This window comes from Solanum lycopersicum, chromosome 4 (genome assembly GCF_036512215.1).
Source record: "Solanum lycopersicum chromosome 4, SLM_r2.1".
Taxonomy (NCBI): Eukaryota; Viridiplantae; Streptophyta; class Magnoliopsida; order Solanales; family Solanaceae; genus Solanum; species Solanum lycopersicum.
Genome location: NC_090803.1, coordinates 64,059,808 through 64,200,073, shown reverse-complemented (window position 1 = coordinate 64,200,073; position 140,266 = coordinate 64,059,808). Strand labels below are relative to the sequence as shown.

Sequence of the window (140,266 nt, the reverse complement as noted above, 5' to 3'; positions counted from 1 at the left end):
TTCAACTTATCATTAACTCCGTTGTAAAATCTCATAAATAATATATATCATGGCATCTTACTTTGAATTTATCGTGTAAATATATCCATCACCAAGACAAATAAAAAGGGGCTCAAGGCTGATGTACGTTTTCTCTAGATCGATGAATATCATATGTATGTTCTTTCCTTTCATATACTATTTCATCAATTTTCTTGCGAGATGAATGACTCCTATAATTGAACGTCATGAATCAAAATTTATTAGCTTTTGTGAATGGGTTGTTAAGATCTATATAAGTACCACTTCTTTTTTGCTGTTGTACGATCTATATTCAGGGTCGTTCAGTTCAAAACAAAGTGATCTTAGGATTACGCTTGTAAAACTATAACCAAGGTAGATGATATCATATTCTGTATGGAATATGGCATCCTTTTGGTATATTTTTATCTTGATTTTAGCTAATACCCTCCTTAGATTATTATGCTGATCTCCACAAACATTTTGCAGTTTACATTTTTAAAAATCTTTTTAGCACAAAAAAATTGAACTTAACTGAGTAAATAAGTTAGCTGCTGAGATTTTCCATATCTTTAAATGAAAATTACAACTATGTGAAAGTTGTATCAAGAAAAGTTGGCAAGACGTTGATACAAACGCTCTAATGTTCAAGCCATTTTGTAGATTACAATTTTTCTGTGCTGTACAGAACATAGACCGATTCCTGCATTATGTTCCCATGTATTTTCCAGTGATATTCTCTTTGGAATTAACTTGGCACCATCAATCAGAAACCAAAGAATCAGTTAACTTACCCGAAACCAAACTCTATGGCGCTCTTCTAAGCTTCAACTCCAATATTGAAAATGCTGTAAATGTCACTGCAGATTGCCACACTACTTGAGGAAACAGCTAACAATATCATGACTGATGACACTAGCCTGTCCCTCTTGGTTGCAATTCCATGTGTATCCCTGATGAATGACACAGACGTGGAGAATGAACTCTGAGTATGTGAGGATGATTACAAATAAGTAGTTGAAAAGGGAAGATGGTACTCACCTAAGGACAATAGCAGCTGGAAAAATGAAACCAACAGAGACAGTAGCCGTGGCGCCAGTAAACTGGAAGGCATCCCAGATGCTAGGTACACAATTTGCTCCCAAAAATATGAGACAGATGAGAGCTGCTGTGACTGAAAAGAATCTGCGATTATCATAGGCAATAGGAATTGCATATGGGAAAAAGAGGCCATCCATATTGAGGCGAAGGGAAAAGAAGACAATTGGGAAAACGAGCATCAAGTGGATCACATAGCTCACTCGCACCACATCATTAAGTAATGAGCCATAAGGAATTCCGAGTTCACCATCAAAGTTGGCAAGTACATCATCCAAGGTATGATCACCAAAGAGAAGGAATCCGAAAAAGCTGGTTGCTATATATACAGTTAAGCATAACACAATTGAAGTACGGACTATTGACTTCATCTGGCTGCCATCTCTTAGCTCATTCTCTATTGGATGTACTGCAATACTCATCAAACAAATATTAGAGTTTTTGTACTTTTTACAAGTAATTTCTGGTCACTCATTGAGCATTTATCAAGACTGACAAGTAGGATAAAACCATGTCTAGGAGGTGAGATTTAGGGCAAGTGTGTATTTGGTGGTAAATCAAATTATGACAAGATGAAGTACAAGTACATCTGGTGATCCATCCCAACTTATAACTGCGTAAAATATAATAATTTTGTGAAATACTATGTCTAGGTTCATGAGTAAAGATTTGATCTTTCAGAATCATGAACTTGGGAAGCAGAATGTTGCCAGCATGAGAACGACGGACTTTTGGAAGCTCTCAGCGTATTTAAAAGATTTGGATACACTCTTCTTTAAAAAACAAACAAGAAAATTTTGTTGACAAGAGAAGCACATAGAGGAACACCTACATGTCCTCAACAAACCCGGATAGACATGCATGACTTGAAGCTCTCGAAAGAGCTGCTCACTAAAATGTAGATTAGACACTTGGGGAAAATATGTGACAAAGAAAATTTAGACACTACTCAGATCTCTTGGTTTCCCTTGGATACAAGGAGACTTGTTGCCTAAAGCATGTATACCAAAAAGCCTTTGAGGAAACGTCCTCAGCTTGATTTGGGTATTAAGATCACATTAAAAAGGAAAATTGCATTATCTATCTGCTTAATCACAGAGGGGGTTGTTACTAACGATATTCTTTGACACAATACTGTGTAAGTAATGAACAGCTAGAACTTACTATTGTGATGGCAAATATAGGCAGTAACAAGTACTGGAACAGTTGTGAAAAGCTTCCAGAAAGACGCTTGATCAATAAGTTTAGGCAGTAAGCGGGGCATCCCAATGCTTCCATTAATGACCTTAACAATGACTATTCCAGCAGTGATCACCACAAATACAACAGCCAAAGCGACTGACAAAGCTGATGTGTATCTCAATGAATCTGCCCAATACAATAAAAAAAGTAATCCATATTAGTGACTGACTGCAGATAGTGCCTTCACAGGCAAGTATACCATCTGAAAAGTAGGAAAACAAATATAATGAAGGTGTAATAATATCGTGTTGCTGGCTGATTTCGATAAGAAACTGTACACTACATGCAATACAATCCGAGTTTCATCCCATAGACAAGGAGAACCACCTCCTTCATTTAAGGTGATGTCACATCATAAGAATTTAGACTGCGTGATTATGCAATAATAAGTTAATAACCTTATGAACCTGGGCATAGTGGAAGAGATTGTACATTGAAAATTTCACAAAATTATTGTACTTTAAATGGTTCTAACTTGGCTAAAGTGTAACCAAACACAAGATGCCCTTCTACTTCATATTGTCATAATTCGGTTAACCACCACATCACATCAACAGCCCTTAACCTCATATACATAATTGGCATGTTCCACTATGAGGTAATATCTCACCCTAAATATCCCTTAAAATCATTTTTACCACAACATATTTGTTGATTCTCATGAAGTCACATTTAGGTAATACACACATCCATAATCAACTTAAAGATGAATTTCACAACCAATACACTCACAGATTGGAACTAAATCCTTCAACTCATATTAGAGTTTATCCGTTAACACATCTTTTCATGAATGAAAAAAAGAGGAGAAATGCCTTTATCAAAAAGGAGAACCTATTTGTAATTAATTTGTCAAAATTCATGATATAGAAACTTACTCCCTACTTCCATTCCATGTGACCCACTACTTTTTGTTAACTTATAACCATAATTCTATCAGGAGAAAATAAAACTCCTCTATTCTGTCAGAATTTACAACAAAATTTGGATCTAAATAAAAAGTCAGTCCGTTATCATATCTTCGTAACTTCAAAGTATTGCTACTTCATATTGCAGATCCTTTGACATGACATTTTCCTGGATACCATCGGTCGGAATGGGATCGGGTGTTTTCGCGTCTTATTTTGAATTTATCTGACTCTAGTACTATAAATTGTACTTCTTTCCTTAATTTCAGGAAGTAGTCATAGACTGATAGAAGAGCCGCTAATGAAAAGCAGCAAGTATCTCAGTTCAAATTCTTATACAGTAAGGATCAGCTCATTTATGTTAAATGATTATTAAAACCTAAGCAGAACTCTCTTTGTCTTAAAATGCTTGTCCTGTTTTTACAGTTTGGGTTGTTTCTTTTTTCTTATACTTTTTGATGAGGTAAGATTAGGGTTATTTCTAATTGTTGTCTACTAACCTTACGCCGAAGGCATTTGTAATTTTAAATACTATGAAAGTTTTAAGAGCCTCAATTTACGCTTCACAAGTTCATCCTCTTCTACTCTCTTACCATTCAAAAATAAATAAATTGATCCAACAAATGCTAAGCAAATATTTCATTTTATAATCTAGTCATATTGTAGATGGACAAACAACTTTTTAAATGGAGAGTGTGGTATCATTAGAATGTGTTGGACACGCATAAAATAACACCTGATACTCTATAACCAATTTCATTTTGATTGCTAAAGGTGTCTCATTGGTATTCAGTATCAAATGTGTGCTATAAATATTTTCAAGAGGAAACACCATTACGAGTAATACCCAATAAATACCAATCCAGATACACAAATCCGTTTTACTTGACATATGTATAAATGGAACGTAAACATACATGGAAACTTTGGGATGCGGAACAAGTTTGTTTGGGAAAGAAAGTGGGGAGAAACAGGGATAGTACTAGCATGAAGAGTAAATTAGTAGTGTCATGTTGATTCACAGTGGGATTAGCTATGTTATATCAGCATTATAGAGAACTCCAGAAATTCCAAGGGTAACAGTTTAACTTGGTATTAGCTATAAAATGTAAACATTTCGAAGATAACAATCATCAAATGCAGAGAAAGATTCCATATTTGTGACTACAGATACAGTTCATTTCCATCTTTGCAAGTTCAGCACATCAAACTACTTTCCTTTTTTTTTTCAAGTATCCGTGTCACAGTTCATAGTAAGGATATAAAACGAGAATAACACTATGAAACATTGGGAAGAAGAGATGAGTTAGTACGAATAATCACCAACACGCTTGAATGAAATAAGAGGAGCAAAAACAAGGAGCGTTGTAAGAAGCAGTAAGTTGGAGCGCGAATTCCACCAATGTTGGCCAAACCATTCTTCCGTGACACCCGAATAATGCACCCCATCTGATGAAGTCCCAGACAAAACATCTCCTGCAATCAAACAGACCACTTTCATTAGCCTACACAGATAACTCCAGAGCTACTACATTTAGCAACTGGTCACAAAATGGAGATAACACTCTGGGAACCAAAATGTCATTTAATCTCGTGATCTTAAACATGTCACGCAAAGTTGAAATTGAAGAGATTAAAGAGTCGACTAAAAGATAAAAATGTATTTTTTAAAAAAACACATTAAAAAGTGATCAAAAAGAAACCAGAGAGAGTACCGATGATGATCATGTAGACAACAAGGGTCCCGAGATTGTTGATCACGACACAAGCTTGCAGCAATGTACGACCAAAGCCACCGAACGCATCGCCAGCGAGGCCAGAGTAGGAGGAGCATTTGGAAGCTCTGGTGAACCTCAGTAACATCTCAATCGACTTTTCTGTCAGTATAGCAGCAAGTATGATAACGATAAGACCTGGAATTGCACCAAGTTGCTTGAGCGTAGCCGGAAGAGCCATGATTCCGGCGCCGACAATTGTAGTTGACAGGTTGAAGACGGCTCCGGAAAAGGAAGCTCCATCGAATCCGGCCTCGGAGTGACTGAAAGCATCATCCTTTTGAGGCAGAAGAGGGGCGGTTTTATAGCTCCGACGGTGTTTCCGGTCGGAGTAAGTCATTCTGGTAAATTTGGGGGAAATACAGGGGGTTACATGAAATTTACGCGGGACAGCGCTTTATTTATGGATTACACCAATGAGATACTGACACGTAATCTAGCGGGCCCTGAATAATTTCTTGGGCCTCGTCTTGTTCGCCTTCTTGGTACCAGCTCAGTATTATTAATAAGAAGTGTTGAAACTTTCGAAAATAAATAAAAGTCAGCTCGATTAATAAAGTATTCTGCGTAGTTCGAAAAAGAATTGGCACAGTGTTCAAAATCATATGATAAGTGATAAATCTAAATTTATAATGTGTTGTTGGATAGTAATCAGTGTATGATCATGAATTTTGAGATAAAACGTTGAAATTTTAATTTTTAAATTTCAACTTCAAAACAGATGATTAGTTGAAAAATAAATTATCTAAATTTTAAATATTATATTAAAATAAAGCAATAAATCTTTTAACTTTGTAATTTCTACGAATTTAGACTGTTTCCTCTCTTGGACTTTTTGCAGGTACTGTGATGAATTGGAAACATTGAACATTACGATGGAGTGCATTCATTTAATTGTTTTGAAATAAAAGTTCCGTATTCCATGCTATTTATATTTTTTGCTTTTCTGTTGAAAAAAAAAAATCTCTTCTTAGCAACTTTTATGTCAATTAATTAATGTTTATATGTATTTATTGTATGAATTGTTTCGTATGTGCACTAGATATGACTATTCATACTCATGATCTATCCGTCACAATAATCACAACTTTTATCATTCCTTCAAACAATTACATTAATCAAACATAAACAAATGATATTTTCCTTTATTTATTGAGTATATAGGAAAACATGAGTCCTCAGTTGTCACATGAGTAACTCACTTTCCCCATTACTTTTTCAAGAATGCCAGCTAAACCAAGCAATAAAGACGTTGCATATCTGCTTTCCAATTTCACACAAATCTCAATTATACTCACTTTTTCGATAGAATTATAATCCTGACACTGCACTACTTATATTCAATAAAATCATACCGCTAGGGTAGAATGTTTCTACACTAGTAGCTTATAGATTACAAAGAGAAATCAGTTGTCCGAGTTACTTGATTTTCAATTTCAACAGAGTTATAATCAGTCGATAGGATGGATAGCTCATAGTAGTGCTATTGACATTGATTGTATGCCTAAACACACATGAAACACAACTAGTAAGTGCTTGTTTTAAGGGTTTACATTAGCAATATATACAAGCAGTTTAAAATCCTTACAAACAAAAACAGATTTGAACTTACTGACCGAAATCATCATAGTCACTATGCACGCTTCCTCTTGGACTTCCGCTTTGAGTTGACTTCCTTAGGCTCTTGTGACAATCCACCTGATTTGGCACCCACAACAGAACTCCACAGTGCCCGTTCAACGTCTGATGGAGTAAAAGAGTCTTCTTTTGCTGATAATTCCTATTAAGCAATTGCCAAAGGAACATGAAATGAGATAGGTCCTCCACTTCAGAGGCAATAATAAACAAAGTACCATGGGTTCAGCATAAAAGTTCAAACGACTTACAAACACTACAAAGCTTTTGATTTGGTTCACGGAAAAGCTACGTATTATTGTATAAAAGAGCCTATGTTTTAGTCTTGAGACATTTTCTCTCAAAATATACAAACTCTAAATCTAACCTAAAATTTATGGCTTAGGTAGTAAGGTCTTAGTTATACATATTTTTACTTCAAAGTATTATTGATATCGAAACTTGTGGAATCAATCAGCATACGAAAATCAGTTCAACTCCACAACACCATAAAATTACTTCAGGTCATCAGAATATTGTCTCCTTCATTCTTCACCATGTCATCAGGTCCGACGCAAAGCTTACCTGGCAACTTGCCAGAGAATCATTTTTTTATCTGTATTGAAGCCAAACCTATGATCACAAATTCATAATGACTTCTTTCCCCCACCAGCGTAGACAGACCTCCTTTTATGGTTTTCTTCATCCAAAGGGAAGGATGTCTGAGGCATGACCATGAGCCATGAAACATAGGAGAGGGGAGGTTTTTTTAGCATTCTTTGATATCCTGGTGACTGAACAGAAGAGTAACAAGCGGCTTCATCTGAACATCGCATGCATTTAAACAAAGTCTACAAAGAGCAGATTATTAATTTCTATCCTCCGGGATTTGGTCTTGAGTGAACACCAAAAAGAGGTGGTCTTGAGTGAAATTTAAGGGATAAATCAGAAACTGAATGATGAGATACATATACATTGTGAAAGCAGAAAACTCCATACTAAATGACGTACAACTATGAAAACAGTACAATGATGAGCTGATATCCATGCATAAGCATTACCGTCATAGCTAATCAAATGAACTTCTAAAACTAGGAAGAAAAAGCATCTTTGATCAACCAAATTTTCAGATGGAAGCTAGAGTCAGAAAGACTACAAAAAGGTTTCCTGCAACACAGAAATTTGAGGAATACTGTGTGGTTCACAATCAGGCAGTCATTTAGATGACAAAAAGAGATGTGCTTATTTGTAATGGAGGAACTTGTTGTACACTGTGCTCTACATTACACCAAAATTTAGTCCCTCTGTCACGCATTCCAAATGAATCAAAGGAAAGTAGTTCCAGTTAGAGCAATTTGATGATCTCATTCTCAAAAAAAAAAAAAGGCAAGCAAAACCCAGATGAAAGCATCATTCTACCTAAAACATAGAGAAAAAGTCTAGCTAACCTTGGATTTTGCCTGCAATTTGTCCACTAAAACTAGATACTGTTTCAAAGTATAGTCTTTTGAGTTACCAATTGCTGCAACCATTGCCTATCAAAACAGCATTTTCACATAAATCAAACATTTTAGTACACTTCAATTAACAAAATATTACAGAGAATCAAATAGAGTTTTCTAAAGCAAAAAGGCATGACAAATTTACTTCATCCGACATAAAAGGTGCAGTATCCGGTGCATAAGCAGCCAGAACAGCAGAGGCAGTAGCTGGACCAACGCCTTTCAAGACAGTGAGTGCCGAAATAGCTTTTGAGATATCAGGTAGAGACTGAAATGCCTTCTCCGAAGCAGATCTCACAACAGCATCGTCCAGTGATGATACAAAATCCAACAACCTAGGCCTGAATGATAATTATCATATGATACTTGGAATTTTCTCATAGCCTTTTTTTTTTTTTGAAAACGGTAATGTGGAATTTTCTCATTGCCTTAAGTACCACATCTAAATATACTCACTCCATCTCAACTTACTTGTCTTACTTTCCATCTTTTTCCTTTATTAGAGCTCTTTAATTCTAACTCTCTACGTGACATGTTTAAGATCATAGAATTATAAGGTATTTAGGTACATTGAACGTATTTTTAAATATAAGACCACAGATTCAAAAAGTATACTTTGAAAACCAGACAAACAAATTTAAAGGAGTGACATATTATGTAGTCAAACCTTCAAAATACAGCAAATTAACTACAAAAAAAAAAAGTTGCATAAAACTAGAAATACTTACACATAACAATATTACTATTCAATCAATATACCATAGCAATTATCAAAAGTAAATACATATATTTTGGCAAATGCTAGATGAAGAGAGAAGTAGCAACCTCCATTTGCCTCTTGTAAGCTTCCATTGCATGAGCTTGGAGAGTTCGGGAGTTGTGATGTAACTAGGGTTTCGTTGCCGGAGAACGCCGGGAAGCTCATTCCGGTAGAAATCATCGAGAGAGACGAGATTAGGCTTGTTAAGTGACTCTATACTGGCTTCGTAAGAAGATAAGGCCTCCTTCCACTGTTCTAAATCGGAGCATTTGAACTCCATCGCCGGCGAATAAAGAGGAACTATCGCGCCATTTTCTAAAAATAAATGTGAAAATTTATGTGGTGACACTTTAGTTACTCGAAAATACAAAAGAGTCCACTAGGTTTTGAAAAATTGATTTTTTTAAATCTCAGGTTTGAACACTGGTATGGCTCTCTCGAGCTTGACACATGAGTAACTCTAATATCATTTTAGCAGTTCAATTCACTAGATATATCGTTCTCTTTGAATTTAGACGCGTACAGTTTTAAAACTTGTCAATAGTGTGTAAGACATACTCACTTATATATTTAAAATTATTTTTACATTATGTCTGTGTAAAATCTTTTTTATCTTAAGTAAATTGTCATGATAGAGTTTCAATACGCATCATTTGAAAATTAAACAACTTTGATGGCCTTTGAATAAAAAGAAAGGGGTTAAATAAGCTTTTAAACCACCTTTATTTGAGATAGAGGACTAGCTCATTTATTGAGATTCATCATGTTTGAATTGACGGGTTTAAACTCTATCATATATTAGCAATAATAAATAAAAATTATTCTATGATAACAGTTGCTCGAGTCTTTATTTGCTATTTCAATTTTATTTATCATTTTGATAATATTTTTCTCGATAAAAATAGAGATAGAGTGTGTAATCGATTATATATATATAATAGAAATGATCGTAAACTCAAATATAATTATATATTAATATCAAATGCTAATAGAATTCATAAACCTGAATTGCTATGTACCTCAATCTAGATAATTTAACTAGAATATTTTCTCATCCTATATTCAAGAAAATTGTTAAAAATGACAAACACTGTTGAAGCCCACATAACTGAAAATAGATCGTTCTTCACTATGCTTCGTTTGGGCCAAAGCCCATTCTTTGTTATTATTAGGGAAAAAAAGTTCATAATAGCAAGATATGCGTAATTACAAAACGTACATAACATTATATCACTATGAATAGAGACAACAAATTATGTGATTATCAAATAATTTTTTGTCTCTCTATGTTTCTTTACTATATTGTTCACTATTTAAAATTAGTAAATTGTTAATATTTTTTTTATTAGCTTGTCACTTGACTTAATTTAATAATCGAATGATCTACTTATCAATATAATAAAGTTATTTATTTTGTTTATTAGTGGGTGTAAGCTTTTATTTTATTGAACAAAACTATTAAATTTATGGACAATTTCATTTAATCCACCATGCCACGTATAGTTTTGTTGCTATTAGTAGGGGCAGAGTTGGGGACCGATGAAGAAATAAACTTGATTTATCATAAATAAAATAAATTTACATTGTCGTTGTCTTTTAATTATTATAAAGAACCAAAATATGATTTTTTGATAAATAATAAAGTGTAAATTCTCGATGGTACGTAGAGGCTTACATGATGATGAATCAGATTGAAACTAATTTTTTTTTTGTTGGATTGTAAATAAGATAGAGAAATAAAACAAAAACAAAAAAAGACCCACTAGACAAATTCATAAAATTAATTTTTGGATTTTTTTTATGTACCAAAGACAAAGAGCTCAGGGCCAAATGTTTAACGCATTCATGTTTAAAGGTTCTAGTGTGTTTTTCTCCACAAGTATTAGAAATTCGCATTGAATTTTCAAAGTAAATTTGAATCACATAAAAATTTAGGGCGACACACCAATAGAATTCTAAGTTACTCTCTTCGTTTTAATTTATTTATTTATTTTTAATTTAACATAAAATTTTATAAGTAAAAATATTTATGAATCTTATCATCTTAAATTTAAAATATTTAGATAGTAGTAGTATGGTGCAAAAATGTCTATAATTTTGCTATTTTAAACATATTATTCGGGAAAAGACTAAATTTAAAGAATTGTCAAAAAATGCAAAAGACACTCTGCATAAGTTCTTCAAAGGCACGAAATATAACTTGTCAAATATTACGATATAAAAGTATAAATATATAATCAATTATTTTCTGAAGCAAAAACTAAAAATCAATACTCCCTCCGTTCTATTTTATGTGACACTTTTTGTATTTCATGATTCAAATAAATATATCTTTGACCGTAAGTTTGTCATTGATCCTTTTAACATTTTGAATTATCAATTATTATGACTTATAGTACTCTTTACATAGTTTACAAAAATATAAATTTCATTTCAAAAAAATTGAAAATTATATGCGTAAATGTCCGATTAAAGTTAAATTATTTGACTCTTAAAAAATGAAAAGTATCACCTAAAATAAAATTATATTGATTTAAAATTTATAAATTCTCATAATTCATGTTTACTATAAATATATGATCTTAATAAAAATTATTGATTCCGTCCCAAAAGGCAGGCTAATAATGATCTAGCACCTCGGACTCTTGCACATATCATATGTATCTCGTGATTTAAATATGTGGCTGTCTTGAATATATATAGAGTACTATTATATTTTATTATTGTTACGATTAAGTACAAACGTGACAACTACTTTCATATATACATCTTCGATAAGGACTTTTATATATATATATATATATGCAAAAATAGGCATTTTTCTTCACATTAGTTTGTTATGTTTATTCTTTAATTCATTTCATATTAAAGACGATGTACTCTACTATAGGTATATACAATGGGTTGATTTACATTTTACGCAATTGGCCCTATTTTTAGGCCATTGTTTTGATTTAGTTGTCTCTATTTTGTTGTGCAAATTTTGATTTTTTTTTTCTTTTTGTGTTCTTTTTTTTCTCATAAAATAAAAAAAGATATGTACCCTTTGAATATATAGCCTTGAGGTTATTTTTTAAAATATTTGGAGCAAATTAATTAATGCTTTTGAAAAATAACAAACATAATCTCAAAAATAAATTCAATATAATATAATGTAAGATCGGGGGTAGATTACATAGGCATATTTAAAATTTCTACAATATGGTAGACCATTAATAAAATAGTAATGTAATATGTGGGAAATGATCCTGAGTTCTTTGAATTAATAACTTAACATTTAATCAAGTGCGTTATTTGACCTTGTTGTAAGAAGAACGTCAACAGATAATATTATATTAATTTTTTTAAAAAAATGTACATAAACTATCTAAGTTTACAAAAATGAATTCATGTGACCTATTTTTAGTTACCTATAAATTTGTCCCTGGTTGTATATGTAATAAAAAAATAGTTTCACACATAGCTTATGAACATCTGGTTCATATTATAGTTGAACATCACACTTTTGTTGTAATCACAAGTATGCATTAAATCATTAGTAGTTTTTTCTTCTTTATTTAAAGTATATGATGATAATCACCAATTTTTTTAAGCTCTTAGAAAATTAAAGTATATTTGATATTTTGAGAATTAGAGCTTTAAATATTTAACGATTTTTTTTAATTACGTGAAGCATGTTTGATGGCGCATTCCGTGCAAATTAAGTTAATCAATCCTTGGTTTACCAACTTTTCCCTTTTGACTTAAGATGCTCAATTTTCACCCATGTGAGTACTTCTCTTGTGATTAAAATTAATTACTCCATCTAGTTAATTAATGATTTTTTATCTTTTTATTTTGATCTAAAATAAATATTATTTAACATAATCATGAACATATTGATTATTGTCCTTCAAATTTACCTACGACAAATTAGATTATTGATGATAAATGATTTTGTCATTTATAAATTACATTTCGTCAAAAAAGAAAAAATGATTATGCATAAATTATATAAAAATTTATTTATTTTATAGTTGATAGTAAGTTTTTGTCACTACAAGATGATTCTTACCATCAAAATTACATTCTCACTATTTAATTTAATTAGCTTTTTATCGTTAAAGTTATATGCATTTTATAGTAGAGTAAAAATATCATTTCATCATTGAAGACTATTTTTTATAACATGTTAAAATCACTATAACAAAAATGATTATTAACGGTATTTAATTCTTAATTATCGTTAAATATGTGTTTTTAGCGACAATTGTCACTCTTTCTATATGTCCCTAAAGCCTTTAGCGAAATTGAATCTAATGGCACTTAATTAATGCCAGTAAAGACTTTTGCAATTTTTATTAGTGTTAATATTTAATGCCGTTAAATTTTTTTTTAATTATAGTGAAAATATGTTAACGGAACCTAAAAGTTAATATTATTATAAAAAAATACTACACGTATTTGCATTTTAAAAGCTGCCTCCCAAAAAAACTTCCCTTAAAAAAAAATCTTAGATATTTGATATGACTTTTAATATGCAAGATCTGATTTGCTTTAAATAATTTGTGCAGAAGTTAGGTATATTTGGTTTTCAGCTATTTATATTTCTCAGTAAACATACTGCCCAGTGCCCACAGAGGAGGGGGGGGGGGGGGTTGAATAAATACTCCCTTTGTTTTAAGATCATTGATATTTATTTTAAAATAAAATAGTATTTCACATAATCACATGATATTCTTTCGGTCTAATCCTTTTTCTAGATAAAGAAATTTTTGCATAACAAAAATACTAATAAATAACTAAATCTTTCAAAATATTTATTTAAAATAAGGTGGTAGAAGTACATTTATATATGAGGAGGAGTAATTTTCTTAAGTGGTGTATTTAAGCGAAAATATCGTAATTTAAAATGGAGAAAGTATTAAATTGAGGTTTTTTTCTATGGTGGTATGTTTCACTCGTTCTGATTGTTCATTATATTAAATATATATATTTTTTGTACTTGTTTAATTTGTTAAAATTAAAAGATTATTTACCATTTCATATCTTATTATCAATTAATATTCATTTCCCAAACATTTTTAAGAAATCTATCAAATTAAACATAAATAGAAGATCCCTAATACCATGATTTTTGTGATTCTCAAGGTCAAATTAAAAAAAAATAAGGTTAAAGATGGAGGATCCAATTATTTCAGCCCACTATTATCATAAATGGTTTTGGGAACAATTGTGTAAGTGCCAAATTCGTGACCATGAATTTTGGTTTGGTCAAAAGTAAATGAAAATAATTTGATAGGATATTTCATAAATTGTACATTTCATGCTATTAATTTGTTTTATTTCTTTTATATGAAATGATAATTTTACCATGTTAGTATAAATAGTGAAATAAAATAATTTTAAAATTAGCTAATAGCTTAAATCAAATTTCAATCAATAAAATGAATTTTTGAATCCAGAAAATTCATTTTAAAAAAAATAAAATCAACTATAAGGTAATTAATTTTATATTTTATCCCATAGTATCCTTACCACATGTACCAAATGACCTATTACACTTTTTTTAATTGGATGATCTAATTACGTTGACTGAAGACTTTTTATTATAGTTGGATTTAGCCTAAAGTTTTATTGTAGTTGGATTTAACCTAAGGAAAATTAGTAGAACAAAAAAAAAGAAGTGAATTCTGCTATCAACATGGGTTGTGGTGCACTGGTGGGAGTGCTTCACCTTTAATTAGAGATTTTAGATTCAAGCACTGTGCAATGTGCGATTCGTATTTAATCGAATTTCTAATATGAGCTCCGAACACTGGATGAACCCCCCCCCCCCCCCCCGTCCAAAAAAAATGAATTATACGTACAAGAAAAATGTATCATACCTACCGAAATTTTGGCTGATTAAATTATGGTTGTCCGACCTCCAAAATTTCATCTACTATATATATATATATATATATATATATATATATATATATATATATATATATATATGAATTAGCTTTGGATCACGACAGAGCTAGACAACAAAAAAGAAAGATTTATGTAGGGTTAATTTTTTTTTTTTAATTATATAGCTACCGTTTATCTCATATTCAATCGTCTTTGATGATAAATTTATAATTTGACGAATTATTTCTTTCGATCATTTTTATGTGTCATTTTTAATAAAAATATTTGTTATGTTAATAAATGAACATGAGATTAATTAATTTTTCAACTACTTATGTACCATTATTATTATTCCAAAAAGACATCGATCACATGACCATTATAAACAATATTAGAACCAAATCCAATTACACCTTAATTACTAAATTGATTCAAGCCTAACTCCAATTAGGCAAACGCCACCTCTTTAGTCAACCACCACATTTCATAAACAATTTTTATTTGATGATCTATTACCAATAACATATTTAGTGAAATCTCAAAATGTATAACTAAGCGAGAGATCAATTGATGTTATAAAGTAGCCAAATAACTTGAAATAATATTATATTTTCAGATTTAAATTATTATTTTCACTTTTTATGTCATATATTTATACATATATTTTCGTGAACAAACAAAAAAAAGTCAAAATAAATGATATAATTCAATTACATCGTTTATTTTGATCCGCTCAAATTTGTGTCATGCCAAGACTTACAAGATGATGAATTATTGGAATCATTTTAATTGGCATCAAGCATAACAACAAGACAAAGTAATTTAGGCCACACGTGCCTAAATAAATTTTTCCAACTTCCAACTAATTCTTTTATTATTCTAAACATATCTCCAGTATTTATTTATTAAAGAAAAAAAAAGATACGAAGACGGTATTTAGAACTTTATGGAGTGCATAACATAGTAGTATTAATTCCTCTTATTAATTAGATAACACGTAAGTCATAAATAGATCTCTAATCTCAATGAAATGATAGTTTCATATTTTAATAATTCAGAAGACTTTTTTCTTTTTTAAATTTTAATTTAAATTAAATTTTATATTATATAAATCAAGATAGTGAAAGTAATAATAAAAAGAATACTCACTTTAATTCGTATGAGTAATAATTGTTTATTGTGATGTTATCAATAAGAATTGTAATATAGAAATAAATATTTTTTATTTTTAATTAAAATTATCAAATTAAATTTCCTCCTATATAAAATTACATTTACTAAAGAGTTTTTTTTATCTCAAATTAATGAAATTCTAATATAAATTATAGTGATTTTTTTTATGTGGTCAATTCTTCCTTTGGAATGGGTAGAGGAAGAAAACCCACGTCACAAATTTAGAGACCTCTTTGAAAAATGACTTATTAGAAAAAATAATTTTTTGGTTATTGACCTATCATTTATAGTTACTGTCTGTTTAAATTGACTTAATTTAAATATTTTTAAAATTAAAATAGTTTTTAAATAATTTTAATGTTTGAATAAGTTAAGAAATATTTATAAACACTTATATTAAAATTAAAATAATAAAAATAAATTAAAAATTAATCCAAACAGACTCTTACTTATAAATTTGAATAAATTTCTACACAGGTAAAAAACATCTATAATTGATGATATTTCTGCCCCTCAATTAATATTTTTTTTGGTCATAAACATAGATATTATTTTATGCATCTATTATTTAAGCTATAAAACAATTATTTTATTTTTAAAATTTTGAACAACCAAATTTAAATAGAAAAAATAATAAATATTGCTATATTACTTGTTTATTTTTTTTATCTTTCAAGAAATATAAACAAAAATAGTATCTTCATTAATTTACCATTTGATTTCTTTTTATACGCTTTCAATTTATGTATCGTATCAAGTAATTTAGTAATGTAAATAAGTAATATTGAACTGTGTGAGTACTCATTTTAGAAAGTTAATGTATTTTTACTAACCTATTTGAAAAAGTTTAAGTGATAAGTTTTCTATTAGGTAAAACTTTCTTTATTTAAATTAATTCCTTTTAGAAAAATTATCATTATAATTTATATAGAATACCTCTTAAAACAAGATTTAAAAAATAAAAACACCATTTATTTTCAACGAGAGGAGTAGCATTTAATTATTTCCTATGCATCTATTTCTATAACTCTATTCCCACCAACATTTTTAAAATTAATTGCTAAAGTACCAATCTTTTGTCGTGATTTTTTTCTATGGTCAAAAAAGAAGTGCAAATCTTAATAAACAATTACAAAGTTATGATGATTCTATACATTTTATTGTAATGCCAGTTCAACTAATCAAGAAGCAAAATATAAAGACATAAATATTTGCCTAATAAAACCAAATAATTATTTTGTGATTTTTCCGAACACCTGGTAATTTGAAATAATTCAATTATAAAAAAGAATAAATATTTAGAACAAAAATGTTGATATTAATATTAATGAAGGACTATATTATAGTTGAATACTCATTTGTTTCAATTTACTTGTCTGCTTTTAACTTGATAAGAGTTTAAAGAATTAAAAAATTGATAAAATTTATAGTTCTTCAATCTTATGATTTTAAACATGTAATGTGATAATTTTTAGATTTAAAATATTTTAAAAATTAATTTAAAAGTAAAATAAAACTAAAAAAACAGAACCAAAAATAATAATACTAATAATAAAATAAATACGTGCCAGAGTCCTTTTAATTAATATTTCTTAGATTACCTGTCTCGTGTAAAGTTTCCGCTTGATTACTCTGACAAGTCCAACCTAATATTTTACTCTAATAACATGACTAATTATACTTAGGTCCAAATCCAAATAACACCTTAATTGCTTGGTTAAAATAATATTGTTCTCTTTCATTTTATTTGATTCAAATATTAAAAATAGCTTGGTTCTATTACAATTTTTTTTTATATTATCCTTGATATTAAATTAGTATTTCTTTATTTTATTTGATTCATATATTAAAAATAGCTTGGTTCTATTACAATTTTTTTATATTATCCTTGATATGAAATTACTAATACTAATTAAATTTAAAGTTTCAAAATATTATTGCTAAAGTTAGTTTAGTAAATATAACTTTCATTAAAGACCTATTTGGTCGTAGATATTACGAGCACTTCGTTGATTTTTTTGGCAGAATCTATTTGGTCGTAAAATTTATTTAATTATTGAAAAAAAAATTCAAATTCCAAAATTAAAAAAATAATTATTTTGGATTTAAAATATGGTTTTTGAGTTGAAAGCATTTTAAAAATGTTCCTAAGCTTTTCATTTGTATTAGTTTTGATGGACAGAGTTATTCCATACTTATTACTAACAAAGATAACAAAAATTAACGCATAAAAATCAATTCAAATATCATAGATATAAAAAAATACTATCTAATTAAAACTTCAACGAATTCTATCTTTCATTCTCCCATCAAAAAACGCACTTTCAAAATTGATATGATTACTCAATTGAAAAAAGCTCAAGTTCGATTATTTAATTATTCAAGACTAACCCAATTAGGCAAACACCATCCTAGATGTACACTTCAATGGGTTTAGGCGGGTACGCAGTAATGATAGGAGACCCGAAACGTGAAGTTAGAATTTAAATTTTATAAATTTTAAATTTTTATTATTTTTCATATTTAATAATTTTTTATTAATCTAAATACTCTGAATAAAATCTATTGGCCTATTAAAACCATAAACTATTTTTAACTAAGCTTAATAAAATATTAGTTCTGATAAAAGTTTTCTCACTTTATTATTTAAATTTGAGATCTTTAATTAAAAAAGCTGAATAATTTGACGTTGAGACTATAAAATTTAGTATATGTGGCTTGTTCTGTTTAATTCGTAAAAAAGTGTGCTTTGTGTCTAGAAATCTCTCTGTATTGACAGCAAAGCATTCATCAGATACAGCCTAATAATACTACTCTTTCTATTTTCATTTTTAGATATATAGAGATTCACGGGCATTGTTAGAGAAGCAACGTCGTCGTTTCTCTTGCTCCGTTCCCGTCTCCCGTCCTTTTTCTGCATTGTCGCCGGCGACAATGGTGGATTTAGGTCTCTTCGGATCTCTTCTTGTAGTGGTGTTGGGGTTCGTTGCAGTTTTCTGTTTTTTCATTGGTCGTAACAAAAGTAAAAATGATGGCTCGGCAACTAGCACCACTACAACTACGCTGTATAATGGAGAGTCCAGATCAAAGGATGGAAACGAAGACGTTGATATCATCATCGTCGGTGCCGGTGTTGCCGGTGCTGCTCTTGCTCACACTCTTGGCAAGGTGTTGTTTCTATCTTTGTAATCCTTTTTTAAAAGTTATTGTTCAACTTTGGTCCTTTAACTATTTTTTTTATGTACATATGTGAGGAAACTGTATTTGTTTAGTGAGAAGTAATTAGGTTGATAAGTTGATGTGGTTATTGTTCATTGAAGACTTGAACTTGATTGTTAATTTGATGAAATCATAGAAATGAAAGATGCATTGATGATGAAAGCGTTTGGTGTCGCTGCAAATAATTTTATTGGAGTTCTTTGTTGATAATTCTCTATAAAAAAAGTTCTTTGTTGTGAGATTTATGATTATACATTTGGGACTACAGGAGGGGCGTCGTGTAAAAGTAATTGAAAGAGATTTGACGGAGCCTGATCGAATTGTTGGAGAACTCCTACAACCGGGTGGTTATCTCAAATTGCAGGAGTTGGGATTGGAAGGTAAAGTTCCTAAATGATGTGATTTGTGTCAATTCTGGTTAATTTACTCTCTTGAAGAGAAAAAAAAGGATGTTAGTCTGTCTGTTTTTCGCATTTCTCATGTTTGTATTTGTGTCTGCTGCAGATTGTGTTGAGAAAATTGATGCTCAACGCGTTTTTGGGTATGCCCTTTTCAAGGATGGAAAGAGTACACGTCTTTCTTATCCCCTGGAGAAATTTCACTCTGATGTTTCTGGAAGGAGCTTCCACAATGGGCGTTTCATTCAAAGAATGCGAGAGAAAGCTGCAGCTCTTCCCAAGTATTCCTTCTTACTATTTTTTCTTTTTCCCTTGGCAGATCTATTTCTCTCTTTCTCTTATATGTTATGAAGTATTTGATCTTCAAATAATTTCCTGTTTGATCTTATAGTGAGGATTCATATTGTCGAGTCTTACTAGTTTGGATGGAAGCTTAGTTGATTGATTGAAATAGTTTCCTGTTGAATTATCTCTGCTTTGATTGACTAAATGCATATCGGCTTTGATTTTTTAACAGTGTCAAACTCGAGCAAGGCACTGTTACGTCTCTGCTTGAAGAAAAGGGGATCATTAGAGGTGTTCAGTACAAGACTAAATCCGGTGAAGAGTTGAAAGCATATGCACCATTAACTGTAGTATGTGATGGTTGTTTCTCGAATCTGCGACGTACCCTCTGTGATCCAAAGGTAAGGGCGCTTATCTATATTTCTCTTGATTTTTGTTAAGATAAGAAGGATGATACTGGGTGATTAATTTTTTTCTGAGAAGGATCTTTTGTTTAAAAAGCTCGTCTGTGAAATCGTTTGCTTTTACTTACTGTATATCATCTTTTGCTTTTTTACTTACTGTGTGAGACAATAAGAATTAGTGTACCGAAGTTGTTTGAATGAACAAATATCTTTAAATGAACATCAACTTTGTTGTCCCCTCCTTATGTTTCTCTCAACACTCAGAATGACATGTAACATTGCACAGGTAGAAGTCCCTTCTTGTTTTGTTGGTCTGGTCCTGGAGAACTGTCAGCTTCCACATGAAAATCACGGACATGTCATTTTGGCTGATCCGTCACCTATCTTGTTCTATCCCATAAGCAGTACTGAAGTCCGCTGTCTGGTTGATGTACCTGGTCAAAAAGTGCCTTCTATTTCGAATGGTGAAATGGCCAAATATTTGAAAAGTGTAGTTGCTCCCCAGGTAAAGAATTGTTGAAAAAGTTATCCTGAATGACATACCATGTCATTATAGTAGTATACATACTTATTATGTTCAATGAGATGTTTGTGTGGTTGTTCCAGGTCCCTCCTGAGATAAAAGATGCATTCATTGCTGCAATTGATAAAGGAAACATCAGGACAATGCCCAACCGAAGCATGCCAGCTGCTCCTCATCCTACTCCTGGTGCTCTTCTCATGGGTGATGCATTCAACATGCGCCACCCCTTGACTGGTGGAGGAATGACTGTAGCATTATCTGATATCGTTGTATTGCGTGATCTTCTCAAACCTCTTCGTGATTTGAATGATGCATCTACTCTTTGCAGATATCTGGAGTCATTTTACACCTTGCGTAAGGTAAAAATCTTTTGAAATCCTTCCTTGCATAAGCAACATATTTGGTTGCTGTAAGCACCACATTTTCTACTTTGAGAATCCTTAGTGAAGTAAAAACTCTATGTTGACTAGTGAGTAATTAAGGATCTGGAACCACAAAACTGACATTCCTTTGATGATTTCACCAGCTATCAATCTACCAATAACAATGTAATGTAAAAAGGCTTGGTTCATTACGATGTTTTAGGACTTTTTGAACTCACTCAATTCTCCTATAATTTGCCTTCTACATAAAAAAAAAAAGGGAGAGCAAAAGAGGATGACTCAATTCTCCTGCAGCACTTTCAGACTTAACTAGAATATTATTACCTTTATAGATATTGACTTGTTCTGCTCGCATATTTATCTGCAGCCTGTGGCCTCCACCATCAATACATTGGCTGGTGCCTTGTATAAGGTATTTTGTGCTTCACCTGATCAAGCTAGGAAGGAGATGCGTGAAGCATGCTTTGATTATTTGAGCCTCGGTGGAGTATTCTCAGAAGGACCAGTATCTTTGCTTTCTGGCTTAAACCCTCGTCCATTAAGTCTCGTTTGTCATTTCTTTGCTGTGGCTATCTTTGGTGTTGGCCGCTTGCTGCTTCCTTTCCCATCACCGAAACGTATATGGATTGGAGCCCGGCTAATATCGGTAGGTGTCAATCTTGCTTTTGCTCAAGTATTTACAATCTTACTCGTGTTCTTGTATTTTGACAATTTCATGTTGATTCAAATGCAGAGTGCATCTGCAATCATTTTCCCTATCATCAAGGCAGAAGGGGTCAGACAGATGTTCTTCCCTGCTACTGTTCCCGCATATTACAGGAAGCCCTCCTGAAGTGAGGTTGTAACTGCTATAAACAGAATAAGGCTATGCCATTGTACCACCTCCATCAGTATTCTGGTTGTGAGTTTCAAGAGTTTAGTCCAACTGTTGCACAATTTTTGGTTTCTAGTCTTCCCTTGTAATCTTTTTCCTTTGTTCCCATGATTGATTACACTATTAACTGCAAAGTAAATATAAGTTGTAAAAGTATACCTTATCTCTTCTCTGTACATTCATTTTTTTCTCCTTTTTACCTTTTCTTCTTGTGTTCTCCCACATTTGGCAATAATTACTGATACCGAAGATTTGAGTTTGACGACAATGGAGTAGAAATTGAGGAAGCATAACAACTGATCCTTTAAAGGCTCGAAGCTTGAGATTGAAATTAATGTAATGTAAAAGTGAGTGCTATGGCATATATCTTGACAAAATAATAGCATATAATTTGTTTTTTTCTCTGAATTTCGACCTTTTGTGATGCAACAATGAACAATCTCAAGAAGTTTCTTACATATCTTTTCTACCAAGCAAGAATATAACATAATCAACCACTTGCATGGGCCATTCAAATTTAATACAAGGCAAAATTCATAGGCTGATTACAGCCTTTTCTCTCTTTATTTGACATCTTGAGCTAACTTACAGTGTACTAAAGCCTGTGTGATATACAATGTAAATCCGTATGTCAGCTTATCCCACGACACAAATTGCGCTCTTCCAGGAAGTTGGAAGTCCATGGAGGGATTATAGAAGCAACAATCCTAGCTGTAGAAGTACTCTTAAAACTCGTCAATTGAAGAAAAAGAAACAAGAACCTATTGCAAAGCGTATCCTGAAAACCTTGATAAGCAGCCAAGAATGTCAAGAGACTACGTGTACCAGTCAACTAGCACAAGGCTGGAAGCAAATGGCTCGATAGTCTCCCAGGAATCCATCATGAAGGACCACTTGGATTAGCTAGACTAATATACAACATCAAGTGGACATGATCTTTTAGAAGTTACAGAAAATTTCAGGCATTTATCATATGGCTCTTTATCTGCTCGTGCCATTCTTCCTTTCCGACTTTATAGCCTCATATGACTTCATGACTTCCTTAAACTTCGCTTCAGCAGTATCTGCAACCATGTTACAATATCAGATATTTATCACATGATGCAGGTAGTAGCATTTCTTTCCTTTTGTTTTTCTTGAATTTGAAATAGGTAATACAAGGATAAAATATCAAATAGACCAGACTAACACAATCCACCTTTGTTTTGCTGATTCTGATCAGGGTGAAACTGCTTTGCCTTTTCCCTAAATGCTGACTGCAAGTTCAAAAAAAGAAACTTCTCAATACAAGTTAATGTTTTCACATGTGCCCATGAAAGACAGGGAAAGAAGCAGAACAGATAGTCGAAACTGAAGGACCATTGCGATGTCAACTACAGACGCCCGAGCAAATAGCTCAAGTTGGAGGATTTATCATATTAAGATAATTTTAGCAGAGATCAGTGTGTACAAGTATGATCAATAAATAAGCAGCTTCATAAAATCTCCTTGTAATAGGCAATGCCAGAACCACCCAATAATATTAGGCATCAACTTCTTAAATTTGACGAGGCAGTTAAGAAATAGTATTAGAGCCTGCTTGAATGGGCTTATAGCTTTTAGCTTATAAGCCAAAACCCGTAAGTTAAAAATTCTAACACATGGCTTTTGACTTATTTTTATCCCTCCCCCTTAAGGACAAGTGCTTAAAAGCACTTATTAATTATATCCAAACACTACAAAAAAATTTAAAAGCTAAATTGACTTAAAAGCACTTAAAATAAGTCAATCCAAACAGGCTCTTAGTCAGTTGTTCATTTCAATTTCCTACCAACTATGCTCACTATTTCCTAGTGGTTTTTTCATAGAGTTGAAAATGTATAAATATTGCTAAGAGACAAGTCGGGATGTGCGGACTTTTAGGTTCTTGATCAATTGAATAAGGAGTAAAGTTTCCTGAAAAGATTAAACATGTCCAATATCACTTTTTGTGAAGTAAAAATATGTTTTAACGGGTAGCCTAAATTAGTGAGGATCACTCCAACAAATATTGGAAAGGAAAGATGCACATTCGATTAGAAATAAAGGAGAAGCAACTTAACATATGAAAGTCCTTGTGGATATCCATTTCCCAATCCCAAAAGACACTCCTTTTTGGATTCTATCAAACACGACTTTGCCGAGCAGACAATTCATGCTAGTTCTGTAATGTTTTTAACTGAAATTTGTAGGGAACTGCTCAAGTGTCTTTGTTGTAGCACGGCAGTAAACTCAGACCTGAAGCTACTCAAAAGTGTTCTATTCTAGAAAAGGCTAGTACATAATCTTGCAAAACAAAGCAATACGCCTGGATCTTAGTCCATTGGAAATATGTTTATATTCCACGAAGTTTTTTTGTGTATAAGAGACATGGTGGCAGGTAACAGAATTGAAGCAGCTCGGCTTGCAGTCTCTAAGTAAACAAGGAACAAAGAAAAGTAAAGTTGTTGAGTAATTAACAGAGCTTCTAGCTACGAAAATGTTGGTGATACAAAAAATTTATCCGGGGAGTATCATTTCATTTTATTTTTACCTTTATCAAGACAGTAGTTTTCTTTAAGAGGTCACAGATGATTTTGATCACTCTTTTCCTGCCTAATGCCAAATATAAACCCACATACGTTTCATTCAGAAAAATAGGAGCAGCACAAAGGAGATAAGTTAACTCTGTCATTCAGAGTAGGGTGGTATCACCCAAAGGGAAAATATTTCTTTATTCAGAAAATTCAGAACGGAAATAAATGTTTCAAGGCTTCAAGTCATGCAGGGTGGCAGGGGTAGTATCACTCAGAAAAAGCTTTTCTTCGCTATTTAGTTCTCTAAATCATTCTCCTCCACAAGGAAGAGGTGGGATCAGGGAATCTTAGAACAATGGAAGGTATAAAGATAAAAAGAAAAAAAAAGGGAGGTAAACTGCACAACAACACTATTTTCATTTAATACTGGAAGAATTTTTGGACATGCCAGAGAGGATAAGTACCTTTATCTCGTCATCCGTGTAAGGCTTCGTCCTAGACCTGTCATAATGGAAGGATCAAACATGTCAAGTTTCATGTCAATGTCAGTATCATTGCCAAAGTACTAAACAGATCCACATTAAACACCTGACATTCTAAATATGGACCTCTTGGCCACATGAAAACTAGTACATGTAAGAGAAAACTAAAACTAGAGAAGAACAATAAGTATCTGTAACTAACAGAAGAAGTAATACCCTTTTACAGCAGCAAAGCCTAGACCACCTCATCATAGGCAAAACCATGTTTTAGAAAATAATTTTCAATGTCATGATTTACCCAGGTGAAAGTAAAATTCAATATGAGATTAATCACATAAATGGAAGCTATCCAAAGTCTGTAAAACAAATCTTCACCTTCATGTAAGTATGATACATGCCACACTTGATAGGTTGCACCATTCACATCATAAGGTACCTGTTAGGATTCTTAGAGAAGGATCGAGTCACAAGACAATGAACAGGGAAATCAAATTCAACTGCCTTCGATTTTTCCTTGCTTTTGTTCGAATTCCTAGATCGACCTATTTTTGTGTATGAATTCAGCTCATCAAAGGGAAGCCGAAACCTTAGAGTTCATTAAAAGAGAGAACTCCTATCTCTTGTTTTCTGATAAAAATCTGCGATACTTCTTATTCCTCAAATCCTCCTTTAAATAGGAGTCTTCTTACAGTAATAGGAAGTCTTATGAAACTAAGAAACATAAATCCTATTCTAAACTAATAAGAGAACTACTACTAATATAATTAAAGTCTTCCTATTCTAGAATAATAAGAGAACTACAAGCGTTATAATTAAATCAAGTTATTTGGCTCTCTGTCGCACATATGTCTTGCCCACAAATGCATCCACAACAGTACCATTATCTCCTTATTAGATTGCAGTGAGTGAATAGGTCGAAAACAAAACTAGAAGTGTTCCAATCTATGTCCTTGTTAGAAGTCCATGGTGACTTCAAATAGAAGAGCCCACGGCATTGGTAAGCTGCATCCTATGAGGCATATTCTTATAGGGCTGAGGTGTATGCTCTGGTCCTTGAGTTGCCAAAAAAAGAATGCAAATTAGTTATTTTTCTTCTTTGTAAACCCTTCTTTCTGCTTGGATGCAGAATTCCCTAGCAAAAGAATTGGCCAAAATGCATGCCTCAGGCACATACATATGCCTCAAACCATAATAAATGAACAGTAACGTGTCCTAAACAACTTTGATTTTTGGACTATCATCTTTGTAATGGACGTAACAAAACGTTTGACACCATTCTATTTTACTGCAACTTTCACGACTAGCAAGAATTTTAATCATTAAATATACACACTTCAACTTTGATGTGATATTTGCTCTCTATTCACCCACTACTTCATTATTCTCTTTTATCATCACTAATATGTTATATAAGTCAAACTAAAATCTCAACTCCAAACCCAGTTAAACATTGTAATATAAAATGAAACTGAGGTAGCACATACTTTTACATGAATTCGTCTTATATGTTTAGTATCTAGTCGTGGAACTGCGTCATATACAACAACATACCAAGTGAAATGTTTCCAAAGAATGCAGTAGTATAAGCACCAAAATGAGTTAAAAGTGGGCCCCCAAAATTCCTTAAAACTTTGACTTGGATTCTCCCTCCAACTTCCACTTAAATTTCATTGGTAAATGTGGTTGTAATTTGCCTCCTCATATCTGTATATTTACCACATCTGCTAGCTGCATGGCGGAGTTCTGCCAGTTGATCGGTAGCCTTCCAACCTTCATTTTCCAATGCACTACTCTATGTTCTAGCAGTTTTTGCAAAGCCGTTGGAAGGAATTAGTAGACCCCAGGATAAGGTGATGCATCAGGTAATACGCAAGACTCCTCTATAACCATATAGCTATATATAAAGGAATACGCTAGGTGCAAATTTTGTCAGCCTTTGCAGAAGGAGTTCACTTTTGGCCTGTGTTAAATTAGAGGACATGCAAAGAGGGCCTATTATGTTTTAACTGTCAGCTGGAGAGTAAAGAAATAGGGTTTGCTTTTGCGCTCTTGTGGGTAATGTTTACACCATTACTGTTAACTGCCATATTATCGGTCAGACACCAACAGCTATCTTCTTCATGAATACAACCACTCAGTAAGGTCTTCTAGGAGGTTCTGACCAAGCAACCAAAATTGGTACGTCTTTCCCAACTCATTAGAGAGGAATGATTTGCTAATTACTGAGCCTAAGCCAGTATTAGCTTATGTAGATGCATGACCAGACACATGCAAAGTGCTGACTTGACAGGTCCATCCAAATGAACTGACATCATCAGTCTCAGTAAACATGGACTAATTCTAAGTGATAAGATGTTCACCGAATTATTGATTGAAATGAGACTTCTGATGAAATCGGGGATAACATCAAAGAAGGAATCGAGAATAACATCAAAGAAGGAAATAGAAAGGAGTGAATACCACTGAAAAAGTCCCTAGACACAAATAACCAAGTTGGTGTTTTGATAAAAATATGCATAAGGCTTCTAGAAAATCCAGTCAGCTATCTATACACTAAAAAGTTAAAAGGAAAACAAACAAACTATGATTTAGCTTTTGATAGTATTCCATACTGACAATAAATAAGAAAGAGGCAGCTTCTCACAGTTTTATTATTCTAACAATAAGCAAGAACATACTACAGAGAACAGCAAAAAAATTTGGTTCAAGACCTTGAGCTACATGAAACAAAACTAGCTTCCTAATTCATCAAAGTCCAAATAATTATAGCATAATCATTCTTAATGATTCATTTGACATTTAACACTTACCCCTCACCTAGCTAATGCAATGAAGAAACCAGTCTGGACTGCCAAAAGAATAACACTCGGCACTAAGAGATAAAAGAACCTAAATCATTGAAAGAAGCAACTTCACTACTACACTGATATCCTTAAGGATGCTAAAGCTAAGACAATTGGAAGACTGAAACAGCATATCTGATTAGCGATAACATGCGTAACCAGTATAAATATAGATCAATTCAACATCTGAAAAAAGTTAGTACCTATCAAGACCCAAAACTGAGTAATGATGCGACAGAGGGTTGCTTGCATTGGCCCTAGGAGCTTCCCTGAAATTAGTTCCCCGGTCTCTGAACGATGTATCAGCCTTCCAGTACCAGTCATTTCTTTGGAAGTGCTGATGATATGCACTTTGCCCATTTTCTTGCCAGCTCTCATAGCTCCTCTTATATTTGTTTCTCTCCCTGTTGAAAACACTTTGCATACGGCGAATGCGCTCCTACGAAAAGCACAGGATATTAGGTCAAGAGTAAACTCACAAATGGAAGTTTATCTGTGATCTCATTATGTTTTTCCTTAGCTCAGATATGTAAGTCTTTAGATCTGCTATCTGTAGTTGTCTTTGTGAAGGTCACAAATTATGGGATAGAAAATAAAGCACAACAGTTCAATCAGGCAAAGAAAACATAGGGTAAGAGTGACATTTCACTTGAAAGAAATACAAATAAGACGAGTGTTCAACTTTGTTAAATATCCAATGGTTCTGTACAACTTCAGTGTATTATTGCAGATGAAGAAATATGGGTAAATTTTATGTCCGTCCTCCAACCTTCTAGCTATAAGATTTTCCATAAAAAATTTCCCACAGCTTGTCCAAGAAAGCAAGTTATGCTTATGTCCAGAAGAACAAATTGTAGTTAAATTCTCCTTCTCAAAATAAATGGTAGTTAATTTCTCGACGCGGCCAAATTATATTCAGAGACGGCACACATTATAAATGATTACACATAGGGGCCTGGATTTCATAAAGCAAATATCACCAATGTCTTCACTTCCTTCTAGTTGAAATAAACTTTGACGATATTCTCTTTCAATTAGATATAAGGAAATAAAGAGTAAAATTGTTGAAGATGAAAAATGTAGCTCACCACTCTCTCCATTTCTTCTTCATACTCCTCTCGCATCCTGCGATTGTATCTTTTCCATGCTTCCTCCTGAAAACTTGTCCTAAAAGAACTGCCAGCTCGACTTCTCTGTGCTGACTGCCTCAACTTTTTCAATTCAAATAAGTAGTTATTAGCTCAAGAAAAACATTTCTTTCCTCCCCCATGCGAAGTATTTATCAGAACAACTAGAGCAGAATCCTTCTTTAAGCACAAATGTCAATAATTATAAGCAACTTCATTTGATGTATTTCATCTTATGCATGCAACAGTTAATTAGTATTGAACTTGCACCCAGGACAATTGCATGAAAACAGCAAAATCAATTATTTGCACAATATTAGTTTTGTGGCAACATCTCATTTCATAGAGTAAGCATATACTCCCTGTATCAGAAGGAAATAACATGATTATTAAGAGTTTCTTTTACAATTATTTTCTGATATTTTTTAACTCTAAAGCTGAGTTATAAAACTTTCTCTGTAGTAAATAAATATGCAAAAGTTTATTTCCCAAAATTTAAAAATCAATGTCAAATTCGAATCTGATGATCTTCCCTGAACCCCTCATTCTTATTAAAAAAAAGCGATTTATCAGTTTAATTTTTTTCTTTATGACTAAGAAATATCCGAGGGCGAGATGGCCCACAGTTTGAAACTCGTTGTATCATGAGACTGTCTCCGTACCCTTCTCTCATTAAATACCATTCTTCAGATTGCCACGACTTTCAAACTAATTACGTGTGGCTAATCCACATATTGCTTAACTCTCATCACTAAACCAAAGACTTTGGAGAACTAATTTTTAGTCATTTTTCAATCATCTTCTGAGTGGTGAATTATGTTTAGACGTGAGCTAAAACTGACTCACATACTTCGAAGATCTAGAACATCAGCAAGAGCAAATATGTAGAAGAGAGATCGATGCATCAATATCACATCTTCCTGCCTTTGACATTAATCTCTTTCTTCTAATTTAAGATTAAACATCATCTCGATTTATGGGTGTCATTTTTTGTGCATGCGCCATGCCAATCTTCTTAATTTTTTTGTTTGAGCAAGTCAATCTTCTTAATTTTTAGAAGGCAAAAAAGAATTCTGAGTTAGATATAATACTATTTTTTCATTAAAAGGTCATATCTGTTGGTTAGCAATAGTCTTATCTTTCAGTTTTAGTTAGAGAAATAGGTTTTGTTGTCTCCAGTTTTCACTTGCTCAGTATTCCCTATTTATAAATTGGACCCTAGTGCATTTTGGTCGAGAGACTAATAATATTGTATTAATTGATTGCATATAAAAATTCTTCTCTTTATCCTCTTATTCCTGCTCCCTTCTCCTATCCACCCCCTCTCCTTCCTCTCTCTCTCTCTCTCTCATTTTTGCCTTTTCTCATATCTTCCCTTATTTTTGCTGTCCTATTTGGTGCTACATAAAAATTACAAGAAAAAGACAAGAAAACCAGATAAGAGGTAGTCAAAAGAAGAAGCAAAGGTAGCTCACTATGATTATGCAAAAGCAACAAGCAAATAGGTCATAACATAGACCACATGCAGGGAGGGTAACTCAGGAGTAAACTGAAATTCTACATTTACCCAATGAGATTGAACAAAAAAGCTCATTACCTGAGAGTAGACAAAATCCACTGTACTTCGCAATTGTGTAACCTGCCAAATTTCTCAGGCTGTGAATTAATAATCAGAAGCAACCCAGAGGCGGAAAAAAGGAAGAAGCAAGGAAAGCTACAAAATTCCTCTAAAACTTTTTCATTGTTCTAACAGAACACAGAAGAGCATGAAAGTTTAAAGTGGTCAGAAGCAACAACGAACCACACCCGGGAAAAAAAATATCAGACCTAATCAACTTCAATTTGTAGAATCCACTGAACAAGTTTCTAAGAGAAGGAGACTATACAAATGTCACTGAATAGTACGCCATCCTTAATAACAAAGAGTTGAAATACACTAAGGACATATGATTTTCTATTCGTATCTTCTTCCACCTGTAAAGGTGGCCGAGTTGGTTGAGCAGGAAATCTCCCAATGATGGGTCTTAGGCTTGAAACCCCTTGCATGCTTTCTTGGTTGAGCGTGTAGTAAGGGATTTCCTAGTGCGGTTTATCTCTCCTGTGAGGTTAGCGGGCTATTACAGTGGAGCGAGGTTTACCCTGTGTGCACCCAAAAAATATCGGTTGCGGGATCCCTTGTCATAAAAAATATCCATATATTTTTCCACCTTTGCCCCCCCCCCCCTCCCCCCCCTTCCTTCTTCTTAGAGGATGCCTTTCGTCAATACATGCAAATACCCAAAGCCCTCCATTCCAATCTATCTAACTTATCTCCCATACTCCTTTGCATGAACTCCACTTCTCATTCCCAATACAAAATTACTCTTTTGAAACTAATTTCTGAGATATTACTACATGTTTCTTGTGAGATGTGACAAACTCGGATATATTACCCAATCTATGTAGAATGGCTAACACCCGAAGTATATGCATACTTCAGCGTCTCCACACAAGCTATCCAACCAAAAACGTAGATGGTTGTCACTCCGAGTCCCGACAGTTCCACATTAAGGGTCATTGTCATGACAATGAACTTTGTAAAATCATCTTTTCCCTTCACAATCTCCTTTGTTCTAATGACCAAAAGATAACAAAGGTTATATCATTCCGTTGCCGGGAGACAAACTTTTCACAAACTTATCAATAAATAGAAAACTCGTAAGGTCATCTTATCTTCCACTACCTGACAATTTGTATCTGGCAACATTCAACGACTTCCTGATAATGTCTCTATGTAAAAAAGACATTTTTCCATTAGTGCCATATTAAATCATTTCGATCTCTTCATCACTAATCCTCCAAAAAGGAATAATTACAGATTTCCAATCAAATCTATAATCTGGTCTATATCATCTATACAAAGTTGTTTACACCAAAAAAGTAGAGATACTATACAACTCCATTTTACTTTGTGGATGGAATTGGATCTATCTTCAAAACATTTTCCATTTCTTTCTTTCCAGACTGACCACCATACACATGATGATATTAGCTTCCACCATCTCTTTTGACTCTTACTGCCTCCCCTCCTAATCCAACAGCTCAACAAATCTGATGTATGTTCTGGCGTTGTCCAGTTCATGCTTGTGATGTTGAGAAACAAGTTCCAAATTTGAGCAGTAAACTTACAGTGCAGGAAGAGATGATTATTTGTTTCCCCAATCCTCCAACCCTCCCCCAAACCATAGAGAGATATTTTCTTCTCCACCAAAAGATATCGTATTGCCATCCTTCTTTTATAATCGAGAAACCTCCAAGGGTCACTAGCGCACGGTCAGAAACTAGGCAAATAATGGGCCTGCACCTTTACCCGTCTCTACTTAAATAACAAAATTTACCTGCGACGACATGGTTCGAACCATGACGTACACCTAACTTGCAAACAGCAAACCAGCTTTGGTGACTGAATCTTTCTGTTGAACCCATCAAAGGAACATGACCTCAGGTATCATCTCTGGCTTTTTGTTTCATCAGCTGAAACTGAAAACAGAAGCTCATTCTCATTCTGGATAGATATAACCAGCACCTACCATCTATGGTGGTCCCACACCCTGCCACTTCTTAGAAAGATTCCCCTCTACAAAAAACACCACTTTACACTACAAGTTCACTGGTGACTTTGAATATCTAAATCACATCTTAGCTGCAGAGTTACACGGAATTTGATGGTGTAGGACATAATGCTCAAACACCTTGGCTCCTAATCCAGGAAACGAATATATTATTTATGGTAATGAGACGAGCAAATTTTTTTCAAATACAGTAAGGGGGTTTCAATAAAAACATTGACAAATGATGGTCATCCCCAAAGTTACAACATATTAACCTGTAAGCAAATTAGCATCATTGTGGTTTTCGAATATAATTAACTCAAATGGCAGAATAACTACTACTTATGGTAATTAATCAGGGCAAATTTTGTTCACAACTGAGCATAAAAAAAATTAGAAACCTAAATATCCCCAAGTTTCTTTCTTTCCCAGTTTGATCAAGCATACACTTTGGTTTCTTCACAACCCATTTTCCCTAAATGCCCAATTATCACATCATATCTGATATTACAGATCATAGATTTCAACATTACTCAATAAAGCTTCTAACTTTACAGAACCCACTGAATTGCATAACCAAATTCAAATAAATGAAAAAAAGTAGAGAAACAAAAAAAAAAAAGAAAAAAGATGGGGTAAGAACCTACCGCAAAAGTTGTGGCAGTAGCTCCGATTAATGCAAAAACAAAAATACCCCAAAGTTTCATCTCATCTTTTTCTTGATAAGGTTTTCCCCTATTGTCTTCATCGCCTTGTTCGTTACCCATAATTTATTTAGCTTTGAATTGTAATCACTGTAATAAACTGGAAAAAGAGCCGATGAAACATACTATGCTGTGTGCTTTATATAATCGTTCCTCCTTCTTCTCTACGCCGTCGCCGACTTTAGATGAAATTGTACTTTGTATTTTCTCTATTTTCTTCTTCTTTCAACTTCGCGTTTTTGTTTCTCTGCTGGTTTTAATTGGTTGTGATAATTCCCAGTCACCCGCTACCGCTCGTCGGACCTTTTCGGGTCAACTGTATGTTAAACTAGCAATTTTTGACTTATTTTTTTTTTCCTGTGTTTTATCATTCTCGTTAAATACATAATTTATACTATACATATATTTATTTTTTAAGAAAAAATGCAAAAGTACCTCCTCAACTTATGATCGAAATTTCAGAAACACACTTATACTATACTAAGGTATTATTATCCCTGAACTTATTTTATAAGTAATTTTCTACCTTTTTTAGCCTACGTGACACTAGTTTGAAAAAAAAAAGTCAACCATCTTTGGACCAACAAGATAGTGCCATGTAGGCTAAAAAGGGGTAAAAAATTATTAATAAAATAAGTTCAGAAGGGTAATAGGATCTTAGTATAGTATAAGTGTGTCTCTAAGATTTCGGGCATAGATTAAGGGGTACTTGGACATTATCCCCTTTTTAAAGGACGTGTCAAGTTAATAGTAGACAGTTATTATCGGACTATTGGAGTATTCTGCTTAATTTGCACAATGGAGTCAAGAGGTAAGTATACCCAATTTTTATCATATTATTTTCAGTAGATTCTCAATAATAATATCACAAATAAATTACACAAAATGATAAATAATAACAGAAATCAAAAACACAAAAAGCAATAAAAATAGTCATACGACTAATAGTTGTTATACTATCGAATTTATTACCATATTTAGAGGGTTTTTTCAATCTACCTATAAATCAAACAAAATATATATTTTACACAGTTCTTCATTCTTATTAAGATAGTTTCGAATTTGAATCTTTTAAAATATGAAATTACCTTTTTAAGAATGTTTTATCTTAAATGTGAAACTTTTTGATACAAAATCAAATTTAATCGAAATTTAATATAAATATTTAAAAATCATATAAGAATTAGTAGATACTAAAAATAATATTATCTAGAAGTTCTTTCTGTTTTAGTTTAAAGGGAAGCACACTCATATTTAAGTTTAACATTATACAGTTTCAAATTCAGTGTCGAAAATTCATTTTTTTTTAAAAAAATTAAATGCAATTATTTAACCAAAATGGATAATTTGCTCGAAATGAAATGTGATTTAAATGAGATTCGGAGCTCCGGAGTGTGAGCAGAACCATTGAATTGCAACCGTTCCAATCCCCACGCGCCAAATTCAAGCTCTCCGTATACGCGCCTTACTTTCCAAATCTGCAAATCTCCAGCAAACACTTTCACCTTTTTCTCCAAACAATTTTCAATTTTCTTTTTTTTGTATTCATCAAATACACATATCCATTGTGTACCAGAATTACCAATCATTTGTAAACTACGGATCTTTAACGTTGTTGACTACTGATTCAGGTACAAATGATGTTTTGCCATTGCCTATTTATTTGAAGCAAAGACCTCAAAGCTTCCCTTTTTCCCCCTTGTATCAAAATGGGTACAATTTTGTTTTCTTGCTCTTTGTGTTTGCTAATTGTAGTAAAAGATTGAATTTTTTTTTGTCTCTCCTATTAGTTTCCATTCATGGGTTAGGTTAACAAATACTAGACTGTTAAATGCTTCACCACAATCATTTTTTTTCCTCATATCAAAATGGGTTTAAATGTTGTTTTACTTGCTCCCTAATTATAGTTAAAGATTGAATTTTTGGTCTCTTTCTTGAAACCCTTTTAATTTCTATTCATGGGCGTGGTTAACAAATACTAGTATATGATTAAATGCTTCACCACAATCCTTTGTGGTTTTTAGTTTCCTCATATCAAAATGGGTTTAAATGTTGTTTTCTTACTCTTTTTGCTCCATAATTATAGTTAAAGATTGAATTTTTTTCTCTCTTTCTGGACATCCTTTTAGTTTCCATTCATGGGTGTGGTTAACAAATTCTATAACCAGAATCCTTTGTGTTTTTCCTCATATCAAAATGGGTTGAAGTGTTGTTTTCTTGCTCTTTTTGCTCCCTAATTGTAATGAAAGATTGGATTTTTTGGCTCTTTCTGGACACCCTTTTAGTGTCTGTCATGGGGTGTGGTTAACAAATATCCTTACATGTAAATCCATAGTTACTAATCATTGTTTGCTTAAAAGACTGGTCTTTTCCTAATATTGTGATAATGCCATATTTAGCAACTTCTGTGAAAAAGTCGAAGCTGGCAGATTTAAGAAATTTACCAGCTTTTGGTATCTAGTTTTGATTTTTGACGTAATAAGTTCTTGATTAATTTTTAATAATTAGAATTTGTCTTAATATTACCCAGGAAATTAGATTTTTTGGTTACAAGAACCTAAAATGATGTCAAGGAGGCCTATCAATCCATCTCGACGTGTAACAGACAATGGAGCTTCTTCCTTAGAAGGCTCAATTCGGTCAAAGACACGGTCTCCCCCATATTTAACAATTGGACTTATTATTGTGGTACTTATTCCCGGATTCTGATGCTATTTGTTATTTAACTGTTATCATTCTGGATGACAGTGGATAAACTTTGGAATATTACTAGCCTCTAGTCATTTAACAGTAATTGTAACTCAATTTTTCCTTTTGGATATTCCAGGTATCATTTCTTCTCATAGGGTATTTTTACCGTGACACAGGTTTGTATCTGAATCCTTGGTATTTTATGAATTATTTTTATCTTCGGAAATATAGTGAGATGCCCCCCAAAAATGATGCAAAAAGAAAACAAAATATTTTGGCTGATTGCTCAACACTGGAGTCTGGAGCTGTCTGGTAGCCTATAATTTCTAGTTTAAAATATATACTAACAGCTACGCTCTTTAGTTGACTTGGAGGACTCCTATAGATTCTTTATTTAGAGTAAATTGTATATTGAAAAGAACGATAATACTTGTGCATGAAAGTCTTCCCTTCTCGAGGAAAGAAGATATCGGCATCCACATATGCACAAGTAAAAGATGGCTCATGTGTATTGTTTTCGATATATTTTTTATTTTTTTATCTGCAAACAAATAATGGTCTGTCTTCCCTTTAAACATTTTAGCAAAGGAAAACTGGCCCTACCTCATGTTTTGATGAATGTTTTCTAAATAAAAATCTCAAATGAATCTCTGCTCTCAGTAATGGTCATGCAGATGCAGGTGATTTAATTACACGTCGTGTTTCCTTCTTTCAACTTGAACATTTTGTTCTGCCTAAGTATTGTTCTTTACTTCATTCTTTGTGCTTCTGAGTCTTGTTCCTTACTTTAGTCTGACACTGATAGAGGGATTATCATCGGTTGTAGGTACTTTTGCCAGTATTAAAGGAGCTATCAGTAGAGTGGAAGGTAATTACTCGTGCATTATTCTAGAGGATTTGAGTTTTGACGTATTTATATATCAAATGCCACATGAATTATGTGATTTAATTGAAGTACTGAGACTTTTCTTTTAATTGCTTAGTGCTAATGGTTCTAACTATGGACTCATGATCACCTCATATTTGTATCAAGAACTTCAGTTTGGTCCTTAATGATAATCACTGTCACTTCTCTGCCTGGGGCTTTACTCTAACAATCATTATAATAATCTATTATAAGAAGGCTCGTGTAGTAGGAACCATCTAAAATTACTTAAAACAAATGTCTGTTGAGACATAATAAAACCATCTAACGTATCTCTCTAACAGCTCAAGCCTTTGGCAAGTTGGTCAACATGATATCTGAGCAGACTAGAGGTCCTGGGTTCAAATCTCGCAGCCATCCAAAAAGAAAAAAACGTGTTTGGTCCATGAAAACGAATAGGGCCAACAAGTGAGGGTGTGTATTGAGACATTATGAAATCAAGTCACTTAGTTGCTACAACTTAAGCTTTTAGTTTTAGATGAGATGGTCTCACACTTCAGCAATGTCTTTGGAGATGACATGCTGTATTCTTGTGTTCCACAAGGAAACCTATGTGCATTGTTATCATGCAGTCAGTCTGTATACCAACTTCAATAAACTAATATCAACCCAGAAACTTCACGTCTTTGATATCTGTTCTCTTATTGATTTGCTGAATAATTCTTTATTCTGGTGAGCATCTGGAACATCTGTAAACTTTCCCCCCATACTTTATACATCATTTACTCATAAAGGCATAGAGGAGGTAACAAGATTAGTAATTTTCATTTGTCACTCTAGGTGGGTGGAGTGACTGCATTATACCTATCAAGAATCTTGATATAGTCTATACACAGAGCTACTGACTTCCATTCTTTATATTAGAAGATACCTGAATTCTATTGCTTTTGTTTAGTTTGGGTAATACGGTATGTCAGTTTATTTGCCTTGACATTTTTGAAGATTAAGTTACTGCTATTTTTACATTAGAGTTGACTTAGGATCTACCACCTGTTTTACCTCTGCAGGGGATTTTTTATGTACTGTAGAGGTTCAAAAGGCCATTTCTGTTTTGAACAAAGCATATGGTGATAGCATGCATAAGGTGCTGCATGTTGGTCCTGATACTTGCTCGGTAGTTGCTAAATTGTTAGAAGAGGAAGATACCGAAGCTTGGGGTATAGAACCATATGATATAGAGGATGCAGGTCATTTCTGCAAGAAACTCGTGCATAAGGGCATTGTTCGTGTGGCTGACATAAAATTTCCTCTCCCATATCGTGCAAAATCGTTCTCTCTTGTGATCATCTCAGATGCGTTGGATTACTTGTCTCCAAAGTATCTTAATAGGACTCTTCCCGAACTGGCGAGGGTGTCATCTGATGGACTCGTTATTTTCACAGGTAAGAAGAGTTTGTATTGGTTGTTGTGTTTGTATGATTGCCAGTCCAAAATGGAAGTTTATTTTGCATTCATTGTACTGTCCGAGCTAAGCTGCTTCCTATCCTCACTTCCTGTCAATCTGTATTTTGGTGTTTGCCCCTTTGGGTTACAGACATGAGTAGGGAGTATTTATCTCAATCCTAGATAGATGCCTTTTTACCATGTGAAACATATTTTTTTTTATCTTCAGTACTTGGTCATACTAGCACATTTTTCTCGTTGATCAACAAATCTATTTAGAAACTTGATCATTTGTTGCCTTAATTTCAATTTCCTTCCACCTGACGTATCTTATACAGTATGCTTTCAATAGGTTTCAAACCCCCCCTCTTTACTAGGTCCAAAATTGCCCTATTCAGTTTTCTCCTTTGAAGTTGGATTTAAGTTGACTGGGAGAAGTTCTTGTTATCACCATCCTTTCTGCGGCGGAGGATAAAGTACATCACCACTTCTCGTTAGTTACCTAAATATATCAAGAAAAGCTGAATATCTGTAAGATTTTATAGCAGGGACATTAAGGACAAATGTTGGATTTCACACACTAACACACACACGGAAAAGAAGAGGACATCCGTGTTTTTTTTTTTTTTTAATAAATGGCATTAAACTGCTATCTCATATATGAACATAACAGATGCAGAAGTGAGGAGATTTTGCAATTGGGGGAAATTAGATGACCAGGGTCTATTTATAACTGAAAGAGAGAACCTGTATTTGTAGAACTTAGAAGAATTTAGCAGCAACAGCATGGCTTTTCCCTTTCCTTTTACTGGAAAGGAACAACTTCATTTCTGAATTAATGCAACAGTTGTTTGTTACTGTGAAATAGGATACTTGAGAATTCGTCTCCTTTCCTGTTTATCAGTGATAATATTTTTAAAGAATGATATGGTGATAGTTGGATCTAGTTTTGATGATACCTCACACATACATATCCATCTCCAGTACATGAATGGTTCACAATTGATTCCAAATAGATGCAATGTAGCGTACTTTCAATTCAGCTAGTGTGCTTTTATTCTTGTATAACTTTTGGTCAGTTGACCTCTATAGAGTAACATTTTGTATTTTGGTTGCGTTTGGCGAGTCTGATCACCTTGCTTTCATAGAGCTGTTAACTCCGTCAGTTTTCTCCTTTAAGATTTGACCATGTCACTAAATTACTCCATGCATGGGCTTTCTAAGGAGTTAGAAATGCCTTTAGGGTATTTTGCTACCTTCATCCTTTATACTCCATGATTGCTCAATATAAGACATTGGCTGCATTCTGCATATAAAGACAAGTTAATATGGGAAACCTTGTAATCCAGAGAATTCTTCTGGTGTTAATCTGATGTTAATATCTGATAATTGCAGGTTATCCACGCCACCATAAAGTTAAGTTTGCAGAGAAGTCCAGATTTGGGGGGCTGGTAAGTGACCAGTCCTGCATCGTATAAATTCTTATATATTTTTGTTTCACTGTATGGACATTTGATCTCTCATAAATTTTAGGGATGAGGAGCCAAGACTTTAATCCTAGTTTGGAGCCTTCGACCCTTATATGACGTCTTATGGTTATCTATTCTTGCTCTTTTAGTTTAGTTGATCTGAATTCTTAATGGTGTCTTGAAGAAATTGAGTTTATGTCAGCAGTTCATTTGAAACCTCATTATAACATCACCATTCATGCAGTAGCATATCGCTGCTAGTCAAAAGTCAGATTTTCTAGTTTCCGGTGAATAGGAAAGTGTTTATATACATTTCTTGAAGAATGACTTCATGCTGCAATGGTGCTAGCCCAATAAATTGGCAGCCAAAGTTGTATGGTGAAATGTTTTAGTGAATGCCCTGCTCATGATATCTTTCTCTCCGTCTATTTTCCACAGTAACATTGACTTAAATGAACCTTCAATTTTGAAACCTGATGCCATCTAATTCCACCTTTCCTTTATGTTCTCTCCAAAGGCTAAATTGAGGAGCTCAACGTGGTGGGTGCGATATTTTGTTCAAACAAGTTTAGAGGAAAATGAAATTGCCATCAAGAAATTCGAGCAAGCTGCTTCGAAGAAGTCTTATGTTCCTAGCTGCCAAATTTTTCACTTGAAATCTTACCGTTGATATAAATACTCAAAATTTATACACAGTAGGACTCACGCAGAGCTCGTGGATGATGGTCAAGATATGTTGTGACAACTTTCAAGTTTCAGCTGTGTTGATAAGTTGTTTAGAATAGCAGTTGTCTCCTTGAAAAATTATTGAGTATGCCATCATCTTCATTAGTGTAGTCTTGTTAGATATATGGAGTTATGGCAGTTTGTTGATTTATTGCAAAAATGGGAATTAAATTGCTGTTTCATGGGAGACTCTTTGTGATTTTGGTTTTAATGGCCAATTAAGCCAAATGATATACATCATCTAAATTTCTTCTTTTGATTCTGTTTCATTTGTTTCACTTGAGCCGAGTATCTTTCGAAAACAACCTCTATACTCCTACCCTTTCCAGATCCCACTTTCCAGATCCCATTTAATGGGATTTTATTTGTTTATTTACTTATTTCATGTTTATTGTTTGACAAATTACTCAATAAATCTTTGTCTTACTACTTTTCATTTGGTCGTCCAAATGTTGGGGAATCACAATCTACTACTTTATTAGTGTTGCCTTTATTTGTGATTAATTCGAAATATTTTTACCTACTCATGTAGAAAGTCACAAGGCAAAAAAAATAAATGTTGAATGTCATTAGAATTCTAAAGAAGTAGAAGTATAAAATTGATTAGAATGTCAATACATAATCAAAGTAATGCACCATTATTTCTCACCAGTAATAGAGTTAGAATTTTTTAATTGGGAGAATTAACTTATAAAGAAATAAATATGTACGAAGATATAAAGAGAATTGTATCGATCTACTCTGTCGATTGAATATCTTGCACCAATATTGCTGAAATTTTATGGAATGTATGTGAGCCATTATTTTCAAACTTTAGTACTAAACTCAATAAATTGGTGGAAGCAGAGACAAGAGGTGACTTTAAGTTGAGTAGAAAGGGCCTTTTTATGGATAAACAGAACAATGTTCTCATAAAGGGGCAACAGTTGATAAATAAAAGTGGAACAACATGGACAATTATTGCTATCAATGTCCTAATAAAGCATTACTATCTAATCACCACTTTGATTTTTTTGGCGTAAGTTGTTTTCATATATTTGAAAATGTTTGTCCCATTTTAATTATGACTAATCTCTTCCAATAATAATCATGCACAAGTGTTGCAATTAGTGTTCCATGCAACACACACAAATTGATCCTAGCTAAAAAGCTAGTGACATAATTTTTTTTTACCGACATTTAAAGAAGTGAATAAATAAAATAAGTTGCTTTAACAACATCATATTTTAGAAAAATATGTCGATTTTTGTTGGCTAGTTAAGAATGTACACATTTAGAAAATGAAGACAATAGAGATGAGGATGCTCAAATCACATGTATATGTAGGCATATCAGAAGAGACAAAATCTTAGGAATGAGATTATATGGGACAAGGTTGGAGCAACCTTTGTATATATCGATGAAGGAAGCGAAACTGAAATGATTCAAGCTTGTAAAGAGGACATATGCACGATAGTAATTAGTAAGCAGGTGTGAGAGTTTGACTATAGTAATATAATATGTTATAGGGAAGGTAGAGGTAGTAAAACGAATAAAAACTGAAAAGAGTTAATTATGCATAGTGTGACACATCTAAAATACTTATTGAGGGCATGGTCTTAGATAAAAAATTTTGAAAATAGAGAAAAAGAATATAAGGATAATAGGTAGTTGAGCATTGTAGTATTAGTTACTAGTTAATTAGTATAAGGCCTCATTTGATTCCATTAAGATTAAGAGGTTTGAATCTGAATACAAATCTGAATATTAAGATTTGCATTAAGATTTGAATGTTTTGATCTAAACACACATCTGAATATTAAGATGTGATCTCTAATTCTGAACATTAAATAATTAATGTTATTTGTTTTCAATATCTGATGTGCAAGTGAAATTGAACATTATATTAATAAAATATTATACAATTTTCATTTCAACAAAATATATCACTTTTGATTAAAAACAAGTTTTAAAAGTTTTAATAATCATGATTTGGAGTACTATTTTTTCATTCAAAAACCTTGATAAACAACAATACACCAAAAAAATTATTGCAAACCAGTGTTCTTGCCAATATAAGAAAATTATTGATATAAAAAAAATACTTGAAAGGATTTACGAAAACTTACCGTTGGGAAAAAATGGTGTTTGATTGAGAATAGAGAAAAAAGAAAGTTCTTAGTATGAGATACAAAGGCACGTCCAAAGCAGAGAAGCGATGATTTATTATTTGGTAACTTATCAAATGAGTCTGAATGTTGTTAAGAATCTCTACAGATCTGATTCGTTCAGTCTTCTTCAGACACATTAAGAGGTTTTTTAAAACATAAAACAAATTAACTTAATGGGTTGAATCTGAATGATTGAGATTCAGACATAAAAATCAAACGTATTTAATGGGCTGAATTTGAATAATTAATATTCAGACTCCCATTAAGTGCTTACGCTAAGTGTAGTATATATCTTATCCTCCTAATTTTCTCTATTATCGCTTGTTTCATTTGTTCGATTTATTATGCTATTTTGCTATCATTTTATTATCATCATCATCATCATCATGTTTTGAGATAGGTCTATCGAAAACAACTTCTCTACCTCACAAAGATAGGCGTAAGTTAAAGTACATTATAATACCTCCACATTCTATTTGTGACTTGTGAGATACGCTAGATATATTATTATTGTTGGATAAATAAAAATTTCGACGAAGCGGAGCCGCATGACAGACTCAACGTGTCTTTGTCCCTGAACGAAGCTATTAAATGTAAAATTGAATCACAAGTACTACTGTTAAATAAAACTGTGAAATGAAAAGGAATCAAGAGATATAGATGGCATAGTATAATATCTAGATTGGAAAGAAAATATCAAAGGACAAATTAAAGCCTATAGCACCACTAATTCGAGGAAACAATATCTTAAATTCGATCTACCTCAAGTGGATCAATATTTATTTTTCAAGTAAGATGATAAAAAGTACGTCAATCAATATTGAGTATTGTCAATTAGACACAGACAACTAAACATATATAGAAATATTGTACTGAAAAAAATAAAATAGACATATTCGATAGGTGTTTATATAATCTGTTTGATTAAGTTATAGAATTAAATTTATTGAACACAAATTATACCTATAATATAATTCTCACCATATATATATATATAATTGATAGAGTTTTAATTTCTTATAATAAAATAAAATGACTTTACATAATTTTCCATTGGTTGCCATTTATGTCTCATAACTTTAGAGTACGTACAATAAATTCTACCTTAAATGGAAATAGATAAAATTATAGAGAACCATATACATAGAGAGTACTATCATATCTTATGTTTTTCATCTTTCTTTTTATAATCAAACATGATAATTTGTGTAGCGATGTACTTACTTTATGTTACCTCGACAAGAAGTTACACTACGATATATTTGGATAATAACGTGGCTATGTATATCAACATACACGTACACATGATTTAATCTAAAATTTCGCCTTATCCATAGATCAATAGTATTTTTTGTGTGGAGTGATTCAAAAAGATAATATTCAATATATCTTTTCGTTATAAATTAATCGGTAAAAGACCTTAACCAACTGATTAACCCTCACATCACGTTGATCCATAGACAGTCAAGTACGTAAGCTAATATAATTACTATAATTTATGTTTTAGTCAAAGCAATTCAAATAATTGATTGCAATATTTGAATATGAAGATATACACATTGCCACTTTTTGTACCCCAAAACATTAGCTATAAAGAGAAATTGGATAACATGCAATTCTTTGAATGTATAATTAACTTCATGTGCATGTGTAATATTTACTCTTTATATATTTCCATTTTAGTGTTCCAAGGTATGGACTTCATTCTTGGAGGACAAGAAAATTAATACTTTAATAGAGGGAATAAAAGGTGAGTATTTTTTTTATAATTTATTTAATATAACATACTTTTTATATTTGTATGAGCTAGATAGATAACTTCTCTAGCTAAACGGTAAAAAATTGTTGTTGTTTTATTTAATAGAGTAAATTTTTTTCAACAAATCATTAAAAAAAATTTATCGAAAAATAAGCTTTACCGATATTTAATGACAATATTAATAAAATTATATTCTTTTAAAAAGTCGAGCTTGACTGTTAAATTCATAAAAATTCATAATCAAGACTTAAAATTATAATCTCTACCTGTTTCGATATTCATATTGAGAAGTGCAACACTTTATTAAAATTTAAACTGTTAAAGCTAACCATCACATTTTATTTTAATCAAGATTTGAAATCATAAACTCTACCTGTTTAGATATTTATATTGAGAAGTGTAACATTTCATTTAAATTTAAATTGTTAGATCTAGCAATCACACTTTATTTTAATTTGAATATTCAAAAGTTATTCAAACATATGAATATAACGAAAATATACTATTTTTATTTATATAATCTACTCATATATAATATAATATAATAATAAATAAAAATTTGGTGGAAAGTTGAAAGAGTACTACTCCTGAAGGAGAAAACTTTAAACAATGTAGGTACTTTTTGAAACATATTTGCAGAAAATTCTTTTGACTTTTGTTTCACTGCCATATTCTGAAAATCTCACGAGGAAATTTTGCTACTCGTCAAATGGTAGCTCAATATTATTCATATTATTATTATTATTATTATTATCGACAATTCTTGTTCATAAATACTTTACTTTATATACAATAAAGTAGGTAAATATGATAAAAATTCTTTCTCAAGTGTTTGTCATGTGTGTATAAAGTTGGACTATTCTACAATGGAATTGTTTTATGGTAAAATGAAAATAGGATTAAAATATCTTTAAAGTATTGAAAATGGTATAAAATTATCATCCATAAGTATATTGGCTCCAAAATGTCCTTCTCATTCATCTATTGGTTCCAAAATATCCTTGTCATCCACTTTTTTTAAAAAAAAATTGACCACTTATTTAATTGTTTTTAAATTAAACTCTTTAAATATTTTTTAAAATATTTGGCGTTCAACTATTGATTATAATTTAATTTATTAATATAATTTATAAACCAACTCATTACCCACTCATTGCTAATTAAACTCCACTCAATTAATAATTCAATTATAATATTAAAATCGCCATAAACACTAAAACACGATGAAATTGTAGATTCCTGAAAATGACATTCAAAATTATTCGAGTTCGAATTTAAGCCCCGACTAAATTTAGGTTGAGCCATTTATTTAGGAGGAGACTTTCAATAGGATTCTCTTTCAAGATTGAATTAGAAATTTATAATTAAAGGTAAAGAAGTAATACATCCCGAAATAATTCATGCATTTTTTTAAAATATAATTTTATAAATATTTATGATTTGTTTTAAAACCTTTAATATATTATTTTGAAAAAAAAGTTACCTATGAAGTAATATTACATAATTGAGACGTGAGAATAATTAAGATGAACATAGTCAGACTTTAAGTTTATTGATAATTTTTATTTAGACACTTGAATGTATGATAATTTACTACTATAGATATTCACCTCAAATTTTCAAAAACACTCAATTGGTAGTATTTTTTTCTGTTGTTGCATTATTAATTTGGAGGGGTTTAATTAGTAATGGGTGGGTAGTTGATTGATTTATAAATTATACTAATAAGTTAAATTATAACAAATAGTTGAGCGCCACATATTTAAAAAATATTTAAATAGTTTAAATATAAAACCGTTAAATAAGTGATCAATTTTGAACCAAAAGGTGGATAACAGGGGTATTTTGGACGCAATAGATGGGTGGAAAGAGTATTTTGAAGCCAATAGGTGGATTAACGATAATTTTATACCATTTCCAATGCTTTGAAGGTATTTTAGGCCTTTTAAGATGTTAAAAATACAAGTGAGTTTTTATTTATTATTATATTATTTCAGAACTATTTATATATAATCAAGTAAAATACAATGAGATTGGGGTGGGATGAAGGTTAGAGGTTGGTGGTGTTAAGTCGGTGGGGAGGAGACAATGAATTTAAAATATCACTTATTTATAGAACTTGCTTTTTTTTTACGTCCATTAAGTAAATCATTTCTCTCATTTTCTCAAGCAGCTTATTTCCAAAAGAAAATATTTTAAAGATACTTCAAAAGGTTTTTTTTTTTGTAAAAAAAAGGTTAATTCACTAAATGGTTGAGTTTTTTTTTTCAAAAAAATATTAATTAATTTTTCGTGATATGATATATCATATATTCTCTCTCTCTATATATAATAAGATTTTTGAACAATTCTATTATTTCAATTTTGTTTCATTGGGTGGGGGGTTGTTTTATTTTAGTAAAGGGAACAAAATGTTGGTGTGGTTTTAATTTTTTGTGGTTAGAACAATGAGTTATGGTATAACGTGGGGATGCACGTTATATGTTACCAAATGAAGTGGCCTTAAGGACCCCAAAAAATATCCTACAATTATGGTTTTAAGGGTGCATTGAAGAACCCTAGAATGGTGCTCTCACATGACCTTTTCACACTCTTTGCATCCACAATCCACATGATGATCTCCTACAACATTTAATCTAGTGTGGTACAATAATCGGAATCAATGAGATTACATCACTTTTAATTTAATCAGTAAAAAATTTCGATTATATATAAAAATACACTATTATAAGTATTAGAATAAGAAATACGATCAATTCCCACATTAGTATATATATATATATGATGTCTAGGGTTTTACAATAGATTTTTTTTTTTGTGGTTATTACAGATCCTCTCCTGCTAAACTAATATTTACTATTCAAATACAACAAATTTGTATATGGATCGACCAATCATATTGAAAGCTTATAGAAATGGTAAACTAGTTCTAATTAAGGCATGTTATTTAATTAACAATGTTTTGAACTTATTATTACATAGCATTGTCAAATGTCAATGTTATTTTGCCTAACTTATCATGTTCGAATCAAACAATAAATAAACTCACAATAATATGCAACTCAAACTAGAAGTAGAAAGGAAATATAGTTCCTTTTCCTATATAACAAATAATGCTAGCTAGGAGAAACCAAAATTGATATTGATCATGTGCACATACTTATAGAGTAACACGTCCACAAAAATATATGTCCAAAAAAATATAACAAAATAATAGTACATAAACTATTGAACATACATATATAGATATAAATGGCTTGAAATATATTTTTCAAACTACTTGGTTGGTTTACTTCAATATTTATAGAAAGTAGAAATTCTCCTTTCATATTTGTATTTCTATGTGAGTAATTAAAGAAAATAATAATGCTCCTACTTCCTTTCCACTTTGTTCACATTCTTAATTTCCTATATTTCTTTGATAAGAAGGCGTTTATTGTCATGATAAATAGTCTTTCTGCCTTCATGAAGTGTAACAATAATACTATGCAAAAGCATGAATTTAGATTTATATCTTTATGGGTTCAATCTTTAAGTTATATATTAATATCAAATCCATTATCTTTTAGAATTTATAGGTTCATATCAACTATTTAATGCTAATCTTATGAACTCTTAGACATAAATAAATATTTCAAGATGAATCTGATATTATCATTCTATCATCATTCGCCTTTTTAAGGTTGTGTATGGCCCATTCTCTTTAGTAACCCTCAGTATATTATTGTTGTTTTGTTGAGATATAATATTATTTAAAAATATAATGTTAAATTTATTTATTAAATATTATGTGAAATTAAACGACGAATCAAAGTGGAAGTTATATTTATTCTTGTCCAAGGGTGGAAACGCCAAAAGTCTCTTGTCCAACTGTGGAAGCTCAAAGTTATATATCAATTCTATCAATTATCTATTCCTTGTTACTATAATTGTTCATGAAATATTTTTCACTTTCCATTGTATCAGTCTATATCTCACCAAATTTTTACTATAAGTTCACAAGTTGAAATTTAATAAAATTACAAAACGTCAAGAATATTGCCAATATTGTCGAAACATGACTTGTTCCTTTAGTTCCAAGTGTCAAATGTTGGATAATTTTGGTATTATCCTGCACCGTCCACTGCCTCCATCGACTTATTGGAGTCAAATTAAATTATCAATAACACTCAGTTGCTCAAGTCTTGTCACAAAGACTTTTTAAAAAAATGTTTTGTTTTTTTTTTATATTGAGCTATAGGATAAGTGCAATTTTAAATAAGAAAAGTTTGGCCATATATTGCTATAAAGAAGCCATAATTTATTGTTGAATAGTTTATAGTTGTTGTTCCTTATATAGAAATTGCACTTGCTTTTATGTGTTATATGAAGGGTTTAAAATGATCCCACAGAGAGATAGAATAATAAGTTAAGATGAAAAATGGGACCAAATGTGACAATACTTATGGTTCAGAGTTCAGAGGGAGGCCCTATTTATCGAAACAAATTGATATAGGTGTTTATATTATGGACCACCAGGGAGTATAAATAAGAGAAGGACACGTGTCATTACATAATAGTATAATGTGTGTATATATTTTTTGAATACTACTTTGTAAAAAATAAGGTTACATGTATATATGCTAGTTGATAATGTAGTGAGAGTATTAATCAAAAACTTGAATTATAAGACTTGAGTTCACTGTGAGAAAAGGAAAGTTCAAGGTGAGACTAGATAACATTGTGATGCTAAAATGTAAATAATGCAGATATCTAAGTTTGTTGTTATTTATACAATTTACGATTATAGATGAAGATGTTACTCATATAATTAAATCGATCAATTGTTGTATTGGAGAAGTGATATTATAGAAGGATGTTTATTAAAGCGAAATAAGTTTTGAAAAATAAATTTGAAATTAACCATGTTATATAGCAATACACGTGAATATGAGATGCTAAAATTCAATATATAGTATTGCAAAGATGTGAATACTTATTAAATAAATATACGTACGATCATACAAAATTAGGTAAGACTAAAACTGATCACACTTCAAAATAGCTTCATTGTGTCCTACGCACTTATCTATTGATGTGACACCTAAAATAATATAATATTCTTTTTCTCTCAAACGACCTATAAATCTTTGAAATCAATACATATATATAACTAAAGAAATACTATATGAATGCAACAAAAAGATCAAGGTGACATATGTACACTTTTTTCTGAGAGTTGTATGAGGGTTCTAATTTTTTATTATTGTTGTTGTTGTTATTGTTATACTTATGTAATGTATTTATTTAGTATGTTGATAACATAAATTGAGTTTGAATTAGTAAGAATTCATAAAATCAATCATTTACAACACGTTTGAAATAGAGACGTGATAATTACTGTTATTTTATATTGATAAATGATTATATTTTATTTCTAAAAATACTACAACTAATTGTTTTACAATAATGAAAATTGTTGTATTTCTCTTAATTATAAGGAGCATTTTCTAAAGGGTGCTTTTTCAAGTAATATCATTTGACATGTGGGCCATAGGTGTTTGATACTGCTTTGAGATGCTTTCATTTTTTTACAAAAAAGAAAAAAGGTATAGTACAATTTTGTATACTATTATATTTTAACGTATATTGTAACAAATAATAGGTTATGTACATTAAGAACAATGATTAGGAGTAGTGTTTATACAAGTATACTAGACATTAAATTCTTTGAAAAACACTAGCAAATAAAATGTGCAATTTCATGATGTATTTTGTGCTTGGTTGTCTAGTGATGCGAATTTATCATGAAATCAAGTGTTTAATCAAGTCAATACAATTTTCGTTATTATGTGATTTAATGAAGTAAAATGCATTATAAATTTGAACACAAGACATGCATGTATTGATCTGGTATAAAATTCTATATGAAATTTTTTTACCTTAGTATCTGTCATTTACTTCTTTTCAATTTATTTTATATTCCATTAATTTTTTATAGGACGATCATTAAAAACAGTGAACTAAAAGGGCCTCGTTTATATTTTATCTCAACTTTTTTTACTATATTAATTTCTCTCACACTTATAGTAGAACAATAAAAGTGCAAACTAATAATTAATATATTTTAATTTTCTAAAATAGTAATTATTTTAGACTATTTATTTTTACCATAATTAAAATGTACCTGACGGAATACCGACCATATATTTATGATTCTAAATAAAGAGTATCACATTATCGTAAAGTAAAAGTTTTTTGGTATTTGAGAAAGGAGAAACTTTTGATGAAGAAATAGACAAGTGAAACAACATTATTTATATAGATTGTGGCGCAGTATAGACTTTTATTTCTCTGATCAAAAATTTTAAATTCGAATTTCAATATAACTTTTTTTTATTAAAAGTATCACTTTTGAATAAATTCTATAACAAACGATATGTATTATAATGAGGTTTTTATTGAAAGTATCACCTTTGTGTTTGGTACGCACTATACAAGGGCTAAATAATGGCCTTAAAAGATTTGACCTCATCTTCTGTTTTAATCCACCTGGTTTTAAAACACTTCTTTTTTACGGATTTGACTTCTCTTCATTTTTAATTTATTTGTTTTCAATTTTTTTTTATAAAATGAACATAATAGAATAAATGAAATTATTTCTAATTAGATATTTCAAAGTATTTGAATAATAAAAAAAAAATCTTTATCTTTTAGTAAGGAGTGCTTCTCTCCCAGTAAGATTAATCTAATGGATTTTCCGTCGAGTCTCCATTGTGACATGCACCTAAGGAAATAAAATCATTTTATGAAAATATGATCAATTTAATCTAGCAATGTTTTAATTTATTTAATATTTTAAAAAATTAAATTATATAAATTTTAATCAATATTATAAAATATATTTTGAATTTATATTGAAACGTGGAGTTATAGCTTAATAATTTTTGGATAACTTTTTAATATTTAAATTTTAATTAACTTTAATGAGTAAATTGACTCTAGAGGAACAAAAATACCACATAATAAATTGAGAAAAAAGAAGGGATAATGCGAAGCTTAAAGGGTAAAAAAAATTATTAAAAAAATTTCAAAGGTTACATCAATTTATTTTCTAACCAAAAGGACGAAATCGCTATTGAAAAAGCGATTTTGTTTTCACGCCGTTAAGTCTTAAAATTCTCAAAATTGCTGACCAATAATTTTGTTCATATTTTTTTATTTTTTAAAATAAAATCGCTGCCAAGCAACATTTTAAGCAAATTTTTAATTTTAAAAAAATTGAAATTACTACAAATATAGAGTTATAAAAGAGTTGGATAATCGCTGCCGAAGCAGCGATTTCCGTGTAAATGTGCTCTTTTTTTTTTTAACGATTGCTGCCATTGCAGCTTGGTGAAACTTTTTTTTTAAAAAAAAATAAATCAGTGCCAATTTTTTTCTTAAAATCGTAAATTTTTTTTTAAAAAAAGAAATATCAATATTTAATTGGCAGCTATAATTTAATGAAAATTAGATAACTTAAACAGCAGCCATAGAAAAAGAAATCCACGGAAAATCGCTGCCAATAAAATTACCACTTCAGGCAGCGTTTAAATTTTTTTATTTTTTATTTTATGCAGAAACGACTGCAGCGATTTTTCTTTCGCTGCTACTGCTACTACAGACTTAATGTAGACGGCAGTGATTTTACCCTTTTGATAAAAAAAAAAATTAATGTACTTCTTTAAAATTTTTGGTAATTTTTTTTGTTCTTTAGGTTTTGGACTCGGATAATTCACAAATAGCCCCTCAACCTATGTCCAAAATTCCACAAACACACTTATACCATACTAAGGTTCTATTACCCTCTTTCGGCCTAAGTGACACTAGCTTGAAAAAAATCCAACCACATAAGTCAAAAAGAGATGGAAAATTATTTATAAAATAAGTTCAGATGGTAATAGCACCTTAGTATAGTATAAATGTGTCTTTGAGATTTTAGATCAAGGGGATACGTGCATTTAAAAAAAAAGGGTATAAACTTGTCAAATTTGAAAGTTAAAAAAAAATTGACAAATACTGTTACATAATTGTAACAAATTTAGCACCCTATCTTAAGCTCAAATGTGATCTATGCAAATGCTTATTATTTCCTGAGCATGATAAAATTAAATTAAAAATTGAGCTCCACAAAAACTGATGAGCACCATCACATATATATATATAAAAAGGAATTGAAAATTCACTAAGATAAATATGAAGTTAGATGAACAAGAGACCGGAAGAAATAAAATTAAGAAAATTGTGGTATATCTATATAAAAATATTCAACTAATCATAATCTAAAATCTAAATATAAATGCCAAAGAATTGTAAATGAATAAAAATAGATACATAAGAAACTTCAAAAAGAAAATTAAGAAAAATTGTAGTGTGTCTGTATAAATCTTCAAGTCATCATAATCTAAATAGAAATGCCAAAGAATTCTATATTAATATAAATAGATAAATAAGAAACTTCAAATAAATAAAATTATGAAAAATGTAGTGTGTCTGTATAAATATATTCAACTTATTTTAATCTAAATATAAATGTGGAAGAATTCTAAATTGATAAAAGTTGATAAACAAGAGACTCAAACAAAATAAAATTAAGAAAATTGTGGTATGTTTGTTTAAATATTCAACTCTCTTAATCTAAATATGAATAGCGAAAGGATTTTAAATTGATAAAAGTAGATAAACAAGAGACTCAAACAAAATAAAATTAAGAAAAAATCGTGATATTATGAATATTCAACTCATCTTAATTTAAATGTAAATATTAAAAAAATTTAAATTGATAAAAATAGATAAACAAGAGACTTGAACAATAGAAAATTATTCAAATTATGGTATATTTATATAAATATTCAATTCATCTTAATCGAAACATAAATTTTCTGTAAATTCTAAATTGAATCGAACATCATGGAGGGTCAAAATTTGTTAATCGAATAAATAGTAGACTCGCACGTTTAATTTAATTTCATTCTAGAACTTCTTAATATACTAACAAATAACTCAAAAAGTACTCATATTTTATTAGGAATATATACCAGGCATTTTAATTTAAAAAATCTAACGTAACAAAGCAAAAATGAAATTTCAATGGACAAATCATGTCTTTACTACAAAAGTAATACAAGTAAAATCAACATTTTCAATAGGAAAATCACAAACTTCTAGGGAAAAAAAAAGAATTTATACACGAGATAAGTACTTTATTTGTCTCTATTTACTTGTTCATATTTTTTTTTATATTTATTCCTATTAATTTGTCTATTTTCACAAATCAAGAAAGGATAACGATTTTTTTCATAATATGTCCTTATTTAATTGAAGAAAATTTTTAGTACTACTAAGTTGTAATACATGCTTTTTGGAACCAGAAAATACATTATTATACTTGAATAGTTGCATAATCTTTTAAGTTAAGGGTAAAATTGTTACTAGCATATGATAATAATTAATGTTTTAATATGTGTGTCACTTCTAACGTAGATATATTTAATTTTGATTGAGTATCACCCTATTCTAATTTCAAAATGTTATCTATACAAAATACTTATTATTCTCACGAGCATGACGAAATAAAATTGAAGATTGAGGTCTTTCTCCATCATTATAAAAATAATCAAACTAGAGAATACACTTGGATAGATTCGAAAAAAAATTAGATAAACAGTAATCTCAAAATTTTAAAAAATTAAAAATTATGCGATCTTAGAAACTGACCATGTGAGTTTCAAATAATTTTGGACATACTTCACTGCTGAGCCACTCTTCAAACTTGAACCAATTAAGACCTTCATATCTTCCATCTATTTCTATCTCAATTTCTATCTATTATCTCTACAACAATAACAAAGTCAGAAATCTCGTTAAAAATATCTAAAATATATTATATATATATGAAAAATATTTTTTAATCTATATATTACGTACAATTTTCTATATACATAGCATAATTTCTCAATGAAGAATGTCTGATAGTTCGAGCTATATATAGTTACGCCACTATTTCTATATACCTAATATATCCATATCTTCTATACTATGTTAAAAGCACGAAACTTTTTCGAAATATTGATTGAAATTCTTTTCCTTCATTAAAAAATTAAAATATTTTATAGTAAATAAAATTGATACGTAAACTAAGATAATTTGACTACCCCAAAATTAGGAAAGTGATGGGAGATGCTTTCCAAAAACTTATTGGTTAATATGAGATGAGTTCATCGATTTAGAATATATATATATACTTTGAATCATGATTGAAGCAATTGATAACTTAAATATCCGCACTATTAAATATAAGTTCTATAAATCACATAGTTTAAAGCGTAGATTATATTTTATCTCAATTTTTTTTAATTATTATAATCTTTTAAAATTTGTATCTTTTGGATATATAAGTCATCATTCAGATAAATTAATTCTGATACAAGACTCTTGTTGAGTTAAAAATGGGAATAATTTTTTTTTTTTGCACTTAAAAAGGAAAAGAGATGTATAATTAAATATTCATTTTTCATAAATTACGCAATTACATTGTTTTCACTGCTAATCAAGCTCTCAAAGCATAACAACTTCAAAAGAAATTCAAAATTCAAATTTCTTCTCCAAAATTATTAAAAATCTTTTCAATTTCAATTTAAGATCATTGAAAAATTGAGTTAATATCATGAATATCTTTTTTTGTTGAGACATTAAAAAATCCGAGAAAGTAAGATGAATTGAATTAGTCATTGCAAATAATTATAGTAAAATTAGAAATATATTTTATTTTCTTATTTTTTAATTAAAATAGGACAGAAATAAACATTTGTTGATAAAAAATATCATTACAAAAAGATTGCGTTAAAAAAACAAAATAAATAATATATTATCTGAAAAAAAAGCATTTTGACGCATTAAGCTAAGTAATAATAAAAACTTTTCGTGGATCAAAATCCTAACGATATTTTTTTTTTAAAAATACTATAAGTGAAAAACATTTTGTTCATTTTCACATAATTTAGGAACATTTTTTTTTATCCTTTTTCGATATTTAAATAAAAAAGAAACCGGATCATTTTCAACATTTTTTTCTTTGGAGGAATTTCAGTATACAAATTGAAAGTAGATACATACATACATAAATAATAAATAATAAATATTATAAAGAAGACATGGTGGGGCTTTTGGTCGCTAAAGGACCCCGACAAAAGGATTGTTTTCGTAAAAGAAATGTTGTGATTAATAAAAATATTTTCTAATATTTTTTCTTTTGTCTTAGCATGTATGACTATATATATATATATATATATATATCACCTCACAAATATATATATATATATATATATATATATATGGGCAGTAATTTAGACAAGTCGATGGTAATATTAATGACATCTTATATTACATACTTATTATAACGTTATTTTTATTACAAATTCCTAATACAAGAAAATAAATCACATTAGGTTGAACTGTTCAATTAGTTTAATGTATATATGTATCTATATGTATTTTATTGGAAAAGTGAATTTTTTTCAATAATTTTTATACACAATTTAATATAATATTAAAATAGACAAAAAAAATCATCATTAACTCCTTTCTTCTTAATAATACATTTCTATATTATTAGACAATTATCAATCGAACATAAGTTATCAAGAACTACGATGTCAACTACATATTCAGATTGTTTTTTTCTTACAAATTTTAAAAGAAAAACAACCTGCTAATTATATCGAGTCATATTGCTATATGATATCAAAAAAACATTATATTAAAAATATAATTAAATAAATAAAACCGTGTTCTCTCGAATCAGCTCAAACTTAAAATGGAAAGCGAGCTATATAGCTAGGGTATAGGAAGATGTATTTAATTAATGTAAGAAAAGTCGGTTGAGCGGTGAAACTAAATTTTGGTTCACTAAACTTTTTTCACTTGTAGAAACTGATCAAAACAGTAAAAATTTTGTTGGGAGCTAAGAAAAGAAATTGATCACGTTAGTCAATGTACATCAAATAATTACACGTATATTCTTACGAGTCTAAAAAGAATAAAGTATATTTTTATTTTTATTTTTATGAAATAAAAAAATTATTTTTTTGATAGTTCATCAATTCAAAAAAAATAAAAAATAATCATGAACTTTATTCTTACCTTATAATGCACATAGACCTTATTGTTACTGTGTGAATATAATTTTCTTTTATAAACCGTAGACTTATCGAAGGATAGAATATAGATAAATCGAGCTTAGTCAAAAAGTAATAATGAGAATTCCATCCACCATAGAAGACTATTGTCGATTGAGATATATTTATTTTTTCTTTTGCAACCTTAGTCTTATTATAAATATATGCCACATTATATTGTAATTTGCAAATATACCTACTCAAAATAACTCTTCCTCCTCCTTCACTCTCAAGTTCTTCCTCATTCTTCTTCTTATTCTCATACATAAAATGTTAAAAATGTTGTCCAAAATGGCTATGTGCAAATCCCATGGGCAAGATTCTTCTTATTTTATTGGATGGCAAGAATATGAGAAGAATCCTTATGATCCTTTACAAAATCCTTCTGGTATTATTCAAATGGGTTTAGCTGAAAATCAGGTACCAAATTTATACTATTATATACAACACACTCAACTCAACTACTTAGAAACACGAGCGTAAGTTATATACATAATCATACATCATTACATTATACTATCAAGGGCGCAATGTGATTAAGAATATATATGCATGATGATGAATGATATATCAAGAGAAAAGAAAAAAAATGAAAATAATTGAACAAAGTTAATGATGATGTATAGTTTAAATTAGTATCATGACAAATTATGTGCTACATTTGCTAAATACTATGTCTTGTTTTTGAAAAAGGTTGGCTTTATTGCTTCATATGATATTGACAAAAGACCAACCAAAAAGTGTTTGATTGATCCTCATGTATCTGAATCAGCATGCACAATTTCTTTTGTTGTTGTTTCTAGCTATATAATAATTAGTAAACATATAATATAATGTTTATATATATGTACATATATAATTTTTTTTTTGAAGCTCTAGTTATAATCTTGAATTAAATTTTCTTGTTCTAATTAATTATATTAATTAATGAAACAGCTCTCTTTCGATCTTATTGAATCATGGCTCACAAGGAACCAAGATGTAATTCAGTTTAGAGAAAATGGAGGATCCATGTTTAGAGACTTGGCTCTTTTTCAAGATTATCATGGATTGCAAGCTTTCAAAAATGTAATTTAATTTCTTCCTTTTTTTTCATTTTTCTTGCATAAATATATACATATATATTTTATTTTCTTTCAATCGAGTGGAGTACCTGATGGAAACAGTCGAGGAGTAGGAGTAAGGTTTAAGCACACTGATCCTTTACTCACTCTTCAAACTCCGTTCGTGAAATCACACTAATATATTAAATACTTATTTTAAACTACATTTTATTTTGCTTTGCAGGTACTTGTGTCATTCATGGCTGAGATTAGAAGAAAGAAAGTAAAATTTGATCCCAAAAATTTAGTACTTACAGCTGGTTCAACTTCAGCAAATGAAACACTCATTTTTTGCTTAGCTGAACCTGGAGAAGCTCTCCTTATTCCAACTCCTTATTATCCAGGGTAACATCAATCTCTTAAATAATATTCCCTTGTTCCTGTTTACGCGATAGAATTTCAAAAGTCAATTAAATATTTCTTTGATCAATTAAGCTATACACATTAATGCTAATTAGGTTGTCTTTTTACCAGTCATTTTAACTTAATATGTGGTAAGAGTTCCTTTTTTACCACTATTCTAGAGTATAACTCAAACATTATATTCCTTTTTCGATTTGTTTGTCTTAATTCTTAGAAATAGTATTTATTTAAAAAGTTATACTAAATATTTTTTTAATCGTCAGTGCATATAACTCAAACTCTTGTTAGCAAGCTCCATATAAATTCTAAGCCATTATCCTGATTTTTTTTTCTCATGACAGGTTTGATAGAGATCTTAAATGGAGAACAGGGGCTGAAATTGTACCAATACAGTGCTACAGTTCAAATAATTTCAGAATTACCGAATCGGCCCTTGAAGAAGCATATGAACAAGCCCAAAAACGTAATTTAACAGTCAAGGGTGTATTCATCACAAATCCTTCAAATCCACTAGGCACAACAATGTCTCGCAACGAACTAAACATTCTAATCACATTTGCCATGACCAAAAATATTCATATAGTTAGCGACGAAATATACGCTGGCACAGTATTCGATTCGCCAAAATTCGTAAGCATAATCGAGGCATTAATCGATAGAAAACTCGAAAAATCAAAAATGTGGAACCAAGTTCACATTGTATCGAGTCTATCGAAGGATTTAGGCCTTCCAGGTTTCAGAGTTGGCATGATTTATTCGAACAACGAAACTCTCATAGCTGCCGCTACAAAGATGTCGAGTTTTGGGTTAATTTCATCGCAAACTCAGTATCTATTGTCTAAAATTCTCGGAGATAGGAGATTTATAAAACGTTATGTTAAGCAAAATAAGAAACAATTGATACATAGGAGGGAAATGCTCGCTTCAGGTCTCGCAAATTCGGGGATTGAATGTTTGGACAGTAACGCTGGATTGTTCTGTTTTGTGGATATGAGGGATTTGCTAAATTCAAACACATTTGAAGCAGAAATGGAATTATGGAAAAAAATAATTAGTAACGTTGGTTTAAATGTATCCCCTGGTTCCTCCTGTCACTGCAGTGAACCGGGTTGGTTCAGGGTTTGTTTCGCGAATATGTCAAAAGAAACACTAGACCTCGCGATGCAAAGGATTAATAATTTTGTTAATTCTGATAGAGGTATTCATCGCCAGCAGCCGTTACGATTCGTGACGGGTGCTGGGTCAAGGAGGAGAAGGACAATTGCGAATTGGGTTGTTAAATTTTCATCAGGTGATGGAAGAAGAGATCGTTGAAAGGGAAATTGAAGATATATTAATTGTATTATTGTTGTGTTTGATATAATTTGAGAGTTGTAGTATAGCTAGGGAGCATATATGTATTTATTAGTATTTTATTATTGTGTAGAGTTATGTGATGTTTCAAATATGGTCAGCCTACTTGGTAGCTTTCATGTTTTATGTCCATTTTCAAATATTATAACACGTTACTTCATATCGCAATCACTAGGAAATATGAGACAAAGAAATTAAACAAATCAGAGGGAGTTGTTGAGATTGAGACATTACTTGAATAAATTTATTTGCATCAGAATTTGCACTATAAGTATAGTAAATATGTCTTGCTTTGATTTTTGACTTTTATCATAAAGTTGTGTGATTTAAGTTGGGGTAATGTAAGTACTAAACACGTGAATAAAATGTTGTTAACATAGAGAGTTTGGTCCAAAATGGGGGTTCAAATCCAATCTGTCCAATTCTTGAAACTTTGGCATTCTAAAATTTAAGGCGCCAATAGCAAATATCATGTGAAACTATTTTACGATTAATCGGAAAAAAAAAAAACATAAAATGTACATAAGTGATAATATTCAACTAATTGATTACTCATTTATTATCCATATGTAAGTTAAGTAAGCTTATAATGTAATTAGATAAAAGGCATTATGTAATCATAGAGAAAATAAAGTATACATTTCTTGCGCGTAGTCTCACTTTTTTGTAATAAAATAAAATTGGAAAGTAAGAATAATTGGTTAGTTGTCATTTTCTTTCATTTTTGATGAATTTGGAGAATTCATCATGAATATTGAAATGTATCAATAAGGAATGATCATCTAAGTGTCCAAAAAAGGAGGAGCAGGGGTGAGTTACGAATAGAATGTTAAAAAAAGAATATAATTAAATTATAAAAATATTTTTTTAACTGTTTAAAATTTTAGATGAGCATTCATATACTTTAATATGACAACAGAGTAGGCAAAGACTTTGAAATTTTTTTCATCTTCATCCATATTAATTATAAATTCACATATTATATGCTTTTTATAAAATCTTAAGTTTTTAGTCGTTCATATCAAAAAAAAATTTCACGTGTTTATTCATGAAAAAAATCAGGTCTATACTTGAGGGAGTGTATTGTATGTGCTCTTTGTAACAATTTAAACTTTTAGATGAGATGATCAGACTTCAACAAATATATAGATAAAATTTTCATGAGATGGTCACTTAAGTAGAAGTTTCTATGATAAAAAAACAACTTTTTTTATTTGATGGATAAAAAAATACTTAATCATATTTGTATCAACCTAAAAGTTAAGTATCTTTTTTTCCAGTACGTAAAATCTTTTTCTTTGCTCCGTCTTTACTTATTTATATTTAACTCAGTACTCATATCCTAAAGAAACAATAAATAAAAAAATTAGGGAAAATAAAATAGAAACAAAATAAGTAACGTTTCATATAAATGGATAGAGTATTACTTAACTATATCCGATAGAGTATTACTTAACTATATCCATATATCTCAGATTATGCATTAGGTACAACAAGGTTATGCAGCGGTTCAATTTGCATGAAAACTGAAGAAAAAAAAACCGGGATATTGACAGTTAAGAGCGGTTCCATTCCGTTTATACTTTTGTCATTTCTCAAAATCCACGTGGTAAATTATTTATCGGGCCCACAGAATCTCACTTCTTTATAATCCACGCACACACGCACACTCGCAATCGACGCGCCTTTCTTCTCTCTCGCGCTGTTTTTCCTTGTTACCGAAAAATTAGAGCCTATTCTCTCGTCTCCCAAATCCAAACGCAAAATCAAAAAAACTGAAGAACAATTTTTCTAGGGTTTCTTCTGGTTTGAAGCAATGCTTTAAACATTCATCGGTTTTTTCATTTTTAAAAAAAATTTGCGTTCGGATTCGTTATTTCTGTCATTCTGAAATAGGAAGCGGTTTCAATTTCAGGTGATTCTTCTCGTTTTACTATTTTTTCTTTGGTAATTTTTCCTGTTTTTTTATTATTGTTCGTCGGATTTCGTTTTGGAAATTGTCTTTGATTTACTTTTATTAATTATTGATTTTTGAGAAGTAACGGACGCAATGTGTATGGTATTTTTGCTGTTTCGTGATAGTTTATTGCCTCTGAATTGTTCTCCAAGGAAAAAGATGAAATTTTTTGCAATTTCAGATACTGAATAGTGTGAAGAACATGGATGTGAGCGTTACATTAACTATAAATTGTTCATTTTGTTTTTACTTGATTTTGGTTTTGCATGTTATGTATGCTCGGAATAGCAAATTGTTACTGGATTATATTGACTTGATTATACACTTTAGTATGCTAAGTTGCGTGGTGTGGATCAGAGATATTTGAAATGAGCATACTTGTAAGGCTGAAGTTTTTCTATGTTATATTTGTTTTGTTTATTTGATTGTTGTCGAATTGTAGGATTTGTCAGCTGTTTATAACCAGATAAATAGTTGTTTCCTTCACTGTGATTTTACTTTGCAGTTTCTTAACCTTAATGCACCAAACTTGCTGCTGCATCTTAGATCTTCTCATGCTTCTGCATCAAGAAAGATCTTTTCAATATATAAAGAAGGCAGAGGCATTGACATGTCTTAATTATTGAGGTTTCTGAAATATTTGGGGACGGAGATGAAGCTAGCTGCTCTGTTGACTTCTGCTGGTATCAATACTGCAGTGAGCGTAGTGCTGTTCTCCTTGTATTCGGTTTTAAGGAAACAACCAAGCTTTGTAAATGTTTACTTTGGCGCAAAGATTGCTCAGGTAAGATCAAGACAACAGGATGCCTTTCGGTTTGATCGATTTGTTCCTTCTCCAAGTTGGATCCTGAAGGCATGGGAGACATCTGATGAAGAGATATGCGCTACTGGTGGCTTGGATGCAGTGGTATTCGTGCGGATGATTGTTTTCAGGTGAAATTGGAATGCCCAGCACTTTGTTAGTCGTTAGATTTTCTAGTGTTTAAGAAAAAGTCAATTAACTCCTGATAATCTGATATAATTTAAATGAGTTAGTATAAATTATTTCTATCAAATTTGTTTCGGAGTATTTTCATCATTTGCTGGGAAAATTCAGCAAGCATACAATTTATAGTAATGGAGCTCGCACATTTTTGCATGGTCGATTAGTATATATTGCATAAATCCATATTTTTGTACTGTCTAGTTTGAAGTTGTTTACCTATTGTCAAAATAGTAGTCATGGCTTATTGCCTTACTGTTATTGCATTGTCATTATTCCCTTAAAAGGATGCATGATTGAATTACACTGGTTAAACTGTGTTGAATATTTAGCTGTCTGGTTCTGTAAGGATGTACAGAAGCTGTGAGATGAGAAGGTAGTACAATATGTTTGGCCAATATTGGGTTTTGGGGAGCATAGACAAAAAAAAAAGGGAATCTGTCCTCTGATAATTTATGATGGTTTAACCAACTGCAATGGTGATATGTGTGTGTGTGTAAGTGATTTTGGTGTTTTTCCTGGTGATAGTCGATCTGTGTAGCTTGTGTAAAGTGAGTCATGCATAGTGTGCTATTGTGAGAAAGTTGTGACCAAAGAGCTTAGTTATACTTTTTGCGAATATATCAAATACTAACTATAATAGTGTTACACCTGTGGAAGTCATTTTAAATGTTACATAGGAAGTATGGTTAAACATTTATACCTCTGCTTATTACTTTGTTGTTCAATCTCATTTTCTTGATAATTCTCTTAACCTTCAGACTTTATATCAACAATCTTACTATTGCACTTTGCTATGTCTATGAACCTTTACTCTATTGCAGTAAACTTACTCTCCTGCTGCTCATTGTGGACAGTTTCCGAATATTCTCCATTGCAGCCATTGTATGCAATTTTCTTGTGCTCCCACTTAATTATTTTGGAAAAGAGATGCAGCGTCACCAGATTCCAGCAGAGACATTGGAGGTATTCACCATTGCGAATGTTGAGGAAGGGTCAAGATGGTAAGAAATGCGCTAAAAATAGCTGATAATGATTTACATGAAGTTGATTAATCTATTCTCTTCTCAATGGACATACTTGGATACATATCGCAAGAGGATTTTTTACTCACAGTTTTGAAAATAGAAGGAGGGACTAAAAGCTTCTATTTGTCGTTTCTTGGAAGTGTCTGTAAATCTTCCAATGCCTTTCTCTGTCTTGTTTGATTTTTGAGACCCTTTTAAGTCCTGAGTTACCTTCTCAAGAAAAAGTAATCCTGAAGTTAATTTTACTGAGAATAGAGAAAGTATTATTACTAAAGAGACTGTATGTTGTAAGTTGACCAAGGAAGCATACTTAGAACAGTAGAAGGTAGTTTCCTAAGAAAAAGGTAGTTTTCTGATCTGTTGCTCCATTTTAATCTGATTCAGTTTCACCAACATATTCCTTTTATCTTCTTCAGGCTTTGGGCTCACTGCCTTGCATTGTATCTCGTATCCTGCTGTGCTTGTTTTCTTCTATACCTTGTAAGAATCACAACTAATTTCCATTTGCTGCTTTTTCCTTGAAAATGTATGTATTTCATACTCGATCCTTAGTATGTGGTAGTATGTATGTTATGTCTGTTCTTTTTTCATAAAAGGTCTTCACTTGCTTTTAGGAGTACAAAAGCATTTCAAGGATGAGGCTGGCTTACTTTACTTCATCTATGTCCAACCCAAGTTATTTCACAGTTCTTGTTCGTGCCATCCCATGGTCGCGAGAAGAATCATACAGTGGAACAGTGGCAAGATTCTTCACAAATTACTATGCATCAAGTTTTTTATCTCATCAAATCGTATATCGATCTGGCTCTGTTCAGAAACTGGTGGTGGGTATTCACTCCTTTTTGGTAGTCTCATTATGGAAATATTTCTCTTGATCTCAAAGCTTGATGTGTCTTTGAAGTTTCTCTACTATAACAAATCTATTATCCTCTTCTGGCTCCAATTAAATATTAATATGAGCTGAAATTTTTTACTTTGTGTAATGGGATGTTTTATAAGTTTCTTCGTATTTTGTGAGGCCATAATGGTGAGAAAGTGATTTCGAGTTGTTTGTACCTGGCGCTATGTATTATTTTGCTATAGATGTTTGGCAAAAAATTAGGTCTAAGACTTTTAAGTCGTTTTTTCTTGTAGCATCCATGAAATATGAAAGCTCAAAAAGGTAAATGGTATTGAAACTGCATGATATGGTAAAATTTAACTGCAAAATGGAGTTGATTGGTTTTGATGCTGGCGATGTGTTTTCCACATTAGAATCTGATGATTCTCCTCCGAAATATGAGAGAGTTTTCTTCATGGTAGACATAAGGTGCCTGAAGCTTCAGGAATATTATCTAAATAAATTTTGTTCTTGATAATACACTCTCTACCATTATTGTCAGGATCAAGTTTTTTTTTTTTATTGTAATGCCAACTCCTGTGAGTTTCCATGACCGTCGTTAAAAAACTACAATTCGAGTAATAGCCCGCCCCGGAGTCCATCTATTTTCTGCTAGCTTTTCCTCATAAAGCATATGTATGTCAGCTAAACAAAAGCAGTTATCTTCTGCTTGAACTAGTTGTTTGACATAATTCTCCCTTGTGCTTCTTTTTCTTTCTTCTGGTTGTTAATATGCCACATGTTGCATGACTGCAGACTGATGCAGGGAAGGTGTGCAAGATGCTAAAACTGGCACCTAGGGAACTACACATTGGATCAAATTCCATGAGATGTGGTCTTTGTGGAACATCAACACCGTTCAGCATGCTTCCCATGGATGCGGACGATGACCAAGGAAGAAGTGATTTTGGCGGTTCAGATTTGAGTAAAAAGGTATTAGAGTTATTCTTATTATTTTCATCTGTTCTTGCAGCTAGGCAGATTTCATGTGATTGCCATGACTTCCACTGAGGGTTGGATTTAAGCCATAGCATCTACAAAGAGAGTTCCCAAGTCAATACACCATAGGTGGAACATTACCTTCTTGAAACTATGTTTGGGTTTATTTAGGCTTGACATGTGCCGAACTATTAACTTCTTAGTTCTCATGCTTGGTAAAGGTTACTTCAATGCACAGCTCTAAGTTTGTTTTATCTTCAACAGAAGGAACAGCACTAGGTTGCACTTGTTCCTGATCTAACTAAATAGATTACAGTGTCACATACTTCGTATTGCTTTTGGTGTGCTCGACTCTTTTGTCTTGAAAATTTTGAATTAGCTTCGTTTTTCATGAGGCTAGACAAAATAAGAAGTGAAATGAGTACATAATTTTTTCTTGCAGGAGTCTGCAGCTGCTTTAGTATTTTTCAGGACTCGCTATGCTGCTTTGGTTGCTTCTCAGAGCCTTCAATCTCGAAATCCTATGTCATGGGTCACAAATCTTTCTCCAGAACCTGGTGATATGTATTGGTCAAACATTTGTGTCCCATATAGACTCCTTTGGATCCGCAAAGTAGCTATTCTTGTGGCCTCGATGGCTTTGGTGGCATTTTTCATTGTGCCTGTTTCATTAACACAGGGTCTTGTTCACCTCGACAAGCTTCAAAAGACATTTCCATTTCTTAGAGGAGTTTTAAAGAGGTAATCTCGTCACTTCCTCTTTTTGTAAAATTGTAACTCTAATTTTTTAAGTTTTTAATTTACATTGGAAATCTAATTTTGAAAGGAGTACAGTTGTTGATCATTCTGTCTCTCTCACACACAGCATGAGGAAATAAAGTTATGTTTCTTGATTCAAGTTTGACTCTTTTTTTCCGCAATGATTACCATCTTCCTTTATGCACTGTTTTCATTCTGCTACTAACTTGAATGCTTCTCTTTCATTCTCTGTATTAACAACCTTAAGTTGTCAGCCTAGATATAGATAATGCTACTAATTTATGAAGTCTGAGCTATATCCATGGGAAATATGGTTATCTTTTGATCCCTTTCTTTCTTGCAGGAAAGCAATGAGTCAGCTGGCTACGGGATATCTACCAAGTGTCGTGTTAATAATATTTATGTACATGGTTCCTCCAATAATGTTGCTATTTTCTACATTGGAAGGCTCTACCTCTCGTAGTGGTCGGAAGAGGAGTGCAAGCATAAAAGTTTTGTGCTTCTTCATCTGGAATGTTTTCTTTGGTAACATCCTCTCGGGGTCTGTGATTGAGAGGTTCAGTAAGATTTTTAAGGATGTAAATTACCTACTTGCGACAGCAGTACCATCAACAGTAACCTTCCTCCTCTATGTGCATATATATGTGTGTTTACCAGCTTTCTCTCTGCGCCAACTTTTATTCTCAATCCTCAAATATTAAACCGACAAATATTTGATTTTAGGAATTCATCATGAACTAATGCTTCCTTGGAGAAAAAAACAAGGCTAATACTAGGTTTATTTTTAGCCTTTTTATTGGGTTGATGGATGCTAGAGGGCTAGTCTTCTGAAGTGTAGTTATTATTCATATGTGGTTGGAGAAACTCATTTTTCAGTTGGACCACATTTTATTCAAGATTAATAGGGTGAGAAAGAAAAAGCCGGAAAAGTACCAGTACTTCGTGGAAAGTACATGTCCCCTTCCCTACATCATTAAACACAATAAAGGGCAGAAACTTCCACTAGTCCAACTTGTGACGAGAATCTGGGAGAAAGTTAAACAAACACTGCAGCTAGTAATGTGTCATCACTGTCTCTTAGCTGTCCAATTAGGAAGCAGGAGACCCTGGAAATTCTCTTTATACCTTCTGTTTAAATTCCTTATTGAGTACTTTTTCTACAGAAGGAGCTTCCCTGTTTTGATCCCTTCACCTTCACCTTGCAACTTGAAGAATTCACCTAGTGTGTGATGATTAATTAAACTTTTTTTCTGCAGGCTACCTTTTTTATGACTTATGTTTTGACATCAGGCTGGGCAAGTCTATCATGCGAACTCATGCAACCGTTTGGTTTACTCTGCAACTTATTCTATATGTTTATTCTCAGAAACAAGGATGTAACTACATATGGCACATTGACTTTTCCATACCACACAGAAGTTCCGAGGATCCTTCTATTTGGGCTTTTTGGCTTTGTGTATTCCACATTGTCTCCTTTGATACTGCCATTCTTGCTGGTTTATTTTTCCCTTGCTTACCTTGTATACCGTAATCAGGTAAACATCCCCTTCTGAATTATCCCATCTATACTCTTAATCTTATTTTATGTTCCAATTTTGTTTTATTTAACATATGAAATGTATTGGTTAAGGATCTCGAAAAACATCAGTAATTTCTTGAGACAACAATAAGAAAAATGGAAAATCAAGATGTGTCTGGATTTTCTAAGGGTAGATTATTGAAGATACCTGTTCTTGCCTTTATATTTTGAAATTCAATGAGCTTCTTGCTTCTCGCTTCTAAATTGCTTGCATTTCTCATTTGTATGAAATAGATGAAAAATGATACCTCTGGAGATGTTAGCTGTGTTTGAGTTGTGCTTTTGTAGCTGAATTTGAATAAATTTGTCTGAAGTTTTTATGGTTGTACCACAGTTATGTGCACTAGGACCAAAACTCAAAATAAAATAAAATCACAAGACCTTATAAATATGATTACCAAATAATATCCACACAGTCGAATTTGGTTCTAAAGTAGTATCACCTCCGAGCATTTAGTGACCCGGTAGTTGTGCTTTTGGCCTTTTAGTATTTCGAAGATTGTTATGCAACCTTATCTTATATCTACTTAAAATAAACAGGCGAAAAAATGTCATGAGCAGATTACATAGAAGCAAGAAGCTTTGTTGATTATCTTAGATTATTAGATCTAGTGTTGTGAGAATCCCAATGTTCTTGGTATTCCATAATGACAATGTGCATGAAAAGTAAAGGCTTTTGTTTAGAAAAGAAACAAGATGATCCGTGTACTGTAAGGAAGTTCACATTTGTGGTTTTTGAGGTGAAAACAAATCCTACTTAATGTGATAGTCACAAGTCATAACCAAGGATCTGTTCATCTAACTGATAGGAATAATAGATTTATGAAAAAATTGTGTAATAGTACTTTTCTACCAAAGAAAGTGAATGTTATCTTGAACGGGTCAGAAAAGAACAGGAAGTCATCTGAAGAAACATTTTTATTTTATCTTTTTTGTACTGCTATGTTTAACCTGAATATCGATGTCTACATCCACACTTGTAGATTGTGTTCGTAACACCCAATTCATTAAAACTTTCAGATCCTCAACGTGTATGTAACAAAATATCAAACTGGGGGAACTTATTGGCCTATTGTGCACAACGCAACAATTTTCTCAATGGTGCTGATGCAAGTTATAGCCATGGCTGTCTTTGGACTAAAAAAGTCTACAGTGGCGTCAAGCTTTGTAATTCCGCTTATAATCATGACACTCCTTTTCAATGAGTATTGCAGGCAAAGGTTTCAACCATTATTCATGCAAATCCCTGCTCAGGTATATTTTATTGCTACATTCAGTTAAAGAATATTTTCCATTATATGCCTCTTATGCCATGTATTCATTTCCACAGATTCTTATTGAAATGGACCGGCAGGATGAACAAAATGGGAAAATGAAAGAGATCCACCAAAAACTCACAACATCTTATACACAGTTTAAATCCAAATCCCACACTCTGGGTGATCCTATGCCCCCAAATAATAACTGCAGGCTTGAAGACCTAGAAATTAATCCAGGTTCAAATTTCTAAATGACTTATTATGCTACAATTTCTATTTATTTGCATGTCTTTTAAAATGTTCTTGACACTGTTGGTTATAGGGAAAATCCCTGTCCATCATCTCTCTTCTTAATGGGTTCAACATACGTTGAAAATTGGAGAATCATAATCAAGTATATGAATTTCTGGGCATTTACACGAGGGAATATTGCTAGTTGTGATTCTTCTAACTATTTATTTTTGGAGGAAAGGCAGACGATATCTTGAATAGAAACTTTTAGTATACACAGGAGAAAGTTCTTATAAGCGCTCCTGGAGATGCAAGATTTTGAAGTGTTTAGATTATCTCTGTCTCACATAGAGATGAGAAGAAGGACGTATCGAGTTTTTGTACAGATGATAGTTCCATGAATAATGAAACTCTCTGTTAGAGTATGATGTTCTTACATGTATAGTTGAAATACTTACAGGTTATTCTATCAGAGGATTTTGTTTATTCTATCTTTTTGGCTATAGATGTACATTTCCTAGAAAGAAAATAAGAAATTAGATTTGCAATCCTTCCAATCACTCTAGTCTTGGCAATTTCATTAATTTAATTAAACCATTCTGCTATCATTCCAATTGTTGGTGTAGTGACTGCCTGATGTTTGGTCGCGTAAACTCGGAGAATGGGAACAACATAAGTGATACTCTGTAAATAATAGAGTACTGTGGGACTGGAGCTTCTAAACACCAACATCAATGGCTTCTGCTGTTATCGTGAATTCTCATTGTGTTGATTTATTTTATATGGATCTTTCATTTATTTTGATGTACACATGCTCGATAGGTACTTTGTATGAATTCTTTAAAATACATTAGAATTAATAAAATCTATAGGTATCCACACTAAATACTGATACACACCCATATTAAAGACATACTAACAAGTAAATTACCGGGGTTGTAACAGTGTCAGAGTAATTTCGTTTGTTGAACACATGCTTGTAGAACATTCAGATGTGACTTTGCTTTCTGTGAAGAAACCAGGTTCCTTAGCTTGAGGCAATATAGCATCATTAGTCAGCATCAAGATCACTGTAGGCATATCTGGTCTGTCTTCAGGACATTGTTGTACACATAACAGAGCGACATGGATTAAGCGTAGCAATTCAGAAATAAAACGCGAATCCATTAGATGCCCATCAATTAGCTCTAATGGTCTACCTTCTTTATAAAGTTTCCACACCTATCAATAACACAATCAGTACATAATCAAGAAACATGTAGCGGTTGATGTGCCTAATGGATTTAAGTTCAGTACAGTTAACTATCATTTGTACGAGGTTCTATCAATTAATTATTTAAAGAAATATATGTAACTACCATATAGTGCACAAAATTTAAGTTCGTCTTTAATTACAAACAAGACTTACATGTCCGAGTAGGTTGATACTCTGACTTTCACCGGCAAATCCTCTGTTTCTCCGACCACTGATTATCTCTAGCACTAATACGCCAAAGCTAAATACATCTGATTTTACTGAGAATTCACCATGGACTACATACTCTGGGGACATGTAGCCACTGCATCACACATTAACCAGATAATAGTGTTAAATAAAGGATATTATACATAATATAAATGCTAAATAATGACTAGTATTAAATCTCTTACTGCGTTCCAACCACATGGTGTGTATTAGCACCAGTCTCATTCCCTACAACACTTCTAGCTATGCCAAAATCTGAGATCTTGGGGTTCATGTCAGCATCTAGCAAAATGTTACTAGCTTTGAGGTCTCTGTGGATAATTCTTAGCCGAGAATCTTGATGGAGATACAGAAGTCCTCTAGCGATTCCATTGATGATGTCGAAGCGCTTAGGCCAGTTGAGTAACAAGCTCCTCTTTTCATCTGTTAACAGATCCTCTGTTAGAACACTGATAATGTGATTAAACTATCAACTTTACCATTTGTAGTAATAGAGGTTCTTCGAGTTAAGAGAGAGTAACCAGACCAAATATGAAGAGATCTAGACTTCTGTTGCACATGTATTCGTAGACCAACATTTTTTCTCCTCCTGCTATGCAGCAACCTATAAGCTTCACAAGATTTCGATGCTGAAGTTTGGCAATGCAAATAACTTCATTCTTGAACTCGTTAACTCCTTGCGAGGAAGACTTGGATAGCCTCTTTATAGCTACTTCGTGTCCACCTCCCAGGATTCCCTGTAATATCAACGTATATCTGGCTTAGTGATTCAGTAAGTGTCATCTGTTTACTGCCAATAATAGTAGATATTATTTACTGAAAGAATGATTCATAAACTTAAGATGTTACCTTGTAAACAGATCCAAATCCACCTTCTCCAATCTTGTTCTCGACTGAGAAATTAGAGGATGCTTTATTTAGAGTTGATAAGGTAAACAGTGGGAGGTCTAGGTCATCTTTCAAATTGATCTTCCTCTTCTTCTTTTTCCAAATGTACAGCCCTATGGTCAGGCCAGTCACAGTCACTCCAATCAACAGTAACAGACTCAACACGAGTAGTTTTGTTTTCTTCGAGCCTGAAAAACAAAACAAAACATGGAGGGGTGAATTAAACTAAATAGACATGGAAGAGTGAATATATACTGTGTGAACGTTTGACAGATATCTAAGTAAAATACAACTAAATCTGAGAATTGGGAAGTTTAAATCATTCAGCTAATACTCCAACTTTGATCAAATTCACAAATGTTACCTAACTCTGAGGTAGCAACCCTTATGTAAATGTCCTGCCCTCCAGGTAATTCTCGGATGTCAATTAAGTCTCGAAACCAAAGCAAACAGCCAGTCCCACCATTGCGTATATCAAGATTTGTGTAAGCCATACACGAGCAATTCCTCAAGCAAGTTTGCTTGCACTCGTGGAGTGTCATACTCGCATCAAACCATGAATACTCTGTATCTGGTAGCTTTATGCTAGAGTACTTGAGAAATCCATCTCCATTCTGGCAATTAAGGGGTGTCCTTCTAACACACCCGCCAGACCAATTTGTCATTGACCAAATTCTTGGATCTTTAGGCACAAACTTGTCTAAGCAATTACACACAGGAGTGAGTATGTTGTTGCAACTACCATATGAACCACATGTTCCATAATTGTCACAAGTATCTTCCGGTGAAGAAATGTAAACATGCCATTCCTGTCTATTCTCATCCCACGTTGAACGTTGAAGCACGCCATTACTGTTCATGGTTAATTTGGTCATAACAGAACCTAAAAGCGCAAAGCTGTAAAATGCTCTCTTTTCATCAAGATCCAGTTTAAATGTATAAATAGTATTTTTTGTCAGTCCTGGTACACCACTCCAGCGGAGTCCATTCCATGGTCCAGTACTGTACACCTTAACTTTACCTTTCCTCATGACATCCTGAGGATATCCAGTCGCATCACAATGATACGAATATTCCCCTGGAGCTGGATCATATTCGTTCTTCCATGAGGACAGATAAAATTCTTGTCCAGTTACAAAGTTCTTACCCATCTTCATCCCTGGTAAGAGCGTATCAGAAGGATAATCAAAACTCTGCCACAGGAAGTTCTCAGGCTTACTATCATTTGCATCTCTTACGACAAGATTCCCCGAGTTCAACAACTGTGCAACTGTATTCTTCACAGGCAAACTCCTTGACGAATTAGTAGACCATATGCTCTTATTGTCAGCAGTGAGAAGAGCAAGTTGTCCTGTATCGATGATTTTCAACCTAACACCTGATGTGTTGGTGAATGGATTCACTCTATTGGCAACCCATACCACAGACTTATCAGGTACGTTGTGCTTGTACCATATTCCAACATACCAATTATTCGTGAAACTAGCCGGGGAAAACAATCCCATCTCGAAATTTCCATCAGATGAAGTAATGGTCTTTCCATCTGTTAGAAAGTCAGTTGCAGTGATAATATCTTTTGCACTTGTAATTGAGCATACAAAACCACATAACAATATGTGCAATATAAGCAGAAAACTTTCCATTAATAACTGCTTTATCACTTGCTACCTAACCTATGCAAGTTTAGATATGTGGAGGTAACTTGACCTTTTCAGTGTAAATCTAGCTAGTTCTGAAGGCCTTCAAATCATATCAAACTATTTGGAATTTTTTCTGTTAGTGTATAACTAGAATGTATATATATCCCGAATTATGCGACTCATTTTCTTTTCTTTTTTTAGTAAGTCTGCAAAAGAATGATACTTTTAAGTTCAGGTTAAGTAGAATAAGTGAATAAGGACTCAGAAAATTCTCACTTGACAATAACCTCTTTAGTGTCTTCATCTTATTGACTTGGTCAATGGAGGCTTGCTTGTTTTAGTGACCTTTAAAAAAGAATCAACTTAATCTCAATAGAAAAATGGAAAATAGGAAGAAACTAGCCTCCATCAATGACAATGATGCCTCGACTCTAATTTGGTGTATTCTAATTCAGAGTCTTGAAATTGTGTTTTCTTTTTAGCTGTGTCTGACCCCACATTAGATTGCTTCGTATCCGGGGCTCGAAATGTGTTACTTCATAGCGCTAGTCTTTATGACACGGCAATGTACTAGTCTATTCTTTCATAATAGTCGTTATCACATATGAGGGATTTGAAGGCTATAAATTGCCCCTTGATGAAGCTTCCAACGTTTGAAAAGTAGTATTTGTCATATACACTGTTTTTTGGGGACCATTTTGGAGAAACAAAACAGAATGATATGGCCAGTCCACCAAGATCTCATTGGTTCCTCATTGGCACAAATATCCCTCTGCTTTCAGTTTTCGTCCATCATCATTTTAAGTAAAAATAAGGTGTCAATTAAATATCTTGACACCAAAATTAAAAATAATTTTTTGCTTGACATAAGTTTATATTTTTGTATCAATCATATACCACAAGTTCATCCGTACCGCAAAACTTATGCCTAGTGAGGCAAAAGATCATTAAACTTGTGATTAGATACTACACAAATACTGCAGAATTTAACTTATGCCAAGCGAGACAAAAAGTTCCCTAAACATATGCAAGTAAATTTGGTTGTAGATAAAGATACTTTAATATATAAATTTTTCATGACTTTAGCCATTCTGCTATCACTCTAATTGTTAGTGTAGTGACTGTTGATGTTTGATCGTGTAAATTCGGAGAATGGGAAGAACATAACTTATACTCTATACTCAATGGAGTACTATGGAACTGGAGCCACTCAAAACCATCAACAACGACTTCTGTTGATTTATTCTATATGGATCTTTCATTTATTTCGTTGTACTCATGTTGAATAGGTACTTCATATGAATTCTTTAAAATACATTAGAATTAATAAATATTATAGGTGTCACAGTAAATACTGATACACACCCATGTTGAAGACTTACTAATAATAGATACCATATGACGTAGGTCATTATGGCTTTACAGCACAAAACACTGTAATACAAGCTTGTTGACATTGAACGATCTGAATGAACATGTAATGTAATTTACGGGGGTTCTAACTGTGTGACAGTAATTTCGTTTGTTGAACTCATGCTTGTAGAGCATTCAGATGTGACTTTTCTTTCTGTGAAGAAACCAGGTTCTTTAGCTTGAGGCAAAATGGCATCATTAGTCAACATCAAGATCACTGTAGGCATATCTGGCCAGTCTTCTGGACATTGTTGTACACATAACAGAGCGACATGCATTAAGCGTAGCAATTCAGAAATATAACGTGAATCCATTAGATGCCCATCAATTAGCTCCAATGCTCTACCTTCTTTTATAAAGTTTTCATACCTATCAACAACACAATCAGCACATAATCAAGAAACAAGTAGGGGTTGATGTGCCCAATGGATTTAAGTTCAATGCAATTTCTAAGTATCATTTTTACGAGGTGTTATCAGTTAGTAATTATTATAGAGAAATATTTGTAACTGCCTAGTAAGTGACCTCATTGTTAAGGATTATTCTACTCTGTTAGTGCACAAAATTTAATTACAAACAAGACTTACATGTCCGAGTAGGTTGATACTCTGACTTTCACCGGCAAATCCTCTGTTTCTCGGACCACTGGTTATCTGTAGCACTAACACACCAAAGCTAAATACATCTGATTTTACTGAGAAAACACCATGGACTACATACTCTGGGGACATGTAGCCACTGCATCACACATTAAACAGATAATAGTGTGTGATCCAGCTTTAATGTGGAAATAGTATTAGTCCTGGTACACCACTTCAGCGGAGTCCATTCCATGGTCCAGTACTGTACCCCTTAACTTTACCTTTCCTCATGACATCCTGAGGATATCCAGTAGGATCACAATGATACGTATATTCCCCTGGAGCTGGATCATATTCGTTCTTCCACGAGGACAGATAAAATTCTTGTCCAGTTACAAAGTTCTTACCCTGGTAAGAGCGTATCATTTGCATCTCTTACGACAAGATTCCCCGAGTTCAACAACTGTGCAACTGTATTCTTCACAGGCAAACTCCTTGACGAATTAGTAGACCATATGCTCTTATTGTCAGCAGTGAGAAGAGCAAGTTGTCCTGTATCGATGATTTTCAACCTAACACCTGATTTGTTGGTGAATGGATTCGCTCTATTGGCAACCCATACCACAGACTCATCAGGTACATTGTGCTTGTACCACATTCCGACATACCAATTATTCGTGAAACTAGTCGGGGTAAAAAATCCCATCTCAAAGCTTCCATCAGATGAAGTAATGGTCTTACCATCTGTTAGAAAGTCAGTTGCAGTGACAATATCTTTTGCACTAGAAACTAAGCATAGAAAACCACATAACAACAATATGTGCAATGTAAGCAGAAAAATTTCCACTAAGAAATCTGTTGTATCACATGCCTACCTTACCCAAGATTTATAATGGGAGTTATTAGAATTGAATAAGTTTCTTTGCACCAAAATTAAAGGGTTGGACCTACATAAATCTTATTGACTTCGTCAACGAAATTTTCATATTTGTTTCATTTGATTGCTTGTTTGGTTACTTGTTTTACAATTCTTGCAACAATGATGCTAATTTTGTGCTGTTTAATTCACAGTCTTGAAATTTTGTTACTTCATAGCCAGCATTTATGGCATGTCACTAACAAGCTATTTATTGCCTTTTTGTGTTACTTACAAAAGTTGAACCATTTTGGAGAAATTAAACAAGACACAAGTGTATGGCCAGGCTACCAGAGCCTGATAGGTTCTTCACAAATCACAAACACAGACTTTTTCGAAGGGTCAGTGGCATAAATGCCCTATATAAGGTACATAACAAGTTGTGTCGTACTATGTTGAGCGAGACAAGAATTCAATTTCAAAAACCCACATATGGTAAAAAGCGGGTAATTTAATTCCTACAGAACTTATGCAATGTTCACTAAACTTCTGCCGAAAGAATTAGGTTCATAGAAATACTACACAACCTATATCTACCGCCAAATTATAAAAAAAAAAATAAAAAAAATCTTATGCCAAGTGAATTAGGTTAAAGATAAGGGTACTTTAATTCATAAATATATATTGAATGAGTAGTAAGGCCAAATTTTAAAGATCGGCATACTTAAGAAAAAGAAATTAATAGGGACATGAGTGGGTGCAAAAACTAAATGTTCATTGTCAAATTAACTATCAAAATAAATAAATTGTTAAAAAATTAACTTCAACAAAAATTAATAAGATATAATAATAAACTTATTTAATTTTTTAATACACGTGAAATTGAAAATGATAACAAATAAATAAAAACAGGAGCGTATGTGTAATCTAAGACATGCAACTATTGGCCAAGATTTTGGATAGCGGCAGAAATCAAATCAACACTGTTAATTTTAAGTCATTAAATTTCTGGGCCTCTAATTAAATTACTATTTTCCTGTCAACGGAAAAATATCTCGAAGATCTAGAAATTAAAAAAAATATATCACGTATATGAATAAATATCTTGTAATTTAATTTTTTTCTAAATTCCACACATTGAAAAAAGTTTAATGTATCGAGCTGTATTTTTAAATACGTACCGTATGATGATCAATAATTTGGTTAAAGTGCAAATTGGCATGCATCATGCAAGTATAAGACAGTCAATTATGATCACTTCAATCTGATAGGCATATCCAACCCCCCTCTTAAAAATTTTTTGATAATGACAAACTTTTTATATTACAATATTTTTATTTAACAGTTACACATTATTATTATTGGATATTTTTAATAAAAAGTTTTGACTTCGCTATTGATATCAACTGCCATCATCACTCATCGAGCAAGATACTACAACTGCGGGCCACCTCCGTCATTACAATTCTTATCCCAACACCATTAATATCCACCAACACCAACTCTTTTAATATTTTTTATTAATATTAATATTTATTATTGGTAAAAATTGATTTTGTGATCGGTAGCTATAAAGGTCATCTACGCATGTTATTGCTTCACTGTTTTGTTTAAGAGATCATTGATTTATTATTGAAGCTTCAATTCTTCGAAAATCTCCTAATATTTGGTGGAATAAGTTTTGACGTCACTTCACTGTAACAAAATACCATTTAATAGTAATAAATAAATATATTAATAATATATGCTAAATTTTTTATTGATTTTAATTTATTTCATTGGAATCAATCATTAAATATATTAAAAAGATATATATAAAAAAGATATTATTATTAAAAATATATATTAAAAATAATTAGATTATTATCATTAAATAATTAGTATTAAAATTAAAGTAATATAGTGCATCTGTCAGCGTAAATCGAAAATCTAAAATTCAGTCACATGTGCGTGAAGTTACCCCTATTTCAGTCAAAAGTCAAAAATGATTTTGAAAATTTCATATTATGATCTGTGATTTTTAAATATAAAAATTAATTTATAAATTTATATTTTATTTGAACAACCTCATATTTATATTTATGAGTTATTTATTTATATATAAATAAAAGTTGTAATCATATTTTCACTTTTTAAATTTATTATTGTCATCAATATAAAATTTATATTACTTTAAATTAATGCCTGTTTTATTATTTATATTTTATGGAATTTATTATTTTGTTAATTAAATTTATTTATCAACCAAATTTAACAAAAAACAAATTTTATGAACAAGACTAACCACAATGATTTTGAGTGAATAAGACTAACCACAGTGATTACGAGTGAACAAGACTGCCTCGTTTAGCATTTGTGATACTTATTTTTATGTGAATTCAGCTATTTTTTTGCATAACGTTAGTTAAGATCCAAGCCCAGGAATAAACAAGCACTGGGTTAATTAAACCAACGTTCACAATTTCCTCGTGTGCACTTCACAGCAGGTGTTTTTACAAGAAGATGTCAAGTGCCATATTCAGTCGGAAAAATTTGAAACGGAATATTCACTCGATTAATATTTATTATCTCAAACAGTCAATTTTCTTTATAACTATCCATCATCCGAGAAATTAAAAGGTCAACAGAACAAATTAAAGTAGCTTGAAACACTTGTTATATATGTTAAAAGAGAAACAAGAGTCATTTTCCCCAGCCGTCTTTTTGTGTATATATTTATGATACCACTACTTTTTTTAAAATATTGGATATGATAGCATGTGATTTAAAGCAAATGGAAAGTTTTGCATGGATCTTGATTTTGTCACCTTAATTAGCTTGTTATTATGTTGACAAAAAATGACCATTTACTATGGAAATTGGAATGGTATCATCCAGCAGAAAGCAAATGAAATTTTTTCTGCTTATGTTGCTCATATTGTTATGTGGTTTTCTTTGCTCAATTTCTAGTGCAAAAGATACCATCACTGCAAATGACTTTCTAATAGAGGGTAAGACCATTTTTTCATCCGATGAAAGCTTTGAATTGGGATTTTTTTCCCCAGGTAGTTTCGCGAATAATTGGTATATTGGAATATGGTACAAGCACGACGAGATGCCTGACAAGTCTGTTGTATGGGTTGCCAATAGAGAAACTCCACTCAACAATACATCAGGTGTTATGCTGAAAATCGTTGATTCAGGACGACTTGCTATTGTTACTTCTGCTAATATGAGCATATGGTCTACTAATTCGTCGAGACTTTTGGCTGTGAAGAATCCAATTGCGCAGTTGTTGAATTCAGGGAATCTAATCATAAGAGATGCAAATGATACTAAGCCTGAGAACTTCCTGTGGCAGAGTTTTGATTATCCTACTAATACGCTCTTACCAGGCATGCAACTTGGTAAGAACTTTGTGACTGGACAAGAATTTTACCTGTCCTCATGGAAGAACGAATATGATCCGGCTCCAGGGAAGTATACCTATCATTGTGATCCTACTGGATATCCTCAGGTTGTCGTGAGGAAAGGTAAAGCTAAAGTGTTCAGTGGTGGACCATGGAATGGACTCCGCTGGAGTGGTGTACCAGGATTGACAAAAAATACAATTTATACATTTAAGCTGGATTTTGATGAAAAGAAAGCAATTTACAGCTACACGCTTGTGGATAATTCTGTTGTATCCAAATTAACACTGAACAGTCATGGTATGCTTAAGCGTTGGACGTGGGATGAGAAGATACATGAATGGCATGTTTACCTGGCTTCACCAGCAGATGCCTGTGAAAATTATGGAGCATGTGGTGCCTATGGTAGTTGCAACATCATATTGTCTCCTGTTTGTCGTTGCTTAGACAAGTTTGTGCCTAAAGATCCGAAGAATTGGTCAGTGACAAAGTGGTCCGGTGGATGTGTCAGAAAAACACCGCTTAGTTGCAAGAATGGAGATGGATTTCTCAAGTACTCTGGTATAAAGCTTCCAGATACTCAGTATTCACGGTTTGATGTGAGTATGTCACTCCAAGGGTGCGAGAAAGTTTGCTTAAAGAATTGCTCTTGTATGGCTTACTCAAATCTTGATATACGCAATGGTGGCAGTGGCTGTTTGCTTTGGTATGGCGACTTGATTGACATTCGAGAATTACCTGGAGGACAGGACATCTACATAAGGATAGCTAACTCGGAGCTAGGTAAAATTTATGCTACAAATTCATTGCTGTTTGATTAATACGAAGCATTAGCTGAATGAAGTGAACTTCACAATTCTTAGCTTTAGTTGTGTTTTGCTTAGCTCTTTGTTAAAATGTTCATATAGTATATATTTAGCTTATTTACCCTCCATTTCTTCTTCAGGCTCGAAGAAGAAAACGAAAGCACTTGTGCTGAGTCTATCACTTTTAAGCGGAGTGTCTGTCATTGGCCTGATCATAGGGCTGTATATTTTGATAAAGACAAGGAACAAGAAGAGTAAGATGACTCTGAAAGATGATCTAGAACTTCCACTGTTTTCCCTATCAACAGTGACTAAAGCAACCTCTAATTTCTCCGACAAGAACATGCTTGGAGAAGGTGGATTTGGATCTGTTTACAAGGTAACATATTCATTGTAGGTTTATTATATGTACTATAATTGACAATAACAGATAAGTAACATTTTGAATTATCACTGTCAAAACATCCTTAGCTTCAATATGAGTCAGCTGTATGTTGTGATATCATAGGGAATCCTGGAGGGAGGACAAGAAGTAGCTATAAAGAGGCTCTCAAAATCTTCCTCGCAAGGAGTCAACGAGTTCAAGAATGAAGTTAATTGCATTGCCAAACTTCAACATCGAAACCTTGTGAAGCTTATAGGTTGCTGCGTTGAAGGAGAAGAGAAAATTCTGGTCTACGAATACATGCCCAATAGAAGTCTCGATTTCTTCATATTTGGTATGCTTACTCTTGCTTAACACATAATACTTAAGTACTGCTCATTGTATAGCATTGAGCTTGCAGCTTTCACCATGATTTTGAAAAAAATTGTTAATTTCAAATGGAAGTAGTTTCTGTTTAACATATTAAAAGCACTTACAGCATCAGTAACTATACTAATTGGGCCTGTGAACAGATGAAAACAAGAGCTCGATACTCAACTGGCCTAAGCGCTTCAACATCATCAATGGAATTGCTCGAGGACTTTTGTATCTCCATCAAGATTCTCGGCTAAGAATTATCCATAGAGACCTCAAAGCTAGTAACATTTTGCTAGATGCTGACATGAACCCCAAGATCTCGGATTTTGGCATAGCTAGAAGTGTGATAGGAAACGAGACAGGTGCTAATACACACCATGTGGTTGGGACACAGTAAGTAATTTCACACTACCACCTTTTAGCATTTATCTTATGTACTACTACTATAATATCATCTGTCTAACACTATTTTCTGTCTAATTTGTGATGCAGTGGCTACATGTCCCCAGAATATCTAATACACGGTGTTTTCTCAATAAAATCAGATGTATTTAGCTTTGGCGTGTTAGTTCTAGAGATAATCAGTGGTCGGAGAAACAGAGGATTTTTCCATGGAAGTCACAGTATCAACCTTCTTGGACATGTAAGTCTTGTATGTTAAAAGGTACTTCCATATTCAGACCACTCGTAAGGTAATTACAAGTGATAGACTGATAGTGTAACTACACTGATAGTGTAAAATGTCTTACCAAGTGTTGGTGTATATAAATTAAATCTATTAAACACGCTTCACTTGCTTATACTGATCTGTTATTAACAGGTTTGGAAACTTTATAAAGAAGGTAGACCATTGGAATTGATTGATCTGCATATTACAGATTCATGTTATTTTACTGAATTGCTACGGCTAATTCATGTCGCTTTATTATGCGCGCAACATAGTCCAGAAGACAGGCCAGACATGTCTGAAGTGGTTGTGATGTTGGCTAATGATGCCATTTTACCTGAATCTAAGGAACCTGGTTTTTACACAGAAAGCATATTTCCTGATTCTGAATATTCTACAACAATGTATTCGAAAAACGAAATCACTATTACACAGTTAGATCCTCGGTAAATTAAATTTCATATTCTAGTAGATCTTTATATGTCTAGTAGCTTGAATAACAGAGGAGTACATTTTATGAGTTGTATCATATGAGGAAAGAATTTACCAACTCTTAAATTAAAAAAAACTGTCTGATGCACTAAGCTTCTGACATTCATGGATTCAGATCAGAATTGGACAATACGGGCCTATTATACACAGTTTTATAGGCTACATTTCTTTTTGAAATTTTAATTTACTCTCCAAAGTTCAATAAAAAATATGTATTTGAATGTGAGTACCGTTGGAACGTATGCACCCACCAGTGATCTCGGAATTAGGTTCCTTGACAGAATAACAATGTAGAAAGTAAATATCACAATATAAAACAGGCACAAGATTTTTTACATGAAACCTTCTTGCTCAAGGGAGTAAAAACACGACCTATCTAATAGAATTTTTCAAACTGTTTTTACTAATCTTCTCAAGCAAAAGTAAAACACAGTTTACACCACAACAACGAGATTGACCTCCTAATCTCACACTAAGTAATACAACGATTACTTAACCGAGTTTAAGCTGATACTACACTGCCCACTGAGCTACCTAACTCTAGATAGCTTAGACTTCAACTAAGCAAATACAACACCGTCCACTAAATCAGTTGAACTTAATTGACTTAGACTTTTGATAGAACAGAATGAAAATCTAATTCCTTTATGAATCAGTAATAGATTAACAATATAAGCACATGAGATACACAACTCTAAATACAACTAGACGCTTCAGCACTTCATCTGGTCCCTTGTTGATATGAGCAGTGTTCTTTCTTAAAGATGACTTTCTCTTTTGAAGCTTACGAATTTTTAGAAAAAATTCAAGTTTAGTTTGTCAAATCTTGAGTTTGTGTAATTTGGAAAGAGATTATATAAATCAACACAAACTCGTTGAAACAATTCTATTAGCGGAAAGCCTGCTGTTTAGAAAAGTTGTATCACCTATTACAACTTTTCTGACAACGGTCTTGTTACCTTTTCACGTAAGCAATCTTGAGGGATCAGTCCTTTGCAAATCTTTTTTTTAGGAGTTCTTGAAAGACTTGTTAGTTGACTTCCTTCTTTGAACGAATTTAATATGATTTTTATCATGTTGAAAATATCAATTATAAAGAGTTATTATCTGTTAGACAAACACCCTCATTCATTTTGATTGGTTCTGTATATTGATGTCTTATCAATCACTGACGGAACAGCTTTAGAGCTGTACCCCATTGAAAACTCTGTGAAGAACCAGGTCTGTACATTAACAAACAGTCTCTCCGTTCTTTCTATTGGTGCAGTATACTTTTCACCTACCGGCTGACGTAACAGTTTTAAAGTTGTACAGCTTTACAGTGATAGCAGTACTAACTAAAAATTTAATAGCAATATAACATATGCCCTGAAAGTTGTATTTCCCCGTTTTACGTTGGTATGACTCTCTTAGGAGTTCGTCTTCCTCGAGGAAACAAACAGCTGTAAGTTAGGGCTCGAAGTCTCAAGTATATAAGCGGCAAAAGGAGATCTTTAGCAAACGGCAAAAGCAACAAGGAGCATATCGAGCAGATTAAATTTGGCGTCAAGGTTAGCATTATAAATTGCAGTAGTTACCTAGCGAGTTTGACTTAGATTACGATACTTTAAGAGTCCTTAGATTGCTAAGTTTTATCTAGATCTCGTTTTCCAAGATAATTTTGTGTCTTATTGAATCTGTTTTGCTTTTTGCTGTGTTAATAGGTGTAGTCGTTTTTATAATTGGTATAAGAGCTGGTATCTATGGCTGCCCCACCCATGTATCAGGAAGGAGCTTCGCTAACTCGGCCTCCATTCTTCAATGGGAAGTACTACGGATGGTGGAAGAATAGGATGATGGAATTTATAATCGCTCAGAATTATGATTTGTGGGATGTTGTGATGGATGGTCCAACCATCCCCACAAAGCTTGGAGCTGATGGAACAGTTGTTCCTAAAGGAAGACTTGAACTAACTCCAGAGGACAAAATAGCGCTACAGAACAATGCCAAGGCTAAAAACATTTTGATTTGTGGCCTTGGTCCTGATGAATACAATAGGATCTCGTCGTGCTCTAATGCTAAAGAAATTTGGGACACTCTACAAAGTGCTCACGAGAGACATATGAGTCCAATGAAAAAATGTAACATAGACTATTGGAAGAGAAAGTACGAACTATTTAAGATGAAAGATGGTGAAACTATTCAGGAGATGCATAGCAGGTTTACATCTATTATCGACAAGATGGACTCACTTGGGGAGTCACTACCAAGTGGCAAAGCTGTAAGGAAGTTTTTTAGTGTACTGCCTAGTTCATGGGTAAGTAAAGTTGAAGCAAGTGATCTTGACTTTGAGGAAGAAATCATCAAACTGATGACCAGAATTATCCGGAAATGTTGAGCAATGGTCGTTAGTCGAGATCAACAGGTATGACACAAGTAACACTTCATCAAATTTTGTCCCTAATGGATCTAGACAAGGTAAAGGAGACACGAAAGGAATTTGGTATTCAGAACCAGAATAGGTGTAGTGGGTTGAAGTAGTTTTCTCATTGTTGTTCCTGCTTGTTGCTATTTTTGTCTTTTTTGAGCTCAGGGCCTATCGGAAACAACCTGGTCTTGATTACTTGGTTAGAAAAGAAGGTTATGGTCTTGAGTACTCTTTTCTATTTTTCCAGTGTCTGGTAACATGAACAATGGTGAATGCTAATGATGATTCTGTTTGCTTAGTTAGAAAATTGTACTTTTTCGGGTATCAGAGTTCACATATCTTTCTAAGATATAGATTACTATTTAGTTTTATGTCTCTTAAATGCAAAAATAAAATCAAGTTAAGGTAAAGGACATCTTAAATTCAGATGACAACTTTGTATCATTTTTAAAATATACTTCTAACTAAATGTGGAAACTAACAATGGAAATAGTTGAAATTTTTATCCATAATTAGATAACATCTAACAACAAAAACAACAACAATATACCCACTGATAGTAGATAAGATCTTTAGGTAGAAAAACTCAAATTGCTGTTTAATTTAGATATTGTTATATTAGTCAAGAATCAAAGTTCTTTGCCATTTCTAAATTACTATTCATGTGCACACAAATCAATCTAGTTTTCTTGTTTACACTCTACCGAGGATCTAACAATGTGATTGTGACTTCATTTCTTGAACTTCTTGTCTGTGATCCTGATTTTTCTTTATCAAATATGTTTCGTTCTGTGAAAAATCCCGGCTCTTTTGCTTTTGGAAGTAGACTCTCATTAGCCAACATATGAACCACAGAAGACATGTTTGGTCTATCATCTGGATGTTGTTGCACGCATAATAACCCCACGTGAATTAATCTCAAAACTTGAGATATATGCAAAGAATCGGCTAGTTGCTCATCAATTAGTTCCAAGGACATATCTTCTTTGTAAAGATTCCATGCCTATTTGAGTTTAGATTTTATGAATCATGACAAATTCTATTATTGTAAAGAAAAGAATGACTGAGAAGGTTAAACAGTGCTTACGTGACCGAGAAGGTTAAGGTTGTGATCTTGATGGACAAATCCTCTATTCCTCTTGCAACTCACAATCTCTAACAACAAGACGCCAAAACTAAACACATCTGATTTTACTGAGAAGATCCCATCTACTGCATATTCCGGGGACATGTACCCACTGTGCCAACAAAACAACACCAAGAGAATTAAAGAAGAAAAATGTCATATGAGAGTACATTGTATGATATCAGAGATCCTTACTGTGTCCCAACCACATTGCGTGTTTTTGCTCCCATCTCATTTCCTGCAACACTTCTAGCCATGCCAAAGTCTGATATTTTAGGATTCAAATCTGTATCTAGCAAAACATTGCTTGCTTTAAGGTCTCTATGAATAATTCGTAGTCGAGAATCTTGATGAAGATATAATAAGCCGCGAGCAATTCCATTTATGATGTTGAAACGCTTTGGCCAATCAAGTAATTTGCTCTTTGTTTTATCTACAAATTAAAATAAGCTTTCCCGTTAGCAGTTTCTTTATGTTTTGGCTAATAGATCAAAGTATTACTCATTTTAGCTTGTGTAGTAGGTTAGAAATCCATACCAAATATGTAGGAATCTAGGCTGTTGTTAGGCATGTATTCATAGATCAACATCTTTTCTTCCCCGTGGATGCAGCAGCCTAGAAGTCTCACAAGATTTCGATGCTGAAGCTTGGCGATGTAGATAACTTCATTCTTGTATTCATCAAGTCCTTGCATGGAAGTCCTTGACAGTCTCTTCACAGCAATTTCTTGTCCCTCTTCCAGCACTCCCTAGAAATTGAAAATGTATAATAGCAGAACATAGATTTTGCACAGACGAGAATATTACAGAATGAAAATTTATCCGTAACATTCTTATCTTGAGCATAAGCTAGTTACTTTACCAACAAATTTGCATTGTGTACCTTGTAAACAGGTCCAAATCCACCCTCTCCAATCTTGTTGTTGAGCGAAAAGTTATCTGTGGCTCTTGTTATGGTTGACAATTGGAACAGTGGCAGCTCAAAATCTTCTTTGTTTTGCAGTTTCTTCTTCTTTTTCCGTTTGTACAACAACAAAATCAGGCTAAGCAGAATCATTGCCAGCAACAATGAGAAACTCAATGTGAGTATCTTTGCTTTCTTTCTTTTTGAACCTGCCTCAGATTCTACACAACTTCTTAAGTCAGCTACTGCAAGTCGACATAGGCTGCTAACTTTGCATGATACTATCTATATGTGTTGAAAAACTAAGTGTAAGAAACACATCAAGGAAATTACTTAAACAAGCTCTTACCTAGCTCTGAAGAATCCATCCTGATGTAAATGTCTTGTCCTCTTTCAGACAGCTTTCTGATGTCAATCAATTCCCCAAACCATAGTAAGCAACCTTTGTCTCCGTTGCTTATATCTAGACTTGAATAAGCTGTGCATGAGCAGTTCCTGAAGCATACCTGCCTACAGTCTTCCAGTGTCATTGTTTTATTGTAATGAGAGTGCTTAGTATTCGGCAACTTGATTCCAGAATATTTTATGAACACATGTTCCTTGTTGCAGTCTAGAGGTGTCTTCCGAACGCATCCGTCTAACCAATCTCCCCTTTCCCATTGTTGTGGATATTTAGCTACAAACTTTTCCAGACATCCACAAACTGGAGTATTATCTATGTCACAGCTCCCATAGGCACCACATAAGCTATGTGTATCACAATTATCCGCTGGTAAATTGTAGTAAATATGCCATCTCTTTGTCCGATCCACCCACGTCAAACGTTGTATATAACCGCTGCTAGTCAGGACTAGTCTTGTTATAGTCGAACTGTTTATGAGTGTATAGCGATAGTAAACCTCCTCCTCGTTGAAACTAAATTGGAAATGGCAGCAGTCTAGTAGAGGTATGGGTGACCCACTCCATCGTAAACCATTCCATGGTCCTATACGAGCCGATACACTTGTGCCACGTATGGTGAGTAACTGTGGATATCCAGTAGGATCAATGTAACGAGTGAACTCACCTGGAGCTGGATCATTATCTTCCTTCCATGCTGAAAGGTAAACCTCACGTCCAGTCCTAAAATTCTTGCCTAGCTTCATATCAGGCAAGTGCGTATCCGTTGGAAAATTGAAACTCTGCCAGAGAAAATCTTCTGGATTGTCATCATTTGCATCCTTTACAACTAGATTACCAGAATTTAAAAGCAGTGCAACTGGATTTTGGACTGATCTTGAGGTGTTCGTGGACCATATAGTTTCATTCTTGTCGTTAAGAAGAACAAGTATTCCCGGCTTGTTGACCTTCAAAATAACTGAAGATGTATTGGTGAGTGGTTTCTCTCTGTTTGCAACCCATACAACTGTTTGGACATGAGAAAGAATTTGTTTGTACCATATCCCAATATATCGATTTGAGGAACTGCTGGGACTGAAGAATCCCAGTTCAAAGGTTCCACTGGATGAAACAATAGTTTCACCATCTATGATGGATTGATTTGTAGTGATTAAGTCAGTTGTCGTAGAAAAGCTATTGTGTATAGACGAGCAGAAAGCCAACATAAAAGGTAGGAAGAACCAGAAACTAGTTCCCATAGATGATGCCCTGAGGTGTAAGTAAGCCTTTGATCAACTATTATGCATTTCTAGAATTTGTATCTTTTGGGACACGGCACCATATTTTTTCTTTTTGAATAGTCGTTAACAATGGCGGTTGTAGACAGTCTGTTGAAATTTGTAAGGCTCTTAATGTCTCTTTGACAAATTTTACATCCAATATTTGAATAGAGAAACTCCATTCCCATTTTGAGAAATCTTGTGTCTAGAAAAAACTAGCTAGCTTTACCCAAGTCTTTGGTCGCCTATTGATTGACTATGGTTTTGACTTTAGAGCCAAATTTCACTTAACGTGATGTTGTGTTGAAATTCCTTGCACGTTTTTGAATATTTATCGTTATTCACACTTCACAGGAAAAAAAATATGCAAATTTTCATTTTTTAAAGACAGCATCTGGAGAACGGCAACATTTAATAGAAAAAAATGGACCATTTAGGAAGAAAACAAGATAGAAATTTCATGATTGTGATGTTAGCTTGATAAGTCATTTTCTGCCTAATTAATTAGTATCATAAAGCTAATGACCATTCCAAAAAGACGTGACTTCTGAGAATACAAGCGAGTGAGCGACATGCGGGCCCAAAGTCTTAGTTAAGCCGGAGATAATATCTTATATAGTTGATTGTATAGTCCTCTCATTAAGCTAGTCAATTTTATTTTATGACTCAAAATTTGCTTCTTTTTTTTTTTTTATTTCACTTAGACCACCCATTAATATAAAAAGAATGACTTAATTTTAGTTGATGTGGAGTTAAAAAAAAATTAAAAATATTGCCATTCTAATTTAAAATTATATCAAACGTATTATTATATGATTTTTTTGGTTAAATTTAGTGAAATTAAAATTTTATTTTAAACCAAATTTATTCTTCTTTCATTTAAAAAAGAATGACCTAATTTGACTTGGAATGGAATTCAAGGAAAAAAAACAAGATTTTTAATTTTGTGATTTTAAACATGTCTGGTGAAAAGTTAAAATTAAAGTGTTACCAAAAAAATAAAGGAATCATTCTTTTTAAAATAAAATAAAAATGAAATAGAAACATTCTTTTTTTTAGCTCTTTTTAAAATAAAATAAAAATAAAATAGAAACATTCTTTTTTTAATGGAGGGGATATGTATTTTTGGATCAAATTATTAATGTTTACATTTTTGGACTATAAAACTGAGGGACAGTGTGAGCATTTATTACTGTTGCTTTTTTTCCTTTCATTTCGCTCTTCTTCTTGTTACACGGACGAAGCTTAAAGCCAGAAATTAATGGCGCTTTACTTTGAGACTTTCAAGCTCCTACACCGACGTCTCCCTTTCCAGACTCCATCTCCGGCAGTCGCCACTCCGATGTAACGCTAGGGCTCCATATTTTGGTATACTTCTTTGCTGCTACTTTTATGATTTTGACATTCGGGGAAAATTGTTGGTGGAGTGATTCTACATTACCTGTGTACTCGTTTGAGTTAATTTGCATTCACTTATAGATTGAACTTTATTTAAGAAAAAATGAATCTGATCTGGCTTTTCTTATTTGTTGTTTAGGAAAAACAAGTAATGATTAGTATATCAGAATGTTTCTTTCTGATTGATTCCATTTTCATAAAAAAAAATTGCATAACTCGAGAGGGTAGTGTAGTTCTCGCTCTAATGAATCAAAAGAATGGTTTTCACTTTTGGAACATACAAGTTCGATACAAATAACAAAGAATAGAAATTAGAGAGCAGGTCTCTTTGCTAAGTGGAAAATTTCCAGATCATTTGAGGTATCATTGGCATGGCATAGTCAGTAGTCTCATTCATTTTAGCAGAGATACTGAAAAGTCTTTTGGTCTCACGTTAGCTGGGTTTTGAATGGTCAACAATAGTTTATTAAAGTATTCTTTATCAAAAATGGACTTTGTTCAGAATTTTATATGGTTTTCCAAGAGGTAAAATGCAAAATGACAATTTCTGTGACGTAAAAGAATGATCAAACTACTTTTTGGGGTGAATGCAGGTTATTGACATAAAAATAAGTTGCACTAATTCAGATGACAAAAAAAGGTCTAAACACTGCAAAGTGAAAAGAGAAAAAAAGCATCAGAAATTTTATGAATGGGTCAATGGAGCAAGACATGACAAGGCGAGCTAAAATGCAGTGGATTAAGGTTAGCCCCTCCGTGTATCTTAAATTGTTTTCTGCTTGTTTACTATTTTATATTGTCACACTCTACCGAGGATCTAACAATGTGATTGTCACATCATTTTTTGAACTTCCTGTCTGCGATCCTGATTTCTCTTCATCAAATACGTCTCGTTGTATGAAAAATCCTGGTTCTTTTGCTTTTGGAAGTAGACTCTCATTAGCCAACATTTGAACCACAGAAAACATGTTTGGTCTATCATCTGGATGTTGTTGCACACATAATAAACCCACTTGGATTGACCTCAAAACTTGTGAAATATTGCAAGAATCAGCCAGCTGCTCATCAACTAGTTCCAAGGACCTATCTTCTTTGTAAAGCTTCCATGCCTGTTTGAGATCTTATGAATCATGACAAATTCCATTACTGTAAAGGAAGAATGAGTTGTGTGTGTAATAAAGGTTATACAGTGCTTACATGACCGAGAAGGTTAAGGTTGTGATCTTGATGGACAAATCCTCTATTTCTCTTGCAACTCACAATCTCTAACAACAAGACGCCAAAGCTAAATACATCTGATTTTACCGAGAAGATCCCATCTACTGCATATTCTGGAGACATGTAACCACTGTGCCAACAAAATAACACCATGAGAATTAAAGCAAGATATCATATGAGAGTATATTGTATAGTATTAGAGATTCTTACTATGTCCCAACTACATTATGTGTTTTTGCTCCCATCTCATCTCCTGTAACACTTTTGGCCATGCCAAAGTCTGATATCTTTGGATTCATTTCTATATCTAGCAAAACATTGCTTGCTTTAAGGTCTCTGTGAATAATTCGTAGTCGAGAATCTTGATGGAGATATAATAAGCCACGAGCAATTCCATTGATGATGTGAAAACGCTTTGGCCAATCAAGTAATTTTTTCTTTGTTTGATCTACAAGATAAGTTTTTTAGTTAGCAGTTTTTTTCAAGTTGTGACTAATAGATCAAAGTATTATTCATTTTATCTTGTATAGTAGGTTAGAAATCCAAACCAAATATGTAGGAATCCAGGCTTCTATTAGGCATGTATTCATAGATCAACATCTTTTCTTCCCCTTGGATGCAGTAGCCCAGAAGTCTCACAAGATTTCGATGCTGAAGCTTGGCAATATAGATAACTTCATTTTTGTATTCATCAAGTCCTTGCATGGAAGTTCTTGACAGTCTCTTCACGGCAATTTCTTGCCCATCTTCCAGCAATCCCTAGAAATGGCAAATGTGTTAGAGTCACATGGTGGGATGAGGAGAATTTGGACTCCTTATGTGATCTTGGGCAATCCTCCCCTCATAAGCTAGCATTTGAGTTGAGTTAAGCCCAAGGTTCATTTCATTACATGGTCTTAGAGTCAAGCCCATCCCAATTTATGGTTTACTTTTTAGGTTGAGTTATGCAAGGTCCATTTCTTTACAAATGTATAATAGCAGAACAGAGATTTTACAAAGACGAGAATGTTGCAGCAAATTTGCACTATGTACCTTGTAAACAGGTCCAAATCCACCTTCTCCAATCTTGTTGTTGAGCGAAAAGTTATTCGTGGCCCTTGTTAATGTCGAAAATTGCAACATTTGCAGCTCAAAATCTTCTTTGAGTTGCAGCTTCTTCTTCTTTTTCCCTTTGTACAACAAAAAAATCAGGCTAAACAGAATCATTGCCATCAACAATGAGAAACTCATGAGTATGAGTATCATTGCCTTATTTCTTTTTGAACCTGCATCAGATTCTGCAATCAATTTCTTAAATCAGCCATGGCAAACCGAGATAGGCCACTAAGTGTAAAAAACACATCATGGGAAATTTCCTAAACAAGTTATTACCTCGCTCTGAAGAATCCATCTTGATGTAAATGTCTTGCCCTCTTTCAGACAGCTTTCGGATGTCAATCAATTCCCCAAACCAAAGCAAGCAACCTTTGTCTCCGTTGCTTATATCTAGACTTGAATAAGCTGTGCAAGAGCAGTTCCTGGAGCATACTTGCCTACACCCTTTGAGTGTCATGGTTTTATTATACCGAGAGTACTTAGTATTTGGCAGTTTGATTCCAGAATATTTTATGAATACATGTTCAGTTTTGCAATTTAAGGGTGTCCTGCGGACACACCCTTCTGACCAATCTCCCTTTTCCCATTGATGTGGATATTTAGCTACAAACTTTTCCAAACATCCACAAACCGGTGTATCATCTATGTCACAGCTCCCATAGGCACCACATAGGCTATTTGTATCACAATAATCCGCTGGCAAATTGTAGTAAATATGCCATCTCTTTGTCCATTCCACCCACTTCAAATGTTGTATATAACCATTGCTATTCAGGACTAGTCTTGTTAAGTCCAAGCTGTTAATTAGTGTAAACCTGTAGTAAAGCTCCTGCTCATTGAAAATAAATTGAAAAAGACAGCATTCTAGTAGTGGTATAGGTGATCCACTCCATCGTAAACCATTCCATGGTCCTATACGAGCTGTTACACTTGTGCCACTTTTGATGAGGGCTTGTGGATATCCAGTAGGATCAATGTGATGCATGAATTCACCTGCAGCTGGATCATTATCGTTCTTCCATGCTGAAAGGTAAACCTCATGGCCAGTCTTAAAATTCTTTCCAAGCTTCATTTCAGGCAAGTGCGTATCAGTTGGGAAATGGAAGCTCTGCCAGAGGAAATTTTCTGGATTGTCATCATTTGCATCTTTGACAACAAGATTACCAGAATCTAAAAGTATTGCAACAGGATTTTGGACTGATCTTGAGGTGTTTGTGGACCATATCATTTCATTTTTGCCATTGAGAAGAGCAAGTATTCCCCGCTTGTTAACCTTCAAAACGACTAACAATGTATTGGTGAGTGGTTTCTCTCTGTTTGCAACCCATACAACTGTTTGCATATGAGGAAGAATTTGCTTGTACCATATCCCAATGTATCGCTTTGTCGAATTATTGGGGCTGAAAAATCCCAGCTCAAAGGTTCCACCAGATGAAACAACAGTTTCACCATCTGCAATTGACTGATTTGTCGTGATTACATTTGTTGTAGTGGAAATGATCTTGGGTATGCAATAGTAGAAAGACAGTAGGAAAATTAGTAGGAAGAAAATAGTTCCCATTTACTATGCCTTGATGTCTAAGTTTAAGTTGTGTGGCCTATATATCGCCCACAATAGTTAGAGTTTAGACTTCAGATTTTGTTTCACAATTAAGAATTAAATTGTGTTAATTTCTACTACTTGACAATTGACATGCCTTTGGGACACGGCATTTACTAGTATTGTTTATTTTTACTAGTCATTGTCGACGTGAGATAATTTGTCGAGTAAATATCTCAAAACGTTATTCAGCATTCACCATCAATCTCTACAATCAATGTTGCAGTCACTGCAGAAGGGAGAATTCAACTACTCCTACTTTGACATCTAAGTTTCTTGGCTGATTTCATGCAAAATACGGTATGATTATGGATGGACATTTGGTGGTCTTACCTAGGTTTCGATTTTTTCACCAGCAATTTTTCAAATTCTATGACATTTTAGTAATTATAGTCCAGTTTTCTCTTGCTTGCTTTTTTTTCCCTTTAGTTTTCAAAGAGTTCACCTCAAATTGTGTATTAAAAATTGATATGTCTATATTATTCGAAGGAAGAGAAGGATATTGCCGTGTGAGTTAGGAAAAAATAGTTCTCAACTTTCATGTGATAATAAACTACATGAAATAGACTTCCTTCAATTTGTATTTGTAAGTGAAGTGATATAAATGGAGGATCACACGTCCAACCTCACTCTTAAATTCATATTTGGAAGTCACTAAAATTGGTAGACTCGTATTATACGTTGGAACGTGAATCTTGTAATGGAAGAAGATATTATTATAATTGATATTATTGTAATACAGTATGAATAATCTTAGTTAATGAATTAGAATTTAGAAAGGTTAATGTATTAATCTCACATGCATTTCATTAAAATATTGAAAAATACTAATTGAGACCAAGCAGTAGAAGTTTAAATTTCAAAAAAGTATTGAACTCTTGTACAGTCAGTTTTAATTGTACTACTGAAAATTAGGATTGATGGGGAACCTAATTTTGATTAAGTTCCTTTATATAAAGTTGTAATTGTACAAACGTTTGCTCTAAATAAAGAAGTTGATAGCATTTGATGTGTTTTTCTGTATGTTTTCTTCTTATTTTTTTTTCCTCCCTAGTAATTTAATACTTACTTTAGTTTAACTATAGGGACCAGTGACGAGATAAAAACTTTGACAATATTTTATTAAATAAGCATCAAACAATAATCTCGTTTCTTCGCGATGAGCGGATAGGAGAAAAATAACATGACAAAATAAATAATAAACTTTTTAGCACTAATATCTTCTTCTTTTTTTCTTTTTTCTTGTATGGGGTTATCAATTTTTTCACATAATGACTTATTCAAATTATGTGTCAAAAGTAAACAATTCATTGAAAAATCATTCTTTTACTTCATAAAATGACACATCATCACCCCTTTCATCATTTTGTCGGTACATTTAATGCCACATCGTTATAGCTTATATTCTAAAAACATGAATGATTGACGATGAAACTAAAATTCTTGTTAGTGTGAATGTGAAACTACAGTTAGGCCTCATGTTAGGTTGGGCTTTGAACGGAGACTATTTGGTCATTGAAATTAGTTTCTTCTTCATTGTTGTTATATTCATAACTTATCTCAAGTATATATATTCAAAGAACAACACAAATAGATGATAAGATACAACCATTAAGTAGATAATATCTTCAAGTAGAAAAAATCAACTTGATGTTTATTTCAAGTATTACTACTTTATTTCACAATAGCCATAGTTCTAAGTTTAACTAATTATTTTGTCACACCTACCTAACGAGGATCTAATAATGTGATTGTGACTTCATTTTTTGAACTTGTTATCTGCGATCCGGATTTTCCTTCGTCATATACATTTCGTTCTGTGAAAAATCCTGGCTCTTTTGCTTTTGGCAGTAGACTCTCATTAGCCAACATCTGAACCACAGAAAACATGCTTGGTCTATCATTCGGATGTTGTTGCACGCATAGTAAACCCACTTGAATGGACCTTAAAATTTGAGAAGTTTTGCACGAGTCAGCTAGCTGCTCATCAGCTAGTTCCAACGACCTATCCTCTTTGTAAAGCTTCCATGCCTGTTTGAGTTTTGTCTTATGAATCATGACAATCTCTATTTTTCTAAAGAAAAGAATGACTTGTGTGTGCAATACAGGTTAAACAGTGCTTACGTGACCGAGAAGGTTAAGGTTGTGGTCTTGATGGGAAAATCCTCTATTTTTCTTGCCACTCACAATCTCTAACACCATTACGCCAAAGCTAAACACATCTGATTTTACCGAAAACATCCCATCTACTGCATATTCAGGGGACATGTAACCACTGTGCAAATAAAACAACACCATAAGAATTAAAGAAGCAAGATGTCATATGAGAGTAAAGTGTATGATGTTAGAGATTCGTACTGTGTCCCAACAACTTTGCCTGTTTTTGCACCCATCTCATTTCCTGTAACACTTCGAGCCATGCCAAAGTCCGATATCTTTGGATTCATTTCCATGTCTAACAAAACATTGCTTGCTTTAAGGTCTCTATGGATAATCCGTAGTCTAGAATCTTGATGTAGATACAATAAGCCACGAGCAATTCCGTTGATGATGTGGAAACGCTTTGGCCAATCAAGCAATTTACTCTTTGTTTGGTCTGCAAAATAAGCTTTTTTGTGAGCAGATTTTTTCATGTTATGATCAATAGATCTAATTATTACTCATTTTAGCTTCAGTAATAGGTTAGAAATCCAAACCAAATATGTACGAATCTAGGCTGTTGTTAGGCATGTATTCATAGATCAACATCTTTTCTTCCCCTTGGATGCAGCATCCCAGAAGTCTCACAAGATTTCTATGTTGAAGTTTGGCAATATAGATAACTTCATTTGTGTATTCATCAAGTCCTTGCATGGAAGTCCTTGACCATCTCTTCACGGCAATTTCTTGTCCTTCTTCCAGCACTCCCTAGAAATGGCAAATGTATAATAGCAGAACATAGATTTTACAAAGACGAGAATATTGTAGAATGAAAATCATCTCTAGTACTCTGATCTTGAGCATTAATTTCTTTCAACAAATCTGCGGTGTATACCTTGTATACAGGTCCAAATCCACCCTCTCCAATCTTGTTGTTGACCGAAAAGTTATTTGTGGCTCTTGTTATTGTCGACAATGGGATCAGTGGCAGCTCAAAATCTTCTCTGAGTTTCAGTTTCTTCTTTTTCCGTTTGTACAACAACAAAATCAGGATTAGCAGAATGGTTGCCACCAACAGTGAGAAGCTCACTGCGAGTATCTTTGCCTTCTTTCTGTTTGAACCTGCCTTAGATTCTACATTTTGTAAGTCAGCCACTGCAAATAAAGATACGCCTCTAACTTTGATTAATACCATCTCCATGTGTTGAAAAAAATAGTTAAAAACACTTTATCAGAAATTTCTTGAACAAGTTCTTACCTTCCTCTAAAGAATCCATCTTGATGAAAATGTCTTGTCCTCTTTTTGACAGCTTTCTGATGTCAACCAATTCCCCAAACCATAATAAGCAACCTTTGTCTCCATTGCTTATATCTAGACTTGAATAGGCTGTGCAGGAGCAGTTCGTGGAGCATACCTGCTTACACCCTTCTAGTGTCATGGTTTTATTGTACTGAGAGTGCTTAGTGTCTGGCAACTTGATTCCAGAATATTTTATAAATACATGTTCCCTCTTGCAATCTAAGGGTATCCTCCGAATACACCCTTTTGTCCAATCTCCCTTTCCCCATTGTTGTGGATATTTAGGTACAAACTTCTTCAAACATCCACAAATAGGTTCATTATCTATGTCACACCTCCCATACACACCACACAAGCTATATGTATCACAATTATCCGCAGGTAACCTGTAGTGAATATGCCATCTCTTTGTCTGATCCACCCACACGAAGCGTTGTATATCACCGTTGCTAGTCATGACCGTTCTTGATAAAATCGAGCTGTGATTAATGAGAGAAAAGATATAGTAAATCCCCTCCTCATTGAAAACAAATTGAAATCTATGAAGTCTGCTTTGTTGTAGTAGTGGTATGGGTGCTCCACTCCATTTTAAACCATTCCATGGTCCTACACGATATAATACATTTGTCCCACTTTTGGTGAGAATCTGTGGATATCCTGTAGGATCAATGCTACGAGTAAATTCTCCTGGAGCTGGATCGTTATCGCTCTTCCATGCTGAAAGGTAAACCTCATGGCCAGTTTTGAAATTCTTGCCAATCTTCATACCAGGCAAGTGTGTATCAGTTGGATAATTGAAGCTCTGCCAGAGGAAATTTTCTGGGTTGTCATCATTTGCTTCTTTTACAACAAGATTACCAGAATCTAAAAGCACTGCAACTGGATTCCGGACTGATCTTGAGGTGTTAGTAGACCATTTAATTTCATTCTTGTCATTCAGAAGTGCAAGTATTCCCGGTTCGGTGACCTTCAAAATGACTGAAGATGTATTGGTAAGTGGTGTCTCTCTGTTTGCAACCCATACTATTGTTTGCATGTAAGGAAGAATTTGCTTGTACCATATCCCAATATATCGATTTGAGGAACCGCTGGGGTTGAAGAATCCCAGCTCAAAGGTTCCACCGGATGAAACAATAGTTTCACCATCTATGATGAATTGATTTGTACTGATTAAGTCTGTTGTTGTAGAAAAACTATTGTGTATAGAAGAGCAGAATGCCAACAGAAAAAGTAGGAAGAAACTAGCTTCCATAGATTATGCTGTGGTTTAATTTGAATTGTGTAATACTGACAAAGTTTACATCCAATATTTGATGAGTAGAGATATTTTGTTACCATATCAGAAAGCTATGGTCAGTCCATCATCACCTCACACTTCTGGATGATACTATTTGACCAGTCTAGCCTTCGATTTTGGTTCCAAACTTTGTCATACCTTAACGTAAAGCATCTAAATGGAGTCGTGATTTTTAGTTTATGAATTGAGTCAACTAAAAAGGTACTGAGGGAGTAGTAAATCTTTTAACGTAAAATAGGAGGAATCAGGAGATGCTGAGATTAAAAGAATTGCATTTCTCTCTCTCTCAAAGAGCTTGTAACATTATATATGCGTCAATTTATACATCACTTTTATATTATATAGTTCTCAACAAATGCAATTAATAAAAAATTGCAGAATACTCCCTCCATTTTAAATTAATTGAATAATTAAATTAATTTAAAAAATAAAAACACTTTAATGATTCAATTAATTTGAAAAGAAGGAGTATGTTATTTTCGTTGAATTTATTTATATATGATTAAATTAATGAGGGTTACGATGAGATTATTTTATTTTTAATTCGAAATTTTTGATTGGGTCTTAAATATGACAAATCCAGTTAGAAAGAGCTTTTCTCTTAAATGAATTTACACGATATAAAAATTCCCGTTACAAATAACAAATTTAACTTTATTAATGATATATTAAAACTTTTTTAATCTAACAACTTTTACTTTGTATATAATCTCAAAGTATTAAGATAATACGGAGAAATATTAATAAAAAATTCTCTTGATTTGACGTGCATTGACATTTTGATTTTCCACTTTGGCATGTATCTAATTTAAATTTTTAAAAACATTTTATTAATCATAGTCCAGTTCTTTTTGTTTTTTACTTCAGTTTTCAGAGAATTCACCTCAAAATTAGGAGTATCTGTCCGTGTAAAAATATATACATCGGTGGATACAAGATATTTAAAGAAAAATATCAATATATATATATATATATAATGATTTTCCCATCACCTTTAAATCGTTGAGGTCCACCTCTCAAAGAATCAAAGAGAGGAAATCGCCGTGCAAGTTAGGAAAAACTACTCTTATTAGTGGGTTGTTTGGTAGTAACGAGTTATTTCGTGATTGATTATTTTGAGATAAGTTATGTAGCTATGTATATAAATAATTTATTTTATCAGTGTAATTTATAATTTTAAATGATGAAATAAATAACTAGAAATAATTGTATAGAATGACAAATTAATAATATAAAATAAATATAATAGTTTTACTTTGATTTATTTGACAAATTAATAATATAAAATAAATATAATAGTTTTACTTTGATTTATTTGTGTTTCATAGCAAACTGTTTGTTAGTCCTTCTTTCCCTCATATTCTCGCGCGCCACTCTCCTTCTCTTGCTCGCTTCCTTCGTTTGTCTCTCTCGCTTTATACAATAGAATTGTAAAAAAATTATGTTTCTAATTATATAAAGCGAGAGAAACTTGTATATACACATGCAAATATATCTGTCTCATACACTCATAATTATACAATAAAAGTACTTTCCTGCTCAAGTCTCTTTTGTTTTTCTCTCTTTCTCATTTTATACAAATTCAAATTGTATATAATTTCTCTCTTTTCCGTTTTATACAATTCGATTCAATTGTATATTCACTACCCAAGTCTCTTTTGCCTTTCTCTATTTCTCATTTTATACAAATTCAAATTTTATATAATGGTCCTATACATTTATAATTATACATTCGTTTTATATACTTAGTTTTATACATTTCATTTTATACAATTCTCTGCTCAAGTTTCTTTCTCTTTCTCGTTTTATATACTCCGTTTTATACAATTCGCTTCAATTGAATATGTATAGAGAATTATATATATATATATATATATATATTTGATACGGAGCGCAATTATTTAAATATTGTTATAACATATAAATATAAATTTTATATTTATTATATGTAAAAGTTATCCTAAATAATTTAATAACTGTTTAATACCTTCAATTAAATAAAAAATAAAATAATTTCACATTTTATTTCAAAACTATTATATTTTATAGCTCAGACCAAACTAATCTACATGAAAATGTACAAGTAGACGTCCTTCAATTTGTTAGTAATGTTTCAATCAAATATTCAACAATCAACTCTGTGTTCCTTATACTTGAGGGAAACTATTTTTAACCATAAATACCAAGAATATTTCATCAAATCCAATTAGTGCAATCTAGAAAGTTACACTAAACACTAAAAAAGTACTAATAATAGCAATAATCACCTACACAAAATAGTAAATATGTGAGTTTTCGATATTTTCCCTTTTAATGTTACAACAAAATTGTTTGTTCTTAGATCCCATAAAAGTATATTTTTCAGGCTAATCTTCCGGATTTCTCCCTTCCCAGACTCCATCTCCGGCAGCCGCCTCCCCTTACAAGAAGCTCCACTTTTGGTATATTTCTTTGCTGTTACATTGATGATTTTGATATTTGGGGAAAATTGGTGTTACCTGCGTAATCATTTACTTATAGAATTGTTCAAAATATATTGCTTAGTTATAGCAGATTTAGTGAATATGATACGACAATTTGGGGTCATGTTAGGTGGGTTTTGAATGGGGAGAATTGGTTATTGAAATCAGTTTCTTCGTCTTTGTTGTTATATAAGAAACACTTATTCGAAGAACAAGAGAAATAGATAAAAAGATGCAATGCATAAGTAGATAATATCATCAAGTAGAAAAATTCAACCTGATGTTTATTTTAAGTTCTAACATATTTTTCCTATTCATGTACATACAAGTTTCAGATGTTATTTTGTCACACCTACCGAGGATCTAACATTGTGATTGTGAACTCATTGTTTGAACTTCTTGTCTGCGACACTGATTTTGCTTCATCGAATATGTTTCGTTCTGTGAAAAATCCTGGTTCTTTTGCTTTTGGAAGTAGACTCTCATTAGCCAACATATGAACCACAGAAGACATGCTTGGTCTATCATCTGGATGTTGTTGCACGCATAATAAACCCACTTGAATGGACCTTAGAACTTGAGAAATATTGCAAGAATCAGTTAACTGCTCATCAGCTAGTTCCAAGGACCTATCCTCTTTGTAAAGCTTCCATGCCTGTTTGTGTTTAGATCATATGGATCATGACAAATTCTATTTTTGTAAAGGAAAAAATGAGTAGTGTGTGTAATTTAGGTTAAACAATGCTTACATGACCGAGAAGGTTAAGGTTGTGATCTTGATGGATAAATCCTCTATTTTTCTTGCCACTCACAATCTCTAACACCAATACACCAAAACTAAACACATCCGATTTTACAGAGAAGATCCCATCTACTGCATATTCAGGGGACATGTAACCACTGTGCCAATAAAACAACACCATAAGAATTAAAGAAGAAAAGATATCATATGAGAGTACAATGTATGATATTACGGATTCTTACTGTGTCCCAACCACATTGCGTGTTTTTGCTCCCATCTCATTTCCCATAACACTTCTGGCCATGCCAAAGTCTGATATCTTTGGATTCATTGCTGTATCTAGCAAAACATTGCTTGCTTTAAGGTCTCTATGAATAATCCGTAGTCGAGAATCTTGATGGAGATACAATAAGCCACGAGCAATTCCGTTGATGATGTGGAAACGCTTTGGCCAATCAAGTAATTTGTTCTTTGTTGGGTCTGCAAATAAGCTTTCTTATGAGCAGATTTTTTCATGTTATAACTACTAGATCAAATTATTACTCATTTTAGCTTTTGTAATAGGTTAGGAATCCAAACCAAATATGTATGAATCTAGGCTGTTGTTAGGCATGTATTCATAGATCAACATCTTTTCTTCCCCTTGGATGCAGCAACCCAGAAGTCTCACAAGATTTCTATGCTGAAGCTTGGCAATATAGATAACTTCGTTCTTGTATTCATCAATTCCTTGCATAGAAGTCCTCGACAGTCTCTTCACGGCAATTTCTTCTCCCTCTTCCAGTACTCCCTAGAAATGACAAAGGTATAAAAGCAGAACATAGATTTTACAAAGACTAGAATATTGCAGAATAAAATCATTTTTAGCACTCTGATCTTGAGCATAAACTAGTTACCGTTCCAACAAATTTGCACTGTATACCTTGTAAACAGGTCCAAATCCACCTTCTCCAATCTTGTTGTTGACCGAAAAGTTATTTGTGGCTCTTGTTATTGTAGACAATGGGAACAGTGGCAGCTCAAAATCTTCTCTGAGTTTCAGTTTCTTCTTTTTCCGTTTGTACCACACTAAAATCAGGATTAGCAGAATTGTTGCCATCAACGATGAGAAACTCACTGCGAGTATCGTTGCCTTCTTTCTTTTCGAACCTGCCTCAGATTCTACAACGAATTTTTTAAGTCAGCCACCGCAAATCAAGACAGGTCACTATGTGTTGAAAAAAATAGTTAAAAACACTTTATCAGAAATTTCTTGAACAAGTTCTTACCTTCCTCTAAAGAATCCATCTTGATGAAAATGTCTTGTCCTCTTTCTGACAGCTTTCTGATGTCAACCAATTCCCCAAACCATAATAAGCAACCTTTGTCTCCATTGCTTATATCTAGACTTGAATAGGCTGTGCAGGAGCAGTTCGTGGAGCATACCTGCTTACACCCTTCTAGTGTCATGGTTTTATTGTACTGAGAGTGCTTAGTATCTGGCAACTTGATTCCAGAATATTTTATAAATACATGTTCCCTCTTGCAATCTAAGGGTATCCTCCGAATACACCCTTTTGTCCAATCTCCCTTTCCCCATTGTTGTGGATATTTAGGTACAAACTTCTCCAAACATCCACAAATAGGTTCATTATCTATGTCACACCTCCCATACACACCACACAAGCTATATGTATCACAATTATCCGCAGGTAACCTGTAGTGAATATGCCATCTCTTTGTCTGATCCACCCACATGAAGCGTTGTATATCACCATTGCTAGTGATTACTATTCTGGATAAAACTGAGCTGTAATTAGTGAGAGAAAATATATAGGAAGCCTCCTCCTCATTGAAAATAAATTGAAATGTATAAAGTCTGCTTTGTGTTAGTAGTGGTATGGGTGCCCCACTCCATCGTAAACCATTCCATGGTCCTATACGATTTAATACATCTGTGCCACTTTTGCTGAGAACCTGTGGATATCCAGTAGGATCGATATTACGAGTAAATTCTCCTGGAGCTGGATCGTTATCGCTCTTCCATGCTGAAAGGTAAACCTCATGGCCAGTTTTGAAATTCTTGCCAAGCTTCATATCAGGCAAGTGCGTATCAGTCGGAAAATTGAAGCTCTGCCAGAGGAAATCTGCTGGATTGTTATCATTTGCATCTTTTACAACAAGATTACCAGAATCTAAGAGCACTGCAACTGGATTCTGGACTGATCTTGAGGTGTTAGTAAACCATATAGTTTCATTCTGATCGTTAAAAAGAGCAAGTATTCCGGGCTTGGTTACCTTCAGTTGTACTGAAGATGTATTGGTGAGTGGGTTTTCTCTGTTTGCTACCCATACAACTGTTTGGATATGAGGAAGTATTTGCTTGTACCATATACCAACATATCGATTTGAGGAACCGCTGGGGTTGAAAAATCCCAGCTCAAAGGTTCCACCGGATGAAACAATAGTTTCACCATCTATGATGAATTGATTTGTACTGATTAAATCTGTTGTTGTAGTAGAAATAATATTGTGTATACAAGAACAGAAAGCCAGCAGAAAAAGCATTAAGAAATTAACTTCCATAGATGATGCCATGCCTTTTACTTTCTGGATAGTGGCAAATACATTTCTGAAATTTGTATTTACTTCATATTTTATTCTGTTTGAATAATAGTTAACAATGGCGGCTGTACACAAGAATTGGAAGTTTGTAAGGTTCTTAATGTCTCTTTGACTAAATTTGCCTCCATTATTTGACTAGACTACCTCCGTTCCCATATCAGAAGGCTATGCTCAGTCCATAACCACCTGACTTTTCTTGATGATACTATTTCTGTAGTCTAGTATCATGGGTTTTGGTTACAAAGTTTTGTTTCATTTTACTTGGCCCTTATTGATAGATACATCTTTTACGAAAGTTTACCTAAAGGTGTATATTACTAAATTACCCATGTTAGTTGATGCTTCCGATTTCCAAACTTTATATTTGACTACTACTATTATTAAATTATTTTAATTTCAAGAATTAAATAAGTAAAAAATTGAAACAATAATATTTTAGTATGGAGATAAGTAAAATAACTATTTTAAAATAGAAATCAAGTAATATGAAGCGCAATCTTAATAAAGCTTTTCGCAAAAGAAAATATTCAGTTATTGTTAGAAATGCACTTTATTTCTTCCTTTTTTTTAACGTTTAATTAATATTGTGAAAGACTTTGGAACATCTGAAATTAGGAAATATTTTGGTCAAAAGTTAGTTGCAGAAAGTCTTTCCTTGTGGCAACTTGTCAACACATGAACCAACCATCTTGTGACCAATATCAGAAGCCAAGAAATGGTATTATGGTGCACATATTAATTTATTACCGTGATTTTAACTTTTATAATTAGATAAGAATTCAGTATTTCAAATGACTCCGTTAAAACTTGCTTCGGAGCTCGCTCTGAGATGGGTCTATAGGCTATAGCAAAATACTCTGAAATTTTGTGTGAGGTTTAGTTTTGTAAGATTTACACTTTAAGCGCTGAATTGTACGTTTTAAACACGCTCAATTATCGTGTTTGACCAATGATTTTAACTTTTATAATTGGATTGGAACTCAATATTATAAATGACTCCGTTAAAAATTTCTCTAGAGCTTACTCTGAGATGGGGGCAATAGGTTATAGCAAAACACTCTAAAATTTTGTGTGAGGTTTAGTTTTATGAGACTTACACCTTAACCGCTGGATTGTACGTTCTTAACAAGCTTAACATTCAATGTGCAGGGATCGCCTGATAGGTCTTACATAAATTATGTGTTATATTCTTTAGTTAACGTTATCAACCTTTATAATTATATTGTTTAATAAATAAATGCTATATGGAATAATCGTATATTTACTATTTGATATATTATGAGAGTGATAATTACTTAATATTTTGTTTAGAAATATTTAGCCACTTTTATTAGTCACGTTCTTTATTATATGTGTCAAATTTATTTATTATTTCACTATTTAAAAATAATTTTATTTATATCTATGATGGAGAGATATTTTTATCATAACACTATAAGTTTTATTAATTATCTTTTTAGGGAGGTGAATTGCATAGGATAACAATAATATATTTTTACGAATAATGATTTTTTTATTATTTAAAAGTCAAGATATTAAAGTTGATTTCCGTCGTATTATAATTTTCATATCATATATTATTTATACTTGTAAATTCATCTTAGAAATTTTATTTTGTATGAGTTTTCTTAATCATATTTTCAATTATTTTAAATTATTGATGTATTTTTATAATTTTATACTATTATATTATTTTTATTTAATATAGATTAAAAAATTTCTATGCCTCAAGACTTACACCTCGTTCAATGCTAAGTCAAATGTCATGCCTCATGCATGTGCCTTTAAAATACCAAATAAGATAATTACACAACCTTTCATAACTATTAATCACTTAAAAAACTTGATATGCTATTTGTTTCAACATGTTTAAAAACATAGAAACAATTTTTTGTACGGTTAGGAGTAGTTGTTGATTATGAAAATAGTTATTCATATATTAAACTAAAAATTAGAACAGTTAATATTATGTAAGCTATTTAAAAAAAAGAAAAAGAAAATAACACATCAAATATAGTGTTTGATTATTATTTTACAATCTCACATAAATAAAATGTGTATTACTTACAATTTATACATCAACAAATATATATATTTTATATTTCTCAACGGATGCAATTAATAATATATTTGATCAATCAAGATTATAACGAAATAAATTAAGATTAACTCATTTCGTTTTAACAGATTTGATGAAGGCACTATTTGGCCTCATGTTATGTTGGGTTTTGAATGTGGAGCATTTTGTTCAGTTGTTGTTGTTGTTATATAAGTGAAAGTTATATTTAAAGAACAATACAAATACATAAACCCTTCTTATTCAAATTCATGTGTACGCAAGTCTAAATTGTTATTTTGTCACACACCTACCTACCGTGGATCTAACAATGTGATACTGAATTCATTTTTTGAACTTGTTGTCTGCGATTTTGATTGTGCTTCATCATACACATTCCGTTCTGTGAAAAATCCCGGTTCATTGGCTTTAGGAAGTAGACCCTCATTAGCCAACATATGAACCACACAAGACATGCTTGGTCTATCATCTGGATGTTGTTGCACGCATAATAAACCCACTTGGATTGACCTCAAAACTTGAGAAATGTTCAAAGCATCACCTAATTGCTCAGCAGCTAGTTCCAACGACCGATCCTCTTTGTAAAGCTTCCATGCCTGTTTCAGTTTTGATCTTATGAATTCTATTTTTCAAAAGAAAAAAAAAATGAGTTGGGTGTGTAAAACAGTGCTTACATGACCAAGAAGGTTAAGGTTGTGATCCTGATGAACAAATCCTCTATTTTTCTTACCACTCACAATCTCTAACACCAATACGCCAAAGCTAAACACATCTGATTTTACCGAGAACTTCCCATCTACTGCATATTCAGGGGACATGTAACCACTGTGCCAATAAAACAACACATAAGAATTCAAGAAGCAAGATGTCATATGAGAGTACATTGTATGATAGTAGAGATTCTTACTATGTCCCAACCACATGGCGTGTTTTTGCTCCCATTTCATTTCCTGCAACACTTCTGGCCAAGCCAAAGTCTGATATCTTTGGATTCATCTCTATATCTAGCAAAACATTGCTTGCTTTAAGGTCTCTATGGATAATCCGCAGTCTAGAGTCTTGATGGAGATACAATAAGCCACGAGCAATTCCGTTGATGATGTGGAAAATCTTTGGCCAATCAAGTAATTTGTTCTTTGTTTGGTCTGCAAAATAAGCTTTCTTGTGAGCAGATTTTTTCATATTATCACTAAGAGATCAGATTATTACTCATTATAGCTGGTGTAATAGGTTAGAAATCCAAACCAAATATGTACGAATCTAGGCTGTTGTTAGGCATGTATTCATAGATCAACATCTTTTCTTCTCCTTGGATGCAGCAACCCAGAAGTCTCACAAGATTTCTATGCTGAAGCTTGGCAATATAGATAACTTCGTTCTTGTATTCATCAATTCCTTGCATGGAAGTCCTTGATAGTCTCTTCACGGCAATTTCTTGTCCATCTTCCAACACTCCCTGGAAATGGCAAATGCATAATAACAGAAAATATATCTTACAAAGATGAGGATATTGCAGAATGAAAATCATCTCTATCACTCTGATCTTGAGCATAAACTAGTTACTGTGTCAACAAATTTGCACTGTATACCTTGTAAACAGGTCCAAATCCACCCTCTCCAATCTTGTTGTTGACCGAAAAGTTATCTGTGGCTCTTGTTATTGTCAACAATGGGAACTGTGGAAGCTCACAATCTTCTCTGAGTTTCAGTTTTTTATTTTTCCGTTTGTACCACAACAAAATCAGGATTAGCAGAATCATTGACATCAACACTGAGAAAATCACTGCCAGTATCTTTGCCTTCTTTGTTTTTGAACCTGCCTCAGACTCTACGATTAAATTTTTAAGTGAGCCACAGCAAACCAAGACAGGCCACTAACTTTGCATAATACCATCTCCCATGTGTTGAAAACAACTAAGTTAAGAAACAGTTCATGGGGTTCTTTAAAAAGTTCTTACCTTGCTCTGAAGAATCCATCTTGATGAAAATGTCTTGTCCACCTTCCGATATCTTTCTGATGTCAACCAATTCCCCAAACCATAATAAGCAACCTTTGTCTCCCTTACTTATATCTAAACTTGAATAAGCTGTGCAGGAGCATTTCGTGGAGCATACTTGCCTACACCCTTCGAGTGTCACGGTTTTATCATACTGAGAGTGCTTAGTATCTGGTAATTTTATTCCAGGATATTTTATAAATATGTGTTCCGTGTTGCAATCTAAGGGTGTCCTCCGAACACACCCTTTTGTCCAATCTCCCTTTTCCCATTGTCGTGGATATTTAGGTACAAACTTCTCCAAACATCCACAAACAGGGGAACTATCTACACCACAACTCCCATAGGCACCACAAAGGCTATGTGTATCACAATAATCCGCTGGTAAATTGTAGTAAATATGCCATCTCTTTGTCCATTCCACCCACTTCAAATGTTGTATATAACCATTGCTAGTCAGGACTAGTCTTGCTAAGTCCGAGCTGTTAATGAGTGAAAAGCTATAGTAAACCTCATCGTCATTGAAAATAAATTTATAAAAGCAGCATTCTCGTAGTGGTATGGGTGCTCCACTCCATCGCAAACCATTCCATGGTCCTATACGAGCGGTTACATTTGTACCACTCTTGGTTAGGGCTTGTGGATATCCAGTAGGATCAATGTTACGAGTGAATTCCCCTGGAGCTGGATCATTATCGTTCTTCCATGATGAAAGGTAAACCTCATGGCCAGTTTTGAAATTCTTGCCAAGCTTCATATCAGGCAAGTGCGTATCGGTTGGAAAATGGAAGCTCTGCCACAGGGAATTTTCTGGATTGTCATCATTTGCATCCTTTACAACAAGATTACCAGAATCTAAAAGCAGTGCAACTGGATTTTGGACTGATCTCAGGTGTTCGTGGACCATATAGTTTCATTCTTGTCGTTAAGAAGAGCAAGTATTCCCGGCCGGCTGACCTTCAAAACAACTGAAGATGTATTGTTGAGCGGGTTTTCTCTATTGGCAACCCATACAACTGTTTGGACATGAGGAAGAATTTGCTTGTACCATATCCCAATATATCGATTTGAGGAACCGCTGGGGCTGAAGAATCCCAGCTCAAAGGTTCCACCGGATGAAACAATAGTTTCACCATCTATGATGAATTGATTTGTACTGATTAAATCTGTGGTTGTAGTAGAAATAATATTGTGTATACAAGAGCAGAAAACCAGCAGAAGAAGTATGAAGAAACTAGTAGCTTCCATAGATGATGCCATGCCTTTTTAATTCTGGAAAGTGGCAAATACATTTCTGAAATTTGTATTTTAAAAAATCGTGTTTTATTCTGTTTGAATAGTGTTAGCAATGGCGGCTGCAGACAGGAATTAGAAGTTTGTAAGGTTTTTAACATCTCTTTGACTAAGTTTCCACCGCGCAACTCCGTTCCCATTTCACACCTTAAAGCAGCTAATGGAAATTTGAAGTCCGAATTTTCATTTCATGGGTTTTAGGTCATTATTTTTTTTTTTAATTGTACGTTTAAATAAATTTATAATATTATTTAATTTGACATATCCATAGAAAATTATAGGTGTATTTTATTAAACTAATTTTATTAATGGTGTTGTTAAAGTCTATATTTGACTATTAGTATTTTATTTAGTTATTTAATTTAACTTAAAAGATCATGTAACTTTTTTGCCATATTTGTCACTTGAAAAACTTGAGACGCTGTTTGTTGAAACACGTTGAAAAAAACATAGAAACTTTTTATACTGCTAAGGGGAAGGTAGTTATTTATATATTAAATTAAAAATTAGAATAGTTAGTATTCTGTTTGTTAGTTGTTTTATACATGTGAATAAAATGTATAGTATGAGTTTATTTGTTAATCTTTATATTATTTTATATATTTTATTTTCTTGATCGATGCAATTAGTTCACAACTGGATAAAACAAGAGCCAAGAAGAAAACACAAATTGCCGTACGCTGTTGATGAGTATAATATATAGGTGATCAATGAAGAGTATGATGAAATGAATAATATTTTTTTATGTTTATTCAGAAGTTTCAAATATGAGCACTAGATATGATATAGAGAACTTTCTCCGTAAACAAGTCTTACACGTGCGAAATTGCACGATTAATACGAATTCCAAATATTGAATTACATTACTTGAATTTTCTATCCCAAGTTCCTACATAAGACTTCCATTATCTTTTTGAATTGTCTTAAATCATAATCCATCATTTAATTGCTAACGTTGTAATTTACATTAAATACATCTATAATATGATTCATTTATAAATATACTACTTTATATTTTAAAATCATACACTTAACCTCTTTATACTATGAAGTTTTTTCACAAGTACTAGTTTGAATAGAATTTTCATTTTACACGAGCATTTAAAAGACAAATTAAAATAGCAAACAGAAAGTTCCTACATATATTTACTTTCATGAATTTAATAGAGAGAAAATATAGTTTTGTTATCCGCTTGAAATCTTTATGATATATTTTTTCATTTCTAACATGTAAGCTAGTCTCTTTTTTTCTAGAAAAAAAAAACATTAAATATGTATGAATTTCTCATTTTATCACTTTTAAGTTTGAAGTTGAAGCAAGTAATTGATAAAATTCTAAAACAACATTAGTTTGTAAACAATAAATCCAAATAATGATCCATAAAATTGATAATAAATGAAGAAGCCAATAACTTGATTATGTTAATGAATAAATCGGACCAATGAAGAAGTCAATAACTTGATTATATTAATCAATAAATCGAATCAATGGTCTAAGTTATTGAATATAATATTGAAATGTCAAGTTATTGCAAGTTATTGACTTCTTCATTTAATAGTCTACAAAAATATATTCAATCTAATTTGTTTATGTTTAGACGGGTTATTGACTTCTTCATTTATTAGCTCAATTCACGAAGAAAAACAAGAAGCAAGAGAACTAATTAAATTATGAATTCTGATAGATGTTTGGATTTTTTGATCCAACAACACATTGCTTGCAGTATAATACTCCCTTCGCCCAGAATTGTTTGTCATGGTTTCTATTTTAAGAGTCAAACTATAAAAAACTGATTAACATTTTAAGATGTATTTTTTCATCATATTAATAGGCAAAAAATTGTAATTTATAGTATTTTTCATGTAGTTTTGGAATACCTAATTTTTTGTTAAAATATCAAATTAATGTGATCTAATTTACCTTTAAAAATTAGTCAAATTAAATTTCGATAATCGCAACATGACAAATAATTTCGGACAGAGAGAGTATTAACCATTGGAACATTGTCCCCGTTCCCCTTCTTTCCCATGGGGGTTCTTCATTATCTCAAATTTCAAACAACATAGAACATTTTGATTAAAATTTGATAACTTAATTAAGTCTTCAATATAAGTAATTAAACTATTTCTAATACAATATTAATAATAAACTGTAAAGTAATTTTTATATGTCTTTTTTATAATCTGATATTTTGACATTATATTCAATATAATTTCATAAATGAAATAGAGATTCACCATCAGTTTAATTAATATATAAAATATTTCACAAAGAATTTAAAATATTAAAAAGTTATAGAGAACTCAAGAATACTACTGAATAGAACTGTCAATATGGGCTAAGCCCGTTGGGCGACTTGGCCTAATCCGGGATTTAATAGGGGTGGGCTAAAATTTTTAGAACCCGTTTAAGAAAAAAGTTTTTTAACTCCGCCTGAATAATCTGCTAATTTGTGGGGTTTGGGAAATATCGGTATGACCGGCTCATGGGACAATAAAAATTAATTAAAAAATATAATATAATATTAAAATTTAAAATTAAAAAGAGTTCAAACTCAAAATAATTACGTTAATATTTCTATTTAGATATTTCTACTTTTGTTGATAAAAAACTTAATAAATATAATATTAGATAATTTTATTTATGGATTTGATTAACAAGTAGTAATATTAACATCATTTAATATTGTTTTGTCGATATTTATGATAATATTTTTAAATTATAATTTATAATTTAATTTAATAATTATAAAAAAAATATAATTCTTAATAAGTGGGCTGACCCGACAAGCCTGTAGCCCACATACTTGTAGGTTGCACTGATTATTTTTCTGGCCCAATCAAACATGGGCTAGCCCGACCTGACCCATAAAATGTTAAAACATATATGAATTAGCCCGAATTGAATGGATTGATCCATATTAACAGCTATAATATTTGAGTATAGTTCCAAATAGGGTAAATGAAGAACTTCTAAAAATGAGTTATTAAATCCTTCTATATCTGCCTACAAATAAGGATAATCATTTAAGTTATAACAAGTAAATAAGCCAAAAGGCGAGTGATAAAAAAATAAAATAAGAGAGAGTGGCTAAAGTGTGAGCACTAGACATCCGAGAGAATGTTTTCGATACATAGAAACTATTTAAGATATACAATAATATCCATATAATACAATTTGATAGAAACTATTTATGATATACAATAATACCCCTATAATACAATTTGATATTTTGGCTTTAGATGTTCATTTTGAATATAGAAAAACTCTGTTTCACACTTCATACCTAAGTTGAACTTTAAAATATTTGTAATCATTCAAATTAACACACATAATTAACAAATAATAATAAATACTCAGAAAAAAAATTGGTCAAAAAACTACAAACAATAAATGTGTGTCTCTCTTGAAAGCAAATAATGTATACTATCATATTTTTTAGTACGCAATGAATTAGGTGAATCATAATATATCAAATTATAGGTAATAAGTGTCCTTTCAAAAGCCACCAATTTTGTATAATTTGAATTTAAAGTAAAACATTATGACCATGTTACGAGAGACTTATTTAAAGCTAAATATGAGAAACTTCGAACGTTCATAATTTTGGCTTTAGATATTCGTGTCGGGTATAGAAAAACTCTATTTCACGTTTCATACCTTATTTGAACTTATACCTATAATTACTCATTTGAACTAACACACATAATTTATTAAATCATAACAAACACCCACAAAAAATTTTGGTCAAAAACCTGCATGCAATCAATGTGTGCCTCTTGTGAAGGCAAACAATGTATACTACAATATCTTTCAATACATAATAAATTAGGTGAGTCATGACACATGAAATTGTAGATCAATGAGTTTTTTTTTTCTCCGAATGTCATCAATTTTGTAGCATTTAATGTTTAAAGTAAACCATAATGACTATTTTACCAGAGACTAGTCTAGTTATAGATAAAAGAAACTTTTAACGTTCATCATTTTGGCTTTAGATGTTTGTTTTGGGTTTAGAAAAATTCTATTTCACGTTCCATACCTAAATTGAACTTATAAATACCTATAATTACCCATTCGAACTAACACACATAACTTACTAAATTATAACAAACTTTTGATCAAAAAACTAGATGCAATCAATGTGCTCTTTTGAAGGCAAACAATTTATACTATCATATCTCATAGTACATAATGAATTAAGTGAGTCATGACATATGAAATCGTAGGTAAATGAGTTTTCTTTAAATGTCACATATTTTGTATCATTTAATGTTTAAAGTATAACATTATGATCATTTAATAAGAGACTAATGTAGTTATAAATTGACAAACTTTGAACGTTCATAATTTTGGCTTTATTTATTTGTTTCGGGTATATAAAAATTGTGTTTCATGGTTACATATCTCATTTGAACTTATAAATACATATAATTACCCATTCAAACTAACACATGTCATTTATTAAATCATAACAAACACGCAAAAAAAATTTGATAAAAAAGTTACATGCAATCAATGTCTGCCTTTCTTGAAAATAAACAATGTATACTATCAATCTTTTATCATGTAATGAATTAGGTGTGCCATGACATATGAAATTGTTGGTCAATGAGTTTTTTTCAAATGCCACCAATTTTGTATCATTTCATGTTTAAGTAAAGCATTATGGTCATCTTATCAGAGACTCATATAGTTGCAAATAAGAGAAACTCCGAATGTTCAAAATATGTTCATTTCAGGTATAGAAAAATTCTATTTCACGGTCAATACCTCATCTGAACTTATAAATACATATAATTACTCAAACTAACACACATAATTCATTAACTCAAAACAAACATCTACAAAAAGTTTGATAAAAAAACTATATGTAATCAATGTGTGTCTCTCCTGAAGGCAAATAATGTATATTACCATATCTTTTATTATGTAATAAGTTAAGTGAGTCATCACATATGAATTGTAGGTCAATAAATTTTCTTTCAAATATCATCAATTTTGTATCATTTAAAACATTATGACCATTTTTTACCGAAGACTAGTGTAGCTGTAAATAAGAGAAATTTCGAAAATTCATAATTTTGATTTTAGATGTAGTTTCGAGTATAGAAAAACACTATTTCAGAGTCCATACCTCATTTGAACTTATAAATACCTATAATTATCCATTCAAACTAACATATATAATTTATTAAATCATAACAAACACCCATAAAAAATTTTGGTCAAAAATCTATATGCAATCAATGTGTGCCTCTGTTGAAGGCAAACAATGTATACTACCATATATTTTAGTACCTAATGAATTAGGTGAACCATGACGTATGAAATTGTAGATCAATGAATTGTCTTTTGAGTGAAAAAGAATAAATATATCTCGAACTATTGTAAATGATATATAAATATACTTTGTCATACTTTTCGGACATTAGTGGCCCTGTTGCCAAAAAATTAGAGGATATATACCTTTTATAGTAACAGACATACACATGTTATAATCTTATTCATCGATCCCACATTTGTTAAATATTGAATCGACGAACAAGATTGCGCCACATGTCCTATTTAGTAATAGTTCAGAAGTATATTTATCTTTTTTTTCTCTTCTTTCAAATGCCAAACACTTTCAAAAGAATTATTAAAAAAACAAATTAACTTTTTAGTACTGACAAAAATACTTCTCCAATAATTTAGAAAAAAAACTTTTCCAAGATCACTTCCCAAAATAAGTAAAATTCATAAAGCTTACCCAAACAGACCATAACCCTCTGTTGAAAATTCCTGGAAAATAATTTCTTACCCTTTCCGCCTCCACTTCTCCATTCATCCGTGCAAGTCCTTTACGAACGATGCTACAAGAGTTGTAGAAGAGGAATGGGGAAAACTGAATATCTGCTGCAATTAGATCTGAATATTGAGGTACGAGTTGTTAATCCCCTGTTTTTTTTTATGGATCTGATTATTGAGGTGCGAGCATTGTAATGCTGATAGGTTTAGAAGTTAAACAATGAAATCTGATATGTTGATGAGTTTGATTGCAGTTGTGGAACTATTCAGGAGAAGCCATGAATTGATGGAATACTCAGCAGACTTTCAGCAAAAAAAACTTTACTTGTAGGAACAGGTAATGTAATCTCCGGTTTACGTAGTAATGTTCGGCAAATAGCATTTTCTGTCATAAATGTTGCTGAGGGTCTATTGGAAACAGTGTACATACACTCTATCCTCGGCAGATTGATATTTGGTTTGAGATGAGTGAAGTTCTGCTTAAATTTTTTTAACAATTTTATACCGTTTTCTGATTATGTTTTAACTAAGAATGGAGTTGCAACGTGAAAAGTTTCAACGATTAGTATGGATTTGTGGTTTCTGATTACACGACAAACTTTGAAATAGCTAATGGTTTTATGAAACATATCTAAGGTGTATTTCAAAGAGCAACCAAAATAGAAATAAAATTCATCTATAAAAGTATCTAAAAACAAATGATTTATAAAACTAAATAAGATATGTATGCCTAATAACGGCTACGTGTACGAGAAGGTTAGAGCTTTGATCTTGATTGAAAAATCTTCTATTTCTCTTGCACTTCACAATCTCTAAAACTAAGATGCCAAAGCTAAACACATTATGGGGAAGATCCTGTCTACTGCATATTCTGGGGAATGTAGCCACCATGTCAGAAAAAGAAAAATAACCAAAAACACCTATTGCGTTAAAAGAAGTGAGATGTTATACAAAGGTAATCTATTTGATATTAGAGATCCTTACTGTATCCCAACTACTTGGCCGATGTGTGCTCCCATCTCCTTTCCTGAAAAAATTCTAGCCAACGCAAAATTTGATATATTTGGATTTATTTCTATATCTAGCAAAACATAGCTTGCTTTAAGGTGTCTGTGGATAATTCGTAGTTGAGAATCTTGATGGACAATGGAGATACAATAAGCTACAAGCAATTGTATTTATGATGTTGAAATGCTTTGGCCAATCAAGTAATTTGCTCTTTGTTTGATCTATAAAAGAAGCTTTCTAATGAATCAGTTATTTTTGTGGACATGGCCTTGACTAGGTCTAGATGTACACATTATGACTAATATAACAAAGTTAGGCACATAATCATAGATCAACATCTTTTCTTACCCTCGAATGCAGCAACATAGAAGTGTCATAAGATTTCTCCGCATAAAAGTCCTTGAGAGTCCTTTCATGAACATTTCTTGTCCCTCTTCCAGTTCTAGGACTCCCTAGTTAATGGAAACAGTATATCAAGAGGACGTAGATTTTGCTGGGAAATGATCTATGTCAGAGCTCCCATAGGCACCACATAAGCTATATGTTGTATTAGGAGGTAAACTGAGGTAAAGCCAACTCTTGGTCTGATTCACGTACATGAGGCTTTGCATATAACCATTGCTAGTCAGGACTAGCCTTGATAAACACCAAACTGTTAATGAAATAAAAACTACAGAAAGTCTCCTCCTTATTGAAAACAAACTGAATTTTATAAATGCTGCTTTGGCTTGATGATGGCGCGTGATCCCCACTCCAATGTAAACCGTTCCATGGTCCTGAGTGACCTAATACACTTGTGCCATGTTTGACGACGGCCTGTCGGTATCCAGATTCCAGTAGGATCAGTGTGTAGAGTGCATTCCCCTGGAGTTGGATCACTGTTGTTCTTCTATGCTGAAAGGTTAACCTCCTTGCCAGTTTGAAAATTCTTGCCGTGCTTCATTTTAGACAAGAACGTATCAGTTGAAATATTGAAGCTCTGCTAGAGGATTTTTTTCTGGGTTGGCATCATTTGCATCCATTAGAGGAAGATTACCAAAATCTAAAAGTAGTGCAACTGGATTTTGGACTGGTCGTGAGGTGTTAGTGGACCATATAATTGCATTCTTGTCATTGAGAAGAGCAAGTATTCCCGGCTTGAAGATGTATTTATGAGTGGTTTTCCTCTGTTGACTTAATGGTCAGCATAGCAAGAATTTGCTTTTACCATATCCCAATATATTGCTTTGAGTAACCTCTGGGACTGAAAATTTCATCTTAAAGGTTCCGCCGGAGGAAACAATAGTTTCACCATTTGTGACGGAGTGATTTGTAGTGACTATATCTGTTGTAGTAGAAATCTTGTGCACAGAAGAGTTGAAAGTCAGTTGAAAAAGTAGGAAGAAACTAGCTTTCATCTATGATGCCTGAGCCTTTGTATTAGGTGTGAATGATCAAGGACAAGTTATCTCGTGTTGACCCCAAGTCTCACATAGAGTAATATCTAAGACAACTTGGCCAGGATTCAGATATTGAGGAAACCCAATTGTCAGACTAATAAATGTGGTTTCTGGTGTCCTTAGTAGCTGTATGCACTTCTTAAAGAAGAGAATAAATTGTCAAAGGTTTATACTATTTCTATGTGATAGTTGGTCACACAAGAACTTTTGAAGTTATATATCGAGGACCATGTCCAACTGCACTCTTACATTTATGCTTTGGAAGTCATCAAACTGCTCATTACAGTGATGAGCTTCTCTGTTGGGAGACAGTGATTTGCAGGAGCAGATTCAAGATTGAATTTTATGAATTTCCACGTATAATTACAAAAACCTCGACTTACTATACAGTCATAACTGAGTTCATCATCAAATATTTATTTATTTAATAGATTTCTCTTTTTTTTAAGACCTTTATTTAATAGATTTTTTATTATATATACATATATATAGGAGCTAGACAAAAGCTACTGGGTTTTCATGAATCCATATATTATATTGTGGATCAACCCCTGGTGATTTGGCACCGAGTTAACTTTGAATTGCACATGGATCAAATTGCATAAACAGTTCTTTTTGAGGGAAAGATCTTCAGTTTTTCCTTACCAACAGTTCTCTTTGAGGGAAAGATCTTCAGTTTTTTCTTACCAACAGTTCTCTTTGAGGGAATGATCTTCAGTTTTTTCTTACTTTTTTATCTGCTTAAAAACCCTTTGTATATGTGGCAGTACAATATCCTTTTTTATGGGTATATACTCCACACTAAATATGATTATTTGAACTCTATAACTTGAGTTTAAGTTTAATATACCGTTAGTCCTTTTTCTTTTATACTATTAGGGTATTTAGAAAGATATCTACTGGTAAGTTTTTCTTAAACACTAATCACTTTCCACATATAACAGTCATTTAATTTATTGTTTACTCCCATTATTTTCTTTACAGTAAGATGGTGAAAGAATCAAAAGCAGACATTGAAATATTCCTACTCTGATTGTCAATCAGAGATCCTAATTTTGACTATTCGGAGAATACCCGTAGAATGCCTCAAAGCTCATCGACAAAGAAGCACGACCAAGATCCGACGGACAGTACCGGACCCACCCTAAAATCACAGCGTACCAAAATGGTGAATACTTCCGATGACAGTGAAAAAAAGAGTTCTGATAAGAAGCTGAAAGAGCTTGAAGTTGGCGTTCCAATAGTGTATGGAAATGTTGCATTTTGGCTTGGTAAGAAGGCGAGCGAGTTCCAGTCTCATAAATGGACTATTTATGTTCGTGGTGCAACTAATGAGGATCTGGGTGTGGTGGTGAAACGTGTTGTTTTTCAATTGCACTCAAGTTTTAACAATCCTACAAGGGTTGTGGACAACCCTCCTTTTGAGTTATCAGAATCTGGATGGGGTGAATTTGAAATTGTGATGACCCTTCATTTCCACACTGATGTTTGCGATAAGCCATTACACTTATATCACCATTTAAAACTATATCCAGAGGATGAATCTGGGGCTCTATCCACTAAAAAACCTGTTGTAGTAGAGTCATATGATGAAATTGTGTTTGCGGAGCCTTCAGAGTCTTTTTTTGCCCGTGTACAGAACAATCCAGCAGTCAATGTGCCTAGACTACCTCCTGGCCTAAATTTGCCTCCTCCTGTACCTATAGAAGATGTTGATCAAAGGAAACGTGGCGACACCAAAGATCATCCTCTAAGTCAATGGTTCACAAATTTCTCTGAAGCAGATGAATTGTTAAAACTTACAGCAGCTCGGCAGCAGGTGCAAGGTCATATCGCAAGATTGAGAAGACAGTTGAGCACGGTAGATGGTCAGCATCAACAATTGAAGCCTGCCTCTGACCTGTGAATGTGTACCATCGTTATATCTACAGTTGTCCATCCAATTTTACTCTGCAGACAGCCCTGATGAAAGTGCTCGTCCAGTTCGTTCTTAAAATTGGGGTTGGGGAAGGGGATTACAATGCGAGGAATCAAACCCTCACCTACAAGATGAAAGCTCACATAGCCAACCAACTGAGCTACTAAGATTTCCCTTCCCGCTTTTCTTCTCCTTTTGCCTTTTTTTCTTCTTTGGTTATCTTTGACAGCATCACAAGAAGAGATGCAATAGATTCATTTCGTAATAGATTGATACTGAGGTTAGTCCATTGATGGTGTTCTGTTACCATAATGAATGTTTTTAAATACTATTTCTGAATGAAAGAAATTCATAATAGCTCAATGAGACGTAATCAAGTGGTATAATTTTTCTTGACATTCATGGCTTATGTTTCTCGAGATTGTCTTTACAACATTCTTTAAACATTTTGAGACTGACCAGAAACTTTTTTGATTCTAGAGGTACTACCTGACCACAAACATTTTGTGACTGACCACAAATTTCTTCCTTTCTAAAATTACCACCCATGTGCACACAAGTCAAAATAGTTGTATTTTTTTTTCACTCTACCGAGGATATATAGATGTGATTGTGAGTTCATTCTGTGATCCTGACTTGTCTGCCTCAAGTACCTCTCTTTCTGGGAAAAATCCTGGTTCTTTAGCTTCTGGCAGTCGACTCCCATGACTGTTACCCAACATCATAATGACAGAAGACATATTTGGCCTATCTTCAGGACATTGTTGCACGCATAATAGACCGACTTGGATTGACCTTAAAACTTGAGAAATATGGCAGGAACCAGCTAGTTGCTCATCAATTAGTTCCAAGGACCTATCTTCCTTGTAAAGCTTCCATGCCTGTTTTGAGATTATAATAAGTTCCATGTATTGTATAGAAAGAAAATGAGTTCTGTATGCCTAATAAAGACTAGTTAACTGTGCCTACATATCCGAGTAGGTTAAGGCTTTGATTTTGATCGAAAAAGCTTCTATTTTTCTTGCAACTCACAGTCTCTAAAACCAAGACGCCAAAGCTAAACACATCAGATTTTACGGAGAACATCCCTTCTACTGCATATTCTGGGGACATGTAGCCTCTGTGCCAGAAAGAAACAGCACACAAATCAAATTAAAGAAACGAGATGTTAAAGGAAAGTAGTACTTTGTTTGATATTAGAGATTCTTACTGTGTTCCAACCACATGGCTTGTGTTTGCTCCCATCTCATTCCCTGCAACACTTCTAGCCAACCCAAAGTCTGATATCTTTGGATTCATTTCCATATCTAGCAAAATATTGCTTGCTTTAAGGTCTCTATGGATAATACGTAGTCGAGAATCTTGATGGAGATACAGTAAGCCACGTGCTATTCCATTTATGATGTCAAAACGCTTTGGCCAATCAAGTAATTTGCTCTTTGTTTGATCTACAGATTAAGCTTTCTAGTGAATTAGCTGTTTTTGTGAACATAATTTTGCCTAGCTGTAGATGTACATGTTATGACTAATATAACAATGTTAAGTGTATTATTATAGCTTGTGTAGTAGGTGAGGAAACCAAACCAAATATGTATGAGTCCAAGCTTTTGTTAGACATGTATTCATAGATCAGCATCTTTTCTTCCCCTTGAATGCAGCAACCAAGAAGTCTCACAAGATTTCGATGCTGAAGCTTGGAAATATAGATAACTTCGTTCTTGAATTCATCAAGTCCTTGCTTGGAAGTCCTTGACAGTCTCTTCACAGCCACTTGCTGTCCCTCTTCCAGGACCCCCTACAAATGGCAACAGTATATCAAGAGAACATAGATTTTACAAAGACAACAATATTGTAGAATGAAGATCATGTCTAATACACTAATTTAAGCAAAAACTGGTTACTGTTTCCACCAAATTTCAGTGTATATACCTTGTAAACTGGTCCAAATCCACCCTCTCCAACCTTGTTGTTCACTGAAAAGTTATCTGTGGCTCTTGTTATTGTCGACAATTGGAATAGTGGAAGCTCAAATTCTTCTTTGAGTTTCAGTTTGTTCTTTTTCCAATTGTACAACAGCAGAATAAGGCCTAGCAGAAACATTGCCATCAATAGTGACAAACTCACTGCGAGTATCTTTGCCATCTTTCTTTTGGAACCTGCCTCAGATACTACAAGCAATTTTCATTATCAGAAACAACAAATCAAGACAGGCCACTATTGTTTGCATTGCATTGGAAGTTTCTTAAACACAAGTTCTTACCTAGTTCTGAAGAAGCCATCCTGATGTAGATGTCCTGCCCTCCAGATATCTTTTTGATGTCAATCAATTCCCCAAACCAAAACAAGCAACCTCTGCCTCCATTCCTTATATCTAGACTCGAATAAGCTGTGCAAGAGCAGTTCCTCGAGCATACTTGCCTACACTTATCGAGGGTCATGGTTGTATTGTACTGAGAGTACTTAGTATCTGGCAACTTAATCCCAGAATATTTCAGAAACACATGTTCCTTGTTGCAATCAAAAGGTTTCCTCCGAACACATCCATTTGACCAATCTCCCTTTTCCCATTGTTGTGGATATTTCTCGACAAACTTTTCTAAACAACTGCAAACAGGGGAATGATCTATGTCACAGCTCCCATAGGCACCACATACACTATACGCATCGCATGTATTAGGAGGTAAACTGAGGTAAAGCCAAGTCTTGGTCTGATTCACCCACATGAGTCCTTGTACATAACCACTGCTAGTCAGTACTAGCCTTGGTAACATCAAACTGTCTATGAAATAATAACTATAGGAAACCTCTTCCTTATTGAAAACATACTGAATTTTATAAATGCTGCTTTGGTTTGGTGGTGGCACGCGATCACCACTCCAACGTAAACCATTCCACGGTCCTGAACTACCCAATACACTTGTGCCACGTTTGACGACAGTCTGTGGATATCCAGTAGGATCAATGTGAAGAGTGATTTCCCCTGGAGTTGGATCACTTTCATTCTTCCATGCTGAAAGGTAAACATCTTGACCCGTTTGAAAATTCTTGCCAAGCTTCATATTAGGCAAGAACGTATCCGTTGGAAAATTGAAGCTCTGCCAGAGGAGTTTATCCGTGTTGTCATCATTTGCATCTTTTACAACAAGATTACCAGAATCTAAAAGCACTGCAACTGGATTTTGGACTGATCGCGACGTGTTTGTGGACCATATAGTTTCATTCTTGTCATTGAGAAGAGCGAGTATCCCCGGCTTGATGACCTTCAAAACAACTGAAGATGTATTGGTGAGTGGTTTCTCTCTATTGGCAACCCATACAACTGTTTGCATAGGAAGAATTTGCTTGTACCATATCCCGATATATCGATTTGAGGAACCACTGAGACTGAAAAATCCCATCTCAAAGGTTCCACCAGATGAAACAATAGTTTCACCATCAGTGATGTTGTGATTTGTAGTGATTACATTTGTTGTAGTAGAAATAATATTGGATATAAAAGAGTAGAAAGACAGTAGAAAAAGTAGGAATAAACTAGCTTCCATTTGTAATTCTTAAGCCTTTAAATGTTTGTGCCTATGAAAGTAAACTACATTCTATTTGATAAAATTTGACTATAACTTCTCTGTTATATATAAATGAAATTAGCCTACATGTCACGGAGTAGGGTACGTTTGGGAAGCTAGCAAACTATGTGTGGGATTTAATACAATAATCGACCTTGCTCTGGTACCAATTGTTAGAAAAGTCCCACCCAAACACTAGCTTATTATGCAATATAATTGAGTAAACCTAATTGTCAGAATAATTAATGTGGCTTAATTAGTCGTACATACCTCTTAAAGAAGAGAAGAAAATGTCAAAGTTTATATACTATAGTATTTTAGTGTAATAGTAGACCACTCAAGGACTTTTGAAGTTATATCGAGGACCATGTCAACCAACCCCACTCTTAAATTCATGCTTTGGAATTCATCAAACTGATCATTACAACGATGAGATTTCACTCATCGGAGATAGTGATTTTCAGAGACGTATTCAACATTAAGGAGTCGTTTGGTAGGAAGTATTAGGAGAAATAATTCAAGTATTATGTGTGGTATTATTTTGTACTATGTTTGGTAGGAATTTTGGGTGTGTATAATCAATCCAATGATTAGCCTTCATGGTATTAGAGGGTGTATAACTAATACCATGGGGTTAACTAGGTAAAGACAAAAATACCTGATCAAATCTTTGTCATTTTGTTTATTTTCTTGATTTTATATTTTATATTTATACTAATAAATTTATTTAAATAAATTAACTTACAAGTTTTATTATTTAGATATAATCTTTTGTTTCTAAAATATGAGTTATTTAATATTTTTATTATAAATAGAAAATATTATAATTCAACTAATATGCTAATGCATGTTGATGTATGAATTTAAGAACAATTCATAAGTCAAACATTGTCTCTTAACGGGAGGTCATTAAACACTACACAAATAGTCTAAAACAAGAGCGCATATATATATATATATATATATATAAAGATATCTCGAGTATAAAATAGTTTAGTTTATTTTGCTATATTTATATTTTATTTTTATTTTATTTTATTTCATGATAAAGATTTTTAAAAAAAAATTATTTATACAAAACAAAGTTCAATAAATTTTCTTTATAAATTATTATAGTTGTGTGATCTTTTGAGATATGAATTCCAATTATTAAGATGACAATTATTTATTCACAAATAATTTATGTGAGAAAATAGTGAACATGACAATAAAAAAAGATTTCTCCTAGCTAGTTAAAAATGCTATAAAAAAATAATATTGTTCGTCAATTATCACCTTAAACCAATTACATGAAATAGAAAATCTCATAATAACTAAAGAATATAATTGGAAAGAATATTTTTTGTAAAGTTATAAACATTACATAAAACTAGATAAAAAATAATAATCAATCACTTGATAAAAATAATTCATGCTATGCATTACCAAATTTTACATTATTAATCTCTATATTACTAATTCTTATATTATTGATCTTAAAAGATTCCTAAATGTTGTGAGATCATATCCTACAAATTACAATAACCTCAAATTAATAATAATGATAACTGGGTTAATCAAGATGTGGCCTCAATTAGACATGCATGACCAAGATACATAATTTTTCGTGCGACTCTATTCTTAATTTTCACGCACTTTGAGGAGTAGTGATTTGACAATTAAGATGAAGGGAATTAATGGAATCTAATGATATTCTAGCCTTAGAAGAAGTCGTTTCTCTCTATTAAAATGAGTTAAGTTAGAAATATTATGTTTAATTTCAAGCGTTTTGATTCGACAAAAAATTACTATATATAATATATGTATATCTAAGGTGATATATTTATTTGAATTTTCTAAATACAAAATTAAAAATTGACTTAGTGATTCAGTTGGTTCAACATTTATCTAGAGGTTTCATCATTTACTAGGTGTTCAACATTTACCTTAAGGTTCATGTTTAAAATTTGAGTCATTGCGCGCAAAGCTAGCTCAGATATGATGATTATGTTCTTTCCGTTCACTCTTACTTGTTACATTTGATTTGACACATTCATTAAGAAAATAATTAATGATATAAATATTTTGTCAAATTATTCTTAAAATGATTTGAAAAATAAGTATTTAATGCTGAGAATAAAATTTAGAGAAAAATTATTATCTTTTCTTGATATGTTAAAAAACAAATAAAAATAATAATAATTTTTTTGGAATAAATAAAAAAAAATGAATGGATGAAGTATATGATTGAAGTGTATATAAGAAGTAGACATGTGTGTTTGGTATTTTTGTTCTTCAAATTTTAACCACTTTAAGCCTTCAAAATACGACTCAACGTCCAAATTTACTTCAAACAAACTCAGCTCTATAACATCAGTAGTATATATCATAAAGAATGAACTTCAATCACCAATTTATTAAAATAACAATAAATTTAAGAAATTCATTTAGCATCCTTTTAACTTTTTCCCGTGTAAATATGGATTTCAATCATACAGGACTCTAACTAAAAAGGAGGTCAAAATTGGCTAAGTTTTAGTTATGTGTCTAAAATTTTGTACCAGTAAGTGCAGGTAAAAAATGACAAAAATTACCGTCATATATGCTTTAAACTTCTTCTTTTTTTTGGGCCAAATTAATTTTTTTTTTATTCTTCACATTTCAATACTCAAACGCACGATCAACGCCTAAATCTACTTTAAGTAAACTTGAATTTTAAACATAAATTTCATATACTATGATGAATCAACCCCAATCATTGATTTATCAAAATAACAACTATAACATATCCATTGTAATAATATACTATTGTGGGAGTGGAAGTTTAATTTATGTCTAAAACTATCCATTTGCATCTGTATAATCTCCTTTGTAATGATATACACTATTACAGAAATAGAATTATCATAATAATATGATTGAGCTTATAACTCTCTCACTTTTTCCCTTCTCTTTGTTCTCTATGATTCTATTAAGGTCCATCATATATCTCTAACAAGTTAATTAATCATTATTTTGAGCACTATATGGTTGCTTCGTCGATATATGGAATATTTCTTATGTATTTTGAGATATTTATCGGGGTTATCGCCTTTTTAAGGCGAGTGATTTTGAATTTTTGACTTTTTTATAAATAAAATTTTAAATTTAACAAGCTTTAACTTTTAATGACCTTAAAGGTTTGTGCAGGGCGAGTATCAAATGTTCAAAATCATCCCATTTTCATAATTATTGAATATATTTTCTAGATATATGCTATTATTATCTATACTTAGAACATATTATGTATCTTACCACTAATTTTTTTTGCTACTGGATACACTAAAATAGGGAGAGAGCTAAGCGAGATTCATTATGTATTCCAGATACATGTGAACAACAATATATACTTATTGTATATGTATGTATCTGATGTAATTAGCATGTAAGGCATCAAAATCTAGAAAGGTACGTAATATTATAAACTAAAATGTATCTAAATAATTAACTCGTAAACTAGAGGAATTTACGTAAATTTTTACCATCATAAATAAAGTGTTACGCCCATTCAAAGAAGAACAAAATAACATAACAATAATAATATACTTTATCTGTCTTATTTTATGTGATATTTTTTATTTTTTGAGAGTCAAACAGTTTAATTTTGACTGGACAGTTGCGTATTGAATTTTGAAATAAAATTTATATATTTGTAAACTACGTAAAGAGAACTATAAGTTACAATAATTGATAATTCAAAATATTAAAAGAAAACTTACTATTAAAAATAGACTTGTTTGAATCTCGAAATGCTAAAAGTGTCACGTTTGGAATGGAGGGAGTAATAATAAATGGAACCACATCACATACTATGATCAATTTTTCCTTCACCTCTTTCTTAGGTAATTGATCTTAGCTTAAATAATGTTTTCACTGGACACTGTTAAGACTGATAAATTATTTTGTCAAGTAGTAGTTTCAAAAACCAAATTGACGTGTAAACACTTCAAGATTCCTTCTAAAACCACCATGTTTTTTTTTTCTTTAGAACAAATTTATTACTTATTAAAATAAAATAATTTAGCAGCCTTCATTTTCAGGTCATTGGATATGACAGATCTCACCAATTTCTTTATCTTACTCGTGTCACCATCTTTTGTTTCAATATATTCCCATGTGGTCAAATATATATAATTATCTTTTAGCCTCGTCAAATTTGTTAGCCAGATCTCAACCAATTTCTTTATCTTACTCCTGTCATCATCTTTTGTTTCAATATATTTCTATGTGGTCGAATATATATAATTATCTTTTAGCATCGTCAAATTTGTTAGCTTTGACCATATAATTTTGTTTTTTATTATATTTAAATTTGTATTGGAGTTATAATTAAATTTGAATCGTCGTATTCGGAGGTAACACTCCTAATAGTATTTTTTCCATATTCTAATTCAAATTTTGTGACCTCTTAGTAAGAGTAAAACTATCCTATGACTGTACTACAACCAACCTATGTTGATGCTTTGACTATATAGTTATTTTTAAATGAATGTCCATATTTGCACTATATATGATCTAGAGCATGTTTAGATTCCAATTGTTAATTAACGGGGTCCAACATTGTTTTCCCAACTAGCGTTTACTTGATTGGCGGTATATGTATTTCTCAGTAATTTCATGGAAGATCATACGTTCATATCATAAAAATCAATTTTCCTAAAATGTGAAATTTGAAAATAAAATTTATCACTATATATACTACATGTAAAATAACATGATAGCATAAAAAGTTGTCTACGCACCATATTACTTTAAACTCTTCTTGTATGTAAATTGAAAGTTTGCAAGACGGTGTATATGGCAAAATTTTTGAACACCATATGAAGGCGTTTGTACATAAAAAATTATAGTTGAAAAGAAAGTTAGAAAATTAATATTTGAAAGTTGAATTTGTGTTTGAACAGAAAGTTAACTTGAAAAAACAAAAAAAAAAGTATATACGTTGTGAGTACATTTCACTTTAAAATTTCGTTAAAGCAGGTTCATTAAATATCAATAATGTGATTCACTTTTATTTTTAATTCGTTTAAAAAAAATGATATATTTTTATATTAAATAACGATTTACCTTTAATATAATGATTTATAGATCCACAAACATGTAAACTCTCATAAGTTTTAAAAGTCTTTTCTTAAAAAAACTCTTTGTCAAGTCAAAGTATATCATATGAATTGAAACACAGCGCAAAGGAGATTAAACCACGCCGACACCATTGATTAGTTCAAGCAATTATAATAGGTTGTCAATGCGGGCTGTCTCTTTGTTTATTTTTTTTAAAAAAAAATTGTTTGCGCAAGGACTACGAAACTTAGCAACGTCACACATTCTACCGTGTAGTACAGAGCACGTATGGGCCAGTCAATAGCTAGTTGCATAATGCAACAAAACTTTGTGACCAAAAGTCAGGCCATGGTGGCTTAGCTTTGTGAGTTGTGAGGACTAAGGAATACTTCCAAATTTAGGCAAAGATGTCTTATTACTCATGTCACATCACGATTAAGAAATTTCCCTCTTCTTTCCGTCAACAAGAGGCACTAAGAAACTTCACATAAAAAGTTTTATGTAAATATCAAAAGGAATAATATATAGGGGACCAAATTTTGAAAGGGGCTTAAGCATCAAACACATTGATGGAATCTAAATGGTTCATACTTTTCTTATTGTCTTTCTACTGTTTTATACAGAAGATTAGTTCTGCTACGACAAATGTAATCAATACTAATCAGTTCGTAATAGATGGTGAAACTATTGTTTCATCTGGTGGAACGTTTGAGCTGGGATTTTTCAGCCCGAATGGTTCCACAACGCGATATATTGGGATATGGTACAAGCAAATTCTACCTTATGTGCAAACCATTGTATGGGTTGCAAACAGAGAGAAACCACTCACCAATACATCTTCAGTCGTTTTGAAGGTCAACAAGCCGGGAATACTTGCTCTTCTTGATGAAAAAAATGAAACTATATGGTCCACGAACACCTCACGATCAGTCCAGAATCCAGTTGCAGTGCTGTTGGATTCTGGTAATCTTGTTGTGAAAGATGCAAATGATGACAATCCAGAAAATTTCCTATGGCAGAGTTTCAATTTTCCAACGGATACTCTCTTGCCTGATATGAAACTCGGAAAGAATTTTAAGAGTGGTGTTGAAGCATACCTTTTAGCATGGAAGAACGATAACGATCCAACTCCAGGGGAATACACTCTCCTCATTGATCCTACTGGATATCCACAAGGCGTCATTAGACGTGGAGCAAGGGTATCAGCTCGAGCAGGACCATGGAATGGTTTACGGTGGAGTGGAGCACCTGCACCACTACAAACACAAAGCAGCATATATACATTTCAATTTGTTTTCAATGAAGAGGAGGTTTACTATAGTTTTTCTCTCATTAACAACTCGGTGTTAACAAGGCTAGTCCTGACTAACAATGGTTATATACAACGTTTGACGTGGGTGGATAGGACAAAGAGTTGGCATCTTTACCTCAATATTCCTCTGGATACTTGTGATACATATAGCTTATGTGGTGCCTATGGAAGCTGTGTCATAGATAGTTCTCCTGTTTGTGGATGTTTGGACAAGTTTGAACCTAAATATCAACAAAATTGGCAAACGGGAGATTGGTCACAAGGGTGTGTAAGGAAGACATCTATCGATTGCAACAAGGAACATGGATTTGTAAAATATTCTGGAATCAAGTTGCCAGATACTAACAACTCTTGGTACAATAAGACCATGACACTCGAAGGATGTAGGCAAGTATGCTCAACAAACTGTTCTTGCATAGCATATTCGAGCCTAGATATAAGCAATGGAGATAAAGGTTGCTTGTTTTGGTCTGGTGAGTTGATTGATATCAGAGAGCTCTCTGGAAGAGGTCAAGACATTTACATACGAATGGATTCTTCAGACCTAGGTAAGGACTCATGTTAAAGAAATTTTTAGTGATGTGTTTTTAAAGTTGAATATATGTAGACCATATTATATATGCAAAAGTAGTGTCCTATATCAATTCGAAGAAGCTAATTAAGAAAATGGTTGTAGTTTCTCAGGCAAGTTCAAACAGAAATAAGACAGGGATACTCGCGGTGAGTTTCTCAGTTTTGGTGGCAATGATTCTGCTAGGCCTGATTCTGTTTATGTACATACGTAAAAAGAGGAAACTAAAACTCAAAGAGGATTTTGAGTTGCCACAGTTTCAACTGTCGATAATAACAAGAGCCACAGATAACTTTTCGGTCAACAATCAGATTGGAGAAGGTGGATATGGACCTGTTTATAAGGTATAAACTCAAAAAAAAAAAAATGGAATAGTGACCAGGCGTCTTTGTAAAATCTATTTCCTTATTCTGATATACTTTTTTCCATTTCAAGGGAGTACTCGAAGAGGGACAAGAAATTGCTGTGAAGAGACTATCAAGGACTTCCATGCAAGGAATTGATGAATTCAAGAACGAAGTTACCTATATTGCCAAGCTTCAGCATAGAAATCTTGTGAGACTTTTAGGCTGCTGCATTCAAGGGGAAGAAAAGATGTTGATCTACGAATACATGCCTAATAAAAGCCTGGACTCATACATATTTGGTTTGGATTTCTAACCTACTATTAAAAAGCAAAAATGAGTAATGAACCATGCTTTCCAAAAAAAACTGCTAACAATAAAGCTTTTTCCTTTCCTTTTTTTGTAGATCAAACAAAGAAAAAGTTACTTGATTGGTCAAGGCGTTTCGACATTATTAATGGAATTGCTCGTGGCTTATTGTATCTCCATCAGGATTCTAGACTACGTATTATCCATAGAGACCTTAAAGCAAGCAATGTTTTGTTAGATACAGAAATGAATCCAAAGATATCAGACTTTGGCATGGCTCGAAGTGTTGCAGGAAACGACATGGGAGCAAAAACATGCCATGTCGTTGGGACACAGTAAGAATCGATTATACAAAAGTACTCTCATATTAAGTCCCCCTTGTTAAATTCTCTTCTTTTTTTTTTGGAACAGCGGTTACATGTCCCCTGAATATGCAGTAGATGGCATCTTCTCGGTAAAATCAGATGTGTTTAGCTTTGGCGTATTGGTGTTAGAGATAGTGAGTGGCAAGAGAAATAGAGGATTCGTCCATCAAAATCACAACCTTAACCTTCTCGGTCACGTAAGCACTCTATCTATACATTGTCTATATTACCTATAGAATATTTGTCATGATGTTAAATTACTTAAACAGGCATGGAAGCTTTACAAGGAAGATAGATCCTTGGAACTAATTGATGAGAAGATAGCTGAATCTTGCCATATTTCTCAAGTTTTAAGGTCAATTCAAGTGGGACTATTATGTGTTCAACAATGTCCTGAAGATAGACCAAACATGTCTTCTGTGGTTCAAATGCTAGGTAATGAGAGTTTATTGGCAGAAGCTAAAGAACCAGGATTTTTCATGGAAAGAACAGTACATGATTCAGATAACTCAGGAATGCAAACAGGAAGTTCAAATAATGAAATGACAATGACAATGTTAGATCCTCGATAGAAATTGATCTTTCCACGATAAAGTGAAATATCAATTATTTTTTGATGACGACATTGAAGCGCTCGAGCATCACCTCAGGGATTATTAAGCGTGCCTTTTGAGTATTTAGAAAAATGGTTCATAAATCATAATTGACATGCTATTATAAGCAGTTATGCGATCTTGACTCTTTTTTTGCATTTGTTGTGAGATATACAACTGGATTTTCATTTGTATCTTATCTTAGAAAGAAATGTAAATTCTAGTAAGCAAAATTATATAGCCTATCATAATATATAAAATCAAATCAAATCAAATCAAAATGACAGATGAATGAGCTCTCGCTCTCGAATATCTGCATGGAAGAGTCCAATTTGTCGTTGAAATTAAAGGTCACAAACTTTGGATTTCCGCTGGCTGAATTGGTTCGGGTGTTTCAAATATCAAAAACCAAACTATTTGTGTTGGATTTTTAAATTTATAAATCAAACCAAACCAATAAAAGTTGAGTTTTTCAACTCTGGGTTTTTTGGATTTTCGGGCTTTTTCGGTAAAATATTCATACAAACATATAATTTACTTCTAATTCAAATATATCTTTAGTCCTATCAAAATGCAACTATTTAAGTTATTTCTTAAGAAAATAACACAAATTATGAGATGATTAATGACACTAAAATATCCAACAAAAAAATAATAATGATCAATCACGTAAAACAAATATTGCAAATTCAACAAGTCATAATGAAATTGATCATAATTTAAAAGTACTAAATTATACTAAAATAAGTTTAATAAGTATTAATTACATGACTAAATATTAAAAGAAAGTAAAATTAGATTATGTATTTTAATTATCTAAACCAATGTAAAACTAAAGAACAAATATTCAATATTATTGTCATTCTTAATGCTGAATTGATTTTCTTTTTGTATTAGTATTAATTTGATTTTCATTTAAGCTTGATTGTAACTACCAATATGTATAGACTATAATCTTTATTGGATTATTAAGAATTCTGACTTTCAAACATAAAATAAATATATTAAAAGATAAAAATTATGAAAAAAATATAATAAATATTTAAAAATTATACCAAATAAATATTTTGCGTGTAAAATAAAATTTTAAAAATTATTTATATAATGTCGTGTTGTTTTGTTTTCGGGTTATTTTTTTTTAGTTGAACCAAACCAACCCTAATATAGTCAAATTTTATTTTCCAATATCAAACCAAACTACTGATCAAGTGTTTTTTATTTGACTCATTTCGTAATTTAATTCGATTTTTTTATTTGATTTTGTATTTCCCTACCACTGAGTAAAAAGATGAAGATTGGAAAAAGAAAAAATGACAGAAATCCTACTTTTAAGTTTTCTTATTACCATTATCCCCTATTAGTTTTACAAATTCCCAAAATCCCTCATTTTCAAGCATCATATTAATGTAGTAACGCATCAGATTAGTGTATCTCGGACATTAGATTAATGTATTTCGCGCATCAGATTAATGTATTTCGCTTATTAGATTAATGTATCTTGCGTATCAGATTAGTCTATCATGTATAAAATGTACATCAAATTAGTGTATCATGTATAAAATCTAATGTATCTTACTTAACGATTAATGTATCTCGTACATCAGATTAGTCTATCATGTATAAAATGTACACAAATTAGTATAGCATGTATAAAATCTAATGTATCTTACTTAACGATTAATGTATCTCGCGCATCAAATTAATGTATCAATACTTAAATTATTATATTAATTAGAGAAACTTCTCTAATTATAAACTTATATGGGACAAATGATAATTTGGCTTAAAGCGCTTAGAGAAAAGGTCATAAGCCCATATTGACCGTGCACGGCCTTTCATATCCAGCTCGGCCCATAATGAGGGACAGTAAACTAATCGGGTATGAATAGACAAGAAGGTGATTTGAATCCAACCCGGCCCATAGTTAGATTCGAAAGTACTCGCTTTTGGTTTTAGTCCAATTTTTTAAAAAATAAACGCCTTTTTATTTGTAACTTTTTAAATTTTTTTAGCATATTTAAAACCATAAATTAAATATCATTTTAATACATTTAAATATATTTTCATTTAAAATCACGAGATTAATAAGTCTTTTTTTTACTCTTTTATATAATGTTTCCTCTCTTGGGTTTGATCGCACAAAATTCATTTTTGTATTACAATAAATAGATCTTTTCGGTTCAAGTTATATTGTCACATAGATATCATAAATTTTTTTTTATGTATTTGTTAAGAAAAATCAGGTTAACACTGTATTGAAGACATAATTAAGTCTATTTTAAAATGTTATTTTTAACCATTTAAGACAATAGTACCAACAATTATTTATATACTTACAGGTACAATTACAAAAATGGATACTTTTTCAACAAATTATTAAAATAAAGAACAGCCTTTTTTTCAGGTCATTGGATAGGACAAATATTAAGCTTTTTTTTTTTTGGAATAATGCTCAAGTAAATACTCAACCTATGCCCGAAATCTCAGAGACACACTTATATTATACTAAGGTCCTATTACCCCTGAACTTATTTTATTAATAATTTTTTACCTCTTTTTAGCTTACGTGACACTATCTTGTGGCCCAATGATGGTTGACTTTTTTTTTCGAACTAGTGCCACGTAGGCTAAAAAGGGATAGAAAATTACATATAAAATAAGTTCTTAGTATAGTATAAGTGTGTCTCTGGAATTTCGGACATAGGTTGAGGAAGTACTTGGGTATTTTCCCCTTTTTTTTAATCTTAGTGAGTGTCACCATCTTTTGTTTAAATAATCAGTGTCAATTTTAGACATTTGTTTTCTAGAATATATTAGATATGTTGATGTAACTTGAATATATATTTTATTTAGGTAATCGTCGTTTGGTTGTTGTCATTGCCAAGGAAATTAAAGACCTTAATCACGGATATTATTTTTGGTAATTATTATCGTCATCAAGTACTGTTGACAGATTGTGATTTCAGTCTGATAATTAATTTTAATTATTTTTTTTGTTAATTAAATTGGGGAAATTTTGGTTGTTTGTTTGAGGCTTTTTCTGTGTAGTTCTTTCTTGCTGAGGATATTCTTTTCTGACTTTACAGAAACTTAGGCGCTTATAAGTTTGTTAGTTTAAAATTTTAAAAAAAGTTAATGCAATTGCTACCTTGTGTATTTTTAAATGTGAAATTATTTATCTTTATTTATTTGTCTTTCTTGGCCCCATATTTAGCTTAATTTTTTCAGTATTTACCAACCATTATAAAAGAAGCATTTTTTCTATCGATTCTTTTTTTTCCCTCAAATTCTTTGTAGAACTATTTCCTCTATCACTAATTATTAGGGATAGTCCAATTTATTTTATTTTTTTATAGTTGTCGCTAATTATTTGTCCATTTTGACAAATTAAAAAAAGACAATATTTATCTATTATACCCTTAATTAATTATTTCAAAAAAAAAAGATAGAACTTTTTGAAAATCATAATTTTTTAATTCATCCACTTCAAATTAATAGGGGTAATATAGTAAACTCACTTTGTCAATAATTATTTTCTTAAATAAGTGTTTTTATTCAAAAATAGATAAATAATTAAGGAGAGGGCGAATATTAATTACTCCCTCCAATCATTTTTACCATAAATGAAGTGTATATTTGATCATGATATTTGTCTTAATGGATGAATAGTCGTCTTTATAATAGGTTGTAATTTAGAACTATGTGTAGTTAATACGAAGGTAAAATAAAAAAGAGAAATTGCTTTTTTTTCTGGTGAATAAATAAAAGTGAAAATTTATTTTCAGTATATCGTAAAAGCGAGTGGAAAATGGAACGAAAAGTTTCTATAAACTTGCGGCTCAAAAAAAAACACAAAATTCTGTTTAGATTTTATTAATTATGTCAACGGAGTTTTAACAAACCACGACCTTAGCTTACCAAACAAAAGTATCGATGAGGAACAAAAGTCAAGAGCTAAAAGATTATATATCAAAGTCAAAAGTATAGCATGAACTGTAATCAACTTTCTTTTTATGTGTTAATTGTCAGTCTGAAATGATAAACTATGTTATAGTAATTAAGTTCTTAGTTAGAATTTCTCAAAGTCTTTAGTGTGACGATATCGTGAATTGATAAAACTAATCATTATTGCATAAAAGATTGGTAGCATTGAATACTATATTTTTAGAAATTATGAAGTCATGCCTATGTTTAAATATAGTGTATTTGTTACGTATAAATTTATATTCAGCTAAAAAAGTAGTGAATAATTAACTAATTAGAAGTGTATCATGACAATAGATTTTTTTAGTGGTTATATTTTTCATCATAAAAATATTTTGTGCGGTAATAGTTAATGTTATTGTATTCAAATTTTTTTGAAAGTCTTTAACGATAGTTATTTATAATATTGGCATTTAGTAGTCATATTTATTTTTGTTGCTAAATATGATATAGTGACAATTATATTATTACCGTATAAATTATCGCTAAAATCTTTTATTTTTGATAGTGTGTGTACGGTGTTCCTTTCTAATATCTGAATTTTGATACGAAGTAATCACACACTTCAACATGCCACTATCTTAATAACAAAATCGAACATATCTTTTAACAAATTTTGCATATAATATAAGTGGACAAAGTACACATGAAAAATCTTGATTTAACTTTTTCCTCGAGGGAATTGAGTTAGATTGGACAATTCTATACGTTCATTGCAAATTATTTCTGAAAAAATGGATAAATCAACAGAATTCTTAAGGGTGGAATCATGTTTGAAATATAATCGATCTCATATGGTTAAAGAATGACAAAAGTCTTACATCGGTGGTTAATGAGACGAGTGGACTCTTTATAAGGCTTGGACAATCCTCCTCCATTTGAGCTAGCTTTTAAGATGTAAGTTAGGCCTAAGACCTAATTTTGCATGGTATCAGAGCAGGACTCTACATCAGTGGTTAATGAGATGAGTGGACTCTTTATAAGACTTAGGCATCCTCCTCCCTTTGAGCTAGCTTTTGGCGTGTGAGTTATGTTTAAGACCTAATTTTACACATATATTTTTAGACATTAAAGAATCTTATCAAATAGTATTAATATTGAAACATGCACTTGCACACTAAAAACCAGCAAGTTGTGTCCAAAGAGGCCAGAACTTGTTGCAACAGGAATATTTTATTATCTCGAAATATGTGAGTTGTGACTAATATCTCCTCTGAGCATTCACAAATAAGGTGAAACATATGTATATATGAATATGACTCTGAAAAATCAATCAAAAGAAACAAGAAAATCAAGAAAGCTAGCTCTAAAAAACTATACCTAATCAAGTCACTTAAAAGGTAATTATACGTAACTACATTGATTAATAACCTAGAATAATTGTAACTAACATATATAACATGTTACATCAATACTGATAGTATAAGAATTTATTTATACGTATATCATTTAATTAGTTAACATTACTATTAGTGCATTAAAACTCATAATATTAAAATATCCCTAACTCAGATCAATAAACTTCAAGGAATTAAAAAAGATGTAGTAATAATAAAATCGAAAAAATAAAAGAGAGATGCTAAGATATATTAATGAACAAGTTTATTAGGGTTCTCCAACCTAAAAAATCATCCATCCCTCTCCCTTCACAACAAAAATTTACAATATAATAAAATGTACGTACAATAATATTATTATTGTTCCCTGGGGTATCTTAGTTCATCATCAAGTGTACCTTCTTGAAGTATAACACCTTGTTGAAAATTACCTCCATCAACAATAGGAGGAAAAGGAAGCACATAAGGATTCATCGATTCCCAGTCTAAATTTCCTCCAGAAGTAGACGCTGATTTATCGATAAATACATTATCCTCGTATAAAAATTCAAGACCATCTAATTTTTGTTGATGATTATTTATCATATGCTCAAATTCAGCTGTAAAATTGCTAGCTTCCCCATCCATGTTGTATAGAGGCGCGGTACTCATGTTGTTGAAGACATTGTCTATTGGAGACGAAGAGATTAAATTGATATGATTTTGATACATTAGTTGCATCGATGAATTATCGATAGGATGTTGAGAATTTGGTGACACAACATTTGTCAATTGGTCATTTTCTGAGAATTTACCTCCAAGCTTGATTAATAACTTTCTGATGGATGTATGGTCATTATTTGAGAATTGTATTGGTTGTTGCATGATGAGAGGCTCAGGCCAACAAGGGTTTTGGTTCATGTTGTTGATGCTATTAGAAATTGATGAGATGGAGTTGATTTCTTTTCCTTTTCTTGATCCTTGCTTTTGACGTTGTTTCCCAAATAACTTCTTCTTTAGCTTAGTATTCCAGTAGTTTTTTATGTCGTTATCAGTTCTTCCAGGGAGTTGAGCTGCAATTATTGACCACCTGACATAATATTCCTTATACAATTTAGTAATAAAGCTAGATGTAACGAACGAGGTTCAATTGAATTTCTTTCGTCTGAACATTATAGTACGCAAAATAGGGTACAATCAAATTAAATATGTTTGTGTATATACACAAAAAAAAGAAAACACCTATTGGTATAATAAGGAAAGCTTTCAAAAATTATTTTAGGTCACAAATTCAAGTGTCAACCGTACGTAATATTCCTATATTTTCTGAATCTTTTAAAAAAAATTCTGATTCCGTTTCTACTCTACTCTGATTCTGATATTAATAACTAGCTAGTATTTCTAGTAAGAGAGAAGAAAAAGTTATTAGTGAGAAGAGGAGGATAAAGAACATAATTTGAAGAGATTAATTAAGGGACTTAAATTAATTACCTGCTTCCAATACTTATGTAGAGGCTGCAAATGATCCTATCTTCTTCTTCTGAAAATCCTCCATGCTTGATGTTTGGCCGCAAATAATTTAACCATCTAAGCCTACAACTCTTTCCACATCTCTTAAGACCTAAAATTTTCACAAAAACAACATGATTAATACTATTAATCATGGTATATATGCATAAGAAGACACAATCAGTAACAACTATGACCCTTGGTTCACACTGACCATCTCATCAGTCACACACTTCAACGTGGTATTAGAGCAAACAGAAGCCCTGAAATCGTATCTCATCTATAACTAAAAAGAATTTAGATGTGCTTGAATGAGGGAGCGTGTTGAGTATACGAGTAAAGAACAAAAGTATTTTTCTCTCTAATAGCTTACGTTTTTAGATGAGATGGTCACATACTTCTAACTCACACAACATCGTATAGGGAAAAAAAAGGAAGGTGGAGTGGAGGGGGAATTATTTGAACTTTTCATACCAATTTTTTGAGGCAAAGCAATCCAGTTTCCCCCAGTTCCATTTTGCTCAATATATGACTTCAACTTAGCATCTTCTTCAGGTGACCATGGCCCTCTCTTGACATTATTTTTGTCACAACAAGGAGCTCTCCCCATTTCTTGATATTTTCACTAACAATATTGTTTTAATTAACCTAATTATATCCCCTTCTTCTTCTTCTTGTTGAGTGTTGTTTACTTTAATTTGTGTCTAGAGAGAGAGAGAGAGGAAAGAGAAAGGGGAATAATAATAGAGAGATTAATTATATAATTATAAAATAGAGAGGATAAACATGTTTTAAGGAGCAGTCAGAAAAGTTGAGTATGGCTAGATAGAAGATGATTAATGCCAGAAGAGAAAACAAGGGTTTTTTCTTCTTGTCTTTCTCTAAGTCGAATCATTAAATATACACTAGACTTTTTTTAAAGAAAAAAACTTGAAAGTTTATGTCTTGTACCTAAAAGAAAGTTGGAACTGTATGTCTAATAAATTTAAAATCTAATTTATAAGACTATAAGTACCGTCCATTTCAAAATCATTGACATATGTATTGTTGCAAAGTCTACAAATAATAGGCGAGCTAATGATACATACATATTTTATCTCTATCGAGAAATCATATTAGCTCAGTTAGTTATTTCGTGAGTTTTCACTTTTATTGCTGAGAGTTTGATTCCTTATGTTCTACTTCTCAATTTCCCGTTTCAATAAAAAGATATACATTTATTAACCTTCAAAAATGTTTATCACGTGTTGGGTTGATGAAAGTACAGCATCATCATGTCATTTAAAAATTTAAGTTATTGAAAAGAGTGCTTTAATTATATTTTCAACATGTCCCTCACGCGTAATTTTGATTATATGTAATACGTGGTTTAGTCCACACCTAATTAGTTCCTTTTTCATTTTGTTTACTAAGTACTTATTAAATTTCCTTCAAACAGTAAACAATAGTATTGAAGTAATTAGGACGCAATCATTGAGAAATCATGAAATTACAACTTCCTAGAAAGTACATATTAGCTAAGGCTATAAACAACGAAGTCAAATTGATGTCCGATTATGAAACAGTATAAAGTATAAACCATCAAAAAGTTCTAGAAGCAAAGTATGTCAAGGCTGTGAAATCAGCTACAAAATTTATCGATAATTATTAGTTAATTTTGTTGCTAAAATTTTTATAAGTAATTGAATTTTTTTTTTATGTTCATCGATAATCCATACCTGAATGAAATTAGCATCAATTTTTTATTGTTAAGATCTGTCACTATGGGCAACTTTCACATATAGCAAACAAAAAAATCACATTTGTATAATATAGCAAACTTTGCATAATTGCGCTCCATAGCAAACATAAAAACTGTATA

The 140,266-nt window shown here is 32.3% G+C and overlaps 18 protein-coding genes, 1 long non-coding RNA gene and 1 pseudogene across 32 annotated transcripts; 8 read left to right on the top strand and 12 right to left on the bottom strand.

Moving 5' to 3' along the window:
- Positions 1-530: 530 nt before the first annotated feature.
- On the bottom strand, positions 531-5,504 carry LOC101250885 (amino acid transporter AVT6A). Of its 2 annotated transcripts, XM_004238015.5 has the most exons (6): positions 4,964-5,504; positions 4,572-4,724; positions 2,263-2,466; positions 1,042-1,507; positions 795-953; positions 531-703 (listed from the first exon to the last, which is right to left on the bottom strand). In XM_004238015.5, exons 1-5 carry the CDS (start codon positions 5,361-5,363, stop codon positions 821-823), a joined length of 1,356 nt encoding a protein of 451 aa, XP_004238063.2. In that variant the 5' UTR covers positions 5,364-5,504; the 3' UTR covers positions 531-703; positions 795-820. The 2 variants fall into 2 exon arrangements, with proteins under 2 accessions (XP_004238063.2, XP_010320289.2); XM_010321987.4 differs by having other exon boundaries at positions 531-953.
- Positions 5,505-6,255: 751 nt separating this feature from the next.
- Positions 6,256-10,651, bottom strand: LOC101250596 (uncharacterized). 2 transcript variants are annotated; one of them, XM_004238014.5, is made up of 5 exons: positions 8,965-10,651; positions 8,285-8,480; positions 8,086-8,172; positions 6,640-6,803; positions 6,256-6,527 (listed from the first exon to the last, which is right to left on the bottom strand). In XM_004238014.5, the coding sequence occupies exons 1-4, from the start codon at positions 9,177-9,179 to the stop codon at positions 6,657-6,659; spliced, it is 645 nt and encodes a 214-aa protein (XP_004238062.2). In that variant the 5' UTR covers positions 9,180-10,651; the 3' UTR covers positions 6,256-6,527; positions 6,640-6,656. The 2 variants fall into 2 exon arrangements, with proteins under 2 accessions (XP_004238062.2, XP_010320288.2); XM_010321986.4 differs by having other exon boundaries at positions 6,417-6,803.
- An 8,027-nt stretch (positions 10,652-18,678) lies between these two features.
- Positions 18,679-22,198, top strand: SQO1 (squalene monooxygenase). The gene is made up of 8 exons (NM_001366062.1): positions 18,679-19,117; positions 19,437-19,548; positions 19,673-19,847; positions 20,084-20,252; positions 20,542-20,760; positions 20,862-21,137; positions 21,529-21,807; positions 21,895-22,198. Exons 1-8 carry the CDS (start codon positions 18,884-18,886, stop codon positions 21,991-21,993), a joined length of 1,563 nt encoding a protein of 520 aa, NP_001352991.1. The 5' UTR covers positions 18,679-18,883; the 3' UTR covers positions 21,994-22,198.
- Positions 22,199-22,399: 201 nt separating this feature from the next.
- Positions 22,400-33,688, bottom strand: LOC101250298 (uncharacterized). The gene is made up of 7 exons (XM_004238013.5): positions 33,259-33,688; positions 30,619-30,660; positions 28,983-29,105; positions 28,098-28,333; positions 25,034-25,070; positions 23,234-23,291; positions 22,400-23,099 (listed from the first exon to the last, which is right to left on the bottom strand). Exons 1-7 carry the CDS (start codon positions 33,376-33,378, stop codon positions 23,017-23,019), a joined length of 699 nt encoding a protein of 232 aa, XP_004238061.1. The 5' UTR covers positions 33,379-33,688; the 3' UTR covers positions 22,400-23,016.
- A 985-nt stretch (positions 33,689-34,673) lies between these two features.
- On the top strand, positions 34,674-40,768 carry LOC101249725 (probable pectin methylesterase CGR3). Of its 2 annotated transcripts, none has more exons than XM_004238012.5 (7): positions 34,674-34,946; positions 35,846-36,003; positions 36,143-36,182; positions 36,833-36,874; positions 37,939-38,313; positions 39,710-39,765; positions 40,301-40,768. In XM_004238012.5, exons 2-7 carry the CDS (start codon positions 35,878-35,880, stop codon positions 40,451-40,453), a joined length of 792 nt encoding a protein of 263 aa, XP_004238060.1. In that variant the 5' UTR covers positions 34,674-34,946; positions 35,846-35,877; the 3' UTR covers positions 40,454-40,768. The 2 variants fall into 2 exon arrangements, with proteins under 2 accessions (XP_004238060.1, XP_010320286.1); XM_010321984.4 differs by having other exon boundaries at positions 34,783-35,028.
- Positions 40,769-56,826: 16,058 nt separating this feature from the next.
- ACS5 (1-aminocyclopropane-1-carboxylate synthase 5) lies at positions 56,827-59,691 on the top strand. The gene is given in 4 exon segments (NM_001247227.2): positions 56,827-57,035; positions 57,552-57,683; positions 57,903-58,063; positions 58,423-59,691. Coding segments are annotated over 4 exon segments (1,416 nt in total). The 5' UTR covers positions 56,827-56,885; the 3' UTR covers positions 59,396-59,691.
- A 1,410-nt stretch (positions 59,692-61,101) lies between these two features.
- LOC101248383 (CSC1-like protein RXW8) lies at positions 61,102-69,605 on the top strand. Of its 4 annotated transcripts, none has more exons than XM_019213671.3 (12): positions 61,102-61,349; positions 61,897-62,324; positions 63,231-63,377; positions 63,818-63,881; positions 64,016-64,225; positions 65,038-65,214; positions 65,663-65,961; positions 66,323-66,623; positions 67,236-67,514; positions 68,579-68,812; positions 68,889-69,054; positions 69,140-69,605. In XM_019213671.3, exons 2-12 carry the CDS (start codon positions 62,044-62,046, stop codon positions 69,169-69,171), a joined length of 2,190 nt encoding a protein of 729 aa, XP_019069216.2. In that variant the 5' UTR covers positions 61,102-61,349; positions 61,897-62,043; the 3' UTR covers positions 69,172-69,605. The 4 variants fall into 4 exon arrangements, with proteins under 4 accessions (XP_019069216.2, XP_019069215.2, XP_019069214.2 ...); XM_019213670.3 differs by having other exon boundaries at positions 63,198-63,377; positions 66,323-66,593; XM_019213669.3 differs by having other exon boundaries at positions 63,198-63,377.
- Positions 69,606-69,874: 269 nt separating this feature from the next.
- Positions 69,875-73,784, bottom strand: LOC101248670 (G-type lectin S-receptor-like serine/threonine-protein kinase At4g27290). Its single transcript, XM_004238009.5, has 6 exons — positions 71,766-73,784; positions 71,363-71,589; positions 71,040-71,250; positions 70,699-70,936; positions 70,457-70,607; positions 69,875-70,269 (listed from the first exon to the last, which is right to left on the bottom strand). The coding sequence occupies exons 1-6, from the start codon at positions 73,042-73,044 to the stop codon at positions 69,976-69,978; spliced, it is 2,400 nt and encodes a 799-aa protein (XP_004238057.1). The 5' UTR covers positions 73,045-73,784; the 3' UTR covers positions 69,875-69,975.
- Positions 73,785-74,317: 533 nt separating this feature from the next.
- Positions 74,318-76,965, bottom strand: LOC101252280 (uncharacterized). Its single transcript, XR_741284.4, has 2 exons — positions 75,042-76,965; positions 74,318-74,823 (listed from the first exon to the last, which is right to left on the bottom strand). It is a non-coding gene; the product is annotated as an uncharacterized lncRNA (long non-coding RNA).
- A 1,668-nt stretch (positions 76,966-78,633) lies between these two features.
- LOC104644323 (G-type lectin S-receptor-like serine/threonine-protein kinase At4g27290) lies at positions 78,634-91,029 on the top strand. 5 transcript variants are annotated; one of them, XM_026030839.2, is made up of 10 exons: positions 78,634-80,063; positions 80,227-80,465; positions 80,595-80,805; positions 80,984-81,221; positions 81,321-81,471; positions 81,649-83,537; positions 83,691-84,392; positions 86,524-86,602; positions 90,074-90,224; positions 90,442-91,029. In XM_026030839.2, exons 1-6 carry the CDS (start codon positions 78,743-78,745, stop codon positions 81,943-81,945), a joined length of 2,457 nt encoding a protein of 818 aa, XP_025886624.1. In that variant the 5' UTR covers positions 78,634-78,742; the 3' UTR covers positions 81,946-83,537; positions 83,691-84,392; positions 86,524-86,602; positions 90,074-90,224; positions 90,442-91,029. The 5 variants fall into 5 exon arrangements, with proteins under 5 accessions (XP_025886624.1, XP_069153508.1, XP_010320283.1 ...); XM_069297407.1 differs by lacking the exon at positions 86,524-86,602; XM_010321981.3 differs by having other exon boundaries at positions 90,074-91,029.
- On the top strand, positions 83,730-84,365 carry LOC104647171 (uncharacterized). The gene has a single exon (XM_026030514.1). It carries the CDS (start codon positions 83,730-83,732, stop codon positions 84,363-84,365), a length of 636 nt encoding a protein of 211 aa, XP_025886299.1.
- LOC104647168 (G-type lectin S-receptor-like serine/threonine-protein kinase At4g27290) lies at positions 84,818-88,061 on the bottom strand. Its single transcript, XM_026030512.2, has 6 exons — positions 86,774-88,061; positions 86,404-86,645; positions 86,059-86,269; positions 85,717-85,954; positions 85,483-85,633; positions 84,818-85,398 (listed from the first exon to the last, which is right to left on the bottom strand). The coding sequence occupies exons 1-6, from the start codon at positions 88,059-88,061 to the stop codon at positions 85,096-85,098; spliced, it is 2,433 nt and encodes an 810-aa protein (XP_025886297.2). The 3' UTR covers positions 84,818-85,095.
- Positions 90,073-93,445, bottom strand: LOC138348350 (G-type lectin S-receptor-like serine/threonine-protein kinase At4g27290). Of its 2 annotated transcripts, none has more exons than XM_069297410.1 (6): positions 92,070-93,445; positions 91,731-91,975; positions 91,247-91,457; positions 90,909-91,146; positions 90,678-90,828; positions 90,073-90,589 (listed from the first exon to the last, which is right to left on the bottom strand). In XM_069297410.1, the coding sequence occupies exons 1-6, from the start codon at positions 93,352-93,354 to the stop codon at positions 90,287-90,289; spliced, it is 2,433 nt and encodes an 810-aa protein (XP_069153511.1). In that variant the 5' UTR covers positions 93,355-93,445; the 3' UTR covers positions 90,073-90,286. The 2 variants fall into 2 exon arrangements, with proteins under 2 accessions (XP_069153511.1, XP_069153512.1); XM_069297411.1 differs by having other exon boundaries at positions 91,731-91,963; positions 92,070-93,421.
- Positions 93,446-94,905: 1,460 nt separating this feature from the next.
- LOC101249262 (G-type lectin S-receptor-like serine/threonine-protein kinase At4g27290) lies at positions 94,906-98,442 on the bottom strand. Its single transcript, XM_069297409.1, has 6 exons — positions 96,791-98,442; positions 96,428-96,687; positions 96,090-96,300; positions 95,752-95,989; positions 95,518-95,668; positions 94,906-95,424 (listed from the first exon to the last, which is right to left on the bottom strand). Exons 1-6 carry the CDS (start codon positions 98,082-98,084, stop codon positions 95,122-95,124), a joined length of 2,457 nt encoding a protein of 818 aa, XP_069153510.1. The 5' UTR covers positions 98,085-98,442; the 3' UTR covers positions 94,906-95,121.
- A 1,895-nt stretch (positions 98,443-100,337) lies between these two features.
- Positions 100,338-104,186, bottom strand: LOC101266621 (G-type lectin S-receptor-like serine/threonine-protein kinase At4g27290). The gene is made up of 7 exons (XM_069297404.1): positions 102,602-104,186; positions 102,256-102,494; positions 101,913-102,123; positions 101,576-101,813; positions 101,341-101,491; positions 100,948-101,246; positions 100,338-100,627 (listed from the first exon to the last, which is right to left on the bottom strand). Exons 1-7 carry the CDS (start codon positions 103,908-103,910, stop codon positions 100,624-100,626), a joined length of 2,451 nt encoding a protein of 816 aa, XP_069153505.1. The 5' UTR covers positions 103,911-104,186; the 3' UTR covers positions 100,338-100,623.
- A 2,053-nt stretch (positions 104,187-106,239) lies between these two features.
- On the bottom strand, positions 106,240-109,371 carry LOC104647170 (G-type lectin S-receptor-like serine/threonine-protein kinase At4g27290; annotated as a pseudogene).
- Positions 109,372-115,000: 5,629 nt separating this feature from the next.
- On the top strand, positions 115,001-119,856 carry LOC101248968 (transcription initiation factor TFIID subunit 14b). Its single transcript, XM_004238010.5, has 3 exons — positions 115,001-115,227; positions 115,350-115,432; positions 118,527-119,856. Exon 3 carries the CDS (start codon positions 118,624-118,626, stop codon positions 119,446-119,448), a length of 825 nt encoding a protein of 274 aa, XP_004238058.1. The 5' UTR covers positions 115,001-115,227; positions 115,350-115,432; positions 118,527-118,623; the 3' UTR covers positions 119,449-119,856.
- LOC104647166 (G-type lectin S-receptor-like serine/threonine-protein kinase At4g27290) lies at positions 119,839-126,867 on the bottom strand. Of its 3 annotated transcripts, XM_069297402.1 has the most exons (7): positions 126,761-126,867; positions 121,721-122,731; positions 121,390-121,628; positions 121,045-121,255; positions 120,671-120,908; positions 120,430-120,580; positions 119,839-120,341 (listed from the first exon to the last, which is right to left on the bottom strand). In XM_069297402.1, the coding sequence occupies exons 2-7, from the start codon at positions 122,517-122,519 to the stop codon at positions 120,048-120,050; spliced, it is 1,932 nt and encodes a 643-aa protein (XP_069153503.1). In that variant the 5' UTR covers positions 122,520-122,731; positions 126,761-126,867; the 3' UTR covers positions 119,839-120,047. The 3 variants fall into 3 exon arrangements, with proteins under 3 accessions (XP_069153503.1, XP_010320275.1, XP_010320276.1); XM_010321973.4 differs by lacking the exon at positions 126,761-126,867 and having other exon boundaries at positions 121,721-124,233; XM_010321974.4 differs by lacking the exon at positions 126,761-126,867 and having other exon boundaries at positions 120,493-120,580; positions 121,721-124,233.
- A 406-nt stretch (positions 126,868-127,273) lies between these two features.
- Positions 127,274-131,877, top strand: LOC101251977 (G-type lectin S-receptor-like serine/threonine-protein kinase At4g27290). Its single transcript, XM_010321972.4, has 6 exons — positions 127,274-129,962; positions 130,091-130,329; positions 130,421-130,631; positions 130,736-130,973; positions 131,050-131,200; positions 131,273-131,877. The coding sequence occupies exons 1-6, from the start codon at positions 128,672-128,674 to the stop codon at positions 131,573-131,575; spliced, it is 2,433 nt and encodes an 810-aa protein (XP_010320274.1). The 5' UTR covers positions 127,274-128,671; the 3' UTR covers positions 131,576-131,877.
- A 5,269-nt stretch (positions 131,878-137,146) lies between these two features.
- Positions 137,147-139,413, bottom strand: LOC101251673 (transcription factor RAX3-like). Its single transcript, XM_004238506.5, has 3 exons — positions 138,880-139,413; positions 138,388-138,517; positions 137,147-137,986 (listed from the first exon to the last, which is right to left on the bottom strand). The coding sequence occupies exons 1-3, from the start codon at positions 139,013-139,015 to the stop codon at positions 137,275-137,277; spliced, it is 978 nt and encodes a 325-aa protein (XP_004238554.1). The 5' UTR covers positions 139,016-139,413; the 3' UTR covers positions 137,147-137,274.
- Positions 139,414-140,266: the final 853 nt, after the last annotated feature.

What these genes read in the sequence shown, in the direction of transcription:
- LOC101250885 (XM_010321987.4), bottom strand. Translation starts at nt 5,363, where the DNA reads ATGACTTACTCCGACCGGAAACACCGTCGGAGCTATAAAACCGCCCCT. An exon ending in TGTCTACATGATCATCATCG is followed by an intron (nt 4,725 to 4,963) that starts GTACTCTCTCTG and finishes GTTTGATTGCAG; the next exon opens with GAGATGTTTTGTCTGGGACT. An exon ending in CTATATTTGCCATCACAATA is followed by an intron (nt 1,508 to 2,262) that starts GTAAGTTCTAGC and finishes TGAGTATTGCAG; the next exon opens with TACATCCAATAGAGAATGAG.
- LOC101250596 (XM_004238014.5), bottom strand. Translation starts at nt 9,179, where the DNA reads ATGGAGTTCAAATGCTCCGATTTAGAACAGTGGAAGGAGGCCTTATCT. An exon ending in CACCTTTTATGTCGGATGAA is followed by an intron (nt 8,173 to 8,284) that starts GTAAATTTGTCA and finishes CTGTTTTGATAG; the next exon opens with GCAATGGTTGCAGCAATTGG. An exon ending in AATTGCAGGCAAAATCCAAG is followed by an intron (nt 6,804 to 8,085) that starts GTTAGCTAGACT and finishes ATTGCTTAATAG; the next exon opens with GAATTATCAGCAAAAGAAGA.
- SQO1 (NM_001366062.1), top strand. Translation starts at nt 18,884, where the DNA reads ATGGTGGATTTAGGTCTCTTCGGATCTCTTCTTGTAGTGGTGTTGGGG. An exon ending in GCAGGAGTTGGGATTGGAAG is followed by an intron (nt 19,549 to 19,672) that starts GTAAAGTTCCTA and finishes TGTCTGCTGCAG; the next exon opens with ATTGTGTTGAGAAAATTGAT. An exon ending in AAAGTGTAGTTGCTCCCCAG is followed by an intron (nt 20,761 to 20,861) that starts GTAAAGAATTGT and finishes TGGTTGTTCCAG; the next exon opens with GTCCCTCCTGAGATAAAAGA.
- LOC101250298 (XM_004238013.5), bottom strand. Translation starts at nt 33,378, where the DNA reads ATGGGTAACGAACAAGGCGATGAAGACAATAGGGGAAAACCTTATCAA. An exon ending in CTACTGCCACAACTTTTGCG is followed by an intron (nt 30,661 to 33,258) that starts GTAGGTTCTTAC and finishes GAAATTTGGCAG; the next exon opens with GTTACACAATTGCGAAGTAC. An exon ending in AAGAAGAAATGGAGAGAGTG is followed by an intron (nt 28,334 to 28,982) that starts GTGAGCTACATT and finishes TGCTTTTCGTAG; the next exon opens with GAGCGCATTCGCCGTATGCA.
- LOC101249725 (XM_004238012.5), top strand. Translation starts at nt 35,878, where the DNA reads ATGATGTCAAGGAGGCCTATCAATCCATCTCGACGTGTAACAGACAAT. An exon ending in CAATTGGACTTATTATTGTG is followed by an intron (nt 36,004 to 36,142) that starts GTACTTATTCCC and finishes TGGATATTCCAG; the next exon opens with GTATCATTTCTTCTCATAGG. An exon ending in AGCTATCAGTAGAGTGGAAG is followed by an intron (nt 36,875 to 37,938) that starts GTAATTACTCGT and finishes TTACCTCTGCAG; the next exon opens with GGGATTTTTTATGTACTGTA.
- LOC101248383 (XM_019213669.3), top strand. Translation starts at nt 62,044, where the DNA reads ATGAAGCTAGCTGCTCTGTTGACTTCTGCTGGTATCAATACTGCAGTG. An exon ending in TCCTCTATGTGCATATATAT is followed by an intron (nt 66,624 to 67,235) that starts GTGTGTTTACCA and finishes TTTTTTCTGCAG; the next exon opens with GCTACCTTTTTTATGACTTA. An exon ending in AGACCTAGAAATTAATCCAG is followed by an intron (nt 69,055 to 69,139) that starts GTTCAAATTTCT and finishes TGTTGGTTATAG; the next exon opens with GGAAAATCCCTGTCCATCAT.
- LOC101248670 (XM_004238009.5), bottom strand. Translation starts at nt 73,044, where the DNA reads ATGGAAAGTTTTCTGCTTATATTGCACATATTGTTATGTGGTTTTGTA. An exon ending in GGTTGCTACCTCAGAGTTAG is followed by an intron (nt 71,590 to 71,765) that starts GTAACATTTGTG and finishes TTTGTTTTTCAG; the next exon opens with GCTCGAAGAAAACAAAACTA. An exon ending in GTATCAACCTACTCGGACAT is followed by an intron (nt 70,270 to 70,456) that starts GTAAGTCTTGTT and finishes TGTTATTGATAG; the next exon opens with GTGTGGAAACTTTATAAAGA.
- LOC104644323 (XM_069297407.1), top strand. Translation starts at nt 78,743, where the DNA reads ATGGAAATTGGAATGGTATCATCCAGCAGAAAGCAAATGAAATTTTTT. An exon ending in TCTCGATTTCTTCATATTTG is followed by an intron (nt 80,806 to 80,983) that starts GTATGCTTACTC and finishes GCCTGTGAACAG; the next exon opens with ATGAAAACAAGAGCTCGATA. An exon ending in CACCATGTGGTTGGGACACA is followed by an intron (nt 81,222 to 81,320) that starts GTAAGTAATTTC and finishes TTTGTGATGCAG; the next exon opens with TGGCTACATGTCCCCAGAAT.
- LOC104647171 (XM_026030514.1), top strand. Translation starts at nt 83,730, where the DNA reads ATGGCTGCCCCACCCATGTATCAGGAAGGAGCTTCGCTAACTCGGCCT.
- LOC104647168 (XM_026030512.2), bottom strand. Translation starts at nt 88,061, where the DNA reads ATGGGAACTAGTTTCTGGTTCTTCCTACCTTTTATGTTGGCTTTCTGC. An exon ending in GATTTGGACCTGTTTACAAG is followed by an intron (nt 86,270 to 86,403) that starts GTACACAATGCA and finishes TTCAATTTCTAG; the next exon opens with GGAGTGCTGGAAGAGGGACA. An exon ending in CGCAATGTGGTTGGGACACA is followed by an intron (nt 85,634 to 85,716) that starts GTAAGGATCTCT and finishes TTGTTGGCACAG; the next exon opens with TGGGTACATGTCCCCGGAAT.
- LOC138348350 (XM_069297410.1), bottom strand. Translation starts at nt 93,354, where the DNA reads ATGGGAACTATTTTCTTCCTACTAATTTTCCTACTGTCTTTCTACTAT. An exon ending in CCTGGATTCCTACATATTTG is followed by an intron (nt 91,147 to 91,246) that starts GTTTGGATTTCT and finishes CTTATCTTGTAG; the next exon opens with ATCAAACAAAGAAAAAATTA. An exon ending in CATAATGTAGTTGGGACATA is followed by an intron (nt 90,829 to 90,908) that starts GTAAGAATCTCT and finishes TTGTTGGCACAG; the next exon opens with TGGTTACATGTCTCCAGAAT.
- LOC101249262 (XM_069297409.1), bottom strand. Translation starts at nt 98,084, where the DNA reads ATGGAAGCTAGTTTCTTCCTACTTTTTCTGTTGGCATTCTGCTCTTCT. An exon ending in GATTTGGACCTGTATACAAG is followed by an intron (nt 96,301 to 96,427) that starts GTATACACCGCA and finishes TGCCATTTCTAG; the next exon opens with GGAGTGCTGGAAGAAGGACA. An exon ending in CCTAGATTCGTACATATTTG is followed by an intron (nt 95,990 to 96,089) that starts GTTTGGATTTCT and finishes CTTATTTTGCAG; the next exon opens with ACCAAACAAAGAGTAAATTG.
- LOC101266621 (XM_069297404.1), bottom strand. Translation starts at nt 103,910, where the DNA reads ATGGCATCATCTATGGAAGTTAATTTCTTAATGCTTTTTCTGCTGGCT. An exon ending in GATTTGGACCTGTTTACAAG is followed by an intron (nt 102,124 to 102,255) that starts GTATACAGTGCA and finishes TGTCATTTCTAG; the next exon opens with GGAGTACTGGAAGAGGGAGA. An exon ending in ACCTTAACCTTCTCGGTCAT is followed by an intron (nt 101,247 to 101,340) that starts GTAAGCATTGTT and finishes AAACACAAACAG; the next exon opens with GCATGGAAGCTTTACAAAGA.
- LOC101248968 (XM_004238010.5), top strand. Translation starts at nt 118,624, where the DNA reads ATGCCTCAAAGCTCATCGACAAAGAAGCACGACCAAGATCCGACGGAC.
- LOC104647166 (XM_010321973.4), bottom strand. Translation starts at nt 123,002, where the DNA reads ATGGAAGCTAGTTTATTCCTACTTTTTCTACTGTCTTTCTACTCTTTT. An exon ending in GATGGCTTCTTCAGAACTAG is followed by an intron (nt 121,629 to 121,720) that starts GTAAGAACTTGT and finishes AATTGCTTGTAG; the next exon opens with TATCTGAGGCAGGTTCCAAA. An exon ending in GATTTGGACCAGTTTACAAG is followed by an intron (nt 121,256 to 121,389) that starts GTATATACACTG and finishes TGCCATTTGTAG; the next exon opens with GGGGTCCTGGAAGAGGGACA.
- LOC101251977 (XM_010321972.4), top strand. Translation starts at nt 128,672, where the DNA reads ATGGAATCTAAATGGTTCATACTTTTCTTATTGTCTTTCTACTGTTTT. An exon ending in AATGGATTCTTCAGACCTAG is followed by an intron (nt 129,963 to 130,090) that starts GTAAGGACTCAT and finishes AAATGGTTGTAG; the next exon opens with TTTCTCAGGCAAGTTCAAAC. An exon ending in CCTGGACTCATACATATTTG is followed by an intron (nt 130,632 to 130,735) that starts GTTTGGATTTCT and finishes CTTTTTTTGTAG; the next exon opens with ATCAAACAAAGAAAAAGTTA.
- LOC101251673 (XM_004238506.5), bottom strand. Translation starts at nt 139,015, where the DNA reads ATGGGGAGAGCTCCTTGTTGTGACAAAAATAATGTCAAGAGAGGGCCA. An exon ending in TGCTTTGCCTCAAAAAATTG is followed by an intron (nt 138,518 to 138,879) that starts GTATGAAAAGTT and finishes TGAAAATTTTAG; the next exon opens with GTCTTAAGAGATGTGGAAAG. An exon ending in TACATAAGTATTGGAAGCAG is followed by an intron (nt 137,987 to 138,387) that starts GTAATTAATTTA and finishes ATATTATGTCAG; the next exon opens with GTGGTCAATAATTGCAGCTC.